Source organism: Hyperoodon ampullatus (assembly GCF_949752795.1).
Source record: "Hyperoodon ampullatus genome assembly, chromosome: 4".
Classification (NCBI taxonomy): Eukaryota; Metazoa; Chordata; class Mammalia; order Artiodactyla; family Ziphiidae; genus Hyperoodon; species Hyperoodon ampullatus.
This window is the reverse complement of record NC_136917.1, coordinates 79,108,063-79,252,241: the sequence shown is the minus strand read 5'-3', so window position 1 is coordinate 79,252,241 and position 144,179 is coordinate 79,108,063. Positions and strand designations below refer to the sequence as shown.

The following is a 144,179-nucleotide window of genomic DNA, read 5'->3' as shown; positions in this document are numbered from 1 at the left end:
CAACCATTACAGCAGCAAGATCATCCTTTACAGAAAGGATGAACACTATAATAGAACACTAAGAACGCTAATTAAAACTAACATAGAACATAGAACACTAATTAAAAGAGGCAAGGCCCCCTGAAACAGATCCAGTGATGCTATCCTACCCAGCTTGGAATCACATGTCATCGCTGAGTTGATTGAAAGTACCGCTTGTCCCTGTCCTCCCATTTGTCTAGAAAAACACTTCTTTGTGCAGACTACATCTCATTACTCCTCATTTCTTCCCCCTTGCTTGTATTTTGAAATCATCACAAGATAAGGAATTGATTAATACTTTATCATAGTCCTGGTGAAGATAACACACCTTTACTATCTGTTTGATTTTCCTCTATTTCCCCCCAAAGGAGTGTAACACGAAAACAGAGCAAAGAGGAGTTCAACTTTGAATCTTTAGCACAAGCTATGACTGAAGAAATTATGTAATTTCAACATACACTTATTAAACATCTAGCATATAGTAGGCATTGTGTTAAATTTTAGGACACATGGGGTTATCAACCTCATTGAGCTTTCAGGTTGGTAAGGGGCAAGTCCAGTTTACTAAATGGTAAATGGATTGATCAATGGATAGTTTTATGCAGTAAGTCAAGAATGCAACATTTTATTCAGATCACCTGAATTAAAGCCAGCTTAGAGCCTAAGGCATCACTAAGTTCCTCGGAGGAGTCAGTGACAGGAACAGTAGATTTTCTAATTATCATTGAAAGGTGGTTATAATCCACACTGCCCCTGTGTGACACTTCTTCATCCACAGTGAGGATTTGGTTTCACTCTGGGCTATTCATTTATCAGCAGACCATCAGATGGCTTCCCCAGTTCTGGGGATCCTGTCAGAGCTAAGGGCATCGAATGGTAATTTTTCTGTTCTCCAGCTCCAAGAAGGCACACACAAAGCCAAAATACAACCTCAAATGAATTTAAAGGCAGGAGTTTTTCCCTAGAAAAGGAAAGAGGAAGAACTCAGTGGGGGGCTGACTGTTGTAGTATTCAAAGCAACTTGATATTGACTCAACATTTGGATTAAATAGATAAATATCTTTGTTCATAGTAATGAGTTTATGACTGTTGTAGTCAAACCTTGTGTATAGAGGCAGGGATGTTTCTAGAAGTTCTTTACAGTAGGGATTTAGGGATGGCAATCTGGTTTTGAATGGAATAAAAGGGTATTATTTCAATAAAATTTGTTTAACACTTCCTATAAGTTTTTGAAAAAAATATTGTTCTTCATATTAAGCAATGGTAGGACAGGTCTCGAGCTTGGGAGGTTACTTTGTACCGTAATGGGGCCAGTGCCGCAGCCCACGATGATTTCTTCCACCAGCCACTCCTTGGTCCTCTCACTTAGTGACATTATTGGCTATTTTAGAATGTCTGACAAAGTCTGGGTTCATCCAAGTTTAACACAACTGATTTCTGGTCTGTAGCTTTACTTTTCAGTCAGTTTTCAATGATTTTATCTACCGGACATCAAACAAACATTCTAACTGAAATTTTCACAGAAATAACAGAACTGGACAATTGTGACATTAGGTAATCATAGCCCAAGGCTACATTGTTACATCGAGAATAAGCAACTATATTAAAACCAAATATGCAATTTAATCATTGTAAAAATCAAAGCAAGTCATGGCAACTATTTCAGAACTTATCTAGAAATCTATTAGTGGGAATTGTAAATATTGAAATATGGCATTTTATAGGTATAAATGAATTTTAGCAAATTAATTTGGCATCCCTACAATAAACTCTGTACACTTTGAAAATATTGCTCCTAAAATTATGAAGGAATAACTTGTCATTTAGGCAATGAAAAGAGCTAATTTTACTGAGTGTGTACTGCAGACAAATTTTTAATGATAGCTCATATTTACTGAGTTCTTACCATGTGCCCAGCACTATAGACTAGCATTTCATATATTTTCTCATTATCCAATATTTTGATAAGAAAATTGAAATACAGATAGCTTAAGCAACTTGACCAGGGTAATATATAAGAACTGAAGCCATAATTTAAACTTGGTCAGTCTGATTCCAGAATATTGGCTTATAACCTTTATCCTAAATGGAGAAAGAAACAATGTGTTTTTTTCAGAATGACGTGTTAATCAAATTGCGTTTAACAAAGAAACTCATAATCATATTATCATTTTGCCTGTATTTTTCAGCTTTAGCCATTGGGAGCTCTTTCAGTAGGGTCCTGTGTGATCACCCCAACTTTGACACACTCTCCTTTCTGTGATTTTGTTTTGAGTGCTTCCTTACTGTCTGGCATTATAAGGTGCCCCAGGTTCATGTCAGGTTCATCTCCTGCCCCAGTGTTAAAATCATCCCTTTCTTCTAGGAGCCCTGGTTCTTTTATTGTAGAGTGGTATTAAAACCAAGATCTGGGTAGTAGCTGTGACAGGTGTCATTGCCATAGCCCTTCTCAGCAGAAAAAGCAAGAAATATCTGTGTGTATACTAACCCATGTATACTGACATATCTATACATATTTCTATATGTATCTGTATTAAGCTAAACACAAGTTCATACTGTTTCCAACTCTGATTCAGAAGTTCTAGCCTTCTTCCCTTGTTTGTTTGTAACCTCCTGCTCCAACAGTGAGAAACCTCGCCCCCACCATCAGCTATCCACTTACTTAATTGCTTAATTCCAGTATATATGTATAGTGTTTTGATATCACAGTATTTATTCCATCCTAGTATCCTCTGGCCTCCTAAATGATTTTTTTTAATTGCACACATTAGGATTCTCTCTTTGTGAAAATACATAAAACTTTACAGCACAAATTCATAGTGTCAGGTATCCACCACTACAGTATTATGCAGAATATTTTCATAAATTAATGAGGAGAACAGACAAATCTTTAGCATAGATGAATTTCAAATAATTATGTAGATAGTACACCCTGAAGGAGATAGAGCATAACTTCCTATTCCTTGAGTGTGGGCTGTACCTAGTGATTTCCTCCTCAAGAGTACAGTATGGAAAGTGGGAGGAGGAGGAGAGTAACTTTACAGTGGAGTCACCTGACAAACACTACCTTAGCCAGGTGATCAATATCAGCATCAACAGTAAAAAATCACATTGATGGCCTGTACCTTTGTCATGATGTGATGGGAATGGCCCTTTATCTCTGTGGCCTTTCTCCCCAAAACCCATAACCCCAGTCTAATCATGAGAAAAACATCAGATAATACCCAGTTGAGGGATATTTCGAAAAATATGTAATTAGTACTTCTCAAAATTGACAAGGTCCTTGAAAACAAGGCAAATCTGAGAAATTGTTACAGTTTAGAGGAGGTTAAGGAGACAGGATGACCAAGTGCTATCTGGTATCCCGGATAAAGGACATTAGGTAAAAGGAAGAAAATACGAATGAAGTATGGAGTTTAGTTAATAATAATAATAATAATATATATTAGCTCATTAATTTTGATCAATGCACTGTACTTATGTAAGATGCTAACTATAGGGGAAAACAGGAGGGTAGTATTTGAGAACTCTACTTTCTTCAACTTTTCTGCAAATCTAAAACTATTCTAATATAAAAAGTGTATTTTAAAAAAGGAACATAAAAATGAAGAACAACATTTAAAGAAGCATAACTCTAGCACAGATTAACTTCTTACAAATGAAATAATTATGAATCAAAGTGGTGATGAGAAATTTCTTGGAAAGAGTAACTCTTTAAGATTCTAACTTAGAATTTGAGGAAAAATAGACATGAGCAAATTGGTGGCAAGAAGTTTTTCCACATTGGAGATGAGTTTTGAGAAATGAATTGGATGAAATTTTTAAAATTCGCTAATAGTCAACATATATGAAAAAGACATCAAATGTAATGACCATCTCTATTTTCAGGACTATACAAATATTTGAAGTGTGTAATTGGTAAATAAGATTTAGACAAATCTAAGCTTCACAGGTTTCTGGAAAAAGATGATAGTGCTTTTCAGAGAAGATGTTAATGGATCAGCTGAACTCTGTTGGTACACTATAGTAATTTCCTTGAAAAGGCCGAGCATTGTGAGATTAGTTAAGGTGATTTTACTTCTCATTTTCTGGAGACTTCACTGAGTTCTAAGTAGAAAACTTATTCAAAGGTGCTAGCTTTTACATACATTTAAAAACAAAGCCTCTTATAAAAACCCAAAGAATTTTTTCCCTTCTGGTAGTCACTATGATTCATATTCCTTTCTTCATCAATAGATGAACTCATGGGATATTTTATTTTCCTTCTTCATTAGGCAGAGATTGTCTGAAGTATTTCTGCTGGCAGACAATGAGAATTTCGTGGTGCCTCTTAAACTTGGATTTGCATCCTACAGATAAGCAATTGGTCTTACACATTTCAACTGAGCAACCTTCTCCCCATTAATTACAATTTTACTATGAATTTCCTCTGAGTGAAAAAGGAGGGGCATAAGAAGTACTAAGTTGACACATACGCCTTTTTGAAAGTTTCTCTTTTCACGACTGTTCAAAGTCCCAACTTTATGACACTTGTGATTCTAAAAGAATCAACGCAAAGTGACAGTCATCCTTTTCATAAGAAAACTAAAAATAGAACTATCATATGACCCAGCAATCCCACTACTGGGCATATACCCTGAGAAAACCATAATGCAAAAAGAGACGTGTACCACAATGTTCATTGCAGCTCTATTTACAATAGCCAGGACATGGAAGCAACCTAAATGTCCATCAACAGATGAATGGATAAAGAAGAGGTGGCACATGTATGCAATGGAATATTACTCAGCCATAAAAAGAAACGAAATTGAATTATTTGTAGTGAGGTGGATGAACCTAGAGTCTGTCATACAGAGTGAAGTTAAGTCAGAAAGAGAAAAATAAATACCATATGCTAATGCATATATATGGAATCTAAAAAAATGGTAGTGATGAACCTAGTGGCAGGGCAGGAATAAAGTCACAGACATAGAGAATGGACTTGAGGACACAGGGATGGGGAAGGGTTAGCTGGGACGAAGTGAGAGTAGCATTGACATATATACACTACCAAATGTAAGATAGCTAGCTAGTGAGAAGCAGCCACATAGCACAGGGAGATCAGCTTGGTGCTTTGTGACCACCTATAGGGGTGGGATAGGGAGGGTGGGAGGGAGACGCAAGAGGGAGGGGATATGGGGATATATGTATGCATATAGCTGATTCACTTTGTTGTACAACAGAAACTAACACAGCATTGTGAAGCAATTATACTCCAATAAAGATGTATTAAAAAATAATGAGGGTTTGCTAACTTTTGGGAAAAGTCCTACAATGTATGAAAATATTAAATTCCAACAAGGGGTCACATCCTACCTCCAGTTGATTATAAGACAGGCAGAGCTTATTCTGGATGGAGAGGATTTTGGCAGCTACTGCAGCCAAACCCTTAAAATGGCCACTAAACTTCCATCTCCTAGTTACTAATTTTTACACAGATTTTTGCTTAAATATAGCATCATGAATGCACAGCTGCAGAGGATGTACAAAACAGCCAAAATTGTACACATTGCAATCTGTGAGGGATTTTTTTTTCCTTTCTTTTTATGTCTGGGGTGTTGTTTCAAACAATCATGTGGATGCTGTCTTTGGCAACCAGCCATGTTTCTCACACATTCATAAAGCAATTGGAATGGCAGTACCTGGCCACTGTTCACAGAGAGGCAGATAATATGAAACAGCTGCTCTTCTGCTGAAATCGTTATCGAGTGTCAGGCTGAGATATGAGTGGGCAATGGTCTGAGGATCATCAACGAATAATGACAAAGTGGGTTTTCAAAGAAGTGATCGGAGCTTCCTCTTGCACGTTTGCACAGGAGCTGCCTCTGGGGAGCTCAGGAAGAACCTTACATGTCAACTGGGGTTGCTGTCACATTGACTTTGGCACAAAATAGAACAGCCGTATCCTTGTTAAGCAGGATATTCTACAGTGACTTTGGGGAGTTTATGGTTCCTAAGGAGTATAGTTTATAGGATATGTATGACTGGAAACAGAGAAATCAGAATTTCCAAAGATTCATGGACCTGTGTAGTAAATAAATACTCACTTTCCTGAAGATAAAAATTATTAACTAACTACTTGGTAGCAGTTTGTATGTGTGTATGTGCATGCATGTGTGTATGTGTGACACATACCAATCTATCTTCTATCTGTGGCACATTTAGCAAATAATTCAGTAAATATTCATTATACACCATCTCTATATATATTAGGCAGTGAACTAGAAAAGGAGCTACAAAAAGAATGAAGCATGGCCATGCCTGCCCATATGGAATGTATTTTAATGAGGGAGACAGAGTTTCACATAGCAATGTGAAAAAGTTAATAAGAGAAGTATGAACATAGTTTATTCTTCCTTTTAAACTCCCGGAGTACCCACATGGCTCAGGAGATAGAAGAATGAAATAGCTTCAGAGAAAATAGTACTTCAGTTGTTTCTTAAAGGATCAGTAGGTCCCCAAGTTGAGCAGTTTGAGTAGAAGGAGAAGTGTGGTAGAAGATTTGGGGAGAGTGCTTCGAGGTCAGTAACATTACCTGCAAAGGAGGGGACAAAACCACAAAGAATGTTATTTGAGAATAGTAGGTTTGGAGCAAAAAGTGAGTGTGAAGCAGAAAGAAGCTGAGATTTGAGAGGGGGATTGCCAACAGATTTTGAGTATTTGTACTGAGAGGTTTGGATTTAACTACTGTCAGCCAGCCTGGCCCTGTGTGTTCCTATGTAAATAATTCCCCAAATAAGCTCTGTTGAAAACAAAAAAGTTTTAGTGGAGAATGCATTAGTAGAACTGTGATGTATGTCCCCATCTTAGAGATTCACAATGCATATTAGGAAATAAAAACCTAGAAGGAGACTTACAATAAATAAAGCAGTTTATCTAGGCAAGAGGAGCCAATCAAAAGATTTAAAGGAAGGAAGCATGCTAATAAGGTTTATTTTTAGGAGCGAATTCTACCAGAATTGTGGAAAATGAACTAAAGTCAGGAAGCCTGGGAGAAGGGAGCAATATTAATGAGTCCATAGGACAGTGATGAGACTCTGGGAAGAAGAAGTGACAATAGGGATGGAAAGCGTTGGAAATATTTCTCAGGAAATATAGGATCTGCTCAATGAGAATGAAGGTGGATGTAGATACAATACCATGTTTTCCACTGGACCACAATAAGTTTGTAGAAGTAGTGTATTGCCTGATTGATTGTGGTAAAATGAGCTATCAAATTGAATATCTCTCTGTTTCACACTGGGCTTGACATTTTAAAAATCTTATCTCATTTTTTCTTCAACAACAACCCCAGAGATTCTATGATGATAGCATTGGGATCTAGAACACACATTGGAGAAGAACTTGCCATTAAAATGGGCGGTGCAGACGGTGGCCCCTACCCTGCTTTGGGTAAGAGAGTCTTTTAACCCTTATGTGGCCATGCTTTAAAGACTAGAAAGTTTACTAATAGCAATGGGGAAAGATAGATGTTAGAAAATACAGTTTGTAGTCAAATGTTTGCAGTGCTGCCCTATTTTCAAAAAGGCCATTCAGCTAGTAGACTCAGTTCTTCACAACTTTTCCAAAACTCAGGATGAAGAATGGAGTCTTTTTAACAGCCAAACCCGATGACATAAAGGTCTTGTGCAAGTGTTTGTGCATCTAACTTAATGGACAATATTTTGGATTTTCACCAGGCCCCTAATTTCATTCATTTCAGACCTCATCATTAAGTAAGTTGTAATCTAGTTCCTCAGACTTTGGTGATGGAATGCACAGTCAGAGATGAGCAGTAAAGTGCAGCTACCAGAGCTCGCACAGGGAGAGAATAAAGTAATAAACACAGAGGGAGGGTGAGGCCGCCTGGGGATACGTAGGAGAAAGGATAACCATTTCTGGAAGAAAAAAATATTTGAAGAAAAGAGCACATGCTAAGTAGCAAATTTAGGAAGGGCAGAAACAAATAGCATGGTAAGAGTGAAGTGTCAAGGGCACTCTTTTATGTGTCTGTTTATTTCATGAAATGTATTAGGTGCCTTCAAGGTGCCAGCCTCTGTGCTTATGTCTGGGTGAACTGAAATATACGAGACATAAAACATGTAGGTGAAAATGCTGATCTGATATTCCCTACTGAGCCTCTGCTGTAAGGACTTAAAAGGTAGCCTTTCCTTCTCACCAAGGAATTCTCTCCAACACCACACTTGAGGGGCTGCTGAAAAGAGAGTGAGGATCCCAGTGTATTGTATCTGAGTGTTGCCACAACTGCAGAGCATAACGGGGATCAGATTGCCCTATAGTTTAGGATATGCTGGAGCATAGAATCATTCTTGTTGGATGTTTGCCATAGTGTGCAGTGATTGTTGGTGATTTCTGATAGCACAGACATTTTTAAAAATTTGTATTTATTTTTAAAAAGTTTATTTTATATTGGAGTATAGTTGATTAACAATATTGTGTTAGTTTCAGGTGTACAGCAAAGTGATTCAGTTATACATATATCCATTCTTTAAAAAAAATTTTCCCATTTAGGTTATTACAGAGTATTGAACAGAGTTCCCTGTGCTATACAATAGTTCTTTGTTGGTTATCTATTTTAAATACAGCTGTGTGTACATGTCAATCCCAAACCCCCAGTCTATCCCTCCCCTACACCCTTCCCCCCTGGTAACCATAAGTTCGTTCTCTAAGTCCATGAGTCTGTTTCTGTTTTGTAAATAAGTTCATTCGTATCATTTTTTAAGATTGTGCATATAAGTGGAATCATATGGTACTGTCTGTCTTTCTCTGTCTGACTTACTACACTTAATATGATAATCTCCAGGTCCATTCATGTTGCTGCAAATGGCATTATATTATTCTTTTTTATGACTGAGTAATATTCCATTGTATATATGTACCACATCTGCTTTATCCATTCATCTGTTGATGGACATTTAGGTTGCTTCCATGTTTTGGCTATTGTAAACAGCACTGCATTGAACATTGGAGTGCGTGTATCTTTTTGAACTATGTTTTTCTCCAGATATATGCCCAGGAATGGGATTGCTATATCATATGGTAGCTCTATTTTTAGTTTTTTAAGGAACCGCCTTACTGTTCTCCATAGTGGCTGTACCAATTTACATTCCCATCAACAGCATAGGAGGGTTCCCTTTTCTCAACAGCCTCACCAGCATTTATTGTTTGTAGATTTTTTGATGATGGCCATTCTAACTGGCGTGAGGTGATACCTCATTGTAGTTTTGATTTGCATTTCTCTAATAATTAGCGATGCTGAACATCTTTTCATGTGCCTCTTGATCATCTGTATGTCTTCTTTGGAGAAATGTCTATTTAGGTCTTCTGCCCATTTTTTATTGGGTTGTTTCTTAGATATTGAGCCACATAAGTTATTTGTAAATTTTGGAGATTAATCCCTTGGTGCTCTCATCGTTTGCAAATATTTTCTCCCATTCTGTGAGTTGGATTTTTGTTTATGGCTTCCTTTGCTGTGCAAAAGCTTTTTAAGTTTAATTAGGTCCCATTTGTTTATTTTTGGTTTTATTTCCACTACTCTAGGAGACGGATTGGAAAAGATACTGCTGTGATTTGTGTCAAAGAGTGTTCTGCCTGTGTTTTCCTCTAAGAGCTTTATAGTATCTGGTCTTATATTTAGGTCTTTAATCCATTTTGAGTTTATTTAACACCTTAATGTACTGACTCCTGTTAGCCTGGAATCACTCGCATTCCCTCTGCGTTTTGGAGCAATATTTCCTGGAATCCACTTCTTTGTAAGACTAACTACCAAAAGATATGGAAAGTGGAAGTGAATGGTCATTAACCTTAGGACGTGCTTATAGCCAGGTGAATGTAGACAGAGAGGAGACTACTAGAGGTTTCCTAGAGAGATTCTCTTATTTCTTCCTGATACATTGCTAAACAAATAACACTCTAAAGTGTATTAGTTAAAGATAATTGTCTAAAGATGCAGTTAACTATAAAGAGTTGCTTATTATAAAACAGCTGCACAGGGCTTCCCTGGTGGCGCAGTGGTTGAGAGTCCGCCTGCTGATGCAGGGGACACGGGTTCGTGCCCCGGTCCGGGAGGATCCCACATGCCGTGGAGTGGCTGGGCCATGAGCCGTGGCCACTGGGCCTGCGCGTCCGGAGCCTGTGCTCCACAACGGGAGAGGCCACAGCAGTGAGAGGCCCGCATATCGCAAAAAAAAAAAAAAAACAGCTGCACAGACAGTAAAACTATATTCTGGTAATTGAATTCAGGACATCACTTCTGTGCTACGATTAACACAGAGATGAAACATTCAACGAATTTATAACAGCATTATAGACAATGTTTCTTTCTCAGGTTCCAACAGAGAGCTAGAGAAGAAGATGAGCTCCTCAATCAAGAATACCCTTAGTTTTTGCTTTCTTTGATATCAGGTCAATAATTCCAATTTTGACAGAAATTAAGACATTTCACCCAAGGACAAGGAGTCTTTCCATGCTCACAATATAATGAAAAAACTGATTGTCGTTTAAGCGACCATTCACACAGCCTCAGTTGATCATCCTAAAGACTAGGAAGGTATAAGCCAGGTGTTTTTGTAGATGGTAGAGGCAGGGGGAGAAGAATGAAAGTTAGCAGATGAGAAGCACCAAAGACAAACTGACTCCCTTCTTAATATTTCAGAGAGGGCTGGCCTAAACACAGTCATGATAGCATGGTCACCATGCAAAAAGACTGACCATTTTCTACCACATCTATGCAGACACCATTAACTGACCTAAATACACTCACCTCCAAGAGGAATGAAGTAATTCTATTCATGATGAGAAATATTGAAGGATTTATAATCACAAAATTTGAAAAACAGAAGCATTTTAATATGGGTGTCTGAAAGAAAATCATAGAATAGGTTTTTCACCCAATGTGACTGTTTTCCTTGGGGTCATAGCTTTATGGTCTTTGAACTGATTAGATTAATGCTGATCTTCACGGTAATCTTACTTTAAAATGTCAAACTAGGATCAAGAGGCTAACTGTCTCGTTTGAGAGACTCATTCATGGTAACATTTTATAGCATAAAGATGAAACAGCTAACAAGTCACTAATGGCAAGCTATGTGTATTTAAAAGACATGCCAAAACACGAAACTGGATTTTTTTTAATGGCAAAGAAATAAGAAAAACTTTCATACCTGGGTCATTTCCTCTGCATGAAAAGAACCCTTCTGTAGGACCTTGCCAGAGAAAACACATTTTTATTCACATGCAGAAAAGGGTTCTGTGGCCATGGAGCTGAATCAGAATTCTGAGTAATTCCAAAACACAATTTTTTTTTCTCTGCCTTTCCATTTTCTACTCCATCTATGAATCCATTTATGTTGAAGCTGAAGAAAGATTTGAAATCATTCCCCAAATCCTTAAATGCCTCCATCTGAATTGACATCAGTGAAAGACATAGTACTTGATAGTACCTGATGTGAATATTGTCCAGCCAGGAGTCCTGGGTTTCCTTTGGTCACACTAGACAAAGGAAAGTTGGTCCAGGCCCTTCTCTTCCCAACCACTAACACATAATGCATGTTTTAATACCCTGAGACATAAACCTCACCTCCCTCTCTCCACGATGTAAGTCCTTGGCTCCTTCTTTCAAGGATGAATCCTGAAGGATTTCAGGAGCTAATTGTCACAGCATTTACAAGTCTAATCACAATGATAAAGAGGGAGTGTTTGGCCTTTACAGTTTTCTAAAGTGCATATACTGAAAGCATGAAATATTGTTTCACGAATGCCAAAGAGCAGACGCTTGTTCTTTATACTTGATTCAAATGAGGTCTTTTGAGATCTAATGCTTATTTTGAAAGATTAATGCAGGCTATAATCAATACAGTCAAACTTCAGCACTTTAGTGTATTTAATACTGAAAGTCCAGGAGAGAAAAAGAATAACTGGACATTTAAAAATACAGAGTAGGTAATAATGCTTTTTGACAGTCATGGTGCTGATCACCAACTAAAATGGCTTGATAAAAATAGACCATTTCGGGCTTCCCTGGTGGCGCAGTGGTTGAGAGTCCGCCTGCCGATGCAGGGGACATGGGTTTGTGCCCCGGTCCAGGAAGGTCCCACATGCCGCGGAGCGGCTGGGCCCGTGAGTCATGGCCGCTGAGCCTGCGCTTCCGGAGCCTGTGCTCCGCAATGGGAGAGGCCACGACAGTGAGAGGCCCACGTACTGCAAAAAAAAAAAAAAAAAAAAAAAAAAATAGACCATTTCACTTGAAGTTTCAGATAATTCTCAGTTCCTATGAGAAATATTGGCACAAGGTATACCCCCTTCCTGTCTCCACTGATATGGGTAGCCGATGTATTTACAGTTACCTATAAAGTATAATTCCATGCACATATCTTATGTTTTTATTGGTGTGTTTTGCTGTCTCTATGATCACCATCAACCTTTCAGTCTGCAGTAAAAACAGGCTACAATACAGAGGTGGACAATGATCAGGAAACAGTAACAGACAAGTTGTAAATATATCAAACTTCAAACTTTTGAACAAAATGTTTATTAATTTAGAAATCCCATTTCCCCAACATGCTACACAGAGACTGGTTGCATTAGGCCTGAGAGATCTCCAAATACATGTCACACCTAAGAAAACTTTTAAGTACATCTTGAGTTTGTGGAAAGTCTTCAAGAAAGCAGGGACAGCAGTGCAGGTCAGAGGAAGTGTTGCCCTTTGGAGTCTGGCATCCCAGCTTTGAATCCTACCGTGATCCAAGTATGTATGTGATCTTGGGCAAGTTGTTTTTCTTCAGTGAGCATCTGTGTCCACATCTGTAAAATGAGAATACTTACTAACACCTAACTTTTGATGACAGTTTGTGAGCATTTAGATAGGTGAAGAATAAAAAGCACCTGGCTTAATAAATGGTAGTTGATTGAAGTATTATAATTTTTTCTATGAAAATAGCTTCTATGTTTTAAGGAGAAAAATCTATTCTCTCCCTACCCTCATCCATTCATTTCCCCCTGCCTCTGAGAAAAAAAGTTATCTTATTAGAGGCAAAACCAGTAGATCTCACAGGAATGGGTAGATTTATGCTTACTCCTGTGCTCTGTGTTAACGTCTGTCTCTTATTTAGGACCCTAGATGGTCATCCTCTACAGAAAGGGAAATTCTCAATGATAAATAAATAAGTCTAGTCCTCCACTGAGAGCAGCAAATTCCCTGCTTGAAAGATTACCTTGGCTTCTAACAAAAATATGCATGCTGCTAGTTTCTTTCCATAGCACTCCCCCTACCCGAGAGAATATTTATCATCTTTAAAACAAAACTGCTGTGAGTTGCTGGGTCCGTCCTACCACTGAGCCTTGGAGAACACTCCAGAACCACTTGCAGTTGCAGGGGTACACCACAGGCTTTTAATTAACATTTTTTAAGGCCATGAGCCACAAGCCAGATCTGATTGATATCAAGAAGTCTAAACAATTCCACACCAATATGCCCACACTTCTGTTTCAATAATCACACAAGGTTCTCCTCATCTTAGCAATAATGGGGTTTTGTGAGGCTCTCTGCCCCAGACCATTCTTGTGCCACATGTCATAGGTCACCTAATGATATTTCATCATTCAATTTTTAATAGAAAAATTGCAGAATGTAATTCAAATATATTTTCCTGGACAGTTCCAAAGCACTTCTCTCTTAGCTAGGCTGCCAGATAGAAGAATAACTTCAGAAAATTGCTCTCTTTCTCTCCACTTTTTTAAAAAGTTAAAACCTTTTGGGGTTTATTTCCACTTTTATGTATGTTCAGTATTTTAAATGTTGATTGGATATAAGCTTTAAAATATTCTGCAAATCATTTATCAGCTCAATAACTGTACGAAATCTGAAATGCTCTAACACTTTGTGATTCTATGTATCCCAAGCTTAACTACTGGATTACTTTTATTGAGAGAAGTTGTACATGTTTAGACTTGGTGTGGGTCTGCTACCCTGATCCAATGAGACCCTTCCAATTGGAAAGTCATTGGAGTTTTGACATGACTGACACAAGTTTTTAATAAGGCATCCTGTAAGGAGTATTAATATTTAAAATATCTCTGATTTCTAAGTGCAAGAACTTCCATCTATGGCAATTAGCTGGGAATGATTGCATATATATTGGAATTACCCTGAATTGCAGAATAACTACAAAGGCCAATTTCAATTGGTTTACAAATTTTCCTATTAATGTAAGTACAGAGGTTAAAAATGGTATGACATATTTGTTTTTTAATGTTTTCAGCTGACCATAAAACATTAATAATTTCTAGTGAAAAGTCTTTCAGTGTGCTATATAACCAAGCAAATAAATAGCCTTGGGATCTTGGGAGTTGACTTAAACCATCATTATGTTTTAAGTAAAACCTACTTTTGCTATTGTCTTTAAAATTAAACAATGACTCCTTCATATTTTACCAAAGGTAAATGTTTTTAAATTCTTAATTTTTCCCAATTAGCTTTAAAACACTTCAGTCACTATAAAAATCTTACTGACACCTTAACCATAAAATATATATTTTCTAAAATGATTTCTTCCTGATAAATTGATAGAACATTTAAAACTTAATGTTCCATCTAGTTTCAACAAATGAAATGAAATGTATGGAGAAGCAGAAAAAAGCTACATATTGAAATTTCCAGAAGGGAAAAACGTACATCATTTTCTTCTGACTCAATAGATGCAGAACTCAGCCAGTGACTTAAGAAAATAATACTTTATCAGAGTGGGTGTGGAAGAGCATTTGTAGCTTGTTGGGTTTAGAGTCAGGAGGTCATACACATCTGCTCCCAAAATGACTAACATACCTCATTTTAAAAAGCGTGCATGCCTAGTGCTAATAAATAAATCAATTCACAAGAAAACGCCAGAAGAGGGGACGAGAGTCTGGCAATTCACAACGTTTTCGGAACGTCTTTGCCAGGTAAACTGTTGCTATGGCCAGGCTTCTAAGAGTGGCCGCCATGAGAAGGGAACAGAGCTTTTCAGGCATTTCTCATCCTCAGTTCTTCTCAGTTTAAGGCAGCGAGTGAAATTCAGCAGAAAACTGCATTGACTGAATTTAGGATGCATACACACTTGGTCTTTTTGGTTAACTTAATTGTGCTAATCATCAAAGTAAGGAAGATTAAATAAGAATAATGCAAGATTTCTTTTAAAAAAATCCTCAAAAACAAAGCTTTAGTATAAACCTCATTAACATTCTTTACTCGTTCTTTATTCTTTATACTGAAAGTCAAGAAGGTACGATTTTCTCATAAAGTTAATTTAGAAAAAATCACATACAAACCCCCTCCCCCAAAATTACAATTGAAATTGAATTGCTAAATAGTTAAGGATTTCTCTATCACAGATTCTCTAAATCTATATCCAGAATTTGGCAGGATGCAGCATGTAAACTATAAGTTACCTGTGTCTGAATTCTTGGCCTGAAGTTATTTAATGGAAAGTTGCTTGACCTTTTTTCAGTCTGGTTGTTGAAATTTCAAATGTAAAGATTAGCTCACTTTGTTATCCTGAGAAATATCATTGGATATGTAAAGACTAATTAGTGGAGAGAAAACAAAGCAAGTAATGTTTAAAATGGCCTATAGAAAGAAAGTATCAAAAACAACCGAGGGCTTCCCTGGTGGCGCAGTGGTTGAGAGTCCGCCTGCCGATGCAGGGGACACGGTTCGTGCCCCGGTCCGGGAAGATTCCCACATGCCGTGGAGCTGCTGGGCCCGTGGGCCATGGCCGCTGAGCTTGCACGTCCGGAGCCTGTGCTCCGCAACGGGAGAGGCCACAACAGTGAGAGGCCCGCGTATTGCAAAAAACAAAACAAAAAAAAACAACCGAGTTCTTGCCAGAGAAGTATTTGGCAAATTAAAGAATTCCTGTATCTTAAGTGTACCTTAAGCTAAATTTTAGTAGTAATTTGTTGGGTAAATATTCACTTTATCATGTTTTATGTAAATTTACTCCACTATCTTTTTTCATATTATCTACTTTGCAATATCTACTATCGCCCATATTCTCAGCTCTACATATCAGAATACAGGATGTTAACTACAAATTAAAAGTCAGAAGATAGACATATTGAGAATTAAAATGAAGTTATGTGAAGTGTCAGAGTATTTTCTTCAAAATGATCATACATTTTGGATATTTATAAGAACACTGATTTGAAATGCTTATTTCTGTTGTTTTCAAAGGAAAATCAGCAGTTAGCTGATATTGGATCAGAAAATGGAAAATGGTTTCTGTGATTATCTTTTTTCGGTACGCGGGCCTCTCACTGTTGTGGCCTCTCCCGTTGCGGAGCACAGGCTCTGGACACTCAGGCTCAGCGGCCATGGCCCATGGGCCCAGCCGCTCCGCGGCATGTGGGATCTTCCCGGACCGGCGCACGAACCCGCGTCCCCTGCATCGGCAGGCGGACTCTCAACCACTGCGCCACCAGGGAAGCCCTGTGATTATCTTTTTAGATATATGTGTGTGTGTGTATGTGTATACATATAAGTATATATATATAGACATAAATAAAGCATGTTGGTCCTGATGGAGGATATTTATTCTCTAAGCTTCACATCTGTTATGTGATCAGAGTTACCATTAGTGAAGCGAGGATTGACCATGGAGCTGTGTTTGCCATCTTGGAATGCAGTAGTTCAGGCATGAAACTAATTCTCGGTGATGGCCATGTTAACAGAGAAGGGCACTGAAGAACCATAAGGTTCACAACAACAACAACAAAAATTCAAAATAATTATAGAGGCTCTCCCCACAAATATCTGACTTCAGATCTCTAGGACTAACTTATTAAGAAAGGCCTACTCTGATTCTCAGTTTCACAAAAACACTATGAAAATTTACTTTTCTTAACTAATTTTAACAGAAATAAATCCAGTATTTGATATATTTTTTTTTCTTTTTTCTTTTTTTTTTTTTAAGATGTTGGGGGTAGGAGTTTTTATTAATTAATTTATTTATTTTTGCTGTGTTGCATCTTCGTTTCTGTGCGAGGGCTTTCTCTAGTTGTGGCAAGCAGGGGCCACTCTTCATCACGGTGCGCGGGCCTCTCACTATCGCGGCCTCTTGTTGCGGAGCACAGGCTCCAGACGCGCAGGCTCAGTAGTCGTGGCTCACGGGCCTAGTTGCTCCGCGGCATGTGGGATCCTCCCAGACCAGGGCTCGAACCCGTGTCCCCTGCATTAGCAGGCAGATTCTCAACCACTGCGCCACCAGGGAAGCCCCCAGTATTTGATATATTTTTGTGTGACAAAGATCATTGCTGATTGAATAATGATCATATTGTAAGGTGGGTTTGAATTCCCTAGGATGACATTATGAATGTGTTCGTATCCAGACAGCTCTTTCCACTGAGAAGACTGGACGAAAATAGGGAGGACTAGGTGCTGATCTTCTCAGCTGGTTCATTAATCTAGTCATGCTCCAAACCAATGCATGGATATGAGGAGGACTAGAGGTCATCAAACACTGATGATTGATCAAAATTAGTAAAGTGAAAGATCTCAAACTAAAAGAAACTTGAGTGTGTATATGTATAGATGATAAATAGATGGATAGAGATATAGTTGGTCTATTTTTTTCTTTGTTTCATTTTCACTGAACTTGGGGGAATGATGTCCCCTAAAATTCCATTTCCCAGTTACCGGCATACCTAACAGAGCTCTGAAACATATTTATTGGATTTTTAAATTAAACTGAGAGGTATTCCTTATTACATAAAAACTCCTGCATTTAATGCCCTTTACAAATTTACTGAAAGATAAAATGCTTAATAATCATGGAAAATGTGTGTGTGGGGGGGTATGAGTGTTTATATATATGCATAATAGAATAATGATATAAAATTCACAATAGTGCTTACTTCTGGAGAGAGGCTGTTAAGTGACTGAACTAATTCCATACTAGTTGGTAAGTCGCTGCTACTCTAGCTCCTGGGAGTATCCTCTCTCCCCAGCCTCCCTACATCCCTCATCGGTATCTCCCCTGCCCAACTCTCTTCAACATCCAGGCACCAAAGTGTTGCCCACTTTCGCATAGCAAGGGGTCTCCAAAGCCAACTCCAGAAGTTTGGCAAGCATCAGTTCTCTTTGTCTGTCTCTCTGTTTTCCTGTTGTTAGGTAATCTGTTTATTATTTGCTATTGTTTTATTTCTTGGGTTGAGTTATGGACTTATGGGTGTTGATTATATAATGAATTAAACATACATCAACTAAAAGAAGGGGAAGAGGTCAAAAAGACAGGAGGACAAGTGACTTGAGTATCCTTCTGTGTTTGTGATAGTTTTTCCTGAGCTTTGTGACTTATTTCATAATACACTTCAGTTCCTTTTTCTCCTCTGCTTCTAACTAGGGCCCAGCCAGGAAATTTATCCTACATGTTTTCCTGGGAGACATAATCCTCACTGACATCATCAATACTGGAAGCACTGCCCAGGGAGTGAGATTCAATATTAATTACTATTACTTATCGAGCATTGACTACATACTTCTTATTGCCTAAAACACAGGAGACAAGGTCTCTGGCCTGAGGGTGTACAAAAACCTTCAATTAGTGAGACAGGAGAGTCTAACTAAGTTAAGTTGTGTTCTCTCTACTGGCTGCCTAGCTGTTTCTACTCACATAATGGTGAAACACGACCAGATCATTACATTAATCCTTGCTAGAGATCTTGCTCAAAGAGTTATGGTTTTTGTTGTTTTTGGTTTTGACTTTTATCATCTATTTGCCTGGCTTTAATGCATTTCTACACCCTTACATATAGGCAGCTTTTTTTTTTATCATAGGCAGCTTTTTAAATGATGCTAATTGAGGAATTCTAAATGATCTACGGTTCCACTCTATCTCCAATAAAAATGTTTCCCAACATTTGTTTCTAGCTATGTTTCTGAGAATATACTGAGTAGTTTACATGTATTATTTTATCTAATGTTCACTAATTTTAAAAAACCTGAGTATAAGAGTAAGAGTTTGTAAGAATAAGAACATATAAATGGTTTGAAATGGTAGGGATAAGAAAAAAGCAGAGTCGTTTTTAGGAAGAAATTTTTCACTTTGTTAATAGGCATATTTAGATATGAAAAGTGAATTTTCTCACTTGCCCAACAGTCTGAGAATTGTCTCTGAGACAGTTTGTAAGTATAGTGTTCTGCTGGTGGAAGTAAACAGTAATCTGGAAGTTTTTATCCAGAAACTGGAGAATCTAACTACTGAGGTACTTTAAATTTGGAAATAGAGATATGAGGAAAAGAAAAGGAGATGAGTCCCACAAAAACACTGGAGGCTGGGGCCCAACTGAAGGCAAGGACATCAAGAAATTCCCCAAGGCAGGGAATAGGGAAGAAGTTTTTCAGGACAATGATACCTGATATTCTATTTTAATCTATTCTACGTGTTGAGTTATAACTCAGTCCTCTCTGCTAACCCAAACTTTGAGTAAAACCTATTATATACTCCTGCTGCCAGTGGCACTTCTATAGAATGAATAGAAGTGTGATAGGTGGAATTTCTAAAATGACCCTTTAGTGATGTCCCAACTTAATCTACAGAACCTGCTTATGCATCAAGATATCACCCCTGTGCTTATATTATATCATCTAGTTGCTCTTGAGGTGGGGAGATTATCCAGGTCAATCTGATCTAATCACATGAGTCCGTAAAAGAAGAGAGCTTTCTCTGACTGGTAGCAGAAAAGAAAGAGAAACATGGAGCCTGAGAAGGACTCACACCATTGTTTCTTTAAAGATGAATGCAGTCAAGTGAGAAGGAATGTGATGGCCTTGAGAAATTGAGAGAGGCCCCTGGCTGACAGCCAACAAGGAAACTGAGACCTTAGTCCTACAACTGCAAAGAACTGAATTCTGCCAACATAAATGAGCTTGAAAGTGGATTCTTTCCCAGAGACTCCAGCTAGCACCATGATTTTATCCCTGAGCATAGAATCCAGTCTAGCTTACTCAAGTCTGCACATCTGTGAGATAATAAGTGGGTGTTGTTTTAAGCCATCAAGTTTGTGGTAATTTGTTATACAGAAATAGAAAACTAATATGAGTCATAATAATGATCGGCCAAAAAAAAAAAAAAAAAGAATGGACATAGAAAAGGAATCAAGAGATAAGACAGAGAGCATAAAAGAGGAATAGGATAGAGAAGAAAGATGGAGAGAGATGTGTAAGCTGCATTAGGAGGGCTCAAGGTTTCCCACAGTAGAATGAATGCTTATTCATTCTATTTAAATATTAAATGAGTGTGAACACCTGCCTAGTGTTCATATTTGGGGGAATAGCCTGTGGAAAAGATATAAGGTTATTGACTTCATTTTATGAAAGTATTGGAAAGTGGGGATTTTAGTGACCTGGGGCATGAGGGAAGGTAGAATATATAAAACTAACTGGGGTGAATATATAAAACTGTGTTTATTCCTACTTTGAAGCAATCTTTTTTTTTCACTTGGAAATTGTGGAAATTGAAAGAGTAAAAACTATAAACTGTAGCTTGCTGTCTCATATTTCAGAGATATGAAATATCTTCAAGATCAAGTAAAGTATCAAGTAAACCTACATGTAAAAGTAGGCTCTTGATTGTAATGATATTACAGTTGCAATTGGATGACATTAAGACCAGAATATCAAAGATCAGAATATCTATCTATCTATCTATCTATCTATCTACCTACCTATCTATCTATTTTCTGAAGACTGCCAGTTAAACATGGAACACTCATCACACATATTCACTGCTAATCCCATTAGAATCTCTACTAAAATGTCAGTTAAAGGATTTTTGAAAAGTAAAAACCTGAAAGTACAAAGAAAACAGGAGAGACAAATACACCAATGCAATGTTGCAAATCAGAAAACATTTGGATGGATGTTATTGACTTAAAGGTGGTAATGCAAGGGCTTCCCTGGTGGTGCAGTGGTTGAGAGTCCGCCTGCCGATGCAGGGGACACGGGTTCGTGCCCCGGTCCGGGAGGATCCCACATGCCGTGGAGCGGCTGGGCCCGTGAGCCATGGCCGCTGAGCCTGCGTGTCCGGAGCCTGTGCTCTGCAACGGGAGAGGCCACAACAGTGAGAGGCCCGCGTACCGCAAAAAAAAAAAAAAAAAAAAAAAAAAAAAAAAGGTGGTAATGCAGATCAGAAAAAACTGTAAACCAGCAATGGGGGAGGCCAGCTCCAAGTTCATTTGTGATATAGAGCCCTGGAAAGGCTCAGGATTGAAGGCACCAGGTACGGCTGATACTAGCGGAATAGGTCATGCTGAAAATAGGTGTACTGTTTGAATGCCTCTGAGACCATATCCCACACTCAGTAAAGTTGCTTGCTACCCCACTACCCTTCACAGCTGAAGACTGGAAATTTACTTTCTGGGGATTGGTAGAAACACTTTAATCCCGAGAACACAAGTTACAGGTGAGGATGGGATACCATAATGAAAACAGAGGGATTTATTAAAAGACCAGTTAAGTGGCCATGTCTCTGGCCCCCTTCTTTCACTAGACACAACCTTGGTACTCAAGTTTATAGCCCACAGCAGGAGATTCGAACAGGGGTTGGAAACAGTGGCCTTCTGTTTACATGATAGTAAAGTCTTATTTCAACACAGCCACATCCTTCATTTTGTATTGTCTATGTCTGCTTCTGTGCTACCATGACAGAATTGAATAGTCACAGCAAAGACTATCTAACTGATAAAGTGTAAAATATTTGCTCTCTGGACTTCTATAGAAAAAGTTTGCTTATCTCTGGACTAAAGACTTTTCTAGGAAACTGACTGGGACAAGAGGCAAAATCTATAGATGCCAGTAATTAGAGTTTCCAAATGAAATGGCTAAACAAGTTTATTCTACAGTAAAGCCACCAGTGGACAGAGCCCACCTATGCAAATAGAATTTGTAAACATCTTGGCAGTGCTTCATTTCCCATTAAATATAAAGGAACAGTCAAGGATTACAAGACATTAAAACAAAGCTTTTAACATGAAATACAAAGATTAGGAAAAAAGCAAAAGAAAAAGAAATCAGAAAAGAGAGAGTCATTGAAGATAGCAGAAGAAAACTACATGCCCCCCCAAAAAAGAAAAAATATGTAATAGCCTTAGAAACTAAATTGCATCCATTAAACAGGACCAGGAGCTATACCTGCAAAAAGAATACTTTGATAGGAAAAATTCCCTTGAAAATGAATACACAAAACAATACAACAACAACAATGAAGATCAGAAGAAATTCTGGAATACAAAGTTTAAAAAAATCTAGGAAGTAGAACAACAAAGAGAAGAAAGTATCAAATAACTAATTCCAGAAGGTAACTAAAACAGAAACACTAATGTTTTCAGATTGAGAGGAGAAACTGAGTGCTCACCACAATGTAAAAGAAAAAAAAAACCATATTTTGCCTAGACTCTGATACAATAACCAATTAATCAGAAAGTCTCAGCTTTCCCAACTGAGCAAAGTTTATATAATACGGAGTTTGGAAAAACACTAATATTAGGTCGATATGACCAATTTTTTTGTAGACATCTGATTGTAGATGGGTTATTTGTTGCAAGCTCAGTTTCTTTTTCAAAATAAAATAGTTGCTTCACAACTACTCCAGTTGCTCATCGATCCACCTGACATTTTAGGACATTCAGTGATAGCACTGTCTCTCTGAGGCATTACAGTTGCTTGGTCCCAAGTCTAAAGTGCCAAAAATAATCCAGAAGGGTCCATTTGACCAAAAAAGTACTTTCATGGGAAGTGATCTCAAAAGTGCTATGATAAAAATGAATACTCTTCTTTTTGTACCCCACAGAGATAAAATTCAAAACATAATGTTTAGTTAATTTTTTAAGGGTCATATTTTACTAGGCTTATCTATAGTAATGGAGACCTTCTCAAAACCAAATTGGAAGTGTGAGTTGTTTGCATAAGCGCTCATTTTCTGTCTCTTAGAAGGTAATCAATCAGAATTTTAAAATTCAATTTAATTGAAAAAAAAGAATTGTATTCATATCTTTAAATACAATGAGAAATAAAATAAAATACATTATGTGTTCACATTATTTCCACCTCAGTTATGGCTTAAAACTGATTTCAAAATGTCTCCAAAGTTAGACTTGAGGACTTTGTAAACACTACCACTTTAACATGCTTAAAATTAATCCATAAATATCTGCTTATACCAGTTCATAGCCTTTTATCTTAACATTAATGGCTCTACATCTTCACAGGCAAAAAGACAAGAAGTTTGAGAATAAATCTTGTAATCTCCTTTAAACCTCTCCTTACATCTATTCAGTTTTCAAGTCCTATTCCATGACAGTGTCTCTCCTGTCCACTCCTTCCCCTCCATGGCTCTAGTTACCATTTCAGGTCAGGCTGCAGTCACTTTATTGCTAAGCTAGTACAGTAGGAAGCTGAGAGGTCTCTGTGTTTGGAGCCTCTAATCTAGTAAATCCTACAAGGTAATTGTATGGAGTTACTCCTTTCCTGAAAACCTTTTGGCAGTTTCCAGGGCTTTCAAAAAAGTTCCAAACTCATTATTATGGTAGTCAATAACCATGTGTTCTGCTGTCAATATCTAATTCTGGCTCCACTGTATATGTAAACACAAATACACACACACACACACACACACACACACACACACACACGTCAATTGAGACCTCTTAATGTTAACTGACCTTCCCTCGCCCTTCCCCATATGACTTTTTCTCCTAGAGAGCTCTCTCTTCTCCATGTTTTTTTTACATTCAGCTATCTTACCAAAGCCATGATATAGCGTTGAGATTGGAAATTGTATGAGGGTCAAATATGGCTTTAGGTATATTTTTTAAAAACCTGATTGTTTTTGTGTTTTTATATACACACACTTTAACATATATGAGTTTATATAAATAATACAGTTTGTATATTATATATAATTTTATGAATTATATATAGATATATAACTTATGTTTACATATATATATAATTTTTCAAAATTTGAAAGGATGGAGATTGCACCTAAAAATCCAGAGTTGGGGCTTCTCTTGAGAAATCAGAAGCCTTTGCCACATAAGGATTATAATTAGCCAAAACTAAGGAAAGGTTTTTCCCTTTAAAAAGAACACACACTCTCCCTTCTTCCTTAGTCTCTGCCACTTCCCTTTCTCTTAGAAATGGCTTACCCACTTTGTTCATTTATGTCACTCTCCTGTACCCTGTAGACCTTTATGTTGGTAACCCCTGGTTCAGATGTACTCCTCCTTGAAAACATCTCTGATTATTCCATTCACTTGAGATCTCTACTTTCTCTGCACTTCTGTAGATTTAAAAATACTTCTCTATGTCCTTTATATTAACAATAAAACAGAGAAATAAATTCAATCTACAACGAAAAGCAACATTAGAAGTCTTTCTCCACTAATGCTTTTTAAACTCCTTGGAGAGTTGAAGTCTTACTTGATATTTTTCCTCCCAAAGAGTCTAGCACAAAGCACAAGTATTTAGCAACTGTTTTTTCAAGAGGGTGAATGAGTAAATAATTGGTTCCCTAAAATACATTTTCAGTAAATTTAATTTGTCATTTCCATTAAAACAACAAATACATAGATATATCTCAAAGGAGATTGACATATATATAAGAATCATTTGGAATTGTCACTTATGCATATAATTAAGCTTTTATATATTACCTTTTACAGCTAAATAAATTGCAAAATAAATTTGCTATTCTTCAAATTCTGTATTTGGTAGTTTCATTTGCACATGTGTTTTCCTCATATTTTCTGCAATTAATAGAATTCTTATTTGGACCCTCACAGATCTAGCCATATGGAAATAAGTTGTTATTTGATATGACCTTGTATCATTACTTCAGTGTCTCAATACACTTTTGTATTCAAAGTGCAAAAACCAGTCCTCATTAGTGGTAGAGTAATTTGCTCAAGGAAGAGAGTTATTGAATCTCACAGAATCAACCTATTAAAACCAAATTACTTAGAAGATCGTAAATTTGGGGGTATTGTTCTTCTTTTTAAGTTGGATAAATCAGAGTTTAGTCTCATGGGCTCTTGGTCTCAGATTTGTTTGGGTGGTTTAAGCACCTGGCTCCAGAGAATTAGAAAGAGTGGACTAATATTCAATAAATCAACTGACTAAAATGTAGCTGTTCAAACAGTAAAAACTGTTTAATGGATTACTTGAGAATTGATAGCATAATTCCATATAGATTAGAAGCCCTAACATTCTTCTTTATCATTTGATTTAGGAGGAGAGAAACATAAACAGTTTTTTAATCCTTAAAGTTATACCTTCATTTCACCTTCTAAATACTCTTGCTTTCATTTTGCATTCCTCAGCCCTGGAAAAATGAATGATAAGCTCATCAAGAGAATTAACATGCAGTTGTTGTATATTAGTCTAATGGAATTGTCAGGTTTCATTAATAATAGGAATGTATCATTTGCAATCAGTCATTTATTCATTGATGGAAATAGCAAGGCTGTCTTCATTTTCTAAATGACGGAGATTCTTTCTACATGTTTTATAATTGTTTTACAAACCATTTTAAAATTACTGTCATTTTTCCTTTTTTATAAGAGTTCATTTCTGTCATATCTATGTGACTGCAACAGAATCAGATTAAATTAAAAGATTTAGTTTGGCTGATTTATTCACCACTAAGTGGTTTCTTCTTTTCCTTGAACCTTGGTAAATCAGACAGCAATGTCACGGTTTGAAGGTAGAGGAATTTTATATTATTCATTACATGTATGTGTAAAGAATTTAAAATGAGCCGCTTTGATAACAGCATGAGTATGGGCTGGCAAACATGTTAAATTGGGGGAGTGGTAAAGGTTTACTTTCAAACTCCCTTTGACTTCTGAAATTTTCTGCTAAGCCACCAAGACTATGAGGTTAATCTACTTTCCGTTCCTAGTGACTTTCTAAGGATCCTGAGCCAAGAAAATATCATTTTACTTCAATTTTCTCCCTGCAGAATAGGAAAAACATAGAAGCTTCAAGAATGAAGTGAAAATCAATTTCTTTCAAAATGCTGAAAAATATAAAATATAATTCATTTTGATATCTTTGTGCCTGTTATTTTAAACATCATTTTTAAGATATTTAGTTACTGGTGTTATTCACTCGTTCTTCTGTGTTTAAAAGTGTATGGCCTCAGTACCATTATGTAAAACATTACTTTTTAAAATTTATCAAGTTACCTTCTACTTACAGTTAATGGACATGATTAGTTAACATCTAAATTCTTCTGTTTTCTTTTAGGTAATTTTTACTGAAGTATAATACACCAATGGAAAAGCACAGAAATTGTAATTATACAACTTGTTGTGTCTAATTATGTGCAAAATGAGCCCACCCATATTACCAGCGCCTGGATCAAGAGGTAGACCATTACAAGCAACACTGAAGTCCCCTCATATCTCCTCCCAGGTACTGTTCTCTGAAAGGTAACTAATATCCTGAATTCTAACACATAGATTCATTTTTTTCTCTTTCTCAAAGTATACTGTATATTTTTTGGCTTTGGTTTTTCATTTCTCTGTTATACTTTTTTTTTTTTTTTAGGAGTTTATTAATTAATTAATTTATTTTTTGGCTGTGTTGGGTCTTCGTTTTTGTGCGAGGGCTTTCTCTAGTTGAGGCAAGCGGGGGCCACTCTCTTGTTGCCGAGCACAGGCTCCAGATGCGCAGGCTCAATAGTTGTGGCTCACGGGCCTAGTGGCTCCCTGGCATGTGGGATCCTCCCAGACCAGGGCTCGAACCCGTGTCCCCTGCATTATCAGGCAGATTCTCAACCACTGCGCATTCAGGGAAGCCCCTGTTATACTTTTTAATTGATCCATATGACTGCCTGAACTCACTTCAACTCACTTCTCCCAAAAGAGTATAATTAAGCAATAGCTTCTGGACTACCGTATCGGTTTAAAGACCTAAAGATCAATGGACAACATTAAGGCAAAAGTCCAGATTTCATGAATAAATTTCCCCAACCATGAAATTCAAATTGGTTCATCTGGATGCCTCATAGAAAACTGGGATATGAAGCCTCCCAAATAGAATTGCAGGGAGTGGCTTCAGCAGGGAAATAATGACCTGGCAGCAATAGCTCTCCATGAAGGGTAAGTGACAGCATCATGAAGCCAGAATCAGGACTCATTCCAGGAAATTTTGAGCATTTGTCTCAGACACTACCACCCTGGGACCTCAGGCTTCCTGAGGGAAAGAGTCCAAATGAATACATCTGGGACTTAATAAGCCAAACCACAGAGATTTTGTGCTGAAAAATAGAAAGCAGCAACACTGGAAGTGAGCCAAGGTTACACTAAGGCATGAGCGTATCGTATAATACGGATGTCCAAGATGAAATATGGATGTGCGCGTATGATGAACCAAAACAGAAAACACACCTGCCCTTTGACATTAAGTTCCAGCCATCTACACCTGGGAGACATTTCCATAAAAGGAAAAGTGCCCCAGAATGGAAAACAAAGCAATTGAGAAGTTGATCTTGATGGAAAGATTAAATGAGTTAAATAAGCATAGGCTGCCTATTACAGACAAAAAGACAAGAGTTAAGCAAGACATTGAAGAATTTGTTCTTTATATCCCTAATGTCTAGCAGAGTTCCTGCACATAGTTAGTGTTCAATAAATACCTGTAAATGAATGAAAAGCTTTCAAATATAAACATAATTATTTAAAAGGAGTCACTGTTCTTTCTAGGAACTATGACCCCAAGATATTTTTAGTGCCCTTCTTCAGTGGGTGGATAAATAATTTAAAGAGAGCAGACTCAGTTATCTCTAAGCATGAGACAAAGCTTATGTATTCTCATATAATGTACAAAGGGAAAGTGAACTTTCTCCTGTTGCTGCTTACTGTGGGACATTCCAGGCCTGAGCACAAGCCCCAACAGTTGTGTCAACATTCACAGACAGAAGCAGGAGATTTTTATATACTATAAATGATAGATTTTACAGAAGGGATTGCAAACTACAAAATCTTGCACCCAGCATGCCATCCAGAACCCTAATGTACCTCATATTTGGATGTCTTAATGAAACATAATAAATTACACTTTACTATAAGTATGAGGAGTTTTAGCTTTCTCACGGATAACTTCAGCAATGGAATTATACTGTAAATCTTAGCTGATTTTTAAATAGCCAAAATGTATTCACTATATGGCTGCAAACATTTAATGTGGCATGCATTTGATCAAAACTTTAATACATTGCAAGAAAAGATATATGTTTCCCATATGGCAAGTTGGAAATGAAAGGGTAATGCTTGACTCAACACTGCTGTGTTTAAATCGTTGTCCCTGGTAAAATTATCCAGAATTCTAGCTCTGCAGAGAAGATCAAAGGGAAAATTGTGGAAACTGCTGCCATCCTTGATAGATTATCTACAACCAAAATGAAAACTAATACCTTTTATCAAAAGATCAGGATGTACGAGTACTGAGGATTACTAAAATGTCCATTCAATTTTTCTTTTAATAGAGTTTGATTGGTCTCAGAACATGCATATTGTTCACAGAGCTTTTGGATATATGGTGATGGTGTGTATTTTGTGACCACCCTGCTTTCTCTGGCTGGCATTAGGCAGATACAAAATAAGAAATAAGTGTAAGAAGTTGTAAAGTAGGTGACTGGAAAATAAACTTACCTACGTGTACATGGGCTGCCATGTCACTAGATCACCTTCTGCTTCTAAGTAGTTACTTAGAATCCTTCATGGTTAATCTTACTTTCCTATTGTGAGGCTGTCTTTCAATCCAAATCCAAGATAAGCCATCAAATGCAATCTTTCCCACGCTGAATTCCTACTATGCAAGGTAATTTTTTAAGTGTTAGGTCATCATTCAATACAATTATTAACTTATTGAGATAATATGGAGGGGATATGGTCAGGAAGAACAATAGCATCAGACCATTTGAACTTCTCACAATGAAAGGGATGTGCTGGGTCTACTACTGGTTCTTTAGCTCCAGCTTCCTGTTCTACACTAGGCAGGGCAGCTTCGAGCCACACTGCTCTCCTATTGCTCTTCTCTTTCAGAAGTTACCAGTGACTCCTTCGTCACAAACGCTTGCTCTCTCTACAGCGTGTATCTAGTTGTTCACTCTCCTTTTTGCTGGACTCTAGAACACTGAATTATTCCCCATCTCTCGGACTCTTCCTTTGCTACCTCCTATTCCTGTCCCTCATGTTTATCTTAAATCTCCCCTAAGATTTGCCTTCAGACCTCATTTCTCTCCTTTACTCTTTCCTTCAGCTAAAGAATCATATGTCAATAACCATCCACTTTCTCCTTATATATGCCCCTATTTCTCACCATAATCTCCATTTGCACAAGCTGCTGTTCCAGTCAGATAGGCTCCAAACCTAAGAGTCCTTCCTATGGTAGGTCTGCATTATGGTGCTGAATCTTGTAAAATAGTATGGAAGTAAATTATACTTCCTTGCTGTCTTTTACATGTATCCCTTTCCTTTCTATCACTGCTAATAATAATCTAGTTAAGAATTGTCTTCCCTGTCTTGGGAACAATATCAATAAGAGGATCTATCTTATTATACTTCTTTCTTTGAATCCACATTGTGTGCAAGAAAAATATTATTAAAGCACAACTCTGGTCAAGCTGTTCCCAATTGTGTAACTTAACAGTAGTTTTAAATACTTCCTGAATAAAGTAAAGTGCAGAAAACACAAGGAAGACTAATTGCAAAGCAAAAAGGCATTGGGTTAGATGACAGGAAGACTGGAGGAAGAATCAAAAGTACTAGCAAATATTTTCCGTGAATAAACTGAAGGATTCTGGATGTATGGTGATGTATCACCAGAGGTGTCAAGGTATCATGATAAGGTCTCATTATGGATTGTAAAACACCATGATGTCCTTATCTAGATCAATACTCTCCTAAACAGCTTCCTTCCCTCCTCTTTAGTATCATTCTGTAGATCTGCATTTATAAGATTAATACACCATTCAAATACGTATTATGGGATTGAATCAACAGATTTGGGAAAACAAGTGAGGAGCCTGTGGGATGATAAGCCTTAGGGTGCCCCTGAAAGACTGAGAATGTTCTGTACTGGGTCAGGTCATAAGGAATGCTGTTCTGTTGCATCTCTAAATATCACCAGGTCTTTTTTGTGTCAATTACTTGGAACTACCTAGAATGGGAGGTACTACCATTAATGGTTAACAGCCCTTCCCAATCTGTATCAACCAGACTTATTTCTGAAGAAAGCTTTTGATGTTCACAAAGCTCTAGACCAAGAAAATTACTCCTCTCTGCAAAGTCCCGTTATACCTAACACTAAAAATCACAAATAATCCTTCAAATTCAGATAAAATTCCATTTTCCATGATGCCTTTCTAAGTCACTAGAAAATTTTTGTTCCTCCCTATTTAATAGCAATTTTTCTGAACCTCAGTTGTAACTTATTATGTCAGGTGTCAGAGTAACCTATATATCCTAATGTATTCTATGTTCATCGATGGCTAGAATGGAACTTTGATGTTTTCTTGGGAAGAATGAGGAATACAGAATTAAAAGACTTGGGTTGGATAAACATAGCTGGCGCACAGAAGTTCTGTGATGGACTAGGGATGAGGTCTGTAACCTTTCTGAGACCCACTTTGATCATCTGCAAAATAGCAGTAATAATGATCTTTCCTAGAACTTTGCTAATCTATCTGATAGTGTGCTCTACAAATACTACTTATTATGCATATCCCACACTGCACCTGACAGTATCTTTCATATATGAAATACACAATAAATACTTGTAGATTCAAATTGAATTTCAACCCTTCAAGGTGAAATGAGAAATATTTAACAAACTTTAGAAAATATGCTTTATATCCTAAGATTGTTTTTATTTTTTTGAATTTTATTTTATTTTTTTATACACCAGGTTCTTATTAGGTATCTATTTTATACATATTAGTGTGTATATGTCAATCCCAATCTCCCAACTCACCCTACCCCCACCCCCACCTCCGCTTTCCTGACTTGGTGTCCATACGTTTGTTCTCTACATCTGTGTCTCTATTTCTGCCTTGCAAACCAGTTCATCTGTACCATTTTTCTAGATTCCACATATATGCATTAATATACGATATTTGTTTTTCTCTTTCTGACTTACTTCACTCTGTATGACAGTCTCTAGATCCATCCATGTCTCTACAAATGACCCAATTTCATTCCATTTTATGGCTGAGTAATATTTCATTGTATATATGTACCACATCTTCTTTATGCATTCATCTGTCGATGGGCATTTAGGTTGCTTCCATGACCTGGCTATTGTAAATACTGCTGCAGTGAACATTGGGATGCATGTGTCTTTTTGAATTATGGTTTTCTCTGGGTATATGCCCAGTAGTGGGATTGCTGGGTCATATGGTAATTCTATTTTTAGTTTTTTAAGGAACCTCCATAATGTTCTCCAAAGTGGCTGTATCAATTTACATTCCCACCAACAGTGCAAGAGGGTTCCCTTTTCCCCACACTCTCCCTAGCATTTGTTGTTTGTTGATTTTCTGATGATGCCCATTCTAAACAGTGTGAGGTGATACCTCATTGTACTTTTGATTTGCATTTCTCTAATAATTAGTGATGTTGAGCAGCTTTTCATGTGCTTCTTGGCCATCTGTATGTCTTCTTTGGAGAAATGTCTATTTAGGTCTTCTGCCCATTTTTGGATTGGGTTGTTTGTTTTTTTAATACTGAGCTGCATGAGCTGCTTGTATATTTTGGAGATGAATCCTTTGTCCATTGATTTGTTTGCAAATACTTTCTCCCATTCTGAGGATTGTCTTTTCGTCTTGTTTATGGTTTCCTTTGCTGTGCAAAAGCTTTGAAGTTTCATTAGGTCCCATTTGTTTATTTTTGTTTTTATTTCCATTACTGTAGGAGGTGGATCAAAAAAGATCTTGCTGTGATTTATGTCAAAGAGTGTTCTTCCTATGTTTTCCTCTAAGAGTTTTATAGTTCTGGTCTTATATTTAGGTCTTTAATCCATTTTGAGTTTATTTTTCCATATGGTGTTAAGGAGTGTTCTAATTTTCATTCTTTTACATGTAGCTGTCCAGTTTTCCCAGCACAACTTATTGAAGAGACTGTCTTTTCTCCATTGTTTATCCTGCCTCCTTTGTCATAGATTAGTTGACCATAAGTGCATGGGTTTATCTCTGGGCTTTCTGTTCTGTTCCATTGATCTATATTTCTGTTTTTGTTCCAATATCATATTGTCTTGATGACAGTCGCTTTGTAGTAGAGTCTGAGTCCTCCAGCTCCATTTTTTTCCCTCAAGATTGCTTTGGCTATTCAGGGTCTTTTGTGTCTCCATACAAATTTTAAGATTTTTTGTTCCTGTTCTGTAAAAAATGACATTGGTAATTTGATAGGGATTTCATTGAATCTGTAGATTGCTTTGGGTAGTATAGTCATTTTCAAAATATTGATTCTTTCAATCCAAGAACATGGTAAATCTCTCTATCTGTGTCATCTTTGATTTCTTTCATCAGTGTCTTATAGTTTTCTGACTACAGGTCTTTTACCTCCTTAGGTAGGTTTATTCCTAGGCATTTTATTCTTTTTGTTGCAATGATGAATGGGATTGCTTCCTTAATTTCTCTTTCTGATATTTTATTTTTTGTGTATAGGAATGCAAGAGATTTCTGTGCATTAATTTTGTATCCTGAAACTTTACCAAATTCATTGATTAATTCTACTAGTTTTCTGGTGGCATCTTTAGGATTTTCTATGTATAGTGTCATGTCATTTGCAAACAGTGACAGTTTTACTTCCTATTTTCCAATTTGTATTCCTTTTATTTCTTTTTCTTCTCTGATTGTCATGGCTAGGACTTCCAAAACTATGTTGAATAATAGTGGCAAGACTGGACATCCTTTTCTTTTTCCTGATCTTAGAGGAAATGCTTTCAGGTTTTCACCATTGAGAATAATGTCTGCTGTGATTTTTGTCGTATATGGCTTTTATTATGTTGAGTTAGGTTCCCTCTATGCCCAATTTCTGGAGAGTTTTTATAATACATCGGTGTTGAATTTTGTCAAAAGCTTCTTCTGCATCTATTGAGATGATCATATGGTTTTACTCTTCAATTTGTTAATATGGTGTATCACATTGATTGATTTGCATATACTGGAGAATCCTTGCATCCTTGGGATAAATCCCACTTGATCATGGTGTATGATCCTTTTAATGTGTTGTTGGACTCTGCTAGTATTTTGTTGAGGAGTTTTTCATCTATCTTCATCAGTGATATTGGTCTGTAATTTTCTTTTTATGTAGTATCTTTGTCTGGTTTTCATATCAGGGTGATGGTGGCCTTGTAGAATGAGTTTGGGAGTGTTCCTTCCTCTGCAATTTTTTGAAAGAATTTGAGAAGGTTGGGTGTTACCTCTTCTCTAAATGTTTGATAAAATTCACCTGTGAAGCCATCTGGTCCTGGACTTTTGTTTATTGAAAGATTTTTTTTTTTTCGGTACGCGGACCTCTCACTGCTGTGGCCTCTCCCGTCACGGAGCACAGGCTCTGGACACACAGCCCCAGTGGCCATGGCTCACGGGCCCAGCCGCTCCGCGGCATGTGGGATCCTCCTGGACCAGGGCACGAACCCGCGTCCCCTGCATCAGCAGGCGGACTCCCAACCACTGAGCCACCAGGGAAGCCCTATTGAAAGATTTTTAATCACAGTTTCAATTTCATTACTTGTGATTGGTCTGTTCATATTTTCTATTTCTTCCTGGTTCAGTCTTGGAAGGTTATACCTTTCTAAGAATTTCTCCATTTCTTCCAGGTTGTCCATTTTATTGCCATAGAGTTGCATATAGTAGTCTCTTATGATGTTTTGTAGTTCTGCGGTGTCCGTTGTAACTTTTCCTTTTTCATTTCTAATCTTATTGATTTGATTCCACTCTCCCTTTTTCTTGATGACTCTGGCTAAAGGTTTATCAATTTTGTTTATCTTTTGAAAGAACCAGCTTTTAGTTTTATTGATCATTGCTATTGTTTTATTTGTTTCTACTTCATTTATTTCTGTTCTGATCTTTATAATTTCTTTCCTTCTACTAACTTTGGGTTTTGTTTGTTCTTCTTTCTCTAGTTCCTTTAGGGTATAAGGTTAGATGGTTTATTTGAGATTTTTCTTGTTTCTTGAGGTAGCCTTGTATTGCTATAAACTTCCCTCTTAGAATTGCTTTTGCTGCATCCCATAGGTTTTGGATCATCATGTTTTCTTTGTCATTTGTCTCTAGTTATCTTTTGATTTCCTCTTTGATTTCTTCAGTGATCTTTTGGTTATCTAGTAATGTACTGTTTAGCCTCCATGTGTTTGTGGGTTTTATGTTTTTTTCCCTGTAATTTATCTCTAATCTCATAGCACTGTGGTCTGAAAAGATGCTTGATATGATTTTAATTTTCCTAAATTTACCAAGGCTTTATTTGTGGCCCAAGATGTGATCTATCCTGGAGAATGTTCCATGTGAACTTGAGAAGAAAGTGTAATCTGCTGTTTTAGGATGGAATGTTTTATAAATATCACTTAAATCTATCTGGTCTATTGTGTCATTTAAAGCTTGTGTTTCCTTATTAATTTTTTGTCAGGATGATCTGTCCACTGGTGTAAGTCAGGTGTTAAATTCCCCCCTATTATTGTGTTACTGTTGATTTTCTCTTTTATAGCTGTGACTTGCCTTATGTATCGAGGTGCTCCTATGTTGGGTGCATATATATTTATAGTTGTTATATCTTCTTCTTGGATTCATTGCTTGATCATTATGTAGTGCCCTTCCTTGTCTCTTGTAACATTCTTTATTTTAAAATCTATTTTATCTGATATGAATATTGCTACTCCAGCTTTCTTTTGATTTCCATTTGCATGGAATATCTTTTTTCCATCACCTCACTTTCAGTCTGAATGTGTCCCTAGGTCTGAAGTGGGTCTCTTGTAGACAGCATATATATGGGTCTTGTTTTGTATCCATTCAGCAAGCCTGTGTCTTTTGGTTGGAGCATTTAATCCATTCACATTTAAGTAATTATCAATATATATGTTCCTATTACCATTTTCTTAATTGTTTTGGGTTTGTTTTTGTAGGTCCTTTTCTTCTCTTGTGTTTCCCACTTAGAGAAGTTCCTTTAGCATTTGTTGTAGAGCTGGTTTGGTGGTGCTGAATTCTCTTAGCTTTTGCTTGTCTTTAAACTTTTGATTTCTCTGTTGAATCTGAATGAGGTCCTTGCCAGGTAGAGTAATCTTGTTTGTAGTCTCTTCCATTTCGTCACTTTAAATATATCATGCCACTCCCTTTTGGCTTGTAGAGTTTTGCTGAGAAATCAGCTGTTAACCTTATGGGAGTTCCCTTGTATGTTGTCATTTTTCCCTTGTTGCTTTTAATAATTTTTCTTTGTCTTTAATTTTTGTCAATTTGATTACTGTGTTTTTCTGCATGTTCCTCCTTGCGTTTGTCCTGTTTGGGACTCTCTGCACTTCCTGGACTTGGGTGGCTATTATCCTTCCCATGTTAGGGAAGTTTTTAACTATAATCTCTTCAATTATTTTCTTGGGTCCTTTCTGTGTTCTCCTTCAGGGACCCCTGTAATGTGAATGTTGGTGCATTTAATGTCATCCCAGAGGTCTCTTAGGCTGTTTTCATTTTTTTTTTCTTTATTCTGTTCCATGGCAGTGAATTCCAACATTCTGTCTTCCAGGTCACTTATCCATTCTTCTGCCTCAGTTATTCTGCTATTGATTTCTTCTAGTGTATTTTTCATTTCAATTATTGTATCGTTCATCTCTGTTTGTTTGTTCTTTCATTCTCCTAGGTCTTTGTTAAACATTTCTTGCATCTTCTCGATCTTTGCCTCCATTCTTTCTCCGAGGTCCTTGGTCATCTTTACTATCATTATTCTGAATCCTTTTTCTGGAAGGTTGTCTATCTCTACTTCATTTAATTGTTTTTCTGGGGTTTTATCTTGTTCCTTCATCTGGTACATAGCCGTCTGCATTTTCATTTTGTCTATCTATCTGTGAATGTGGTTTTTGTTCCACAGGCTGCAGGATTGTAGTTCTTACTTCTGCTGTCTGACCTCTGGTGGGTGAGGCTATCTAAGAGGCTTGTGTAAGCTTCCTGATGGGAGGGACTGGTAGTGGGTAGAGCTGGGTGTTGCTCTGGTGGGAGGAGCTCAGTAAAATTTTAATATGCTTGTCTGCTGATGGGTGGGGCTGAGTTCCCTCCCTGTTGGTTGTTTGTCCTGAAGTGATACAGCACTGGAGGCCAGAGGCTCTTTGTTGGGGCTAATGGCAGGCTCCAGGAGGGCTCACACCAAGGAGTACTTCCCAGATCTTCTGCTGCAAGTGTCCTGTCCCAAAGGTAAGCCACAGCCACCTTCCACCTCTGCAGGAGACCCTCCAACACTAGCAGGTAGATCTGGTTCAGTCTCCTATGGGGTCACTGCTCTTCCCCCTGGGTCCTGATATGCATACACTATTTTGTGTGTGCCCTCCAAGAGTGGAGTCTCTGTTTCCCCCAGTCCTGTTGAAGTCCTGCAATCAAATCCTGCTAGCCTTCAAAGTCTGATTCTCTGGTAATTCCTCCTCCTGTTGCTGGACCCCCAGGTTGGGAAGCCTGATGTAGGGCTCAGAACCTTCACTCCAGTGGGTGAACTTCTGTGGTATAATTGTTCTCCAGTTTGTGAGTCACCCACCCAGCGGTTATGGGATTTGATTTTATAGTGACTGCACCCCTCCTACCATCTCATTGCATATTCTCCTTTGTCTTTGGATGTGGGGTATCTTTTTTGGTGAGTTCCAGTGTCTTCCTGTCGATGACTGTTCAGCAGTTAGTTGTGATTCTGGTTCTCTTGCAAGAGGTAGTGAGTGCACTTCCTTTTACTCTGCCCTGTTGAACCAATCTAAGATTGTTTTTATACATAAATGATCTCTCAAATGAATACGAGCTAATAGGAAATTGTTTGAGCAGTTGCTCAGTATTTGGAATATTCTGGTTTAAACCAAAATATATCTTCATCATTTTTATTTGGAGTTATCAAGAAAATAGAACATAGTCAGGCTTGATAGTATTGCCTTTGGCTCCAGAAGACAGAAAGAGCATGTTTATAAAAGAGAGACAAATAGAAAGTAAATGAGAAATTAATCATTGGGGAGAGTGACAAAGAATATGTATCTTCAGCCTAATGAATACTATGATTGCACTTCCCTGCTTTCACATTAATGGGGCAATTGAACATCCAGAACAACAAGGAATTGTTGTTTTGCTTTAGAGAAATGTTGATTTTGATATAGAGCATAGATGCTTTCTGAACTCTGATCTAGCCTGCTCATACCTTACGTTTGAGAAGAAGAAATGAGGTTGGTTTAGATGTTAGATACTCTACATTTAAATTTTATGAAAACCATAGAATGCAGATGCTGTTATCCCACTTTATAATTAAGAAATATGAAACACAGAGAAAGGGTTCTCACTGATGCTTAAGGGAAATTATTTAAGAGGGCCCAAAATTACATTGCTTTTGTGCCTAGGAAACAGGTGTGAGAGGTGTGGAGGTAAGATCCATATTCTGTGCAGAAACCAGTGTGTCCCCAATTCATCAACAACATTCTCTTCTCGGAGCCTGGAACGCAAGACCTGGTCACAGTTATCAGTGTTCTCATGGAGGGGCCAATCCTGGTTTTCTGTAGGAAACATAGGAGTCCTAGGTGCTTTTCAGGAAGCAGTACTAAATGAGAGAGAGCCAGAGAAGGTGGGAAAGAATAGGGCAGGCATAATAGCAATAATAATAATGACTAGCATTTGCTGAATATTTACTATGTGCCAGGCAATATTTCAATTATTTACACCTATTTCCTCACTGAATCCTCACAACATCCTATGAGGCGGGCACTCTTAGTGTCCCAGTTTTACAAGTCCAGAAGCCTAGGCAGAGATTAAATACCTTGTCCACAATTGTGTAAATGATGTCACTTGGTTCCAAAGACTTTGCTGTTAACAATTGAAAACAATTCCTCCTTGCTGCCCCAACCTCAAGAGATAACTGAAGCTGGCAAACTGTTTTTGGACAGGGGTGCCAGATAATTAACCTGGAATTGCCTGTATATAATCCAATGCACTCGGGAAGGGAATTGAGGATCTAGGTGATGGATGGGGGGGATGAGTCAGGCTCTACAATGTTGTGTTAGTTTCTGCTGTACAATGAAGTGAATCAGCTATATGTGTACATATATCCCCTCCCTCTTGCACCTCCCTCACACCCCCCATCCCACCCATCTAGGTCATTACAGAGCACCGAGCTGAGCTCCCTGTGCTATACTGTAGGTTCCCACTAGCTGTCTATTTACATATGGTAGGTAGCGTATTTATGTCAAACCTAATCTCCCAATTCATCCCACCCTCCCCGATGGACATAGAGTCTGTCATACAGAGTGAAGTAAGTCAGAAAGAGAAAAACAAATATCGTATATTAACGCATATATGTGGAATCTAGAAAATTAGTACAGATGAACCTATTTCCAGGGCAGGAATAGAGACACAGATGTAGAGGAAGGGGGATAAGTCTTAATGGACTTTGACTGCTAAAGAAATTCAACTTTTCCTAGGTCTCACTAGCCTGAAAGTACAAATGGAGTTATGGTCCCCTGGATATATGGAACGTGCTTATGAGGCTAATGTTCCTCCTGGAAAAATATACTCAGTTTCCAGGATCCAGGGATAGATGGCAAAATATTTCTAGGTTGCTATTTTATTCTAATTTCCATGTTAGCATCTCATCAATGCTACTCTCATGATTGTAAATCTTCTAGCTTAATCTCTATCTGTTTTGTTTTCTTCTCCCTTCCTACGGTGGAAGCATCATGAACAATAGGATGATCAAAATAGGTATTAGAGAGGAGGAATGGCAGGATAAACAAGGAAGCTGGAAGAAAAGGTTGATCTTGTGTGTTTCTAAAAGTTGTCTCCCTATAATTTTTTTGGGGGGGCCTCTTCCCTATAGAAAATGTAAGCAATGAAGTATACCACTATGCCTTTTGATGGCCCCAACTTCTTAGAACCTTGTTTTTCATCCATGAATTCCCTCTGCCAACACATGTGTGAAGTAGCCTCTTAACTGTGAAAATTGCTTTCAGATCCTTTCTTTGTACTGTGGTGCAAATGAATAATAATGATTTAAAACAATGGTTCTTTAAACTGTTGTGCAATGGACCACTTCAGCAGCCTAGTGTATGCTTATGGAACCTCTTCTCAGAATGATGTTCTTAAATTATTTTAAAATAATCATATAAAAGAAATAATTTACATTGAAATACAGTTACCAAAATATTTTTAAAACTGTAATATATATGTACTTTAATTAGCACACTAATAAAGTTCTGGTAGCAAGTCTAATAATGATTATAATTTCTAGGGAATGATGAAGGAAAACCATGTTTTGCCATATTTGCAACAACCATAATATGATATGAAAATACATGTAACTTCTCTTGGTTACAAAGTTGCAATTTCTGCTAATATTACTCTACATGTTGCACATGTAAATAATGGAAGATAATACTAAATTTAGCTAGAGATTAGTGAAAATAAAGATGTAATATTTTTACACCTTTGATGCCCATTCATGAATGTCTTGTGGATTCTGTGGACTCAAGGTTCAGAACATTGAATTAAGTAGTATCCTTTACATTCTACTTCCAATTTTTAAGCTTATAGATGATAAGCTGTTGAATTTTAAACATCAGTTGTTAGATGGGACAGAATCAGAAGAAGCTATTGCCTTCTTCCCATTTCTAAAATTACTCCATGAACTAGGGTACCTACTATACATGCTGACATTCCTGAAATTCCGTTGTTTCTTATCATTTGCCATCAAAGGGGCGGTAAAATTTATAATTGCTATTTGGGTAGGGTAATGAAATTAACAATTATAATTCTTGTTTAAGATTCTTGTTTAAATTAACATCCAATTGGCTATCTAGTCATAGGCCAAGAAACTAAAGAAAGAAGACACAGGGCAAGTAATTTTGGAGTAGAGATATCTGTGCATGGAGTGACCTATAAGGAGGGCCTCCCAAAGTACATGCATCCTAAAGAGCCAGAGGGCAGCTTGATATCCTGGACACTTAAAAGAAAAGTGAATGTCACTCAACCTGGAGACAGACATATTGGAAAGTGTATAAGCAGATGCTATAAACAAATTGCTCCTATGCATGGAGCTAAATTTTGTTTTATTTGGGTTTTTTTTTTTGTGAAAACCACCCTAAACAAGGACATTCCTACTAGGAATCCTGGCCCTAGTATCCAATGAGGAAGGCAAAGAAGAGGTGCCAGTTGAGAGAGCTGCCACACTTGCCTGGGCAGCTACCACACTGGAATGTGGTGTCTACAATTAAATCCAGATACAGCCTAAAAGAGAGGCTGTTCCCATAAACCATGCAGTGAAATAGCCTTATTACTCAGACAACTTATTAATGAGTTCTTTTGGGACTTGGATGGGATTCAGTGGGGGCTTGCCTTCTTATGAATCCTATACTCTAAAAAGCCTTTGATGGAGAGGCCCTACTATCTTTAAAACGTTGAGAAAGGAAAAATGGCACCTAGATAAAGTACTACAGTGGCAAAAGTGGCAAATAAGAATATGTGAAAGGTGTTTCTTTCCTTCATTTCTTCCTCCTTTCCTTTCTTTTCCTTTCCTTTCTTTCTCTCTCTCCTTCTTTCTCTCTCTTTCTTTCTCTTTCTTTTCTTTCTTTTTTTCTTTCTTTCTCTCTCTCTTTCTTTCTTTCTCTCTTTCTTCCCATTTTTTATTTGGAGGGTTAATTCTTAGAAAATGCAAAATATAGTGTGCATGTGTATGTAATTGCTATGGTAATGCTGTACATGGAAGTGGACTGAAAAAAATCATAGACACAAAGAGATGATAAGACACCAGCAGGATGGATGTGTATGTGTTCATGTCTACTCATGTTTATACAAAGCCTTTGCCTACTGCCAAAGCCTCTGGGTACATTTGCATAATTAAAAACAGCAACATAATCAGCATGCTAGAAAAACAGCAATAACTAGATAGCACCCCAAACTTAAACTCCTCTGAACATTCTCTAGGAGATACGTGTTGCTAGTAAATTCCATCCGTCAACAGGCTGATCAACTTATTGAGACGTATCCAGTGCCCTGGAGGTCAGTGGAGTCTCTGCCTTTTGAATGAGGGTAGATATGGTATTTCATAGGGTGAGAGCTTTGGCTAGGAATATCCTTTCAAATATAGAACTTTCCTCTAGTGATCTCTAAATTCAGTAGCACTGTGAGGAAAACAAGTGGCATCGTTGCTTGGTAGAATAATACAACCCTTTCCAATTGTACCCAGAATTACTCGAGAAATGTGGCTTCTGTTCTGTTTGTGAGGCATCCACGGCTGGAGAAACTTCAGAGAACCAGCTGCTCCATAGACGGCTGGAGCCAGCCATCCCTCTGTTCTTCCCCTCTCTTCCCCTCACTCTCTCAGCAACTTCTCACGGAAGGCTTGGTGTCCCTGGAAGATTTTCTCTCCTAGCTCCACCATGAGTATCTATTGAAGTTTATTTCCACCTTAAACTCTATGTGCCTTAATAAAATTCAACCACAGCTCCCAGTCATGTTCAAAGTTTAATTATCTTGGTTCTTGGTTTGTTTCATGGCTCTATTCAAGGACAAGCACTGGTAGAATTAATGAAAGAATTGCTGATGGAGAAGAGGCAAAAAGGACAAAGTATCTTCCCATCGGCTCCCACTTATGTACACCTAAAAAAAAGGTACACTGCAGGGTAAACCAGGCTCATGCATTACTTTAGTTGTCTGAGGCAATAATGACCCATTTGTTCTTTGTATGGGAACAGAGCTGATCTTGTGTCCACATTTATTGCAGACACAAACCAGAAGGCATATGCTCTTGCAACAAAAATATATCATGTCACTTCCACTTTCTCTAATAGTTGTAAAGCAGAGTCTGGAACCTGGCTGAGTCAGAGAACAAGAATCTTTAGATGCAAAATAATTAGCCTGTTGAAGTTCCATCTTCATGAATTAACATGTAAAGGATCAAAATGTGTCAGACTTAGTGGATGTGGATTGCTTGTTTTTAATTAAAAACATTGATTGCCCCAGAAATATGATTTGGTGTTCAGAGGGAATTTTTCCCAAATGGAGCCCTGCAACTTAGAAACATTAGTTGGCTTTGGGCTTTCAGTTTTCTTTCGTTCTGCTTGCACCTCTCTGTAGAATATCATACCTGCTAAGAGCCCCTGACATGGTGCATTTATGGTGCATTTATGGTGCAATAAGCAAAGCTAGATAAAATTGTAGATTGAGATAAGGTTAAAACAAAGTTCAAATATTATATGTAAAAACTGAAAAGGACACTTCTCTTTCACAATGGCTCCCTAGGAAGGAATTGTGATTCCCATTCACTCCAGTTTCCATAGCTTTGTTTTCTGGGACACCGTACAGAGTGTATGACATTCATGGACAGAAATGGTGGTGCTCAAATGTACAACCTTGAGCCCATTTCATGTCAAGTTCAGCTTCAACTTAGCACTTGTCCCCATTCCTCTTTTCTCCTTTACACCATTTGTTTACATGCCTCTATCTTCTACTAAATTTTAGAAACCTAGACCATATTTTTTTACTTCTTTAGGTATCTTCCAATGTAGCCCCTAACACAGCATTCTGTAATCAGTAATAGTTCAATAAATATTTGTTGGAGGGCTTTCCTGGTGGCGCAGTGATTGAGAGTCCGCCTGCTGATGGAAGGGACACGGGTTCATGCCCCGGTCCGGGAAGATCCCACATGCCGCAGAGCGGCTGGGCCCGTGAGCCATTGCTGCTGAGCCTGCGCTCCGCAACAGGAGAGGCCACAACAGTGTTGGAGACAGAAGTAGATGACAGTGTTTCCCAAAGTGAGATACATGATATGATTACCGACTACAACCAAATGAATCTCTTTATCTTAATAATAATGTAATTATATATGTTCATTATTAAACACCACATACCTCAGATCTATAACTTTCACAATGCATTTATGACAAATTAAAATAATATAACAGATTATTTGAAGAACAAATATTAACAATACTGAATAAGTACTAAGATAGAATTTATGTGAATATGACAAAGATTGTGACACTGCTGTGTATGAGAAGCGATGATATGAGGAAACTAAAAGGTCTGTAACTATCCAGTATATATTATTATCAGTGAATTTTAATGGAAAAAATAAAAATGTTGAAGTCAATTTCAGAGCAGGGAGTAGAACCCAGGAATCTTAAATGTTGTTGGAAATTTGAGCCTGTAACTACTTTAAAACGAGACTTTCTAATCAAGAAAAGCAGCTGATTAGACTAACCTGAATGGCCTCTTCTGTGCCTCTAAGTCCAAACATAAGAGACAAACGAGTGTATTTAATGGTGTCCATGTGCATTTTCAAGAGCCATTTCTAGTTGCCTTGTTGTTTTGTCTTTTCTCTAAGTAACTTCTCTTTGTTCACTCTTAATTCATACAACATGGCTGTGCTCCAATTTGCTGCCAACCACAATATGATTTGTCTCTTTATTATATAGGCCAGAATGTGAGGATAAACTTCATTTTGGCTCTGGCAAGTCAGATCTTCATATGCTGTGCCTCCCCTAGTAGTAATTCAAACACTTTTTAATGTCCTTCCAGAGTATGTGAATGTAGGTGCTTTATACATTATTTTCACCTGTGGAAACTACAGTTTTAGATAATACTTTTATCTTGGTAAATAACACATTTTATATGACCAGTTTATGCTCCCATATGTTACTCATGATGATATCTTTCTATTAAGGACTTCTTGAGCACTTACAGCCCTGCTTCATCAATAAACACAGATTTATATTGTTTCCATGAGCTCTGAAGTAGTAAATTTTCTCTAAACAAGGCTTATGGTAAATAGAATTGAATTATAGACTGAAAATACATATTTATAAAGGTACCATGTTACTGGAAGCCCATGCAAAATGCAATTGATGATCACTAATAGAGTATTTCCCATTAGGTACAGCCTTGCCAGCCTGTATTTCTGCCTGATCCTAATGCTGATATTCTCTGCTTTCCTATATATAACTTGCAGAAAGTGAGACTTTTAAAATTCAATTGCTTATATTTTTCCTTTATGTTTCATCTTCTTCTCTGACTTTTACTTCTTTAACATGTCACTCTGTGGGATCTGTTAGTATGATGATTAGAAAAAGATTCCCTCATGCTACATTTCAAGTCTGTTTAAACTATAAAATGAATAGACAGTTTTATTTCATTCCTTGCGTGAAACAGTCTAATATGAAATGTAATTGCTCCAGTAATGCTTGAAGCTGGCCTCTGGGGAATGGTGTTTGAAGATCTCAGTGGGACATTAATTCAGTTGAAATTGTTGTATCTTTCAGGTTAGCCCCTAACTTCCCAGTTTTTCTTTAGTGATACAGTATGACACCATGGAAGTATGTTCACAATCAAATTTATTCTTCTAAGCAGATGATACAGCAAATCTTGTATTCACCTCGGTCAGCTGGCATGAGCTAAGCAAAGTGCCTTATTAGATGAAATGTTCCCAATTACTCAGTGGATTAATATAAATCTGTTTATCTGAACCCACAGCTGGCAGTGTAAACTCTTTTCTGAGTTCATTGCTAACATTCTAAAAGGAAGGTCACATTGCTGAAGGGGAAAAAAATAAGAAAAAGAATAAGCAATTCAGTTCTTTCAGACCAGTGGGGCATGCTTTTGTACAACCTGGCAAAACAATCAGCTAGAGACCTGATATCCTTAAAGAGGGTGAAAGGGTCTTCCTAAGTACCCAATGACAACTGAAAAAGCATTAGGGAATCACAAGGAAATACCTCCTTGAGTATTCAAATATCACTTCCTGCCTTAAAACCTTGAGACCAGCAACTCAGAACCCCTAAATAGTCATTTTTCAAAATGATTTAAATGTCTTACTGTTTTTTTTCATTTTGGCAGCCAAATCCCAGTCACAAGGAAAACACACACTAATGTAGTTTCTACCATGAACCAGGCATTGCATTAGGCATAATCACATATACTTTCTCATTGAACCTATTTAATTACGTTGTGAATAAACAATTACTATCCATATTTTTCAAGTGAGGCAACTGAAATTCAAGAGATTAAGTAATTTTTCCCAAGGTCACATAACAGACAGGTAGAGAAACTGGGGTATTTTTAACATAGACAAGCGTGGCTCTAAGGCCCATGTCTTTTGTACTGTATCCTGCTTCTCAAAGTACATGGTTGATCCCTATAAAATTGCTGTTTTTTTAGTCAAAACTGATAGAACATTTTCAACTACATATGATTCACCCTGGGGAATTTGAGTTGTTTGACTTTAGAGGATGCACTTATGACTTCACAGTTTTCATGGCAACAAAGAGGGGCTCTGAGTTTGAGGGACCATAAAATTTCAGTTAGTAGTTTTGGAGAAATTTTGAGTACATTTAGTAGAATGACCTGTATGCTTTGACCAGAGAACAGACCAATGCTTCCCAAACTTTAATGTATATACAGTCCCCCAGGGATTATGTTAACATGCAGAGTCTGACTCAGTGGGTCTGGGGTAGGGTCTGTAAATCTGAATTTCTAACAAGCTCCCAGGTGATGCCAATGCTGCTGTTCTGAGAACCATACAGTACTTTGAGTAGCAAGGGATTAGACAACTCTTCTTAAAAATGAACATCCATTCTTCAAGAATTATCTGGCACCTCTAGCAACTGTTTCTAGCCCACAAAGTCACTAAGAGTAGTTTGTGCTATGCCTTGCTTTCCAAAGCCAAGAAATGGGAGCTCTACAGGGCTAGGAACAAGCATCATTGGGCTCTCAAAGAATCATCATAGCACATGTGCAGGCTTTGCTCTCTTCCTCATTCTGTTCAGAGTCTCTTCCAAACCTATTTAGAGAAATGTGTCCTTCATCCTAGAGAGATACCACTGGCTCTGTGACCAATTGTTAGTTGTAAGCAGTGAGAAAAAGATAAGTTCAAGAAATTCCAGTTATAGTTAAATTAGGCAAATTAATTAATAAATTACTAATCTTGGGAAGCTATGTTATTAACTCAGTAATAAGGGCCCTGTGAAAATTAAGACAAATTATGATTATGATTACTTTATAAAGACTATAAATTACCACTATCTTTGGCTGAATAACAAGCCACCCTAAATTTTAATGGCTTAAAACAGTCCATCTTTATTATTGCTCAGAATTCAGTAGGATATGTGGGCTGGGTCAGCTGGGGCTAAGTGGTTTCGGATGGCCTCACTCATAGGACGAAGACCTCAGCTAAAACTTCTCTGTCAGTGGCTGGGACCTCTCTCTTTGTGGTCCCTCGTCTCCAAGAAGCTAAATTGGGATTCTTTGCATGATAGTCCCAGGGTTCCCAACAGCAAAAGAGGGGAAGCCCCAGTATGCAATCCCACTGTATGCGTTTTCTTGCATCCTTTTTACATACATGCCATTGTCAAAGCAAGTCACAGCCAAACTGAAATTCAAGGGATGGAGGAGCAGACTTTACCACTTCCTGTGAAATACTGTCAGCATTTTCTCAGTTTAGCTCACTTGGTTCTCTGGCTTTAATTAGTCCCATTCCACCCACAGGTAAAGTAAACCTCTACCCATCCCCGTGCCCCGAAAAGTCTCATCTAATGAGTAGATAGTTCTAGATTCAGAGGAGCCTCCTTGGATGGAGTTCTTGATCCAGAAACCTGTGAACTTAAAAGACAAGTTATATGCATTACACACATCCAACATACAGTGTTGACACAGAGGTTAGCTACAACAGATACTGCCACTCAAAAAGAAGAGCATGACAGTCACTGATTTGTAGCAGTTCTGAAATCCAGCCTATTCTAGGGGCAGAAAATGTTTCCTGATTAGAGACCACTTCTTGTCCTTAGGAGAGTCTCCTCAATACCACAGTTCTGTACTGCTTTTGGCTTCATCCTCTGGCTTTTGACTCTGCTCTCTGAGATATCCTTCCTTTTGCACAAAAAAAATGGTCTATATTTGCAGCTGAGAAATGTTCTCACTCTGCTTCTTATGAGTAAAATATTTAAGGGCCAAATGGCCATTTTTGTTTTCATTTTGAGTTATGTTTATGTTTTTAGTCTAAGATTGGTTTCTTGTGGATCTGATTCAGGTCCATTCCACGCCCTGAAAGCCACATTTTCATTTCTTTTAAAGACAAGCCTCTTTCTACTCTGGGCCAGGTGTCAAATTGGCATGGTGTAGCAACCTTAGATTCATAGACCTTTAATCTAGCTAAGTCTTTCAGAGGACTTTAACAAGGGAATTTATAGCGGATCCTTGATTTTGCCTTTGGCTCTCCATCTTGTCTCATGTTGAGAATTCTTTTTTCCAAGCTAGGGAGACTGATTTGTTTTCCAACCATGCAAACACTGGCTCCTCTCCTCTAAGTTCTTCTTGCAAACTGAATAGTTCTTTCTTCAGCTCATACGCAACCATATGCATCCACTGATACTTTCAACATTCTGTTTGGAGATTCCATTATCCAAAATCCAAAAGTTGATTAGGTACACTTTCTGTCTTCCAAGTTATTACAGGCAATAGTTTTGCCAATTGTTTTGTTGCTTTATAACACGGGTTGCTCTTTTTCCAGTCTGTTGTAGACATTTCCATGCCATTTTTCCAGACTTCACTAAGCGTTTCCCTCCCATTGTTCTATCTAGCTTACTAACTGTTTATTTACAGCTTTTCCAGCTTCTTCCTGCTTCCTGGTTCCAAATCTAATGCCACATGTCTTATATTTTGTTTGGCAACACTGAGTTTCTAGGTATGTCTCTATCTTATCTTTTGCTGTATAGAGAGTTACCCTAAGACCTAGCAACTTCATACAATATATGTTTATATTTATTCTTTTGCAATGTTCTGTGGACTTTCTGGGTAGTTCTCATGGTCTGGGTTCTCAGCTGGATGGTTGAGAGGACGTGAATATCTAGGTCTTTCCACATGATTTCTCATTCGCAGAGGGCTAGCCTGGGCTTCTGCCTGTCATGGTCTCAGGGTTTGCAGTATCAAGAGTGGGAAAGCCCCGAGGTGATAGTATTTTTCAAAATATTGCTTGCATAACATTTGCTAAGGTCCACTAACCAATTAAAAACACATGGCCAAGCAACAATTCTATAAGGTAGAGATATAGACTCTACATCCTGATGATTGGAGCTGTGAAATACTGTGGCTTCTTTTTTTTTTCAAACTGATACTCTAGTACCCAAAGAAACATAATTTTAATTTATTATAAAACCATTTAGACAAATAAAAATCCATTTATTTACATGGAATATGTTAGACTTGGCATTTCCTGAAACACATGCAAATATATGCATATTCATATGCCTATTTAAATAAGTGGATACTGATATACACATGTATCCATACATATACTATATATATATATTTATATATATATATATATATATATATATATATATATATACACACACCTATATAAAGTGTGTAAGTGTATTCCTAAATCAGATGACTTCTTCTGAATAAAAAAGCATGGAACTCATCTTTCTTTTAAAAATCCTGTTACTTTTTTTTCCTTCATTTTATTTTACAGTTAGAATAGTACTCTTTATCTGAATTCACTTCGTTTGGCTGAGGACCATTTAAGATGATAATTTAGTTAGTCAAAATCATACTGTTTATTTTAATATTTTATTTAATATCCATATTTCCATGCATCCTATAAATCAAACTTTCTTTTTGTATACATGGCTATATGATACATTCCATTTTTCTATTCCATTTTTAAAAATAGTCTTTTAAGAAAAAGTTCCTGTAATTGGTACAGTATATACTTTTGGAATTTAAATTTAAGTTAGGTTGAGTGTTAACAAATGTAGAATTAAGTTGTTACCTTTAGTTAGGAATTGGTATGCAAATACCAACACCCTGTGTTCATACAGTAGTCCTACACACAACTGTGTCTAACTTCTCCTATTCCAGAGGCTCTTCTGTTTACCTTCCCAAGGGAACAAGCCTCCAGAGTTCTGCTGAAGTAGAGGAGGGGTGCTTGCTGGGCTAATGGAACAGAGAGTGGGGATTGGATTAGAGACAGGCAAAGCCCACTAAGGACCTTCTTGGTTTCAGCTAAATATTCAGATTCACAGGACTACCACAGGCCACACTAGGACTGGACTGCTCAGAGAGAGAGAGGTGAGAATGACAGCTTTATAGCTGGACAACAACAGGCATTCCTTTAAAAAGCCCTTGCAGCAGCCCATGTGGCAGTTCACAGAACCTCCCAGTAGCTGTCCTCATCTTAGATCACAGCTTGACGGCTGGGATGTGAGTTCACATCAAGAGGTGCAGGAGTCACTCTAACTTAAAAGATTCATGTCCCACAGAAGTTAATATCTCTTATAAGAATTCTATACACATCAATTCCAGAGACTGCACAGAAGACACACCAGTTACAAGAGCCACCACACAGGAAGGATGAAAGTTACATTCAGTCCAGATGTAGTATATCAGGTGACATTTTCATCATAAGCAATACTGCCTGATAATATGGTTAACATAGCATTTTTTATCAGTTACCAGAGGAACAAAGTTAGAGAGCTAAATGAAGTTCAGATTCTCAGGCCCAAAGAACGGATTTTGTTAAGTCTTTTTTTCACACAATCTAATTGCTTGTTTTAATTTATTATTTTGTTTAATAAACTTATTTATTTATTTTTGGCTGCATTGGGTCTTTGTTGCTGCCTGCCAGCTTTCTCTAGTTGCAGTGAGCAGGGGCTACTCTTTGTTGTGGTACTTCTCACCACTTCTCATTGCGGTGGCTTCTCTTGTTGTGGAGCACGGGCTCTAGGTGCATGAGCTTCAGTAGCTGTGGCTCAGGTCTAGAGCGCAGACTCAGTAATTGTGGTGCACGGGCTTTGTCACTCCATGGCATGTGGGATCTTCCCAGACCAGGGTTCGAACCCATGTCCCCTGCATTGGCAGGCGGATTCTTAACCACTGTGCCACCAGGGAAGTCCTAATTTTTTTTATTATTAATGAAACAGGAAAGAAAGAAACACATGAATAGATATGTGGGGAAGGAGGCAGTTTAACGTGGTGTGCAGATAAGGGAATTTCAGTCTGTTTCTATGCTCTCAAGGAAACATGAGGTAAACATACTATCACAGAGTCAGAATGGGGATGAGGTGTGGGACATTAGTGGTAGGAGGAGAAAGTGTGAAGTAGGCCATTTTGTAAGAGTATTTGATGATGACCCCAACAAAAAATGTTATGTTCAGGATTTTTTTAATTAAAAAGTATTGATGTATTACTTAGGATAGGCTAAATGCAATAACAAATAGACTCCAAAGTGTATAATGGTCCAAACACAATAGAAGTCTATTTCATGTTTATGTAACAGTATTAGGCTGGAACATAGGGTGGTGGGATGACCTTCCTCCATGGAGTCAATTTGGGACAAAGCCTCCTCCACCTTCAACACTTGGCTTCCAAAGTTGGCAGGTCCTCTTTCTTCTAGTCAGAATGAAAGAGTGTAAGGGGAGTTTTGTTTGAGGTAGGTCTAGAAGTGGCATCTGTCACTTCTGTCCAAGTGCCACTGGCTGGAACTAAGGCAAATAACCACACTTAATTTCAAGTAAGGCTAAGAAATGTAGTCCAGTTATGTGCCTACTATAACAAGGAGAATAGATATTTCATTGAGCAGTAGTGTGGGCATTTAGATTTTGGAAAGATTTCTATTATATACATTCTATTAAATATAATATAAATGTTATTTTAGAATCCAAGGATGTGGTCCATTACTTTAAAGAGCTTATTTGAAACATCTAATTCCTTACTAATTTCAGGTCAGTAAAATATTATTTTAAAAATAAGTAGCAATCATATCAATAGCATTGCATTAAGGATAATCTTTATGTCATTAGAGTCGTGATTTACACGTATATACAAGTGTATACTGTTTTACATAAAACATACCCCTAGACTTTGCAAAACTGGCCATAACTCAATTACTTTCATAGTAAATGAAGTGTTCATCTTTACTTTTAAAGAGAAACTTATTCTTTTATCTCTCTGGCTTATTTTCAGAGATATTTACTTCTTTTAAGTCAGGTACCAGAGTATTTTACTCAATTCTGCATGACACCAAATTACCACGTTACAGAGCACATGCCATTTTAAGGGACCACAAGAAGCCAAATATGGAAGTAGGAACATCCAACTTATTAAAATGCTTCTGCTCCTCTGCTTGATGCTGACCGAGGCTCTACTTTTTGGTGATCTTGTTTTTCTTAACAGAACATAGAAGCTGCAGGGGAACTTAACAAATACCATTTTCACTTTAAAACACACTTCATGACACTAAACTAAAATAATAATTGGAGGATACATCTTTATAACTCATATATTAAAATTAAACGTTAAAAATGTACCCCCTCTTAGGTTTATAAATGTGAATTCTTTTAATTTCATCATTACTTTAATTTTACCAGTTTTACACATATATGAGATGTCTTTGGCTTCACTTATGGTGGTTTAAAGTGCAGCATATTTTTTTCTTTTTAATAAAGGGACTTCTCAAAAATTAGAAGAAAAAAAGAGCAAACTTACTATTTGACAGCCTTTTCCATCCATTCACATCTTTCTATAACATTATCCTTTTGATCTAATGGGCTCCAGTAAAAGATGAAAGTTTGCGTGGTGTGTGAGCCAAACTGGCATTGCTGTTTTTAAGTTACACAAGGATGAAAGGCAAATGCTGTTCCTACTCTTTGATTATTTTTGCATATGTGTAACTTAGAAAGTGACTGTAAAAATTGAAACTTTCCATGGGTCTAGTTTGCAAAAAGGAAGCCACTCATAGCCAATTTAGAAAAATAAACATCCAAATTCTGAATGTTTGAAAAATTACTCCAAGGCCAGATTTGTGACATTTCAAACATTTAAAGTTGCCCTCATTGCTGATAGTCTTATCTGTTGCTGAGGAAATTCACACCCGTGGCATAACTATTTCATACCTATACAGTGGTGGCGTCTTTTTTTTTTTTTTTTTTTTTTTGCTCGGGTTGGGGGAATAACAGTGAACCAAAGTGACTCTCAATTTCAACACTACTGTTTTGCACAATGTGTCAGTGTGTCTGTAATCTCTCAACTTCAGGAATGAAGATACAATTACAAAGGAGAGTAAATCTGGATATGTTGTTCAGACATACTTACTTCCTACACTTAAAAAATATAGCAGTGTACATCTGCTTAGACCCTAAAAATTACCAGGAAACCTATTCCTCACCAGAGGTTACAACAGACAAAATGTTCACATATCTAATTTTATTTGAGGAAAGAGAGAAGATTTGTTTTAATGTTACCTTAGCATCCTAAGCTAAGATGGTAAAATGCTTCTTTGCCAAGTGATGCTTTTCAGAATTTAATGCTAAAATAATATTATGGAATTAAAAGTGACCCTAAAGCCTATCTTATAAAAATGCCCTACCCCTTTTGTTGATGACTAAAGTAAGACTAAGTGATAATATTAATTGAGGTGATGAAAATCATATGTTTTAATTCAGTATAACAGTAAAGATTGCCTGATGCAACGTGTTATCTTGTGTGCTATGGCTTACTGTGCTAGGTTTTAAATATTATATCATGAAAAGCACAAAATCTGAACATCACTTTCCTGAAATCATAAGCAGAGTGTCAAAAGAATTAGATTTCTGTTCACTTTTTTTTGGGGTGGGTGAGTGTCCCACTAGCTACACTTGAATTTGTAAAACTTTGTGTAAGGTATGTTTGTTAGCAAGTGAGAGCACTGTCAGAGCAGTTTTCCAGGGTTTCCTGTGGTCTCAGGAGTCCACAAGAGAAAGATGTCATCAAGGTAAATTTACTGACCAGAAAACTGACAGAAGGATGTACAGATTTGGGTATTATATATGATTCAAACCCAATTCTTTGATAGCTTATTTTAAATAATGATATCCTAGGGGAAATAGTAAACATTATCATGCATTATTTGATGATTTCATTGTTCTCGCCCAACTAAGATAGACTTATTTGATTGTTCTTTATTTTTTTATTATTTCTACCAACTTTGAGTTTTCACCATTCAAATATTCATAACAAACATTCCTCTTTTGCTCCTTATTATTTATTACTTAGCCAATTAAATACACATGCTCCTTTAATCTTATATATAAATTTCCCCAATCTATGTGTCATTATTTTTCTTTGAACCATTTCCATATGTTTAGCATTTCTTCTCTTAATATCTGACTCACCTTTGGGAATGTTAGGTGCTGAGAAACTGCTAGAAGACCACCAGTTAGGGCTGATGACCTAACCAGAGTGATGAAAATAAGAGATTTAAATGACTGAGTTTTTGTTTGTTTAAATAATACATTTTATAGGTGGTAAAGAAAACTGCCCTGTACCTTACTGAATGGTTGACTTTTTTCATTTTAAACAATTTCTAAGTTTCTTGGGAATGTCATGAACTAGGGAAAAGAACACTAAAGTGGGACTCTGAGTCTTAGGGACTCTGCAAAATATGATCTTAGTCATCAAGAAATTTTTCACTACTTACTTTTATAAATAAGGAAATAGTATTAACATTGTAATACTTGCCTTGCCTTCTGTGTAGAGCTGTTGTGAGTTCCAAAAAGATACTAGTGATAAACATGCCTTGTAAACTATATACTACATTAAAATTATAAAGTAGGATTAGTATCCAAAGTATCCATGCTTTGCACATTGGCTTAGACAACAGGTAACATTACTACTATTTCATGCCATCATTTATATTGAGTTTAACTCAGTGACCATGAATTCACATAAAACCATAAGAATCTGATGAGAAAGTATTTCATAGGTGACATCTCAAGCTATTACTAGGAAGAGGTTTGAGAAGGTTACAAATAGCCACATTAAAGTCAGGGAATGACTAAGCATTTGAAAAGAGAAGAAAGAATGTGATTATTTTATTAGAAGGAAGATGAGAGGTCATAGATTAAAAAGAAACAGGAAGCTCAGAAATGGGAAAAGAAGAGTCATGGAGTCAATTAGGTGCAGAAAGGCTGTTCCAGATGGCCAGAGGAAGCGTGGGAGAGCAGTCTTCTGGGACCAGGGCTCAGACAGTTGCAACAGACTGTGACTGAGGCTGAAGACTGTAAATCAAAGGCACTGAGGGGGAAAAACAACACCCATAGAAACATTACTCTTTACCTCATGTCCCAGCCCCATTTTAACGTTTCCTTTTAGAATATGCTTACAAACATTGCCCTAAATTTTAAAAAATCTTATAGTTAAGTTTTAAACTTTTTCTGCATATTTACTACATACCCAGAATTTCCCAATAAAATAGGGGAAAAATAGAAATTGTTTGAATTAATACCAGCTTAAAATTCTTGCTCACACACAGCAAGAGAGTCTACCAAATGAGTTGGTGTTGTCATATTCCTTCAAGAGAAGCCTCAGCAAGTTCAGCAGCTGGATCAAAATAAAATCCTGTCAGGCTTAATATGTTAAAAATCTTGTGAGAAGAAAGTTTAAGAAAACCCCCAAAAACAAAGGTTCTCTGCGTTCATAGCATTCTCATCATTCACCTAATAACCCAGCTTTAAAAATTCAGACATTCACAATATATTTCTACCAAATCAGCAACCTCAAATCTTGTCTTTCCTCTTTATCCCTAAAGCAACAGTGGAATTAATGAGTTTGTTCTCTTTCTGTGGGGAGGGGTAGCTACCCCATCAGCCTTCTCTCTACTTTCTTGAAAAACAGGCTATGCTTATCCAATTGTTCTCCTGAATATCTTTCTGTAAATGGCAGTTTTCAAATGTTGGTAACAGGACTACTTTATACACTTAAAAAAATTACTGAGGACCCCAAGGAATTTGTGTTTGTGTGGGTTATCAATATTTACTCTACAGATGGTCCTTACTTCATATGTTACCACATTAACTCAAACTCAAGTATATGAGAGATTTTACCTGAGTTATCACAAGGTTGTGCAAAAAGCAAAGACAGAGTTCCAGGGTGCCTAGGTTTTGTTTAGCATAGTACAGTGTAAATGGAAGATGGAAGATTGCTTGTACTAGAAATTACAGTTGAAACGTTTATAAAATATTTAGTCACCAATTTATTTAAAAATAACAATAACTCATTAATCCCATGTTAACATAACTAAAAACTATGTTTTCCAAAAGAAAAAAATTAGCAAAAAGCACATCTACCTTTTTGCAAATTTCTTTAATATATGGCTTAACAGAAGACAACTGGAATTCTCAAATCTAGATCTGCATTCAGTCTGTTGAGTTCCATTTAGTTAAAATATATGAAGAGAATATGGACTAATCAGCTGTGTAGTTGGAAAAAATAATATTTTTTAGTTTTTTCAGATAATTATTTGATATTACATCAAAACTCAACAAGAGGTAGAGTCTTAAAGGTTAGATGTAACTAAAGAATGTGAAAATATATCAAGTAACTTTTTATAATCTTTTCCATTAAAATCCATTGATTTATCTTGCATTTTAAAGTATTTTTAAAGGATTTTACCCATGCAACATTTTTTTTAGCAAAATGAAATAGTCATTTGGAAAACATTAATTCATTGAATTATGCCAATCTTTGAAATGTTGACACTTTTCATTATAAAATATCAATAAAACAACATTCATCAATCCCACTGATCTCATCAGAAATGACTTTAAGGATTAGGAAGCGATTAGGCTATCAGAGGCAAATACAAATTTTCCAAAATTCCAATTTTTCTTTGAAAAAACACAAATGTTATTATTTGCAACAAATACTCTTAGTTGTTTTCCTTGAAGTGACAGCCTCACGTCACTCATTTTTGCAATATATATGTCAGTACCCACGTATGAGTAACAATATTTATTATCTGTTATTCTTTCAAGTAAAAATTATTTTCCATGAACCTATTCAGCTAGACACTCCAACAAAAAAGTTCTTTCTTGAGACAGTTATGGTTTGCATAAAAACTGCTTTATATATACTTCCCATTTTACCACACAGAATATGAAAAAAACATTTACTCAAGGGTCATGATTTAATAAAATCAATAATTTGTATTATTTCACCAAGGACTTTCTTAAGTGACACTGGATCTTTGTTTTTAACTGCAAGAATATAAAGACTACTAGTACTATTTGGTACTCCTAACTTCATGTGGGCTAAGACACCAGGAGTTTTACCCTTCACTGCTTTTCAAACATCAGTGCAAATAGCAAGCCAGTGAAAAAAAAGCAAATAATGTCAGTATTACGGGGAAAAAAAAAAGTTTTAACTTTGCAGACCCCCAGAATGTGTCTTAGGAACTCCCATGGAGCCACAGACCACACTTTGAGAATCACTGCCTTTAAACAAATCTGACCATATCAGCCCCCTGCTTTAAAGACTTTCATCTTTTGTCCTAATGTCAAACAAATACACTTTAAACCTGATGTACAGAACTTTGACAATCTGGACGCCAGCTGCCTTTAGACTCTTGGCTGCCATTCCTATTTCACATGCACTCTTTGCTCCCAGCACCCTGAGCTACTCACTAAGCATCTCACTCTGTGCCTTTCATCACTCTGGGCTTATGTGCAAGTGTTACTTTCTCCCTGATACCTTTCTGTCTCTGTCTGAAAAAAACTCCTGATTCTTTAAAATCTAATTCAAATGTTAGCACCCATGCGAAGTCTTTCTCTCACTCCTAGGCAGCTGACCGGAGTTGGATACTGCTTCCCCTGGGCCTTTAGAGTACTTCATTTATTCATTCAACAAAATATTGGGAGCATCCATTCATCTTAGTCACTATTCTCAGAGCTGGGAGAACAAAGCCGAACAAGACAGAAAAGAATTGTAATCTAACCTATTAGAACTGATCTAATAGAACTTAAATATTAAGGCAGTGATAGGCAAAATAATAATAATAATAAAACAAAAAATAAAGTCATATGGTTTCAGATGGTGATAATTGCTATGAAAAAATAGGATAAAGGGATGGAGAATCACCGGGTAAGTCACAGATATTAGTTAAAATGTTCAGAGAAGAATTCTCTGTGGCAGTAATATTTGATCTAAGACCTGGGAGATTTAAAGGAGTGAGTCAGGTCAAGAAAAGGGGAACGACTTTCTGGAAATGAACTTAGGGTGCTGTAAGAATAGAGAACCCTAAACCACAGAACTGATCATGACAAAGAGGCAGATGCTGAGGGGCTCCATCCAAGTGAGGGAAGTGTAGGAGACAGAGGAAGCCTGAAAAAGCTCCAAGAGGACCCACAGTGCCTGTATGGATGGCAGTGTAAGCACAGGTGTGGCTGCAGTGGTCTATCCACTGGAGAAGTCTGTGGTTTAGGGCCCAGGGGACGCCTCCAAGCCCAGTTCTCAGGTCTCAAAGATGATTCCTTAAGCAACTATATATCCTGTAATATTTTTTTCCTTGAACTAGCTAACTTGGTTCTATTATTCATTGCTAAGAACCCTGACTGATGTAAGAGTCTTAAATACACACACATGTACATATATATGCACATATACACTTGTACATATATATATTTATATTATGTTTAATGCCTTGGAACTCATGACAAAATCTAAGGAGTAAATGTGGGGTGAGAGAGCAAAAGTGAACTCTTTTTTCTGCCTTTCAATAATTCATTATCTCCCCACATGGATCAGGTCAGCTAATAAACTCCTTACTGATAGCCCCTTCAGTTCCACCAGTTGAAGACAATTATTCTACTTGCTTGTACCCATTTTCCCCAAATGGCATTTTATCTTTATATTCTCTGCCCACCACTTACTCCGCATACCTAAGTCTCCCCTCTCTCTAAGTCAGGTTCTGATCATCTCAGGTGGTGTGAGATGTTGTAAAGAAACAAACATGGGAGGTTGAGGCACCAAGAAACTCAGGAAAGCAGAAGGCCTTTACTAATATCCGAGGGGAAGGGTCAAAGAAAAGATAGAGTCCAGTGAGAGCTGCAGCCTTGGCACCAACGAGAAATTCAGAGATGAAGCAGGGAAGAGATGAAGCCACCTGTTGGTCAGAGCAGGGTAGAGAGGAATGCCTCCGGAGAGGCAAAGTGAAGAAGAAATCACATATCCTGGTCTCAGTCCGCTCCAATTGCCATAACCAAGTCCCACAAACTAGGTGGCTTAAATGACACAAATTTATTATATTTTCTCACAGTTCTGGAGGCCAGAAGTCCAAGATCAAGGTTCCAGCAGTGTTGTGTTCTTCTGAGGTCTCTTTCCTTAGCTTGCAAATGGCCATGATCTCACTGTGTCCTCACATGGTGTTTCCTCTGTGTGTGTAACCCTGGAGTCCTTTTGTATGTCCAAATTTCCTCTTCCTATAAGGACAGTCAGATTGGACTAGGGCCCACCCTAATGGCTTTGTTTTAACTTAATCACCACTTTAAAGACCTATCTCCAAATACAGACACACTCTGATATACTAGGAATTAGGACTCCAATATATGAATTTTGAGTGGACACAATTCAGCCCATAACAACCCTCAATGTTAGTCATTACAATTCTTATTTATCACTTTTTTTTTTTTAAAGAATATCTATCATCCTCACTTTTCTTACCTGCTTATCACCTGCCCTCTGTAATTCCCTGTTCATTTTTTACCTGGCTTATCTGGGTGAGACATAGTTTCCTTTTTTTTCTAAATAATCACTAATTTATTGGTATTTTACAATTTGAAAGACTTTGTAAATGTTTTCATGTTTTATCTCATTTAATAATTAATTATCCTTGTGATATGGATGTTATTATTTTAGGCCCATTTTTTAAATGAGGAAACTGAAAGATATAACAATTAAGCAATTTTCCCAAAGTGGAAGAGTTACTAATTGGTGAAGCCAGGGTTCAGACTGCAGAGATTTGACTCAAGAACGTGGGCTCTAATCACCAAACAATATAGGCTGTTCCCTTAATCATGTCTGAACTACGATCTAGAACATAATTGCTGATCTTATCTTCCTTTCCTGATAATTTATGCATGAAATTAGTGCTCTCAAAAGCAAATGCTAGAAAAAGTCCTTACATAATGTATTAGTTTTCTATTGCTGTATAACAAATTACTAAAGCTTAGCAGGTTACAAGAATACCCATTTGTTATCGCAGCTTCCATGGTCAGTGTTACAGGCTCAGTACAACTGGATTTTCTGCTCAGGGTCTCACAAGGGTGAAATCAATGTGTCAGCTAAGCTGTGTTCTCATCTGAGTCCAGGATCCTCTTCAGGATTCATTCAGGTTGTTGGTAAAAGTAATTCTTTGCAGTTGTAGTGCTGAAGCCCTCATCTTCTTGCTGGCTATTGACTGGGGGCCACTCTCAACACTTATCAGCTTCTCTCTATATGGCCCTCTAATGACATGGTAGCTTACTTCTTTTTTTTTTTTTTTGCCGTACGCGGGCCTCTCACTGTTGTGGCCTCTCCGGTTGCAGAGCACAGGCTCCGGACGTGCAAGCTCAGCGGCCATGGCTCATGGGCCCAGCCGCTCCGCGGCATGTGGGATCTTCCCGGACCAGGGCATGAACCCGTGTCCCCTGCATCGGCAGGCAGACTCTGAACCACTGCACCACCAGGGAAGCCTGGTAGCTTACTTCTTCAAAGCCAACGAAAGAATCTGTCTCCCCAGTCTCAAAGATGGAGACTTATATAACATAATCACAATCACAAGGATTACAAGACACTACTATGAACATTATGTGAAAAATTGGACATCCTAGAAGGAATTGATCAATTCATAGAAACATACAAACTAAGAAACCTTAATCATGAAGAAATAGAAAATCTGAACAGCCCAGTACTAAGTAAGGAGATGAGTCAGTAATCAAAAACCTCCCAAAAAGTCCAGGACAAGGTAATATCATGGATGAATTCTACCAAGCATTTAAAGAAGAATTAATGCCACTCCTTCTCAAACACTACCAGAAAAATTGATGAGAAAGGGACACTCCCAAACTCATTTTACAAGGCCAGCGTTACCCTGATACCGAAGCTAAATAAGGACACTACCAAGAAAAACAAAACAAAACAAAAACAAACAAAAAAAACACTACAGGCTAATATCCCTCAAGAATTTGGATGCAAAAATTCTCATTAAAATGTTAGCAAACTGAATTCATCAACACATTAAAAGGATCATACACCATGATCAAGTGGGATTAACTCCTGGAATGTAAGGATGGTTCAGTATAAGCAAATCAATAAATGTGATACATGATATTAATAGAATGAAAGATAAAAATCATATGATCATCTTAAGAGATGCTGAAAAAGCATTCAATAAAGTTCAATATCCCTCATGATAGAAACTCTCAACAAAGTGGATTAAACATATCTCAGGATAATAAAGGCCATATATGACAAGTCCACAGGTAACATCATACACAAGAGTGAAAAAGGTTGAAGCTTTCCCTCTGAGATCAGAAATAAAACAAAGGACGCCCAATCTCACCACTCCTATTCAAAATAGTACTGTTAAGTCCTAGCCAGAGGAATCAAGCAAGGAAAAGGAAACCCTGATGTGCTGTTAGTGGGAATGTAAATTGGTAGAGCCATGATGGGAAACAGAATGGAGATTCCTCAAAATATTAAAAATAGACCTACCATGTGATCTAGCAATCCCACTTCTGTGTATATATTCAAAGGAGATTAAATAAAATCCTTATCTGAAGAGATATCTGTATTCCCATGTTCACTGCAGCATTATTCAATAGCCAAGATATGGAAACAGCCTAATTGTCCACTGATAGATGAATGGATAAAAAATGTGTGATATATGTATTCAATCATGAGAAAGAAGGAAATCCTGCCATTTGCAACAACATGGATAGACTTTGAGGGCATTATGCTAATTTATATGTCACACAGACAAAAAATACCATATGATCTCATTTATAAGTGAAATTTAAAGACACTGAACTCATAGAGAGATTGGAAAATTGGTTGCCTGGGGCTGAGGGGTGGGGAAAATGGAGAGATACTGGTCAAAGGGTACAAACTTTAAGTTATAAGATGTATAAGTTCTGGAGATCTAATTACAGCATAGTAACTATGGTTAACAATATTGTATCATATACTTTAAAGTTGCTATGAGTAGAGCTTTAATGTTCTCATCATAACAACAGCAACAAAATGGTAATTATGGGAAGTGAAGGATTCGTTAACTAACCTTATTGTGGTAATCATTTTGCAATATAAATATGTATCAAATCGTTTACTCAAAGTCTACCGATCTAAATGTTAATCTCATCCCAAAATACCCTTACAGAAACATCCAGAACAATGTTGGACCAAATATCTTGGCACCATGACCCAGACAAGTTGACATATATAAAATTAACCATCACACCCACCCACCCACTCTGATTTTGGATAGAATCACCCAGTCATTGTACTTTTGTAAAACAAAGTGGCAAACTTTTTAGTTTTTCAGTTTTTTACTCTTAAGATCAATGATTTATGGAACACTAATGTAGAATGCCTCAGAGTGAACCCTGTAATCATTGAGGATGTCTTCAGGCAGTTACAAGGCAAGGTCAAGGCAAAGCTACTGTTGAATACTAAAATCATGCTGAATTTAAAATGAGAGTTGCTTCTACCCTGGTGAGATTCATCCTGACTCACTGAAGTAGGATTCATTAAGATGGATAACCCAAGTTCTACTTGTTTTATAAATCTATCATTTAAAAATATTTAGAAATTACCAGCAGCGTCCCAGCCTGAGCAGTAGAGAAAAATGCAATATGGACACTGCCCTTAAAGGACTTACAATCTAGTAAGGGGGAAAAAAAGTAGACATCAATACACGGTCACAGGCACACACCACACACATTTCTGGTAAATGTTGGTTTTTAATCATTCAGAGAATGAGGTTCTCAGTAAAAAATGGAGAGATGCCTAGCCATGTAATTCATCTTTCCTGGAGTCAAGGAAAAATAAAAATGAAGGCTGGGAGGTAAAGATGGATAAGATTTGAAAAACTGAAGGAAACTGGAAGATCCAAACAAGGTGACAAAAATAAAAAGATTAACATAGCTTATCTGGGAGTAAATAGAAGATGGCTTGAGGGAGAATAAACTTGATATTGATGGGACCTTCAAGTTTCACAAAATTTGCAAATGCCACTTACAGTTCATTTTACCTTCCATAAATTCAACGATATAAATGCTGAAAAATTTATGAAAGTTCTTCAGACAGTTAATTGTCTTTAAAATACAAATGCGAAGTTCTAGCTAGAAATCATCACCTGTCTGACCTCTTTACTTTCCAATAATTTGCATTACCATCAATTTCAGTTATTTTTCTTCCCTGAGCCACTCTACACAAAGTGAAAAATAATTTATTGGGTCACAGGAACTCGTGTATACTTAAAAAAACAACAGACCAAAAATGTCTCTTTGATCTCCAGATTCACTCCCAAGCTAAGTGACTTTCACTCCTGAACAACAGTTCTACAATATGTACAATCAGAATACGTATCACAAAAATGGAAGAAACCACACATCCCAAAGAAGCAATGTCATTTATAGTGCTGTATTTAAGATTGGGAGCTCTGGACCAAAATTGCCTGTGGAGTGCTTAGAATTTTGTAGCGAACATGATAAATTTAATTAACTTATAGATATTAATCCTATTTACTATAAAAAAACAAATTATACACCACCTGGCATAGCATCAACTAATTGACAGTGCTGACAATTTAATTGAGAAATGTAAGATGCAAAAGGGAGCTTCTGAAAGTTTTTTTTAAAAGAAAGATGAGGATAAAAGATGGAGAAACCAAAATGTTTATAATAGCATTTTTTTCCATCTTAACATGCTGAAATTTTGCAAGCGTTATCAGATTAGAACAGATATAATGATCCCTTTTTGGGAGGAAGTTCTAGAAATTTGTTTTCCCTAAGTCTTCTTTCTCAATCAGCCTATTAAAAAAAAATAGATGATTTCTTTCTGGGAAGCATTTCCATGAAATGAATTTCTAGACTCACATGTTGGTAACAGTTATAACCAGCACTCCTATAAAAGAATAAAGATTGTTTTCAGGATTTCTATGATAGTCACCATGTAGTAGTAGTTATAGTTAATCCAAGCTGTTAAATTTTCAAGGGCACTGCTGCTTTGCAAGGCATAATGCTGATTTTCTTATCTCAGCAATGCGGCCTTTAGTTATTTTTGTGATCTTGATCCTCCTGTATCCGTTTTTTGGTAGATTCAAAACAATATTTCTTTTGTCCTGATTTTCCTCATTAGTTTAAAATAGCATTTTGACTTCGAGTGTTTCATGTGTACATAGAAATGAATCCTGAAAACTTTCTCCATGGTGTTGTGATTAATTTGTTTTCTTTCACAGGAGCTTTTAAAACAAAACAAAACAAAAACCTTTTCCTATTACTGAAATCATATACCTTTTTTTGTGACTAAAATAGAAAGCATCTGTCAATCCAATTCTTTAGTAACGTTGATACACCATATGCATTCAATTCAGTAATTTAATGGCATAAAGTTTTTTCAAAAAGATATTTATATTTATGTATTTTTATATATTAGTGACTTACTGAACCAAGGTGAAAATATCTTGCTATTCCTTAATCTTACTAAATATTTTCAACTCAACATATTCTAGGATTTACAGCACACAAAATGTGTAAGCCTGACAGATATGTTCTAGTTACTTTTAGTTTGGTAGGCATTTTTCTACTCTATCTCCCAATAAAGTTTTCTAAAAAGTCAAAAAATGTCGAGACCTTGTTCTGTGTTTCAATAAAGAGTCCTATACATCGTACTAGATGGAGAATAACATTACAAGCCTCCCTTGGGCTCCAAGATACTGCCAGTTGGACACTCTGACCTCTTTTACAAAAAAAGGAAATGAAAACATTCAGCACTTTATAACAGGATGCCTCTGATGGATTTGGTTATACAAGGTTATAGCTGTCAATTGGAAATGCCTAGTCTACCTCAGTTTGAATCACCTTTCTTGTTTTTCTTCTGCAAGAAAAAGAAATCTGAATTACTCAAGACAATAGAGAAGCTTTACCCTAAACTAAGAAAAGAGGAAAATGGCAACATGTACAAATTTTCATCTTTAGTCATTTTTTTAGCCATATACACTTGTGCAAATTATTCTGAACCTATAAAACTGCATAAGATTATGCTATGAGATGCTGAGCAGTAGAAAATATGATCATCAATTTGTCTCAGGGAAGTGAACAAGGGTTCCTTCAGTACTTAAGATTAAATGTATCTTAAAATCATAGACGGAAATTCTAAATTCCAGAATAGGTTAATTTGAAAAGTTATAATTATTCTACAATTAAAATTTATTCTCAATGTCTAAGAAAACTCCCTGGCAGAAATGCAATGCGATTTCATTACTTGGTATATCTCTCATAATTTTAAAAATGCCCTTTCCAAACTGTTAAGTGGTGAACTGCTGAAATTATAAACCAATGTATTTGATGCTAACCACAACTAATCATTAAGTAGTCTGTGTGAGCCCAATATGAGTTCATAAGGAATCTGTTTTTAAAATTATTTTATATATATATATTATATAATCATGTATCAATTGAGCAAATAACAATACAAATGTGTCTTCAGATACAATGAAGTGTAACTCTCATGCAGTACCAATTAGTGTTTTAAGAAAAAAATCTATAATGTAAATATAAAAGATAGAGATAAGATTAAGTGAAGTGCAGAGCATATGAACTTGGGCAAAGAACTTGAGCTACGTTTATGGGAGAACCCAGTGTACATCAGGAGTACAAAGAGTGCAAGAGTGACATGGGGTCTATGATCTGGTGGGGTGGGAGTGAAGCCTGGAGCAGGCAGGGGTTCACATGTGGAAAGGAAAGAGCAGGATGTGTCCCAGGAACTAGGAGAAATTGTGAGCATCGTTGGGGGAAACTGGTAAGGAGGGAAGATAAATAGATAATTAGAAGTAAATAGATGGTAGATTACATAGGACCTTGTAAACCACAGAAAGCTTTTGGACTCTATTCTAAGCACAGTAGGGACCCTGTGATAGGCTTTTAAGCAGCAAAGCTTCATAATCAGATTTTATCTTTAGGAACATTTCCTTGGCTCTAGTGGGGTAAATGATAGGAGATCAGGGTCTATCATAGAGGAATACAATACTATAGTTAGTAGACATTAATGTGGTATTTGAAGGAGATGATAATGGCCTTAAGTAGTAAAGTATCACTGAGAGTAGACTGAGGTGAGTGGATTCCAGAGATATATTAGTGTTAATAGTAGGAAAGGGAGAAGACAGAGTTAGGAAAGGTGCCTCGGCGTCTGTCTTGGGCAACTGACTGGCGAGTCTGTGTGTCATTCCCTAGCAGAATAGACTTTGAAAAGGAAGAGGAATGGGGAGCTGGGGGATAGCAGAGATGATGAGTTGCCACTTTGACATGTTGTGTAGGATGTTCCTTGGATCATCCAAGGGATCCTGGGCTGTAGGGAGTTGGATGAACAGACAGATTTAGGAGAAGAATCTGGATTTGAATTAGAGATTTGAAATTCACTCTTAAATAAATATAATTGAAAATGGGGATGGGTGAAAACTCTCAGAGAATTATGGGAAAAAAAGCAAAAGTAATTTCAAAGGCAGAACCCTAAGAAACATTGAAATTTAAGGAGTAGGCTAAGAAAGAAAAGCCTGAAAGAGGACACTGTCAGAAAAGTGGGAGGAAACTTACTTTAATTATAAAAATGACCTCGGTAAAGAAATGTTTTTGTATTGCACGAGGCTAATCTATTTTACGAGTGTTACTCTCATATGTTGGAAAATGAATAAAAACAGAGCAATGCCTGGAGGTAGAAATATCAGGAAAAATGAAGCTAAGGAATCACCTTCATTTATCCATTTATTCACTGATACATTCAGGGGCTTCCTATTAAGGATTCATTGTGAAATACTGTAAAAGATGTTGCAGCATATATAAATTAAGCACAGAGTCTGGGTTTCAGGAGCTCATGCACTACAGTAAGAAATGAAACGTGCTTTAATAAATAATTTGAGGGGGAACAGGGCATGTTTCCTAAAGAAAGCATAGAAAACATACTAAGGAAGGCCAGAAAAAGAATACAGAGCCCTGCCACACGGTCAGGCACGATGTAGATTCTCAACGTACATATTGAATCAATTTGTGCCGTCCAGCTGGAGGGGTTGAAAAAAGCTTTCTGTAGCAGTTGGCATTTGCCATTAAAATAGGAGAATTCCTCATATTTAAATATAAGAGAGAGATAAATCAGTAGCAGGTACAAGGGCAGCAGCTGGAGCAACTTAATCTGGAGTAAAGACCTGAGAAATGTATTCATTTTAAAAATATTTTGAGCATCTGTCTATATTTCCTCAAGTTACAAACAGTTCATTTTCGTGGCAGTGGCAGTTTCTGATCAAGAGCTAAAAATAACAATCGATGATGTCTAAAACACTCATAAATACATTCATATTTAATCCTCAGAGACAACTTTGATATTCAAGACACTTATTTCTACACATGTAAACCAAGACCTGAATGGGTAAATGCAATAGAATCTAAGTCTTTGCAGTGTCCTACACCTTAAATTTTAGAATATTCTGGCCATTTTCATCATGACATTCTCAATAAACAATTCTAGACTAATTAAAAATGTATAATGCCATTAAAATTCCCGGTCATAACAGCTGAGAATAGAAGTGCCTGAGAGAGCAAGTACAGTTTGTGTGTGTTGGGTTCTGTGTCTTGTGCATGGTGAGGGCTTCAGAAGGAAATACTGAGACGGTTTAAAGTGAAGGGCTTCAGCAGAGGCTGTGCAGATTAAATAGACAAAACACAGTGTGGAAATTTAAGTGATCTGAGATTTCAGTAACCATTTGGAAGCCTAGTTTCTGGTCCTGGACTCATGATTTCATCTTAAGTCAGCTGCTAATTCTCTGAATAATAACAGTTTTACAGCATTTGCTGTATGAAGAATGCCTATTAACTTATATGTCTGACTTTCAAAAAGACTAATGCACAATTTTTAATTAAGATACCTTTTGTGCTATCTTCTTAACATAGTACAGCAGAAAGCAGTAAATTTACTTAAATTTCTAATGATCATTTTCAAATATACTGAAACATTTATTTGAGTGGACCTGTTATATGCTACTAACATATGTCAGTACTTATACTTTATATCTCGCTCAGTGTTAATATCCTAAGGTTATGTATAATACAAGTTTCAAATACCTGCCCTCGATATGTATTGCAATCCAATGTGATAACGCTAATGAAAAGTGGTATGTTTCCTCTTTGGTTATTTGAACAAGGAACACAACAAGAAGTGTGTGAGGTGCCTCTTAGGCCATCTGCTAGCTCCCTTGATTACTAAATGTGCTCCATGAGTGCTTGAAGACAGAGCCTTGCAGAGGCATTGGGTCTGCCAAGCTTCTAATTAACCGTTCTTGAACTTATGCCAGTTTTAGCTTTCTGTCTTAAGTTTAATGCCTCTGTCGGGCACACAAAAAGTAAAATCACTTCCAGTATTTCAACTGAAGAGCATCCCTACCCAGGAAGTAAGAAGGACATTTTATATTCATGTTATGAGTGTGCAGTGGGAATAGAGAAGAGTTAACTCTGGTTCTGACATACAGATCTGAGTTACTCTTAGCTAGAAAGCACTTTTCTCCTATTTTATATTTCACACGCCTATACTAAATCATAATTGATGTTTCTCAAAATCTTAAATCTTCCTAGGAATTCTATGAGCTTTTAGAAGAAACTAAAGCAGGATTTTTTTTTTCCTTTCAGGAACAAACACCCATAGATTTACAAATATTCACCTACACATGTCTTCTGAATGGCCAGCCATGCTGAAGACTTTGTTCTTTTTTTTTTTTTTTTATTGGAGTATAGTTGATTTACAGTGTTGTGTTAGTTTCAGGTATACAGCAAACTGCTTCAGTTATACATGTACATATACCTATTCTTTTTCAAGTTCTTTTCCCATTAGGTTATTACTGATTATTGAGTAGAGTCCCCTAAGCTATACAGTATATCCTTGTTGGTTATCTATTTTAAATATAGTAGTGTGTATATGTGAATCCCAAACTCCTAATTTATCCCTCCCCCGCCCCACCTTTCCCCTTTGGTAACCATAAATTTATTTTCTATGTCTGTGAGATAAAGGCCATATATGACAAGCCCACAGCTAACATCACGTTCAACAGTGAAAAGCTGAAAGCATTTCCTCTAAGATCAGGAACAAGACAAGGATGTCCACTCTCGTCACTTTTCTTCAACATAGTTTTGGAAGTTCTAGCCATGGCAATCAGAGAAGAAAAAGAAATAAAAGGGATCCAAATTGGAAAAGACAAAGTAAAACTCATTGTTTGCAGATGACAAGATACTATACATAGAAAATCCTAAAGATGCTACTAGAAAACTAGTAGAGCCCATCAGTGAATTCGATAAGGTTGCAGGATACAAAGTTAATACACAGAAATCTCTCGCATTCCTATACACTAAAAACAAAAGATCAGAAAGAGAAATTAAGGAAACAATCCCATTTACCATCACATCAAAAAGAATAAAGTATCTGGGAATAAATCTACCTAAGGAGGCAAAAGACCTGTACTCCATAAACTATAAGATGCTGATGAAGGGCTTCCCTGGTGGCGCAGTGGTTGAGAGTCTGCCTGCCGATGCAGGGGACACGGGTTTGTGCCCCGGTCCGGGAGGATCCCACATGCCGCGGAGTGGCTGGGCCCGTGAGCCATGGCCACTGAGCCTGCACGTCCGGAGCCTGTGCTCCGCAACGGGAGAGGCCACAACAGTGAGAGGCCTGCGTACCGCAAAAAAAAAAAATGCTGATGAAAGAAATCAAAGGTGACATAAATAGATGGAAAGATATGCCACGTTCTTGAAATGGAAGAATCAATATCATCAAAATGACTACACTACTCAAGACAATCTACAGATTCAATGCAATCCCTATCAAATTACAAATGGTATTTTTTGCAGAACTAGAACAAATTTTTTTTTAATTTGTATGGAGACACAAAAGACCCTGAATAGCCAAAGCCATTTTGAGAAAGAAAAACAGAGCTGGAGGAATCAGGCTCCCCAACTTCAGACTATACTACAAAGCTACAGTTGTCAAAACAGTATGGTACTGGCACAAAACAGAAATATAAATCAACGGAACAAAATAGAAAGCCCAGAAATAAATCCACGCACCCATGGTCAATTAATCTATGACAAAGGAGGCAAGAATAAACAATGGAGAAAAGAAAGTCTCTTCAATAAGTGGTGCTGGGAAAACTGGACAGCTACATGTAAAAGAATGAAATTAGAACACTTCCTAACACCATACACACACAAAAAAACCTGAAAATGGATTAAAGACCTAAATGTAAGGTCGGATACTATAAACTCTTAGAGGAAAAACACAGGCAAAACACTCTTTGACATAAATTGCAACAATATCTTTTTGGATCCACCTCCTAAAGTAATGAAAATAAAAACAAAAATAAACAAATGGGACCTAATTAAACTCAAAAGCTTTTACACAGCAAGGAAACCATAAACAAAACAAAAAGACTGTGTTTTTAATGTGTCTGTGTTTGCGTGTATCATCTAGGGATGCATATCAAATATTTATTTTTGGCTGCATTGGGTCTTCGTTGCTGCAGGTGGGCTTTCTCTACTTGCGGCGAGCAGGGTCTATTCTTCCTTGCAGTGCGCGGGCTCACTGCGGTGGCTTCTCTTGCTGTGGAGCACAGGCTTTAGGTGCATGGGCTTCAGTAGTTGTGGATAGCAGGCAGTAGAGTGCAGGCTCAGTAGTTGTGGCGCATGGGCTTAGCTGCTCCATGGCATGTGGGATCTTCCCAGACCAGGGCTCGAACCCATGTCCCCTGCATAGACAGGCGCATTCCTAACTGCTGCACCACCAGGGAAGCCCCCACTTGAGGCTTTCTTTCTATGAAAAACATTCTGAAACGGGTGTGACATACCTGCTATTTTCAGACAAACAATTTTCAAGTAATGTAGCTAGCCGCCCATATCCATGGCAAGAAAAATGTCAGGTAGGATGGCAGTAGGGTCAGGTGGGATGGCAGTAGGGTTTTTTTTAACATCTTTATTGCAGTATAATGGCTTTACAGTGTTGTGTTACTTTCTGCTGTATAACAAAGGGAATCAGCTATATGCAAACGTATATCCCCATATCCCCTCCCTCTTGCATCTCCCTCCCACCCTCCTTATCCATCCCCTAGGTGGTCGCAAAGCACCGAGATGATCTCCCTGTGCTATGCGGCTGCTTCCCACTAGCTATCTATTTTATATTTGGTAGTGTATATATGTCAATGCTACACTTTACTTCATCCCAGCTTACCCTTCCCCCTCCCCATGTCCTCAAGCCCATTCTCTATGCCTGTGTCGTTATTCCTGCCCTGCCCTTAGGTTCATCAGAAGCATTTTTTTTTCTTTTTTTAGATTCCATGTACATGTGTTAGCATATGGTATTTGTTTTTCTTTTTCTAACTTCACTCTGTATGACAGATTCTAGGTCCATCCACCTCACTACAAATAACACAATTTCGTTTCTTTTTATGGCGAGTAATATTCCATTGTATATATGTACCACATCTTCTTTATCCATTCATCTGTTGATGGACACTTAGGTTGCTTCCATGTCCTGGCTATTGTAAATAGAGCTGCAATGAACATTGTGGTAACTGACTCTTTCTGAATTATGGTTTTCTCAGGGTATATGCCCAGTAGTGGGATTGCTGGGTCGTATGGTAGTTCTATTTTTAGTTTTTTAAGGAAACTCCATACTGTTCTCCATAGTGGCTGTATCAAGTTACATTCCCATGTACAGTGCAAGATGGTACCCTTTTCTCCACACCCTCTGCGGCATTTATTGTCTGTAGATTTTTTGATGATGGCCATTCTGACTGGTGTGAGGTCATATGTCATTGTAGTTTTGATTTGTATTTCTCTAATGATTGGTGATGTTGAGTATCTTTTCAAGTGTTTGTTGGCAATCTGTATATCTTCTTTGGAGAAATGTCTATTTAGGTCTTCTGCCCAATTTTGGATTGGGTTGTTTGTTTTTTGGATATTGAGCTGCATGAGCTGCTTGTATATTTTGGAGATTAATGCTTTGTCAGTTGCTTTGTTGGCAAATATTTTCTCCCATTCTGAGGGTTGTATTTTCATCTTGTTAATGGCTTCCTTTGCTGTACAAAAGCTTTTAAGTTTCATTAGGCCCCATTTGTTTATTTTTGTTTTTATTTCCGTTTCTCTAAGAGGTGGGTCAAAAAGGACCTTGCTGTGATTTATGTCATAGAGTGTTCTGCCCAGGTTTTCCTCTAAGAGTTTTATACTGTCTGGCCTTGCATTTATGTCTTTAATCCATTTTGAGTTTATTTTTGTGTATGGTGTTAGGGAGTGTTCTAATATCATTCTTTTACATGTAGCTGTCCAGTTTTCCCAGCACCCAGCACCATTTAAGATATCCACTTTAAATATAAACACACATAGATTATAAGTGAATAGATGGAGAGAGATATATTATGCCAACACCAATCAAAAGAAAGTAGAAGTAAACTATATTAATTTCAGGAAGAGTAGATTTCAGACCCAGGAAAGTTATCAGGGATACATAAGGACATTACATAATGATAAAGGGGTCAATTCTTCAAAGAGACATAATCCTTAATGTGTATGCACCTAACAATAGAGCACTCAAATACAGTACATGATGCAAAACTGATAGAATTACAAGGAGAAATACATGAACCCACTATCATAATTGGAGACCTCAACACCCTTCTATCAGAAATGGACAGATCCATGGGGCAGAAAATCAATAATGAAGTCAGCAACATCATCAATCAACAGGATATGATGGACAACTATAGCCTACAATTGGAACAACTGGACATAAGTATGCAGAAAATGAATCTAGACAAAGACCTTAAACCTTTCACAAAAAAACTCAAAACGAATCACAGACTTAAATGTAAAATGTAAATTATACATCTCCTAGTAGATAACATAGAAAATCTATATGTCCTTAGGTTTGACAATGACTTTTTAGGTACAATACCAAAGGCATGAACCATGAAAGAAAGAATTAATAAGCTGGACTTCATTAAAATTTTAAATTTCTGCTTTTTGAAAGACAATGTCAAGAGAACAAGAAAACAATCCACAGACTGGGAGGAAACATTTGCAAAGGGTATACCTGATAAAAAGTGTTATCCAAAATATACAAAGAACTTTTAAAACTCAACCATAAGAAAAAACCTGATTAAAATACAGGTCAAATAACTTAACAGACACCTCATCCAAAAAGATACACAGATGGCAAATAAGCAGATGAACATCGTACGTCATCAGGGCAATGTAAATTAAAGCAGCAATGAGATACCACTGTACACCTGTTAGAGTGGCCAAAATCCAGAACACTGGCAATGCCAAATTCTGGTAAGAATGCAGAGCAACATCAACTCTCATTTATTGCTGGTGAGAATGCTAAGTGGTATAGCCACTTTGGAAAACAGTTTGGTGATTTCTTAGAAAATTAAAAATAATACTCTTTCCATTTGATCCAGTAATTGTCCTCCTTGGTATTTATCCAAAGGTGTTGAAAACTTATGTTGACACACAAACCTGCACATGAATGTCTATAGCAGTTTTATTTATAATTTCTAAAACTTAGAAGCAATCAAGGTATCCTTCAGTAGGTGAATAGAAAAACAACTATTGTACATCAAGACAATGGAATATTATTTAACTGCTAAAAAAAATCAGCTATCAAGCCATGAAAAGACATGCAGGGAACTTAAATGCATATTATCAAGTGAAAGAAACCAATCTGAAAAGGCTGCTTTCTATATGATTCCAGCTCCATGACATTTTAGGAAAGGCAATATTATGGAGACATTAAAAAGATCAGGGTTGCCAGAGTCAGGAAGGAAGGAAGGAAACAGGTGGAGCACAAAGGGTTTTTAGGGCAGTGAAATTACTGTGTATGATGCTGTAACAGTGAATACATGTCATTAAAATTTGGTCCAAACTCAGAATGTATAACACCAAGAATGAACCCTAATGTAAATTACAGACTAGGTGATAACGATGTCATTGTAGGTTCATCAGTTGTAACTGATGCACCTTTCTGCTGGGGGATATTGATAATGGAGGAGGCTATTCAGTTGTAGGGGCAGGGCTTACATGGGAAATATCTCTACCTTCTGCTCAATTTTGCTATGATCCTAAAACTGCTCTAAAAAATAAAGAATCAAGAATATAATGGTTGCTTTATGTAACCATTAGGTTTGGGGGAAGATTTCAAAGGCATCACTGAAAATGATGTATCAGTGATACATCTATCAAAATGAGATGTATCTATCATTTTGTTTCTGCTGACCTCCTCCTCGTTTCTTCATCGTATCTGCTTCCTGGATAAACACTATCTGCCCAAGAAAAGAAGAAAAAGAGAGAGAGAGATGGAAGGAAGGAAGTAGGGGAGAAGGAGGGAGGAAGGGAGAAAGAGAGGGAAAGAGAGAAATGTACTGCCAGTTTTTAAAAATTACCTTGTGATTATATTCTTATTCTTGTTTGTAATGTCATACCATAACACACAAACAAGATGCACTGTATAAATGAAAAAACATCAGTGCTTAACCAATTTAAGTTTTGGCAGACTTACTAATAAAAGTAGATAAACAACCCCAGCCCAGGCTATTAGAAAGAAAAATAAGTTTGGAGACTAGAGAAGCTGGTTCAATAATAAAGAACAGGAAGTGTCTACCATTTAAATTGGATGTTTTTCTTATTGTTGACAGTTTAGTCCCACAAGACTTTTCATTATCTGGTCCCAGTATAGGAGGAAAGAGCAAAGTGGGCTCTAAAATGCCAGTCGGACATGCAAGGGCTACAGAGGTCAAATACAAGAGATGCCAGCCTTTATTTACCTGCAGTACTTAGGAATTTTTCCTTTTTGAGGCGAGAGCATTCGGGCCTCATTCTCTCCTTCTCAGTGCTCAATCTCATGCGCTTAGATATATTCCCAGGGGCTCTTTTATTCTTTGAAACAGAAATCTTTGCAGACGTGTTTCCTAATTTATTTTCAGTTTATTTTCTTTAACCTTGAACTTATTTAAGGAGTCTTAGCTTCTTAAAAATATATTGCAAAAGGAGAAGCAAAATCTGCGGAAAACAAACCTATGAGGACCTCCAAAAATCTCACTACTTTCCTTTATGATGCTTCTATTTAAAACACGTTTGTATGTCTAGGTCTTGGTAAATTTATAAGTATAAATATAAAAATAAATATAAATGTAAATGGCTTTCAATATAGAGAATGATTATATTGACCTCTATAATTAAACAGCAGACTAAATCTCCTGAAAATCTCCAATTACCAAACACCAAGAAATATTGGGATACAACTATAAACACCCCTTTAAATGCACGGAGGAGCTCTTGAGAGTTAGGGAACTTGCTGGTGGCCTTAAAACTGAGAATGTAAGTGAAAATAAGATACCCCCTAATCTACACTCAGTGAAGATGATCTGGGAAAAAAATCTGATCTCACTGCCAGTTTGAAAAAAGAAAACAAAAAGACGCCTGACTGCCTGGCCTGGAATTCGGATGGAATATATGTCTCCCTCCAGAAATCATAATAAAATTCCTCTCTTCACAAAATTAAAGATTTAAATGTACAGTAGTAGAATGGCCCCAAGAGTCCCAAGAAAAGAGCTGAAGAGGGGTCCAAGTTTGGTAACAGTCTAGAGTTCCTGGCCAAAAAGAAAAAAAAAAAAAAAAAAATTAACATAACAACTTGAGCCTCATAGCATTTCTTTAAATCTAAAAATACAACTCAATTTTTAAAAACATAATGAAATTAGCCACATGAATGAGACTGTACAGATAAAAATGTCAGAAAGAATTTCAGATGGTCGACTTACTAAATATCAAACCTTAAATAAATGTTTAAAATGCTTTGAGAAAAGGTAAAACCAAAAAACAGAAGAATGTTTTAAACAGCATGAAAATAATAATAATGATAAATAATAATAATAGAAAAGAGCCTAGAAAGACAAAGAGATGGAGATGAAATGAGGCTGAGAAACAGGTGAAGAATCATGTCTAAATTAGAAGTAGTTTCCAGAGACAAGAACAGAGAATGGGGGAGAAAAAACATACAAAAAGAACATCTGAGAAATTCCCAGTATTCATGAAAGACACAAATTTACAAATTCAGAGAGCCTAACAAATTGGAGTCAAGATAAATAATAAATCCACACTTTGATACATAATAGTGAAACAAAGGAGCACAGAGTCAAAAAGTTATCTCAAAAGCAACTGGAAACCACTGAATAAAGTTTACAATTTTTATAACACTTTTATCTTTAGATGCATGATATTAAAGATTTACACTTAGTACTATAAAAAGTCACTTGAAATAAATCCTTTCTCTGTTATGTTACAAAAAATAAATAAATATATAGAAACAACTGGAAGGAAAAGAGAGATTATCTAGAAAGGGATATCATTTAGTCAGACAGCAGACTAATCAATGACAACAACAACAAAAAAAGGGAAAATATGGTCAATTTCCTGAGAAGAAATATTTATCAATTTATGATTTGTAAAATATCAAACTGTAATTGAACAATAAAGATGAGATAAAGGTATATCCAAAAATATTTTTAAAAAAATAAGAGCTTACCACCAAGATTTTCTCATGATGCAACTAGTAAAAATATCAAGAGGAAGAGAAATTATACTCTAAGGAAGGTCTACAGCTCAAGAAAATGATCAAGAATGAGTTTAAATTGATACTGATGTATAAAATAATACTAATGAAATTTACTGATTTTGGAATGAACATTTGTGAAATTAAAACCTTGATTAATAATATCTAAGATTGGACTTCCCTGGTGGCACAGTGGTTAAGAATCCTCCTGCTAATGCAGGGGACACAGGTTTGAGCCCTGTTCCAGGAAGATCCCACATGCCACAGAGCAACTAAGCCCGTGCGCCACAACTACTGAGCCTGTGCTCTACAGCCCGTGCGCCACAACTACTGAGGCCTGCGTGCCTAGAGCCTGTGCTCCACAACAAGAGAAGCCATGGCAATGAGAAGTCCATGCACTGCAATGAAGAGTAGCCCCTGCTTGCCACAACTAAAGGAAGCCCGTGCACAGCAACAGAGACCCAATGCAGCCAAAAAATAAATTAATTTAAAAAATACATATCTAAGGTAAAAGATTTGTCCAGAATGAATACAATCTTACATCACTGAATTATTAGGAAGAAAAGAAATATTATTTGTTTGGATCTTGTTACATTTGCCTACTAATATAAAAGCAGTAAAGAAATCACAAAAAAGAGCAGTGAAGAACGGTATTTAGAAAACACAAAAATTAATGGCGGAAATAAATCCAAACATATTTTTAGAACAATAACTCTAAATGTAATATATGAGTCTGTTAAAAAGATTATCAGGTAAGATTAAAAGATTAAGCTATTAACAAGACAAACATCAAAAATACAATGCCTAAGAAAAGATGGATATTTAAAATAAATAAATAAATAAAAGAACATACTAGGAAAATACAAAGCAAAGTAAAGCTGAGGTGGCTATGTTAATAACAGATTAAACAAACTAAGAAAAAACATGTTACTAATTATAACTGGGCTCATTACATTTTGATTAAAATAAAAACTTACTAAGAAGTCATAGTATTTCTAAGCTTCTGGCACCTAATATGTAGCCTCAAAACATGAAGCGAAAAAAAATTCAACAAAATAACCATCATGATGGAAGATTTATCATATTTCTTTCAGTAACTAATAGAATGACAGATCAAAATTGATAGGATATAAAACATTGAAGCAACACCACTAAGAAACCTGGGCTAAGAGCATATAAAGAGGCTATAGAAAGGAATTTTGTTACCTTTCTTTTGGTTAGTACTTATCTAGTAGACCTTTTTCTGTCTGTTTATTTTGACCTTACTGTGTCCTTATATTTTAAGTATGTCTCTTGTAACCAGCACAAAGCTAATTTTTTTTTAAGAATATATTCTTACAATCTCTACCTTTTAATTGGCAAGTTTATATTTATTTTGCATAATGGCATTTTTAGGCTTTTTAAAAACATATTCCTTTCTTTTATTTTTCCTGTTTTCTTTTGCTTCCTTTATTTCTACATTTCTTTTCTGTCTTGGGATGGAGGGCTAAGTGTTCTTTCTCTCTTGAATTCTTCATTCTTTTATTTTCTCACATCTTTTATAAAGTTACCATTCCATTTTTATTCTTTTAATTCAAACCTTTGAAATTTTACCATACTTAATAACAAATTATGGAGTCCCTCTGTATTCTACACTCTTTCAGAACAAATCAAATTATAGCACTCTAATTTCATTACACCTCTGGCTTAGATACTCTTTAACACCACATTCTCTCTGTCTCTTTCTTTCTCTACACACTTAAGTTAAATGCTCTCTTGGGCTTTTCTTCTCTTTATTTCCCAGTGGAAGCTTTTCTCAAATGTCTACTGAGTCTTGGCTGCTGGTACCTACTTAAGAGAGATGCATGAAGAGCTCTGTGTATGTGAGCAGGCCTTGCCATTAATGAACTTCCCTACAGTATGAAAATAAAACACTTATGACCTCACACATTTCAGTATCTGCAGGTCTTTACTCTGAGATCTTTGAGCTGTCCAAAAACAAACAAAGAAACAAAACTACAATTGATAGAATGAAACAGGCAAGGAAGACTCTATTCAAGACTGTTACAATAAGGGGAAGAGATTGAACTCAACTCCTGTGAAACAAAAGATGAGAGAGTTTTAAGCATGGAGTAAGCTACTGGCAAACTACTGGAGTATGTTGGGAAGAGGCTAATCAATGTGATTAGGCCACCTGTGTTTCCTAATGGGCTCCCATGGAAGTCAGATTCTGACCCTCCCACAGAGACTGGGAGAGAGGGCCACTATCTTTTTTGATGATTACATTTCAAAGGGAGGCATCCCAGGTCCTTGAAAAAGACATTCCTGAGTTGTTGAAGATTTACATCTCAAAAGGGCAGAGAAATAATTTATAATTATAAAATTTTCTAAAGTAAATGCTCTGGTGGGGGTGGAGTCAAGATGGTATACTAGAAGGATGCAGAATTTACCTCTCCTCACAACTGGGGCACCTACCAGGCATCTGTGGGGGACCACAGACACCTAAGGGGACAGGAGGAACCCCCAGTGACTGGGTAGGAAGGGGCATGGGGAGGGTGAAGGGGGAGGAGAAGTGGAGGTGGGATGGGATCAGTGCCCCTGCGGGGTGTCTGGGGGAGGGGAAGGGATTCCCACACCCAAAGGGGGAAATTGGAGAACCACTGGGAGGGCAGAGGATCAAAAGGGAGAGTGGCCAGGTTTCCCCTGCCCACTTGGACCCCTAGGAACCTGCTGAGATCCCAGGCCTGATCCTCTGCCCACCTAGGCCCTCTCCAGCCATGTGGGTCTAGAGGGAGTGGGAGGGATGGAAGGGGGAGCAAAAGTAAAGGCCGGACCTATGAGAACAGCACCCCTGAGGGGTGGCGGTGGGAGGGAAGGAGTTCCTACACCCAGCGGGACCCACCCATGGTTAGGGGTCCAGCAGCTATGAGAGAGAACCTGGGAGAGACACTGGGGGAGGGGCATGAAGGAACAGAAGGGAACGGGGCCAATGCTTTCCCTGTCCACTTAGGCACCGGGAAGACTGTTGGGCTCCTGGGCCTAATCCTGTGCCCTCGGAGCCCCCCTCCTGCTGTGCAGAGCCCAAGCCCTGCCGCTACAACCCCCCCAGGAGCCTAACTCCAAACTCCGGAACCCCACACTCCAGAGGCCCTCCTTTCTACGTGCGACCTCTCCCCTTCTGCACACAGGTCCTAAGTAGAGGCCCTGCCCCATGATGAACGTCGCCCTGCCTAGGCCCCACCCCATGCTCAAATGTCACCCCCCCACCCGCCTAGGTCCCACCCCACCCTAAACCCCACCCGGCCTAAGTTCCACCCCTCCGGCCTAAACTCTGCCCCTAAAAAGAAGCCAAGGCTTTTTTTTTTCTTTTTCTTTTCATTTTTCCTCTTTTAGATTGGGGTTCTGTTTTACCTTGTTGATTCACTATTCTTACTTTATACTTTTATTTTTCCTAATAAATCTTTTATTTTTCTAATTTTATTTTATTCTTTATACTTTGTTAGGGATCACTCCTTTTGGCTTGTTGCCCCCCCCGCTTTTTTTGCCTTTCTCCTGCTGTGGTTTTATTTTTACCCTATTGAAGTTGTTTCAATTATAGTTTTATTTTTCCTAATATACATTTTATCTTTCTAATTTAATTTTGTTTTTTATTCTTTGATATTGTACTGCTACTTTTTTCTTCTAATTTTTTTTTTTTAACTGCACCACAAAGCTTGTGGGATCTTGGTTCCCAGGCCAGAGATCGGGCCCAAGCTCCTGTGGTGGGACCTCCAAGTCCAAACCGCTGGTCTAACAGAGAACCTCAGACCCCAGGGAATATAAATCACACTGAGGCCTCTTGGAGGACCTCATCTCAGCACGAAGACCCATATCTATCTAACACCTGCAAACTCCAGTGCTGGATGTCTCAGCCCAAACAACCAGTAAGACAGGAATACAGCGTCACCCATTAAAAAAAAAAAAAAAAAGAAACGACAAAAAAGTATGTTACAGATGAAAGAGCAAAGTAAAAACCTACAAGACCAAATAAATGAGGATAAAATATGAAAACTACCTGAAAAATAACTCAGAATGATAGTAAAGATGATACAAAATCTCAGAAACAGAATGGAGAAAATATAAGAAACATTTAACAAGGATCTAGAAGAACTAAAGAGCAAACAAACAGTGATGAACACCACAATTACTGAAATTAAAAATATTTTAAAAGGAATCAATAACAGAATAACTGAGGCAGAAGAATGGATAAGTGAGCTGGAAGATAAAATGGTGGAAATAACTGCCAAGGAGAAGAATAAAGAAAAAGGAATGAAAAGAATTGAGGACAGCCTCAGAGACCTCTGGGAGAACATTAAATGCACCAACATTCGAATTATAGGGGTCCTAGAAGAAGAAGAGAAAAACAGAAGGGTCTGAGAAAATATTTGAAGAAATTATAGTTGAAAACTTCCCTAACTTGGGAAAGGAAATAGTCTGTCAAGTCCAGGAAGCACAGACAGTACCACACAGGATAAACCCAAAGAGAAACACTGCAAGACACATATTAATCAAACTATCAAAAATTAAATACAAAGAACAAATATTAAAAGCAGAAAGAGAAAAGCAACAAATAACATACAAAGGAATCCCCATAAGATTAGGTTAACAGCTCATCTTCAGCAGAAATTCTGCAAGCCAGAAGGGAGTGGTAGGACATATTTAAAGTGATGAAAGGGAAAAACCTACAACCAAGATTACTCTACCCAGCAAGGATATCATTCAGATTTGATGGAGAAATTAAAACCTTTACAGATAAGCAAAAGTTAAGAGAATTCAGAACCACCAAACCAGCTTTACAACAAATGCTAAAGGAACTTCTCTAGGCAAGAAACACAAGAGAAGGAAAAGACTTACAATAACAAACCCAAAACAATTAAGAAAATGGGAATAGGAACATACATATTGATAATTACCTTAAATGTAAATGGATTAAATGCTCCCATCAAAAGACACAGACTGCCTGAATGGATACAAAAACAAGATCCATATATATGTTGTTTACAAGAGACCCACTGCAGACCTAGGGACACATACAGACTGAAATAAGGGGATGTAAAAAGGTATTCCATGCAAATGGAAATGAGAAGAAAGCTGGAGTAGCAATTCTCATATCAGACAAAATAGACTTTAAAATAAAGACTATTACAAGGACAAAGAAGGACACTACATAATGATCAAGGGATCGATCCAAGAAGATATAACAATTGTAAATATTTGTGTACCCAACATAGGAGCACCTCAATACATAAGGAAGATGCTAACAGCCATAAAAGGGGAAGTCGACAGTAACACAATCATAGTAGGGGACTTTAACACCCCACTTTCACCAATGGACAGATCATCCAAAATGAAATAAATAAGAAAACACAAGCTTTAAATGACACATTTAACAAGATAGACTTAATTGATATTTATAGGACATTCCATCCAAAAACAATACAATACACTTTCTTCTCAAGTGCTCATGGAACATCCTCCAGATTAGATCATACCTTGGGTCACAAATCAAGCCTTAGTAAATTTAAGAAAACTGAAATCATATCAAGTATCTTTTCTGACCATAACACTATGAGAATAGATATCAATTACAGGAAAAAAATCTGTAAAAAATACAAACACATGGAGGCTAAACAATACACTACTAAATAACCAAGAGAGAACTGAAGAAATCAAAGAGGAAATTAAACAGTACCTAGAAAAAAATGACAATGAAAACACGATGCCCCCAAACCTATAGGATGTAGCAAAAGCAGTTCTAAGAGGGAAGTTTATAGCAATACAATCCTACCTCCAGAAATAAGAAACATCTCAAACAACCTAACCTTACACCTAAAGCAATTAGAGAAAGAAGAACAAAAAACCCCCAAAGTTAGTAGATGGAAAGAAATCATAAAGATCAGATCAGAAATAAATGAAAATGAAATGAAGGAAACAATAGCAAAGATCAACAAAACTAAAAGCTGGTTCTTTGAGAAGATGAACAAAATTGATAAACCATTAGCCAGACTCACCAAGAAAAAAAGGGAGAAGACTCAAATCAACAGAATTAGAAATGAAAAAGAAGTAAGTAACAATTGACATTGAAGAAATAGAAAGGATCGTGAGAGATTACTACAAACAACTGTATGCCAATAAAATGGACAACCTGGAAGAAATGGACAAATTCTTAGAAAAGCACAACCTCCCGAGACTGAACCAGGCAGAAATAGAAAATATAAAAAGACCAATCACAAGTATTGACATTGAAACTCTGATGAAAAATGTTCCAGCAAACAAAAGCTCAGGACCAGATGGCTTCAAGGGCACATTCTATCAAACATTTAGAGAAGAGCTAACACCTATCCTTCTCAAACTCTTCCAACATATAGCAGAGGGAGGAGCACTCCCAAACTCATTCTACAAGGCCACCATCACCCTGATACCAAAACCAGACAAAGATGCTGCAAAAAAAGAAAACTACAGGCCAATATCACTGATGAACATAGATGCAGAAATCCTCAGCAAAATACTAGCAAACAGAATCCAGCAGCACATTAAAAGGATCGTACACCATAATCAAGTGGGGTTTATCCCAGGAATGCAAGGTTTCTTCAGTATACACAAATCAATCAATGTGATACACCATATTAACAAACTGAAGGATAAAAACCATATGATCATCTCAATAGATGCAGGAAAAGCTTTTGACAAAATTCAACACCCATTTATGATAAAAACCCTTCAGAAAGTAGGCACAGAGGGAGTTTACCTCAACATAATAAAGGCCATATATGACAAATCCACAGCCAACATCATTCTCAGTGGTGAAATACTGAAACCATTTCCTCTAAGATCAGGAACAACACAAGGTTGCCCAATTCCATGACTATTATTCACCTTAGTTTTGGAAGTTTTACCCACAGCAATCAGAGAAGAAAAAGTAATAAAAGGAATCCAAATCAGAAAAGAAGTAAAATTGTCAGTTTGCAAGTGACATGATACTATGCATAGAGAATCCTAAAGATGCTACCAGAAAACTACTAGAGCTAATCAATGAATTTGGTAAAGTAGCAGGGTACAAAATTAATGCACAGAAATCTCTTGCATTCCCATACAATAATGATGAAAAATCTGAAAGAGAAATTAAGGAAACACTCCCATTTACCATTGCAACAAAAAGAATAAAATACTTAGGAATAAACCTACCTAAGGAGACAAAAGACCTATATGAAGAAAACTATAAGACACTGATGAAAGAAATTAAAGATGATACAAATAGATGGAGAGATATACCATGTTCTTGGATTGGAAGAATAAACATTGTGAAAATGACTATACTACCCAAAGCAATCAACAGATTCAAGGAAATCGCTATCAAACTACCAATGACATTTTCCACAAAACTAGAACAAGAAATTTCACAATTTGTACGGAAACACAAAAGACCCTGAATAACCAAAACAATCTTCAGAAAGAAAAATGGAGCTGGAGGAATCAGGCTCCCAGAGTATACTACAAAGCTACAGTAATCAAGATGGTATGGTAATGGCACCAAAACAGATATATAGAGCAATGGAACAGGAGAGAAAACCCAGAGATAAGCCCATACACATATGGTCACCTTACCTTTGATAAAGGAGGAAAGAGAATACAATGGAGAAAAGACAGCCTCTTCAATAAGAGGTGCTGGGAAAACTGGACAGCTACCTGTAAAAGAATGATATTAGAACACTCCCTAACACCATACACAAAAATAAACTCAAAATGGATTAAAGACCTAAATGGAAGGCCAGACAGTATAAAACTCTTAGAGAAAAACCTGGGCTGAACACTCTATGACGTAAATCACACCAAGATCCTTTTTGATCCTTTTTGACCCACCTCCTAGAAAAATGGAAATAAAACCAAAAATAAACAAATGGGACCTAATGAAACTTAAAAGCTTTTGCACAGCAAAGGAAACCATAAATAAGACAAGATGGCAACCCTCAGAATGGGAGAAAATATATGCAAATGAAGCAACTGACAAAGCATTAATCTCCAAAATATACAAGCAGCTCATTCAGCTCAATATCCAAAAAAACAAACAACACAATCCAAAAATGGGCAGAAGACCTAAATAGACATTTCTCCAAAGAAGATATACAGCTTGCCAACAAACATATGAAAAGATGATCAACATCACTAATTATTAGAGAAATGCAAATGAAAAGTACAATAAGGTATCACCTCACAGCAGTCAGAATGGCCATCATCAAAAAATCTACAAACAATAAATGCTGGAGAGAGTGTGGAGAAAAGGTAACCCTCTTGCACTGTTGGTAGAAATGTAAACTGATAGAGCCACTATGGAGAACAGTATGGAGGTTCCTTAAAAAACTAAAAGTAGGGCTTCCCTGGTGGTACAGTGGTTGAGAGTCTGCCTGCAGATGCAGGGGACGCGGGTTCATGCCCCGGTCTGGGAGGATCCCACATGCTGCGGAGCGGCTGGGCCCGTGGGACATAGCCACTGAGCCTGCGCATCCGGAGCCTGTGCTCCACAACGGGAGAGGCCACAGCAGTGAGAGGCCCGCGTACCACAAAAAAAAAAAACTAAAAGTAGAACTACCATATGACCTAGCAATGCCACTACTGGGCATATACCCTGAGAAAACCATAATTCAAAAAGTGTCATGTACCACAATTTTCATTGCAGGACTATTTACAAAAGCCAGGACATGGAAGCAACCTACGTGTCCATTGACATATGAATGGATAAAGATGTGGCACATATATACAATGGAATATTACTCAGGCATAAAAAAAAATGAAACTGAGTTATTTGTAGTGAGGTGGATGGACTTACTGTCTGTCATACAGAGTGAAGTAAGTCAGAAAGAGAAAAACAAATACCGTATGCTAAGAAATATATATGGAATCTTAAAAAAAGAAATGGTTTTGATGAACCTAGGGGCAGGACAGGAATAAAGACACAGACATAGAGAATGGACTTGAGGACACGGGGAGGGGGAAGGGTAAACTGGGACAAAGTGAGAGAACAGCACTGACATATATACACTACCAAATGTAAAATAGCTAGTGGGAAGCAGCTGCATGGCACAGGGAGATCAGCACAGTGCTTTGGGACCACCTAGAGGAGTGGGATAGGGAGGGTGGGAGGGAGACGCAAGAGGGAGGAGATATGGGGATATATGTATGCATATAGCTGATTCACTTTGTTATACAGCAGAAACACAACATTGTAAAGCAATTATACTCCAACAAAGATGTTAAAGAAAAAAAACAGTAAATGCTCTAAAAAACGGGCAGTCAGGGTCCTATACAGGTATACCTTAGAGATATGGCAGGTTTGGTTTCTGACCACCGCAATAAAGTCAATATTGCAATAAAATGAGTCACACAAATTTTGTGGCTTCCCAGTACATATAAAAGTTATGTTTACACTATACTGTTGTCTATTGTATACTGTAACGATAGCATTATGTCTAACAATTCAAAGTATATACCTTAATTTATAATACTTTATTGCTAAAATATGCTAACCATCATCTGAGCCTTCAGCTAGTTGTAATTCTTTTTGCTGGTGGAGGGTCTTGCCTCCATGTTGATGTCTACTGATTGATCAGGGCAGTGGTTGCTGAAGGTTGGGGTGGCTCTGGCAATTTCTTAAAATAAGACAAAAATGAAGTGTGCTCCATCAAACAGTTTCTCTGTAGCACGCAATGCTGTTTGAAACAATTTTACCCACAGAGCTTCTTTCAAAATTGGAGTCAGTCATCTCAAATCCTGCCATGGCTTTATTAACCAAGTTTACGTAATATTCTAAATACTTTGTTGTGATTTCAACAATCTGCACAGTATCTTCACCAGCAGTATATCCATCTCAAGAAATCACTTTCTTTGCTCATGAATAAGAAGCAATTCCTCATATGTTCAAATTTTATCATGAGACTGCAACAATTCAGTCACATCTTCAGGCTCCACTTCTAATTCTAGTTCTCTTGCTATTTCCACCACATCTGCAGTTACTTCTTCCAATGAAGTCCTGAACCCCTCAAAGTCATCCTGGTTGAGGGTTGGAATCAACTTCTTTCAAACTCCTGTGAATGTTGATATTTTGACTTCTTCCCATAAAATCACAAGATCTAGGTGAATCCTTTCCAGGTTTTCAATTGCCTTTGCCCAGGTCCATAAAAGGAATCACTATCTATGGCAGCTATAGCTTATGAAATGTATTTCATAAAGAGTAAGACTTAAAAGTTTAAATTGTTCCTTGATCCAAGGGCTGCAGAATGGATGTTGTATTAGCAGGCATGAAAACAACATGAATCTTGCTGTACATCTCCATCAGAGCTCTTGGTTAACCAGGTGCATTATCAGTGAGTGGTAATATTTTTAAAGGAATCTTTTTCTTTTCTAAGCAGTAGGTCTCAACACGAGGCTTAAAACATTCAGTAAACATGTAAATAGATGTGCTGTCATCCAGGCTTTTTTTGTTCCATTTATAAGGCATAAGCAAAGTAGATTTAGCATAATTCTTAACAGCCCTAAGACTTTAGGAATGGTCAATGAGCACTGGCTTCAATTTGAAGTCATCAGCTGCATTAACCCCAAGAGAGTTAGGCTGTCCTTTGAAGTTATCAATCCAGGCGTTGACTTCTCTCTAGTTATGAAGGTCCTAGATGGCATCTTCCTCCAAGAAAAGGCTTTTGTCTACATTAAAATTATGTTGTCTGTTATCTTAGCCAGGTCGTCATTCGTTATCTTAGCTAGATCTTCTGGACAAGTTGCTGTAGCTTCTACATCAGCATTTGTTGCTTCGCCTTACACTTTGATATTATGGAGACCGTTTCTTTCCTTTTCTTTCCTCATAAACCAACCTCTGTTAGCTTCACGATTTTCTTCTGCAGCTTCCTCACTTCTCTCAGCCTTCATAGAATTGAATAGAGTTAGGGCCTTGCTCTGGATTAGGTTTGACTTAAGGGGATGTTGTGGCTGGTTTGATCTCCTGTCCAGACCACTCACACTTTCTCCATAACAGCAATAAGGCTGTTTCACTTTCTTCTCATTTGTGTGTTCACTGGAGTAGCACTTTTAATTTCCTTCAATGACTTTTCCTTTGCATTCACAATTTGGCTAACTGTTTGGTGCAAGAGGCCTAGCTTTTGGTCTGTCTTGGCTTTCAACATGTCTTTCTCACTAAACTTAATCATTTCTAGCTTTTGAAAGAGACATGCAATTCTTCCTTTCACTTAAACACTTAGAGACTATTGTAGGGTTATTAATTGGCTTAATTTCAGTATCGTTGTGTCTCAGAGACTAGGGAGGTCCAAGGAGAGGGAGAGAGATGGGGGAAGGCTAGTCAGTGAAGCAGTCAAAATGTACACATTTATCGATTAATTGTGTCCCATCTCATATGCGTATGGTTTGTGGTGCCCAAAACAATTACAGCAATGAGATTGAAGATCACTGACCACAGATCATCATAACACATATAATAATAATAATAGGAAAGTTTAAAATATTGCAAGAATTACTAAAATGTGACATGGACACAAGGTGAGAAAATGCTATTGGAAAAAATGGTGCCAATAGACTTCTTGGATACAGGGTTGCCACAAACCTTCAATTTGTAAAAACCACAAACTCTGCAAAGCACAATAAAACAAGGTATGCCTGTGATAAGGAAGAAATCTGTCTAAAGTTTAGTCAAGGTAAGGGAAACATTACTGTTTCCTTGGTCAGAGCTTCAAAACAAAATCTTACACACACCCAATTATCGGCCTTCTGAGAATCACCAAGCAAGGAAGTGTAGGGACCTCGTGGTTTATAAGCATACTTCCCCACAATATCCCCCAGAGTCAGCCCTGCCCATTTATCACATCCTCCTCTCTGACTTATGCTGCACAGTCCAAGAAATCCTTCAGTTTAATTACTCCAGTGAAAAGTCTCTGATCTGCAGTGATTGGGGGGGGGTAGTATTCTGGTTACATGCTATTGGGAGAGAGACATTTCACCATATTTTTCTACCTCAGGCCTCACCCTGGCCTTCAGTATTCCCTGAGACTCTCTGGGGGCTCTAATGGGTAGACTTTCTCATCATTATGGCTTTATAGGAGTATTTTGACGTTAGCCATTTCTGCTATTCTTATGACTACTCCACTGTCTATCTTATATCTTTCCCAAACTGGTTGGAATCTCTTTTCCACTGCTGTCTCATTTGTCATTTTCCTAGTCCTACTTATATATGACTTTTTGTGTTTATAACTTTTTCCTTGCTTCATTTTCTTTTAATTATTCATGTGAGCATGATGATAAATACCTGTAATCAACTTACTCGGATAAACTGTAAATTTAAGCTCTTAATTTCCAACTTTAATGCAGGTGAAATCGCCTTCCAGCCTGTAACATGACTATAGATGGCCAGAAGTGGGAAGAGTTGCATTGCACCCGCGATTCTTACTTGCCTGTGGAAATGTGGACTAAGTGGGTAAGCAGGCACGTTGAATGCTGGCAGAATGTACCGAAAGGTTGTTCTTGCTGGTAGTGGGGAATATATAAGAGGTCTGAGGACACTCTTTTCACCTTGCCGTTTAGAAAAAATTCTTCCAAGTGGTATTTCTTCATTTTGCTTTACAGAGTATTAAAAAAAAAAAGATAAAATCAGGCCTATAAAAAGATATTATAAGAGAGGGAATCAAGAGTTTGAATTATTAATGTTTTCAATAAAAAACTTGAATATGCCTCAGATGGCAAATAAAAATCCTGAAATATATTTTTTTAAAAGCTTGGACAGGAAAAACAACAGAGATATGACTGAAGAATTAAGATTTCCAAAAGAGCCCACAAGTGAGACAGAAGCAGAACATTTAAAGGAAATGTTCATGAGATGACAAAGAAAACTATTGCCACAAATCAAATGCATTTCAGGCAAATTAGTATAAGGTACATGCTGGAACAACATTTGAATATCAAGTATAAATTTGTAAAATCCTAAAGGCTTCTAGGCAGAGAAAAAAAAAGTGGTATTACCTAAAAATAAACACAAATTGGACTGGCTTCAAAATTCACAACTATACTCTAGACTCAGTAATGTTAAAATGAGAAAACAGGATACAGAAATTATTTTGTAATGTGATCCCAAATATGTAAGACAAAAATTTGGAAAAATAAGAGCATTTGGAGAAATTATGACAAAATACTAGTATTAGTTGCCTCTGATTGGTGACAATTTTATTAACATACATTCTGATATTTTACAATTTTTGCTACTTTCCATATGTTCTAGAATGCTCATGCACTACATTAATAATTAGGAAAAATGCAAAAAGCAAAGAATAGGGCTTCCCTGGTGGCGCAGTGGTTGAGAGTCTGCCTGCCGATGCAGGGGATGCGGGTTCGTGCCCCGGTCCAAGAGGATCCCACGTGCCGCAGAGCGGCTGGGCCCGTGAGCCATGGCTGCCGAGCCTGCACTTCCAGAGCCTGTGCTCCGCAACAGGAGAGGCCACAACAGTGAGAGGCCCGCGTACCGCAAAAAAAAAAAAAAAAAAAAAGCAAAGAATAGGAAAGGAAAACATTTTTCCCACTACCATTCTTACAGGCTAAATATGTCAAATTGTGATCATAAAATTCTGAAGCCCTTCCTTGAATTCACTCATTCTTAAGCTCTGGGCTATTCCTTAAAGGCTTGAGTAAGCCTGTGACATTTCAACCTACCATTAGATGAATTTCAAAATCTTACCATAAGCTCCCACAGTCCTAAATCTTTAAAAAATCTTTGGAACACTTGGAGTCATAAAAGCAAACTTTCCATTAAAAAAAAAACACACTGTTTTTCTTGAGAACTAAAACTTAGAATTTCTGCAGATGCAATGATTTCTCAAAACAAAACACCCTCTTAGGTGTAAATCCAAGTCCTAGGTCCAGCTTGTGTTGTTTCTGCTTATGTTAGAGTGGGGATAAATAACCATTTCCCTGGCACTGCTGGGTTTGTGGGGTTTGTGTGTGTGTGTGTTTTTATTGGGGTATAGTTCATTTACAATGTTGTGTTAGTTTCAGGTGTACAACAAAGTGAATCAGTTATACATATACATATATCCACTCTTTTTTAGATTCTTTTCCCATGTAGGCCATTACAGAGTATTGAGTAGAGTTCCCTGTGCTACACAGTAGGTCCTTATTAGTTATTTATTTTATATATAGTAGTGTGTATATTGTCAATCCCAATCTTCCAATTTATCCCCCCCTTACCCCGTGGTAACCATAAGTTTATTTTCTACATCTGTAACTCTATTTCTGTTTCCAAAGAAGACATACAGATGGCCAAGGGGCATATGAAAAGATGTTCAACATCACTAATTGTGTGAAAAATGCAAATCAAAATTACAATGAGGTATCACCTCATACCAGTTGAATGGCCATCATCAAAAAATCTACAAACAATAAATGCTGGAGAGAGTGTGGAGAAAAGGGAGGCCTCCTACACTGTTGGTAGAAATGTAAACTGGTGCAGCCATTATGGCAAACAGTATGGACGTTCCTTAAAAAGCTAAAAATAGAGCTACCATATGATCCAGCAATCCCATTCCTGGGCATGTATCTGGAGAAAACCATAATTCAAAAAGATACATGGCTTTGTGTTTTTGAAGGCTAGTGTAAAACTCACACAAATTATTTAACATATTACACAAATTATAGATATAAAAAGAATGGTAGTCTTTTAAGGTGGAGGTTGCAAAATCACAAGTAAACAACTCAACTTTGTTCGGCTTGCGTGTTTTTTAAATAAATTAGTGGTCAAAATTTAAAAATCAAGAGACTGTCCTCCCCTTCCTCCCCCCAGATCCTGCTTTTGAAGCCTTCTTTTAAAAAACCGGTAGGTCTGGAAATACTGGTCAGCAATTTGCTGGAGGTTAGTTTTGCTGCTCCTCTGTTGTCCAGGCTTCCAAAAGCCTAACCTACCCACTTAAGTTAACTGACTGGCTCCATTAGGCATTTGAATTGGTGAACTCTGTTTCTAAATGATGATGTTAATTCTACTTGACAGCTATAATTATTCAGTGAAAAATGGATTCACATGGAGGCTACCTGTTGTGGTGTTTCTGTGAAAAACTGTTGCTGGCTTTTGAGTCAGACATCCTGGCTCGTGTATCAGTTAAGATGACTTTGGATATAGATCAAATGGCTTCAACAAAATTAAATGAATTTCTCCTCAAAATAAGGAGGTTGAAATGAGTTGAAATGTCTCCAAGGTTGGTGGATTCAGGAGCATAACATACCCTCGGAGATCTAGAAACTTTCTCTCTGCCCTGTCATTCTCAGAGAACTGGTCTTATTCTCATGCTGGTTCCCCTCAACAATACAAAGTCATTGCCATAGCAGTTATCACATGCAGAGACAATACACAGCAGAAGAAGCAGCAACCACTCTTTTTAAGAATAAAAAATCTTTCTAAAATACCCCCTAGCAGATCTTCCTTAATATCACATTAACCAGAACTACACCCTATGTGTAAACACTAAACCCAACACAGGCAAGGAGAGTTGGGGTACTAATGATAGGCTTAGAAGACTCACATTAGCCTTGAGCTAGAAATTGAACTACCTTTCCTTAGCTAGTGGTAGGTAGCACTGGGGAAAGGTGGCATCAGAGTAAATCCTAGGTCAACCACAAGAAAGGAACAGTGGAGAGGGGCAATTGCTTTGATATGTAACTAACAGTGCCTGCTACAAATTAAAAGCAGTTCTCTAGCTTTGTAATGACCTTGGGTATATTACTTAAACTTCTCTAACTTAAAGTTCTTTTTTTTTTTTTTTAAAGTTCTTCTTTTTATTTGGCCTCCCCGCGCTGCGTGAGGGATCTTAGTTCCCTAACCAGGGACTGAACTCGAGCCCCCTGCGGTGGAAGCTCGGACTCCTAACCACTGGACCACCAGGGAAGTCCCTAACTTAAAGCTCTTCATCTGTAAATTAGGAATAACAATACCCTTTTCATAGGCTTATCACAATAATAAATATTCTAACATGTATGAAAGTGTATTTCATATGTGTTGACTTTTTTCAAAATGCCAGATATATTTCAGAAAATGGAAAATAGTAAAATATAGTTACAAGGATTTTAGAAATTTAAAATAAAATCAAGCTGACTGAAGTTTTTTGAAAAGCGTTTGCAAAATCCTATTTTATCTTAATCTCTGCTTAATTGTCTCAATGGATGAGAAATGCCATTCAAAATTGGAAAGGAGATGATTGTTGGTTTATGAGGTTTAGTTTTTTTCTCTACAGTTATCTTTTATTAAAGAGAAAAGCGGACATAGTCAATACCTTATCACACAGCTGAAGTTTGGTTCAAATCAGTATATACCCCCTTTTCTCCCCTGGCATTTGGAAAAATGAGAATACTTGGTTGTTTGATGTTCTACCAGAAAGGATACTTTGTGGCAAGGTTCAATATAAAGCAGGTGCTACAACATGCTCTACTGAGCAGAATGGCAAGTGATGGCTTCCCCAGAGTCATAGCAAAAGACAGATTTAGTGAATCTTGCTCTGTGATGGAGAATCCACACACCAGGGCTGCAGATTAAACTCTTCCTGCTGAAGTGAGAGTATTTGCATTTGTGCTCTCAAGAGAGCTTTCATCAAGTGGCAAGAGAGAATAAAACTTTGAAGTCTGCATATAATACAGTCACCACCTGATGGTCCCTATCAAGAGGATGACAAAATCAAATTAAGACCTTGGAAAACAACAGTTGTAAGAATTCAAATCCCTCTGGTTTCTAGGACATTACTATTCCTCCCTAGAGAAAGAAAAAGTACAGAAACACTGCAAGGTGATCCAAATATTAACTGGGCATTTTGACAGGTTCCAAATGTTCTTTGCATTTAAGTGTTTGCAGAATTATTCTCCTTGGAGATCATCTATCAAAGCGTATCACTTGCTGACTCTGTTGGTCACTTGTGGCCTTAGTGATGACAGAGTACTCATATCAGGCCTTGAAAGAAAAGATAAAATCACCAACAATGGCTTCAGCTTCTACTTAATCAACTGTGTTTCAACAGATAAAAAAAAAAAAAAAGGAAAGGAAGATGGTGCCTTAGTGAGAAGACTGAAGTTCTAATCCTAGTTCCTTCCCCATGTAAATGCCATATGACCATAAGCAAAGTCTTCTAATTTCTAGGGCTTGGTTTCTTTAACTGTAAAATGAGAATAATAATATCTACACTTTCTATATAACTCCTATTCCAAATAACTTTTGTAAACTTTAAAGCTCTGCACGACAATAACTTTTTAAAAAATACTAGGGCTATATAATTTTATAAGTGACTTCCACTAAATCTACAAAGAACAAAGATCCAGAGTACAGAAAAAATAAAAATGTGTGGACTAACATACTATTGTAATAAACAGGACAGTTTAAGACAGGAAAAGGATAGGCCGATTTTGTATACGAATGTAAGTTCAAAAGTCTTAAATGAAATATTGTCAATGTGATTTCAGAATGTAAAAACACATTCATCAAGACCAATAAGAATTCATTTCGGACATGCAAAGATGTTTTAACATTAGAAAAAATGTAGTAAGGTAATCACCACATTAACAGATGAAAGGAGAAAAATACAATACTATCATTCCAATATTTACAGAATAAAAGATGTTTGATAAATCCAAAAGGCATTCATAATAATAAAATAAGTTCTAAGTAAACTAGGAAGAAAAGAGAGCTTCATGAGCTTAATAAAAGTTATTGACCCAAACCTATAGCAAACATGAGACTAAATAGTGAGCTACTGAAAGTGTTCCATTTAAGGTCAGGAACAAGATAAAGATATCTGTTATGTCTATTTCTAACCAGTATTCTAACAGCTCAATAGCTGTTGAACTGAACTAGTGCAATAAGATAAAAAATATATATTTTAAAAGTATGGGAAGATTAAAAAGCAAAGGAAGAAAAAAAATCTGACATTATTTAGAGAATGATACGCTTATGTATGTGGAATATTCTGAGAACCCACAGGTTCTAGTAGAATCAATTGGAGAGTTTAGCAAGATGAATATATGAAAACCAACTTCACTCCTAGTTTGGTTTTTAAGAAGTAAAATGTAATTTAAGAAAATTATACAATTTTATTGGAGAATATAATAGATCTAATAAAAAATAGGAGATATATCATGATCCTGGATAGAATGGTTCAATATCATAAAGATGTCAGTCTTCCCCAAATTAAACTATAAATTCAATAAAATTAAACTAAATTCCAAATAGATTTTTAATGGGAATATTCTAAAATTATTATGAAACTATACTACCAGTAATGGTCAAGACATGTACACCCGTAATAATAAAATAATAAACACATTATTCTTGTTCTTTTGGGGGGGCTGAAACATTTGACAGTAAGTGTAGAGATCATGACCCTTCACCCCTAAATACTTCTCTTACCAAACCACTGAGCAAGTTTTAAAAATTTAACATTAACATGTTATTATGTAATATAGTTCATGTTTAAATGTCACTGATGGTCCTCAGTGTCTTTTGTCTCCATTAACATGAAAGAGTTCCTCCCTTTTCTTTATCTTTCATAACCTTGCTGTTTTAAAGAGTACACACCCAATGTTTTGTAGGAGATCCCTCAATTTGGGTTTTTCTCATTGTTTCTTCATTATTCAATTCAGCTTATAAATTTTTATCAGAAACATTACATAGGTGATATTGTCTTTCTCAAATATATCAGAAGGAACTTGATGTCAGCTTATTCTATTCTTTTTTTTTAAAGTATTTATTGAATTTGTTACAATATTGCTTCTGGTTTATGTTTTGGTTTTTTGGCCACGAGGTGTGTGGGAACTTAGCTCCCCGACCAAGGATCAAACCCATATCCCCTGCATTGGAAGGCGAAGTCTTAACCACTGGACTGCCAGGGAAGTCCCAGCTTATTCTATTCTTGGTTATTTTAACCTGATCATCTATTTATGGTAGTTTCTGCCAGATTTATTTGTTTCAAAGGTATTTTATAATCCCTTTATAATTAGTGAGTAATCTGTGGGAAGATACTTTGAAATTATGTAAATATCTTATTTGTCAATGAACTTTAACTCTTGGTTTTAGTATCCAGCAATGATATTTGTCTGTGTCAATTTTTACTATGATTTTTGTAAAATGATGGTTTTCTAAATCTGTCATCCTTTCTACCTTTATTATATTTTTGTTACCCATACTTTGGTATCAGTATAGTTTATTTTCCCAAAATGTGATAATCCATCATGGCTATTATTTATTTTTAATGCTTAAATTGTTCTGGATTTCCCAATGGAAATCCCATCAAACTGGTTCCTATGTTATTTTGCTTCCTCTTTTTTTTTTAGTACTTTCTGGAAGATGTTCCAGGCTCATCTCATACTTTCCCTGAATCAGTCATGTAGGCCTGATTCCTTTTAGTAAGGAAACCAAAATCCAGAAGCTAGGAATTCTCATTGTTTTGGGGTGTTATTGCTTCTAGGTTCAAAAATATGTTTCATACCAAAGGGGAAAAATCTAACAATAATTTTTTTAAAGTTTTTAAAGCAAATTAACTTTAAAGTCTGGCTCCACACGGAGATGTCAAGGAAGATGATGAAATGTTACACTGCTGGTGGAACTGTAAGTTACTGTAGAAAACAATCTGTCAATATGTAGTTAGGTTTAAGATATTCATACCTGTAAACCAGCAATTCCTGTTTTCAGGCATTCTCCGTATAGATGCTCTTGCATGAGTACAAAAAGAAGCATGTCCAGGAATGGTCACCTGACATTACTGATCATAGCCAAAAAGCAGGGTGTAATAAATAAACTCTGGTATATTCATAAAATGAGACCCTTTTTAGCAGTTGAAATTCATGGATTAGAAATACATGTTTCAACACACGACTGAAACATAAAATGCTGAAAAGAAAAAATTAGTTATGCAAAATATATCTACAATATAATATTGTAATTTGTCTAAAACACCAACACTATTTATGGCTTATGTGTATGTTTGTATGTATTTCAATTGGAAAAAACATGAATTAGAATGACAAGAGCCAACTTCAGGTTAATGGTTGCTCTTGCAGAAAGAAAAGTGGAAGGGATTGGATGAAGCTTTATCTCTTAAGTTTTATTTCTTTAAAATTAAAAACAGAATACATAATTTACAGATTTTCAAAATATTTTATAATAAAAATGTAAGTAATTATATATTTTTAATATGGGTTTTTTGTTCTGGCAATTTGGACAGTTAGAGGGACTACTGAGAAAAAAATCAGTGGGACAACAATTAGAGAAACAGAAATCCAGAAACTGAAGCGTGTTAAATCTGACTGTTTCAAGCTATTTTCTTTTTGAAGAATGTGGGCTTTTCCTCCCCTGTTTTGCAGTAAGATATAAAAATTTGGAAGCCAGTGTCTTCCTGTGATGAGAAATGATATCTGTAACATGTTGTTTAATCATTTTAAGTTTCTATGAAAGTAATTTTACATTACCATGAAATGCGTACATACATTTCACATCCTAGACTAGGAAATATTTAGAAAATAGAATGTTCTAGAAAAGGATGGTCATTTCAACTGTTAGAAGAGTTTGAGGAGGCAAAATTAAGAACCAATTGTCCAGGAGAAATTAGCAATGTGGACAAAGAATCAAATGTGGCAGGTCTAAAGTTGAGGCTATGGTGGAGGCTATGGAACTACTTATTGATAGGAACGGCGTGTGCAAGAGAGGGGGGTACTCAGTGAGCAACAGTGCAGTTACCTTCATAGGACCCAATTATGAGATAATAAGATAATTTTCTCTTTTAGAAGAAAAAGAAAGACGAGAGAGGAAAGGGTGACCTGTCCTAAAATAGTGTGTGGGTAGAAGGGCATAGTAATAAAAAGCAGCAAAATTCAAAATGATACAGGGCTTTGAGGGGCAGACGTACAAAATAATATAAACAACATTAATTAAATCATGCTTCAGCTCTAGATCTAACCCCAGTTCTAATTATTTAGTGACCTTTGATAAAACACTTGCCTTCTCTTGAACCTCAGCTTTCTCATCCGTAAATAAGGAGGATGTAACTCAATTATCTCAAGTATTTTCTACCTTAGCACTTATGATACTATTAAATTCGAATCATTTAATCAATAGATACCATATTTATCGAGTGCCTGCAATGAGGTACTCTTCCAGTTGCTTTATGTATGTCATCTTGTATCACTTTCATGAAGTAGTTATTACCAGCTTCTTGCAGAGGGCCCAAAAGGTTATCATGATTTGATAACTTGGTCAAGGTCACTGAGCTCATTGTTGAGGGAGCTGGTATTTGAGGCTAGATCTGAGTTCTGATGTCCATGCTCTTTCTAATATTCCACCTAGGCTAGAGACACTGATTAAGTAGGATGGCAGAGAATGCCTGAGCCAGGAGGTGGCTAGAAAAGAGTAAAAATGTAAAAGTTCTTCACTAAAATATTTTTCCACATAGAGAGTCATTTGGGAAAACAATGTGTTTTTTTTCAAAATGCAAAAGAAATCATATGGGAATTGTTCCATATTTATTATATTGATACTTGAGTGTGGATCATGTTCATAAAAACAGCATTTAGCTGAGAGATTAGAAATTTCTCTGAAATGTGATTGGACAGAGAAGGAAGGAGAAAAAACATGAGAGGTTGGAGGGGTGGGAGGAATGGGGGATTGGGATTGACGTGTATACACTATTGATAGATGTACAAAATAGATAACTAATCAGAACCTACTGTATAGCACAGGGAACTCTGATGCTCTGTGGTGACCTAAATGGGAAGGAAATCCAAAAAAGAGGGGATATATGTATACTTATAGCTGACTCACTTTGCTGTACAGTAGAAACTAACACAACATTGTAAAGCAACTATACTCCAATAAAAATTAATTAAGAAAAAAGAAAAACATGAGGGTTGGGGTAGGGAGATGCATAAACTTATATAAACTAGGAGGTTTCCAATAACCCTAAAGCAGCAGAAAGGCACTTGACAGCCTATAGGACAGGGAAGAAGAAACTAAGGGTGGGAGATGAGCTCAAAAAGAGGAATAAGGTTAATAACAAAAAATGGCACTACTTAGAATGTATTTCTAAAATTCTGGCAGAATCTAGTGCTCTTAAATATGGAATTAGTACATCAAGATCATTTGAAAACTACATTTCCCCAATTCAGCTTATTCTCCTCTTACTTGCACTCATCCATTCTCCTGTTTATTAAGTAGATATTTCTGATATTTCCAGACTAATATTGCCTCTCCACCTACATTTCACTTTTGTAATCAATGAGGTTGGGGTAGGAGTAGGGTCTGGAAAGAAAAGAGAGAAAGAGAAAGAGGATGAAAAAGCAGACCTTAGATAAGATAAAAATGCTCAGGTACTAACTCATCTCCTCCTTTTCCTTCTACAGTATCAGTCCATTATGATGTTTGCTGAATTTATCAACATGTGAGATTTCAGAATCAACCCTCCTAATCAACCACCCAATGCCTGGAGTCTGTTCTAACTACCTTGATGATGTTTAGTAAATACTGTCAAAGAGAGAAATGGCCTTCTTCATTTTCCTATTCTCTTGCTTATTTTACTTCCTAGTTTGTTAAAAAAAAAAAAAAAAGTATTGTGGTTACATTATAGAAAGGATGGATATGGTCAATAATATTGTTCCCTTAATTTAGCGTCCCAAGATTACCCTTACACACACACACAGACACACACACACAATGTTAGCCTTTACTTAAAAAAAAAAAGGCAAGGGAGTTTTTGTTTGTTTGTTTGTTTTTTAATTTAGGCCAAAAGCACTGTAGTCTCAACTATCTTCAAGTCAAAGGTGATTTGGATCAGAACTAAGGGAAATATTTTTTTCAAAAAGCCTGATTTAGACACGCCCTTTAAAAGATTCTAATAGCCATGTTTAAATTATTAGAGGCCTTGCTGAGTCAGTCGTTTTCTATTTCTGGATCATTTACATTTATCTGTTTATTTGTTTGATGGTTTTCATATTCTTGCTACTGGGTTCAAGTACCAACATCACACTTCTAAATTATATTTCAATCTATGCTTCATATAAATGACCTAGTGGAAGGATGCAATAAAAGTGTGCTTTGTAATACTGAGGCTACTCATGCCATTAGAGAAAGCACTGTGTCAGCACTTTCATTTCCATTATACACCCTGGTTGTTCAGAAATTATACATAGAGTCATAAAAATTTGCTTGGCTGCGAGGTATTAGCTCAGCCCACGAATAAACAATTAGATAAAAACCATAAAATGCCTAAGACAATTGATTAACAGTAAAGTTTGGGCCAACTGCATATGTGACCTGGTTCAATGTCACTTAGGGAGCTCTTTCTGCCATAACCAGAAAAAAGCTACTACACGAGGATTCCCAAGCTAGAGGAAAAATATCTAGGCACAGATACTGATGCCTGAGGCTGGCTATTTATTGAGTGGGGTTTGTATATTTCTTTGCCTTAATTGAGAAATGTAAAGAATTAAGGTGAAAATAAAATCTCCACTTTTTTTGATATATTTTGGTATATCAGGAGAAATTTTGACCAAAGATCAGGGAAATTGCCTGGAAAATTCTTCCATATATAAAAAGGTCCATCTTATAGATAAAGGCGTGAAAGGTTCAGAATTCCAAAGGACAGGCATCAAGCAGTAAGCTTTTCCTTTAAATCAATGTTTTTTTATTTTATATTTAGGGTAATATTAAGTAATAATCTAGGTACTACTGTTTTAGTCAGTTTGACTACAACAAAACATCATAGAATGGGTGGCTTAAACAACAGATACTCATTTCTCACAGTTCTGGAGATGGGAAGTCTGAGATTGGGTGCTGACATGGTTGGGTTCTGGTGTGGGCCCTCTCCTTGGCTTGCAGATGACCTACTTTTGTTTGTCCTCATAGGGCAGAGAGAGGGAGGGCTCTGATCTCTTATCCTCTTCTTAGAAGGACACTAATCCCATCATGAGCATCCCACCCTCATCACCTTATCTAAACCTAATTACCTCCTAAGGGTTTCACTTCTAAATACCATCACATTGGGTGTTGCGATTTCAACATATACATTTTGAGGGGACACAAATATTCGGTCCATAGCAGATGGTTAGATTTTCTCTTTAAGTTGATCTTTTTAAAAGGAACAAATGAAGATTCCAGAAGTCCATTATTTTAGTGATCAATTACCTTGCACAGACCTGGTTGCTGGTCCTTCTCAAAAGATCATCTTATACCCAGGATGACTGACAGTGATAATGCCAGTACAGTTGAAGTATTATATTTTATTTCTCATTTGGATCACTGAATGGTGACCCTCTATGATTCACCCCCCCCACCAAAAAAAAAGGAAAGTCTTTATAAAGTACAAATAGTAAAAAAGGAAAGAAATCTCTTATTATATAAACACTATGGAACGTTACATGCCCTGTTATATTCTTGAAGCCAGACTGTCAAGATTTTAATTTCTATTCTGCAACTTACTAGTCATAGGATGTTGGTGGAAATTTAATTAACCATCAAGAAGAAAAAAAGAGGAAATTTTATTTGAGCCAAACTGAGGATCATAACCTGGGAAGCAGATTCTCATCCCTATCACTGGTTAACCCCAATAATTGCTCCACTTCCAACAGGCTGCAAACAGCGATGAACCTAATTAACTCATTGACAGAGGATGAAGAGTGCCAGTAACGAAGCAAGTCCTTGGCAAAGTGAAGATGACCCAGACAGAAATACACTGTAGCACATGTCTTGGGAATAAAAAGAGAGAAGTGGAATCAAGGCCCATGACACCCTGAACACCTAAAGCTAGGGATCCGCTGTAGAAGCTGAGCTGATTAACCACCTCTCTCTATCACGGCACTGTGAAGCTTTCATTGCTAATGCCTGCACAATGAGACCACCAGTTTCACAAAAGGCCTGGATCCCTCCCATCACCTCTACTACCTCGCCTTCCCATTTAGTGTCCTGGAAAATAGGCAGAAGACTGTAGCTTGTGCATATCAATAACTGCCTATAAGCACATAAGGAAGTCATATTTTAAATGGATGTGAGAGAGGGAAAAGGACAAGGTGAGCACGAGCTACTTTGGGAGCAATTTTTGCTCTCTAAAACTTCCATGAAGTGATCTAAATTAGGGAGACACATGCATAATAATAGAAAAGTGGGATCCATGTCAGAAACAATGACAAATTTCAGCTACATCTACAGAACATGAGATGAAGTTAAAGAAAGAAAAAAACAACTATCTCTTGTTTACCTAAGAATGATCTGCATAACAAATGACTAAAGCAAACAGTGGTGGAATCCTGTCCACATCTTTGACAGACAGGGTAGGTTGAGAGGTGAGGCCACCTGTGGGACAATCAGGAGACCCATTTGAAACCAACTGATCCCTGCAGAAAAGTTCTGTTTGTCACACTGAACAGAAAGCCTCCTGCACTGTAAAAGGGACCCTGCAGGGACTGGCTTCTGATAAGAGCAGTCATTGCAGGCCCCAAACAGGGCTCCTGATGGTTTTGGGAAACATGAAACAGAAACTCTTCGTTGCAGAGGCACAATTTCCAATTCCTGCTCTCATTTTCTCCTCACTCTTCTCAGGCTGCCGTATCTCTGAATTTGCATAGTAAGTATTTCCAATCCAGATGAAAGCAGGGGGCAAAATAATACATTTACTGCAATTTAAGATAGGTATCCTCACCAATTCCCCCCAAGATACCTTATTTCTATTTCAATTTATTTATCCTTATCAATGAGATTAACACTAGCACAGTAAGTAGAATTTTAAAAAATCCTCAAAAAGATAATGTGTTTCAAAGAAATCAGAGCAAACACATCCTCTGAAATACAGTACAAAGAAGAAAATGGAATTTTCAAATGTTTACTTTGTATTTTTAACAAGATTTTGAGATAGTGGATCTATGAAACTAGAATAGTCCTATGCAAAAAAGGAAAGAGGTGAGGAAAACAATTTCTTCAACAAGTATTTATTGTATACTGCCATGTTGCAGGGACTGAGCTAGGCTCTGAGGACCCTGTTGAGAATGAAGAAGACACACTTCCTGTCCTTAACAAAGTTTGCATTTAAGTGGCCAACTACTCGTCTCATCCCACTTAATTAAAATTAATCACAAGTGTGCATAGCACTATGGTGGGGAACCATACCACAAGCAACACACACAACAGGAGGCTGCTGACCTGATTTGTGGAACCGCAGAAGGCTTCCCTGAACAAATGACATTTAAACTGAGAAGGAAAACATGAGTTGGAATTAGCCAGGCAAGACTTGGGGAAAACACGAAGCAGGCAGAATAAAAATCATATAAGAATCATTAGAAATGAGAAAAAATAACATGTTCAAAGAACCAAGAGGCCAAACTGAAAGACTGAGGGAGGAAAGATACAGGTTAGGCTGGAAGTCCTAGAAGAAAGGGCTAGCTCATCCAGAGTTTAGGGAGCTATGTTGAGGATTTTGAATTTTATCCTAAGAATAATGGAAAACTGAAGAATTATGAGCAAGAAAATGACATGATCAAATTTGGTTTTTGAATATCACTCTGGCAACTCTGTGGGAATTAGGTTGGCAGAGGCTAGAAGGAGATGTAGAGAGACAAGATAGGAAGGCATTCAAGCAATAAAGATGAGAGCTCGTTCTAGGAGAGAGGCATCTAGATAGATTGAAGTCATTGGAAATCTGAAATAATTCATGGAAATGAAAAGCACTATTGCTGATTAAAATCTGAAAAAAGTTGCTTCAATTTTAAGTTGTCATGACATTCTCTTAGAATTCAGAGGAAAAGACAAAAAGGATAAATATGATGAAATAAATACCAGGAGGACAGGCCTAAGAGGTCACACATTAAAGAATCTAAGAGATGAGAATGGCCAAATGGAACAGATGGAAAAAAACAAAGTGATCAATGAAATAAAATTAAATGGTACGTGAATAAAGAAATGAGCTATCAAGTTATGGAAGCACACAGAGGAACCCTAAATACATATTGCTAAGTGAAAGAAGCCAGTCTGCAAAAGGTACCTACTATATGATTCTAACAATACGACATTCTGGAAAAGTCAAAACTAAAGAGACAGTAAAATAGCATTTTTCAGGGGTTCAGAGAGAGGGGTAGAGATGAATAGGTGGAGCAGAGGGCAATCTTAGGGCTTCAAAACTGTTCTCTCTAAGATACTATAATGGTGGATACATGTCATTCTACACTTGTCAAAACCCCTAGAACTGCACAATATAAAGAATGAACCCTAATGTAAAATATGGACTTTACATAATAATAACGTATCATGAAAAGTTAAATAATTGTAACAAATGTAGGGCACTAATGAAAGATGTTAATAGGTGAAGCTGTGTGTGGAGAAAGGAGGGGTGTGTGTGGGGTATGTGATATGGGAACGCTATACTTTCTGTGCAATTTTTCTACAAACCTAAAACTACCCTTTAAAAATCGAATAAAAAAAGAAATAAGACAACTTTCCAAAGCTAAAGAAAGGCCTGAATTTAAAGATAAAAATGTTTACCAAGTATCTGACAAAAGTGCTTGGCTCTGAGTTTGTGACACCAAAAGAAAGTAAAGCCAGACTGAAAAATGAGGTGTTTGGTAGTAATAAAGTCAGTGAAAGGAGAAGCAGAAGAAGGGCACAGAAGGAGAGCAGAAAAAATGGATCATATAGATTACCCTTTAAAACAGGCAAAACACCAGGGGGAAAATATCCAAAGTATCTTAGGGATGAAAGTGGAGCCCATGCCAGCCACCAGTCAGAGCAAAGTGATACAGAAAGGCAGCATTTCCTTGGGTCTGGTCTATATGGGGCAGGCGACATAAATATAGCTGAAAACTAAATAGGAAACTAAATCTGTTGGACAAAAGCAAATGGTTAGGTTAGACAAAAATAAAGTGAAGAGAGATGATACTTGGAAGACAGGAATATGTTACAGAAGCGAGGATCCCCACAAATGGCTTATCACCATGGGTAGACAGATCTGTTGTATGGTACACTCAGACTGGTTAGAATTGTCAGCCACCTTTTGGGGCTCAAGAGTAAAACTAACAAACCCTTACCCCTTCCTGAATTCGTAAAAGATCATTTCCAAAAATCCCTTTTGCTGGAGCAGAAAAATATTTTTGACTGTCCATCCTCTGTTTTAGACAGAGGTTGAGCTATGCCACTCAGTCCTAGGAATAAGCCTTTTATCTATTACTTCATCCAAGACCAATTATTTCTCAGGCCATTGAGTACTTTGTACAGTATGTTCTCACGCTGTCCTAGTGTTTTTCCACAGTTCAAAGGACTGGAATATTCAGGTCCTAGAATCTTTTTGCAATATATTGGCTGGATCAATAAAACCAGGCTTTTTTGAATATAGAACTTAACATAATTGTACAATGTGAGACAGTATTGGTGATAGAAACTAAGTAAGTCCGACCTTCCCATCACAAGGTTCTAAAAATCATTTATGTATGAGAAAAGCTGGGAGGCTAAAATACAACCAGAAAATCTGAGATGAGTGGATTCTTCTCTCGGACTCTCTATGTAAAAAATCAGCCTCAATACATAAATGCTAACAGTTATGATAGACAACAAGTTCTATATTACAGAGGAAGAGAGGTAGGCATAACAAGCAAATTCATTTACCAAGGTTACAACTTTACTTCAGATGTTGACTAAGAAGTTAAACTTGTGCAGACCTAGTTTTTCTTGGCTGGGTAGTCATTTCTCATTTTGAGGAAGGAAGAAAACACTTCTAAGTATCACAGTCATCTTATATTCCTAACAGGGATTCTGCATCAGTCAGTATTTCCATAAAGACAATTTTAAGGCAGAAACAGGATCTGACTAAACTGAATGAATGAATATATTTTACAACAAACCTGAAATAGGATAGAGGTCAATTAATTCCCTAACAACTTTTCCTGCTTATGTATATTAGGCCAAGTTCAGTAGACATAACATTGATTTCTACATAAATTCCAATGATTATTTCTGTGAGACACAGAAAAAAATGAGAAGGATACAAGGGCATCTGTTCTACTACACATAACTTCTCTTTGATGAAGCAACCCCACAAAGAAGAATCATGAAGGGTGGGGGTGGACTGATGCTCGAGTCTATCTTAGCTGTAGAGTAAGCAAGAGAGGAAGATGGTGACAGATCAAAGAAACTTTAGCTTAGGTGTTGAACCAAACAGGCTTTGAATCTCTGACACTTTACTAAACTTGGACAGTCTGCCGAATCTTAGCTTAGAAGTACTAATGGGTATAATACTGGCCTTGTAAAATTGTTTCAGAAGTTACACCAAGTGATTAAAATATAGGTGACAGTTGTCAATTCATTTCAGTGACACTGAAAAACTGCTAGTCCAATTTAAAAAAATAGATGGTTCAGAAAGCGACCCCTGTACATATAACAATTTAACATATAATAAAGAAGGCATACAACTCCAAGTCAACTGCCTTGACTTTGGCCCAATTAGCTATGAGCAAAGGAGTAAGTCATGTGACACAAAGCATGATGATCTGTGATTCTAAAAGTGTCCAGTCTAGCCACCTCCTTCACTGAGGTGTCTTGGAGAAGAGCCGCCTATACTGCTTGTGACTGATTCATCCAACCAATTCTCTTTTGTGATTCAATTTGAGATCTTCTTCTCAGTGCTTCTACTGCTCCCATTCCTCCTTCTACTATTGGTCAATTGGGTTTCCATAATGGTTTCAGAGGAAAGGAATAGTAATGCCTCTGCCGACTGGAGGATCAGATCACCATAGCATCAATTTTACTCTGATCATCATTTGGATGCCTATAAACCATGAGTAACAAAATATTCCTCTGTGATGAAATGCAAATCAAAACTACAGTGAGGTACTACCTCACTCCAGTCAGAATGGCCATGATGAGAAAGTCTACAAATAACAAATGCTGGAGAGGGTGTGGAGAAAAGGGAACGCTCTTATACTGTTGGTGGGAATGTAAGTTGGTGCAGCCACTAAGGAGAACAGTATGGAGGTTCCTCAAAAAACTAAAAATAGAGTTGCCATATGATACAGCAATCCCACTCCTGGTATATAACCAGACAAAACTATAATTCAAAAAGATACATGCACCACAATGTTCATAGCAGCACTGTTCACAATAGCCAAGACATGGAAACAACCAAAATGTCCATTGACAAATGAATGGGTAAACAAAATGTGGTACATATATACAATGGAATACTACTCAGCCATAAAAAAGAATGAAATGCCATTTGCAGCAACATGAATGGACCTAGAGATTATCATGCTAAGTGAAGTAAGTCAGAAAGAGAAAGACAAATACCATATGCTATCACTTATGTGTGGAATCTAAAATATGACACAAATAAACTTATCTTTGAAACAGACTCACAAACATAGAAAACAGACTTGTGTTTGTGAGGGATGGGGGTGTGCAGGAGGGATGGATTGGGAGTTTGGGATTAGCAGATGCAAACTCTTATATATAGGATGGATAAACAACAAGGACTGTCTGTATAGCAAAGGGAAATATATTCAATATTCTATGATAAACCATAATGGAAAAGGATATAGAAAAAAGAATAATATATGTATAACTGAATCACTTTGCTGTACAGCAGAAATTCACACAACATTGTAAATCAACTATAGATGAATAAAATAAATAAAAAATAAATTAAAAAGAAAAATTCCTCTATGAGACCTGACTATGAGGCTATTGAAAAGATTTTTTGCTTTCCTGCATATATTTATAATAAGGTCCAGTATAGATGAGAGCTTACAAGTTTATGTTACTTGAAACCACCTAATGTATTAGCGTAGAATTCCCCAAACTTGTTCACTCATAATTAAATAAAATTAAACATTAAATACATTTAAATAAAATTAAACATTTTTACTGCAAGACTTATGGTCTTTAAGAAGATGCATTGTGAGAGATATGACTTTGTTACATTAACATTTAAGTAGAGTCTGGTGTGTTGGATGGTTCAACAAAAGACCATAAGGGAAACTGACAGAGAAAGTTTATTATTCACAGGTCCTGGAGGAAGTAAATGGCATGTCTCAAGGGGCCACACAGGGAGGTCAAGGAAGAGTGCAGACAGAGAGAATGACAGAACCTGGGGCTCATGCTTTTATTAGCATCCATAGGGGAAACTTTGGGGTTTCTGGGTTAAGGCCAGATTGGTCAAATCAAACCAAGAAGAGCAGGGTTTTGATAAGCTCACAGAGGACTTATCTAAGGGGCACACAAGGAGAAGGTCCTGGAAGGCAGGGGAGACTGTCGCTCACAGGGGCTCCTAGGGAAGTCATACCAAGAGCTTACATCTGCTTGTGACTCTATAGCCTGTCATATAGAGCCTGCAATCTCAGGAGGAGATAGCGTCAGCCCGAGGCCCTTTCAGGGCCCCTGGCCACAAAAAATAGATGGTAAGGCAGCAATATCATGGAGTAATTAACTAACTCTCAACATTGGATTTCCATTATGTGAACAGAGTGTGCAGTGTCTCATCACTTAAGTGACTACAGAATCCTTCCATGTAACATACTGCCATATTAATTTCTGGTATTTTCCATTTCAGGAAGCACTACATTTGAACACCCCCCACTACTACATTAATTATAAGAACGTGAAACCAGACAAAGCAGAGGAAAGTCTTCTCATTTATAATCAAAGAAGATAATTAAAATAGAGTCAGAAAAAATCTTCATCTGTGATTAAACAAGAAACTTCCTTTGGGTTTTCCTGCTTTGGGTAAGTTTATCATGTTTGAAAACAGTATCCTCATATGGAGTGGCTAAGGGGTGACAGGAATCGTCACATAACTTTCCCCTTGTGGTGATTAACCAATGAATGCAGTGATATAAAACAGATGCAGAGTCTGAACTCAGTGATATCTGTGTGCTATAGAATGTCCTTGAAGATATACGGTTTTATTTCAGGTGCCATGAAAGTGGCATTCACCACTGGGTGGTTGACTGGCTAAAGGTTTCTTTGTTTTGTCTTGCTTTAATGAATAGTTAAGAATGGCCCTGATAAATATATCAAAACATTGGTACATATATGTATATATTTATATGTATATTGGTATACGTATGTACATATATGTATGTATATATGTGTGTGTGTAATATATAGATATTGTTTACATTGCAATTGTGTAAAAAATTGCCACTAAAGAGTTTCAAAATACTTCATTTTCTTAAATAGATAAATACATCTCATAATTTTGTTCACTTGAGTCATGTGCTGAGGTATTCTCTCCCTGCTTTTTGGACAAAAAGAAAAGTCGTTTGAATTATTCTAAGTTAATAGGAATCCTATAAATCCAGGACAGGCTCAGGCTCTGAAAGAAGCAGCAATAACTGCTTTTAAAAGGGGCAACTTTAAATTACCTAATATGGACGTGTACTTTCCAGTTATACCTGAATACTTTAAAATAGAATTGTCATTCGTCTTTTAGTGTGAAGGTTTTTGATCCTCCAAAGAACTGATGCTTTGACTCAGGATAAATGATCTATATCTGTAAGTGACAATTTTCAGAATATTCCAGTAGTAAAACTAGGTAGCTTGGTGCTTTGTGACCACCTAGAGGGGTGGGATAGGGAGGGTGGGAGGGAGGGAGACGCAAGAGGGAAGAGATATGGGAACATATGTATATGTATAACTGATTCACTTTGTTATAAAGCAGAAACTAACACACCATTGTAAAGCAATTATACTCCAATAAAGATGTTAAAAAAATAATAAATAAAAATAAAAATGAGTGAAAAATAACTCTTCCATTAAATGAAAACAAATGCTGCTATTTCTTTAGAGGATTACAACTCTCTGGTTCTCTAATTTTACCCATGTAAGAGTCTAACAAAACATTTATTCACAGATACAGGCTTAGTTAAAGAAGATTAACTGCCCTGTGTGTTAAAAGAACTCCCCAGGTTAAAAGTTTCATCATAAAAAAGCTGAACATATTTTTAAGAAACTTAAAGAACTTTCATATTGGTTGGTTTAACATACAGTAAATAAAATTTTACCTCCAAAACATATTTCTTATACAAGAAGTTGTGAAAAAAATTGCAAAAAGCAAATCTATTCTCATTTTGTGCATTTTCTGTAAAACTAAAAGATATGTCTATTGTTCTAACTTAGCCAGTGAATTTTTTTTTAAAAAAGAAAAATAGCATGCATTCTAAGTCTTTATGAATATTTCTAAAGGGTTGATTCATTAAAAAACTGTTTAATTCAAAAGTTTGTGTTGACTTTGTAAAAATAAAAAAGATAGTGACTGCAAAGATATAATGCACAAGATAATTAAGGAGATGATTTCATGTAGTTTATTGCAATAGGGAGAATGTCTACTAATGAGGAACATATCAAAGAAAACGGAGAACAACTGGGGTTTTAAAAATGTCATAAGGAAGGATGGGGGTGGCTATTATTCTGGAATACCAAGGGCAAAGTGGTCCTTTGTGGTTAGCAGTTTCTCAGAACACAAAATGGTAAGGTTTTCAGAGAAAAAAGATGGAGGGATTTCTCAACTGTTACTGTTTTCTGGGAATATAGGACTCAAGTAAATTTCAACATTGTCACTGTTATTTTTTTAAACCTTTAAAACCAGTGCTAGAATATTCACACACACACACACACACACAGACACACACACGTACACACAGATCTCCAAATTCCTTAAGATAATATTTATTATTTCCATATTACAGTCACATAGATAGATGTAGTTGGGAGTAACTGGGATGAGCATACCAGCCTATTATGCTGAAAAATTCAACTTGGGTGTGACAGAGTGAAAGGTTATTTTCTCATCTTCCTCAGTATCCACAAAACTTCTACCTAAAGTGGACTAGCCATTTTCTAAAATTTTTTTATCAGATTATGAATAAAAGAAAATTACTAATTTTCATTTTTAATTAAGTGGAAAAAATTGTCATGAGATTTTTAAGGAGCTTTGGAATGACACATTGGCCTGACTGGGCTGCTAGACAAGGGAGAACAGATGAGGGCCCGAGGAACAGGACTCTGTCCTGTGATTGTGCATGGATCTCGTGTGGGAAGTATAGGCTACTGGAAAAAGAACGCAAAGCAGGTAGGAAGCCAGAAAAATGGCGGGCGGCAGTTCAGTTTTTCACGTGATCTTTCCCTATAAATGTGATTCAAGATTTCTGAGAATTTTTTAACTTCATGGCAACATGGAAGATGCCATGACGATGCCACTGCCACAAGGCCAGTCTGTCCCAGACTTCATCTCTCCTAGAAAGTGGATACTAAGTAAGCTCAGGAGTTTAGAGAAATCATATGTAGGGAAGCTAGACTCACAGCCTGTGAAATTGGGGATAGAATAAGAACCACCTTTACCATGTCCTCCAATATCAGTATCATCTGGGTTCCTGGCTGTCTTTTCTAGAGAGCTCTCCATGTAATCCTCTTCTGAGACCCTGTCTGACACCACTTCCTCTCTCTCTCTCTTTCTAAGCTATTTCTGCTGTTATATTGAGAAGAAACAAACTATGTATTCTGGATGGTTATGGTGGTAACTTTAGGCAGGGGTAGCAACCTATTTACCTTCATGCAGGGGTACAACCACTTATACAATTCTTTGTTCTCTGCCTCCTTCCGTTACAAGGTAAGCACAAAGAAGACAGAAATTCTTTTTTTTTTTTTTTTTTTTGCAGTACGCGGGCCTCTCACTGCTGTGGCCTCTCCCGTTGCGGAGCACAGGCTCCGGACGCGCAGGCTCAGCGGCCATGGCTCACGGGCCCAGCCGCTCCGCGGCATGTGGGATCTTCCCGGACCAGGGCACGCACCTGTGTCCCCTGCATCGGCAGGCGGACTCTCAACCACTGCGCCACCAGGGAAGCCCCAGACAGAAATTCTTGTTTCCACCTACTGTCAATTCTGAGGCAGAGAATTGTGCATATATAGGAGGCACTTAACTATTAGTTGAGTGAAATCAATGATACAAATCGAAGAGTAATTCTACTGGATCAACATGATAATTATAATGCAAACTCTCATCTCACCTCAAACTCAGACTCTGTTATTTATTCCCTTCCAAAAAAATTGAGTGAAGAAAATGGTACTTGTGGAAGAATAAAAACTATATATTCCACCAAACAGCACACACTCTAGTAAAATTATCTTAGTTCTTTGATGATTTAAATTTCCTCAGAGAATGTCCTAAGGAAAAAAGCATTCAAAATATCCAATACTGCTTTTTTAAAGAACATTTTCACTGTATAATTCAGAATGATCTCTACAAAGTTTCACATGGCATCTCTGGGAAATTGTAAGTCTAAAAGTTTGGCTTCCTCTAAAGAACTTTTCCTTGTCTGAATGTGATGATTACATATTCCATTATATAATGGAATGTGTACATATTCCATTGATATGATGATTACATATCCCATTATATAATCCTTTTTCCATGGCTTCTTGAGAGCTCAAAGGCAAATTTGAACACTCATAGTAAAAATGTTACTATATTTGTTTTCTTAAAGTTAATATATGAGAAAGTACTATCATTTACTACATATCTTTTGTCAGTCATGGTGCTAAGTTTAGAAAAATTGCCTCTTTAAATTTTGTATCCTGAATGAAAGGTTTCATGCTGACTAAAAAGTAAGATTATTCTTATTACAGATGAAAAAGGGAAGTTAAATGGCTTTCCCATGTTCACATAGCAGTAAATAGGGAAGCTATTATCCAAACTCAGATCTGTGTAATTGTCCCTACACTGTATTCAGCCAATGTATTCTCTTTCCCTAACCTTTATTCTATCTTACTTCTTTTCTTGCTCATCTTAGTTTTACTTACATTTTGCATTGTCTTGTTCTATTTATATTTGTCTTTAATCACAATTTTATTTTATATATTTTTGTTTAAGCTGCCTCCAATCCTCTGTAAAATGAAGTAGGGAGTAAACAAATATATAAAAAATATTAAAACAGCAATACAAAATAGTCCTTAATTAACTAATGAGCAGCTAAGAACTTTGTACACTTTGCCTTGCCCTCTGTTATGCGCTGAATTGTGTCCCCAAAAATGACATGTTGAAGTCCTAAGCCCAGTACCTCAGGATGTGACCTTATTTAGAAATAAGGTCATTGCAGATGTGATTAGTTAAGATAGGTCATACTGGAGTATGGTGTGTTCCTATCCAATACCACTATTGTCCTTATAAGAAGAGAAGAGACACAGAGACAGACATGCATAGAAAGAAGACAGGTCAAGGGACACAGAGCAAGACTATGTGTGACAGAAAGGACATGTGTTGATTGAGTCTTGACTCTATATTATTTCTATAGAGCTGTGGGTCAGAGATCTATTCTCATATAAGGTCTGGCTATGGTCCATTTGTATATTCAGTCTCACTATTAATGATTTAATAGTATTATTTCTTAGAATTCAAAACAAAGTACTTAATGCTATGATTAGCTGTATAAATCCAATAATAAACACAACAGGATGTATTTTTTGCTATATTTTTCCCATTTACATTTCCAGGCTTATGGCAAACTTTCTAAACTCTCCTCCTCCCTTTTCAAATTTCCAACTCCTAGTCCTTTGTCATCATAATTCAATTGCTGAGTTTCCTATTTTTCTTTGTTTCCTATTTTTCTGAGGTGCAATTAGAAAAGAACATCCACAGGTTCCCTTTGCTTCCTCTCCCCACCCTCCTGCATATGCAACCAATGCATTCAACATTCCCTCCTGTTACTCTCAATCAATTGTCCATGCTCACATCTGAGGCCAGTCCTGCTACTCATGCCCTGAATTTCATTCCCTCTCGCCTACTCAAGTATATCTCTCCAGCAATCCTCCCCCTTTGTCTCACCATGCATTTTCTATCTCTACTGTATCATTTCCAGCAGCATACTGACATGCTCTAATTTCTTCCATCTTAAAATGGTCTTCTTTAGACCTTGTATTACCCTTCAGTAGCCCCACTTTTAAGATCCTCATTATAGCAAAATTTCATAAAGAATATTTTTCTCTGTTTCCTATATCTCACCATCCACACTTTCATGAAACCACATCTATCTGATTTTTACTAACGAGTGCTCATTTTCTGAGGTTACGTGGTTAAAAGGCCACTTGTGTTTTTGACATACAGATCAATGGAATGGTATAGACATTCTTTCAGAATGTAAGCAGGAAAAAATATAAAACCAAATGCATTAAAAATTTAGGTTGATTATCAACTTTTTTCTCTCCATTTATTGATCTTTTTTTATTCTAATGTAAACTTAGGGGCTAAAATTATATATCAAGTAGAAAATGTTGAACAGGGTGGATCTTTCTGATATTCTAGAAGAGAATGGAGTTCAATTTTTTAAATGTACTTTCTCTAAAATATGAGAAACACTTCCAACAAGTTTTCTAAGTGGAAAGCAGCAGAGCATGAAAAAACACCGCAAAGCATAGAGAAGGTAACAATTTATCATACTCCCTGGGGCTTGACATCTTATTATGATTCATTTTCCATGTAAATGGACTATAAAAAGATTAAGCTCTGAATGATAATTGTTATTCATGCAAACATCATAAGAAGTTTGTTCTTTAAATTCCCTAATCATACAGTCCCAAAGAGATTTACAGCTTGTTTGTCTTTAATTTGAAATAACTCAAATTTTATTTAAAACTGGATTCGGGGGATAGGTGACAAAGAGAATTCTGCACACAAAGATTGAAGTACAGGTTCAGTAGTAAAGTACAAGTAAAGTAGAAGGTTACTTCCACTTCTTCCTGGCTCAGGACTTAGCACTTTGATATGCCATCTGAATGGAAAGGATGAGAAATTGAAGAAAATGTGTTGAGGCCTTCATCAGGAACACATTTTTTAAATGAACAGACTTTATTATTTACAGCAATTTTAGGTTTACAGAAAAAATTGATTGGAAAATACACATAGTTTTCACACACACCCTTCTTGACCCCCATAGAGTTTCCCCTATTATTTACATCATGAATTCGTGTGGTATATTAGTTATAACTGATGAAGTGTTTTAGACACATTATATTTAATGAACGTCCATAGGTTACATTAAGGTTTACTCTCTGTGTTGTGAATTTCTTTCCATGGCTTTTAACAAATATATAATGTGTCCATCTTTACTATATCATACAGAACAGTTTTGCTGTCCTAAAAATTCCCAATTCTCCACCTATTCATCGTCCATCCCTCCCTTCCACTGAAACCCTAGCAACAACTGATCTTTATACTGATTTTTCCCACAACGTCATATCATTGTATGTATAGTATCATGTTATCTGTAAACAGTGAAAGTTTTACTTCTTCTTTTCCAATCTGTATTCCTTTTATTTTTCTCCTCTGATTGCCGTGGCTAAGACTTCCAAAACTATGTTGAATAATAGCGGTGAGAGTGGACATCCTTGTCTTGTTCCTGATCTTAGCGGAAATGCTTTCAGGTTTTCACCATTGAGAATGATGTTTGCTGTGGGTTTGTTGTATATGGCCTTTATTATGATGAGGTAGGTTGCCTCTATACATACTTGCTAGAGAGTTTCTATCATAAATGGGTGTTGAATTTTGTCAAAAGCTTTTTCTGCATCTACTGAGATAATCATATGGTTTTTATTCTTCAGTATGTTAATATGGTGTATCACATTGATTGATTTGCGTATATTGAAGAATCCCTGCATCGCTGGGATAAATCCCACTTGATCATGGTGCATGATCCCTTTAATGTGTTATTGGATTCTGTTTGCTAGTGTTTTGTTGAGGATTTTTGCATCTATATTCATGAGTGATATTGGTCTGTAATTTTCTTTTTTTTGTAGTATCTTTGTCTGGTTTTGGTATCAGGGTGATGGTGGGCTCATAGAATAAGTTTGAGAGTGTTCCTTCCTCTGCAAATTTTTGAAGAGTTTGAGAAGTATAGGTGTTAGCTCCTCTCTAAATGTTTGATAGAATTCACGTCTGAAGCCATCTGTTCCTGGACTTTTGTTTGTTGGAAGATTTTTCATCACAGTTTCAATTTCATTACTTGTGATTGGTCTGTCTATATTTTCTATTTCTTCCTGGTTCAGTCTTGGAAGGTTGTACCTTTCTAAGAATTTGTCCATTTTTTCTATGTTGTCCATTTTATTGACATAGAGTTGCTTGTGGTAGTCTCTTAGGATGCTTTGCATTTCTGCAGTGTCTGCTGTAAGTTCTCTTTTTTCATTTCTAATTTTATTTATTTGAGTCCTCTCCCTCTTTTTCTTGATGAGTCTGGCTAATGGTTGATCAATTTTGTTTATCTTCTCAAAGAACCAGCTTTTAGTTTTATTGACCTTTGCTATTGTTTTCTTTGTTTCTATTTCATTTATTTCTGCTCTGATCTTTATGATTTCTTTCCTTCTACTAACTTTTGGTTTTGTTTGTTCTCCTATCTCTAGCTCCTTTAGGTGAAAGGTTAGATTGTTTATTTGAGATTTATCTTGTTTCTTGAGTTAGCCTTGTATTGCTATAAACTTCCCTCTTAGAACTGCTTTTGCTGCATCCCATAGGTTTTGCATCGTCGGGTTTTCGTTAATTTGTCTCTAGGTATTTTTTGATTTCCTCTTTGAGTTCTTCAGTGACCTCTTGGTTATTCAGTAACGTATTGTTTAGCCTCTATGTGTTTGTGTTTTTACCTTTTTTTTCCCTGTAATTGATGTCTAATCTCATAGCATCATGGTGAGAAAAGATGTTTGATATGATTTCAATTTTCTTAAATTTACTGAGGCTTGAGTTGTGAACCAAGATGTGATCTATCCTGGAGAATGTTCCGTGCGCCCTTAAGAAGAAAGTGTAATCTGCTGTTTTTGGATGGAATGTCCTATAAATATCAATTAAATCTATCTGGTGTATTGTGTCATTTAAAGCTTGTGTTTCCTTATTAATTTTTTGTTTGGATGATCTGTCCATTCCTGTAAGTGAGGTGTTAAAGTCCCCCACTATTACTGTGTTACTGTCAATTTCCTCTTCTATAGCTGTTAGCAGTTGCTTTATGTATTGAGGTGCTCCTATTTTGGGTGCATATATATTTATAATTGTTATATCTTCTTCTTGGATTGATCCTTTGATCATTATGTAGTGTCCTTTCTTGTCTCTTGTAACATTTTTTATTTTAAAGTCTATTTTATCTGATATTAGTATTGCTACTCCAGCTTTCTTTTGATTTCCATTTGCATGAAATATCTTTTCCATCCCCTCACTTTCAGTCTGTATGTGTCCCTAGGTCTGAAGTGGGTCTCTTGTAGACTGCATATGTATGGGTCTTGTTTTTGTATCCATTCAGTGAGCCTGTGTCTTTTCGTTGGAGCTTTTAATCCATTCACGTGTAAGGTTATTATCAATATGTATGTTACTATTACCATTTTCGTAATTGTTATTGGTTTGTTTTTGTAGGTCCTTTTCTTCTCTTGTGTTTCCCACTTACAGAAGTTCCTTTAGCATTTGTTGTAGAGCTGGTTTGGTGCTGCTGAATTCTCTTAGCTTTTGCTTGTCTGTAAAGCTTTTGATTTCTCCTTCAAATCTGAATGAGATCCTTGCCGGGTAGAGTAATCTTGTTTGCAGGTTCTTACCTTTCATCTCTTTAAATATATCATGCCATTCCCTTCTGGCTTGTAGAGTTTCTGCTGAGAAATCTGCTGTTAACCTTATGGGAGTTCCCTTGTATGTTGTCATTTTTCCCTTGTTGCTTTGAATAATTTTTCTTTAATTTTTGTCAATTTGATTGCTATGTGTCTCAGTGTGTTTCTCCTTGGGTTTATCCTGTATGGGACTTTCTGTGCTTCCTGGACTTGGGTGGCTATTTCTTTTCCCACATTAGGGACGTTTTCAACTATAATCTCTTCAAATATTTTCTTGGGTCCTTTCTCTCTCTCTTCTCCTTCTGGGACCCCTATAATGCAAATGTTGTTGTGTTTAATGTTGGCCTAGAGGTCTCTTAGCCTGTCTTCATTTCTTTTCATTCTTTTTTCTTTATTCTGTTCCACAGTAATGAATTCCACCATTCTGTCTTCCAGGTCACTTATCCGTTCTTCTGCCTCAGTTATTCTGCTATTGATTCCTCCTGGTGTATTTTTCATTTCAGTTATTGTATTGTTCATCTGTTTGTTTGTTCTTTAATTCTTCTAGGTGTTTATTCTTTAATTCTTCTAGCTCTTCGTTAAACATTTCTTGCACATTCTCAATCTTTGCCTCCATTTTTCTCCCGAGGTCCTGGATCATCTTCACTATCATTATTCTGAATTCTTTTTCTGGAAGGTTGCCTATCTCCACTTCATTTAGTTGTTTTTCTGGGTTTTATCTTGTTCCTTCATCTGGTACATAGCCCTCTGCCTTTTCATCTTGTCTGTCTTCCTGTGAACGTGGTTTTTGTTCCACAGGCTGAAGGACTGTAGTTCTTCTTGCTTCTGCTGTCTGCCCTCTGGTGGATGAGGCTATCTCAGAGGCTTGTGCAAGTTTACTGATGGGAGGGAGTGGTGGTGGGTAGAGCTGGGTCTCGCTCTGGTGGGCAGAGCTCAGTAAAGAGCTCACTTGTTTGCTGATGGTCGGGACTGGGTTCCCTCCCTGTTGGTTGTTTGGCCTGAGGAGACCCAACATTGGAGCCTACCCCGCTCTTTGGTGGGGCTAATGGCGGACTCTGGGAGGGCTCACACCAAGGAGTACTTTCCAGAACTTCTGCTGACAGCGTCCTTGTCCTCACAGTGAGCCACAGCCACCCCCTCCCTCTGCAGGACACCCTCCAACATTAGCAGGAAGTATGGTACAGTCTCCTGTGGGGCCACTGCTCCTTCCCCTGGGTCCTGATGCACACTCTACTTTGTGTGTGCCCTCCAAGAGCGGAGTCTCTGTTTCCCCCAGTCCTGTCAAAATCCTGCAATCAAATCCCACTAGCCTTCAAAGTCTGATTCTCTGGGAATTCTTCCTCCCGTTTCTGGACCCCCAGGTTGGGAAGACTGACGTGGGGCTCAGAACCTTCATTCCGGTGGGTGAACTTCTGTGGTATAAGTGTTCTCCAGTTTGTAAGTCACCCACCCAGCAGTTATGGGATTTGATTTTATTGTGATTTTGCCCCTCCTACCATCTCATTGCAGCTTCTCCTTTGTCTTTGGATGTGGGGTATCTTTTTTGGTGAGTTCCAGTGTCTTCCTGTTGATGACTGTTCAGCAGTTAGTTGTGATTCTGGTGCTCTTGCAAGAGGGAGTGAGTGCACGTCCTTCTACACCACCATCTTGAACCCAAACTCTGCACATCTTTTCATATGCTTATTTGACATCTGTATATCTTCTTTGCTGAAAAACACCTTTTTAAATAATACTCACTGTTTACTAGACATTGCATTATATGCCAGGAACATTTGTTAATATTTCACAGAGGAAAATAGATACTGAATTTACTACATAGTTGTTGCTTTAAAAAAAAAAAAAAAAAGAGTCAATTTACTTTCTGAGAAAGATGGCAGTATACCCAATGACAAAAGCTATTTTATTCATGGAAAATTCACCACAGAACAACTGTTAAATGATAAGAAAAGGATATACATAAAATCCTGTCCTTTGCCTTCTTTTTTTTTTAAAATAAATTTATTTATTTTATTTATTTATTTATTTTTAGCTGCACATGGGTTTTCTCTAGTTGTGGCGAGTGGGGGCTACTCTTTGTTGCGGTGTGTGGGCTTCTCATTGTGGTGGCTTCTCTTGTTGCAGAGCACAGGCTCTAGGCACACAAGCTTCAGTGGTTGCAGCACGTGGGCTCAGTAGTTGTGGCTCGCAGGCTCTAGAGCTCAGTAGTTGTGGCACACGGGCTTAGTTGCTCTGAAGCATGTGGTATCTTCCTGGACCAGGGCTTGAACCCATGTCCCCTTCATTGGCAGTTGAATGCTTAACCACTGCACCACCAGGGAAGCCCCCTTTGCCTTCTAAAATGGCTTGTCACACTCAAAAAAAAGGGGCATGTGCTACATATTTGTTAGAAGTATGGTATTTTCAACATGTATATATAATATGATACAGAAATTTCACTCTTGGAATATACCCAACAAAAATACATACATATCTGGGCTTCCCCGGTGGCGCAGTGGTTGAGAGTCTGCCTGCCGATGCAGGGGACATGGGTTCGTGCCCCGGTCGAGGAAGAGCCCATATGCCACGGAGTGGCTGGGCCCGTGAGCCATGGCCGCCGAGCCTGCGCGTCTGGAGCCTGTGCTCCGCAATGGGAGAGGCCACAACAGTGAGAGGCCCGTGTACCGCAAAAAAAAACAAAAAAACAAAAAAACATATGTTCAGCAAAGGCATGTAAAATAATGTTTATAACAGCATTATTAATAGCATTATTAATCACCCAAAACTTGGAACACCCTAAGTTTCTTACTAGAAGATTGAATAAATAATTTCTGATATATGTGTTTGTATAGTGAAATACAAAAAAATGAAAGTGAGTGAACAAATTATTGCTAAAGCAACAGCCTGAATGGTTCTCACAAACATAATGTTAAAAGATAAAAGGCAGGCATAAAAGAACACGAACTACATACTTGGATTTGTTCAAGAACAGAAACGGTCCCTAATGATGGAAGTCAGGATAGTGTTATCCTTGGTATTGGAAGACCCATGAGGGACTGGGCATGTGACTAGGGTGAGGCATGGGAGGGACTTGGGAGGTGATAGTAATGTTCTGTTTCTTCACAGGGAGCTCTTCACAAGGTTATGTTCACTTTGTTAAAATATTTGAGTTGTACACTTGTGATTTGTGCATTTTTCTAAATATTTATATTTCAATAAAATGTTTACTTCAAAAAACAGAGGTGCTATAGTAAAATTTCCATCTTTAGTCCTTATACCCTGTATAATGAAAAATCCACACATTAAATAAAAATAAACCTACATCTGTAGCTTTTAATTGTTAATAAAATGCTGAAAAAGGAGTAAAGTCTTGAATCTAGCTTTTCTGTATACCCTTCTACTTGAAAAAAAGTTTGATACTAAATATGGAAAATATACAAGCATAAACATGTATATTTGCATACTACGTAGTTTATATATATATGTATGTTATATCTTAACTATCTTTATTTTTATCTCTATTTAATCATCCTTTTGAATCCTAATATACCTATGCACACTCTCCCTTTTTCCTGTCTCTCTCTCTCTCACACACACACACACATACACACACACACACACATAAACGCGAATTTGGTTATCAGTTTGCAACCAAATCACAATGGATATTAAGGTTATATAAATACGTAATTTGCATCCTGGGGAGGATATTATAGAGAGGGATTCCTTAGGGATATAACTGTATATTTTCTTTGTCCTAGCCACGTTCTGAAAAGTGAATGACTCATCATATTGAAACTAACTGAATGATACTGGTTTAGATGGTGTGTAAGCAAAATACATAAAATGTGGTTATATAATTCTACAGCACTGATTTCTTACACAGCATCTTCAGTTTGGGGACCACTAGACATAAGTCATTTCACATTTTGGTACCACTGAAATCTGAGGCTATTCTCCTTTTGTAAATGTTTTAAGGAGTAATTATTTAAAACATTTTAATATTCATTTTATCTTAGCAACACATTGAAACCTTCATTTATAAATACCACGCTCCTCCATTCAGCTATTTTTACATCCTTTTCTCGTTCCTATATCACTAAGCTAAAAGAGAATGTATTCATGTGCTTCTGAAGCCAGGATAGCAGTTCTGGAGGTAAACATTTCATTTCCTAGAAAGGAAAAAGCAAAAGGCTGGAAGAAACCTGGGTAAAAAGGTGAGATCTAAGACCAGTGGGTGATAGTTTAACTGAATGTCATTATGTTTTGCTATGAATTAAGTTGAATGAAACTGGAATGGATGGGCCAATAGTAGTAGTAGGAAAAAAAGAAAGAATTTTTGTTGTGGTGGTTAATCTGACAGTAATTGATCACCAAGTTTCCCCAAGTCAAGTAATTGTTCAAAAATCTTTCTTGTTATAAAGCAGAAACTAACACACCATTGTAAAGCAATCATACTCCAATAAAGATGTTAAAAAAAAAAGAATCTTCTAAAAGTGAGGGCTTTATGTTACTTTTCCAAGTAAGGATACTGACCAACTGGGTCATTCTGTTTCCAGATCTGATCAGATTAGAATTTCTATGGCAAATATCATTGATGCACCAAAAAAGATTGATAATTATTAATGGGATGAAACAAAGGCTATAATAAAAATACTAGGAGCAAACATCTCATAATTATCATTTCACAGCAAAAATCTTTCAAATGTTTTAATATCATTGAATGTTTAAAATATTATTAATAAGATTTAAATCATGGTCATGATATTTCAAATATATTGAATATAAAAACTAAAGCTCAAAGACATATGTAATCAAATCACACATATACTTGTCCACTTCTAAGAGCCACTTCTTAAAACCAGAAAGTAGAAAATATTTTCAAAAATTTCTCCTGTGTATCACTTAAATTGCAGGATTGACTTTCTAAATTCACTAAACATGTTAATCTGATGTGCAGGTTTTCTTTGTGCACCGAATCTACTGTCTTCAAGGCTTTTAGAAATGCATAGTTACCCACTAAACCAGCTTCAATAAACCAGTCCCCAGAGCTTTGCTTATCAGTGTGATATTCCAGATCTTCCTAAAATAGGCAAGCAAGAATTCACGCATGTAGGGCCTCCCTGGTGGCGCAGTGGGTGAGAGTCCGCCTGCCGATGCAGGGGACGTGGGTTCGTGCCCCGGTCTGGGAGGATCCCACATGCCACGGAGCGGCTGGGCCCGTGAGCCATGGCCGCTGAGCCTGCGCGTCCGGAGCCTGTGCTCCGCAACGGGAGAGGCCACAACAGTGAGAGGCCCGTGTAACGCAAAAAAAAAAAAAAAAAAGAATTCACGCATGTGTGCACACAAACTGCACATACCTCTCACTCTGTATCTGTGTATTTTTAAAAGACGCAGCAGTTTGGATGTGAAGGACACTTAGAACAGACTGTTAATCACATCTTAAGTAGGAACATCATCATTCTTATTAAACAATGATATTTTTGATGTTTAAATGAGGGATGATACCCCAGTCTTACTATGCGTTGAACTTGTTGTAAGCATTTTCACATGCAGTGTGTCATTTCATCCTCTCAACAATTCTAGGAGGTTGCTATTATTTTACAGAAGAGGAAATTGTAGTATAGCAATGTTAAGTACCATCTAAATTTACACAGCTCATAAGTAAAGCCCTTTGGTACATGCAGATTATTCAATAAATATTTGTGAAATAAATGAATAATGACACAAAAAAAGAAGAGGTGGGGAGGAAGGGAGGGAGGGTGGAAGGGAGAAGGAAAGGAGGGAAAGAAATAGAGAGAGAGACTGGCAAGGGGGAGAGAGAGAGAGAGAGAAAGGGACGGAGGGAAGAAGGAAGGAAGGGACATGTACACTTGAACTGCAAATCTGCTACACAGTGTTAGAAGAATAGCTTCCTAAGCACTTAGTATCTACCTAAAGTTTTTCACAGCAATTCAATGCTCTGTCAAATTCCATTAAAATGGCATTTTGTTTTGTTCTGCTTTAGTTTGGTTTTCTTTCATCTCAGTGGTGCAAATACTCTGACACATTTTATATTCTACTCAGCTCCTCTAATTGCATGTTTTGCTTAAGCTAGATACTTAAAAAATACTGAAGAATACGTCAAGAAGACCAACCTGAGAAACTCATTTTGAGAAGAGCCCTGGGGTAGGGCTGAATAAAGTTGTAACATGGGGAATGAAAGAATCAAATATCCCTATAAGCACATCAGATCAAGTGCTTAATGAATGTTTCAGATTGGAATACTCCCAACCCAAATGTATTGAAAATAGAAAAATGCTAGGTTGCGTCTATATATAGATGAGAGACTTTATATAAAAATCTGATTTAGGGGCTTCCCTGGTGGGAAGATCCCACATGCCGCGGAGCGGCTGGGCCCGTGAGCCATGGCCGCTGAGCCTGCGCGTCCGGAGCCTGTGCTCCGCAACGGGTGAGGCCCGCATACCGCAAAAAAAAAAAAAAAAAATCTGATTTATACAAGACCAAATATGTTATCTAGTTGAAAAAATTAGGCTCAAAAGACCAGAAAATACATTGCAAGAAATAATTTTATTCAGGCAAGTGAATAGACTGGATGATACATGAGGTCTGATCTCCTTCATCTCTAATTTCTGTTATTCTATGAGTCACTGTCACTTTTTCTCCAACAGCTCAAAAAAATGAATACAATAATCATTCTGTCACTTACTTCAGCAATGTAATTCACAGCAGAAAACTTACAGCTATCTAAGGACTTAGAGGGAAATATACTTTCAATATTATTGAGGAAATACTATGTTATGTTTATTCTCCTTCAGTTTTCTCTTTTAGCACTTTTACATTTTTTACAAAGGAAAGGACAAAGAAATTCGTTCAGATCTGTATTTTGAATGACTGAATTAATTGGAGGCAATTTAGCTAGGCTGATCAGTGAAATTACACTAAAGGGAGATAGATTGCTTGTAACCTAACATACTATTTGTATATTACCATAATAGTATCTCTTAGGCTAGAACAGTGTTTTTCAAACTTTAGCATACGGCAGAATCACCTGGAAGGCTTGTATAAACACAGATTCTTGGGGCCCACCCTTAAAGTTTCTGATTGAGTAGGGCTAAGGTGGGTTCCCAGAATTTGCATTTCCAAAAGTTTTTCAAGTGATGCTAATGCTGATGGCCCCATTGAAATTTTGTTAACCACTGAGCCAGAAGTTCCTTCAGAGAAGAAAATAGGTCTATATTCTTTGGGAAAAAGAAAGATTTCCTACTGAAAGAGATTTCTTAATGTTGACTCACTAACCAGATCCATTTCCAAGAATCCTGAGCAGAATAAAGACATTATCTTTATTTCAACACTGAACATTATAGTATTGATAAACTTGTATCAAAATTAATACCAAAGTCAACTTTGGATGGATAAATAAATTATATATTAATATTAGTACGTAAAAAGTAAGAAGAACATTTCTACCACGTTGGCAGGGAGATGATGCTTGGTAAGAGGAAGTAGGTGGTGGTTTGGAGTTAGCAACCATACGATAAATCCATAGAATGAGATTCTATTTTTCACTGAATATTTATGAAGACATATTAAAGAGAAACATACAGAGTTAGGGCAAAGGGTTTAAAGATAAATTTGATAGTTAAAAGAAAAATAAATGGGACAGTTCCAAGAAGGAAAATTGTGATGGTGAGAAAATATTAAATTAGATGAAAATGGCTTGTTGGAATGCAGAACATGCTGGATTATTTAACAGGAGTTGGTCAATAGAATAGCAAATGCCTTGCCTGGTTATCTGACCATCAGCATGCCTAAGGGTCTCACTATGAATATAATTAAATAATTAGGCAATGAACTGTTAAACCTGACCATGCCCACATGTTTTAGGATCAATTTCAGGCCCCATGTGCTTGTTTATTCAATAAGAAGAAAAGTAGAAGATAACATCCTTATAAATGTATTTAAGAAACAGAAGCAAAGGTACATCAATTATGAAACTTGTGACACAAAAGGTACAAAACATCCTTGTATTAAAAATACAAAACTGGGACTTCCCTGGTGGCGCCATGGTTAAGAATCCACCTGCCAATGCAGGGGACACAGGTTCGCGCCCTGGTCCGGGAAGATCCCACATGCCGTGGAGCAACTAAGCCCATGCACCACAACTACTGAGCCTGTGTTCTAGAGCCCACGAGCCACAACTGCTAAAGCCTGCAAGCCTAGAACCTGTGCTCTGCAACAAAGAGAAGCCACCGCAATGAGAAGCCCACGCACCACAACTACGAGTAGCCCCCCGGTCGCCGCAACTAGAGAAAGCCCGCGTGCAGCAACAAAAGACCCCATGCAGCCAAAAACAAACAAATAAATAAATTTATTTAAAAAAAATATTCACAAGGACTGCTGGGCTCTAAATGATACTGGCCCTCAAAATGTCCAGGACTAAGTATTCAAAAATAATTGAAAACAGCACAGACTTTAAAAATAAAAATATAAAACAAAGGAACAAACAAAATAAAACAGAAATGGAGTCATAGATACAGAGAACAAACTGGTGGGTGGTTACCAGACAGGAGGGTGGTGGGGAAAGAAAGAAATAGCTGAAGTGGATTAAGAGGTATAAACTTCCAGCTATAAGACAAATAAGATACAAAGGTGTAATGTACACACAGGTAATATAGTCAATAATATTTTAACAACTTTGTATGGTGACAGATGGTAGTGATCATTTCGTAATGTATAAAAATACCAAATCATTATGTCGTACACCTAAAATTAATATTATGTTGTATGTTAATTATAAATCCATAAAAATAACAATATCTATAAAACACATAGAAAATAAATAATTCATACACTTACTAACTAAAAAAGAATTACAAAAAGGGAAGCAGGACAACTACCTAGACTAAAGAGAAATGTCTCTTTTCAGCCAGAAAGTGTCCTATGTCTGAGAAAGGTTGGAAACTAGAAGAGCTTGAGGTCTGTGTGAGCAAAGATTTAATAGGTCTTCTTTCCCAATATATTTCCAGTTCTGGGTTCAGTGTTCACTACAGAATAGACTCCCTGTAAATATAGTATTTCATATGGGAATCTGATGAAATAAAATATTATAATGCTACGTCCTCTATGAAACTTCCTTCTTGAAAATATTTAACCTGAATATAATCAATTATTTACATCTAATTTTTGATTTACACAAAATGCAGGGTAAGGAACAAACTCAATGGCATCCGGAGGAAACAAACTGAGAAATCCAGAAGGCAGAACATTCTATAAGACAACTAGCTGAGTTTTGTCAAAAGTCAAAAGTCATTAAAAGAAAGTATTGTTTTAAATGAAAAGGAACTTCAGTGAAACAAAAATTAAACATAGTGTGATATTCTTAGTTGGATCTGATCTGATCCTTAATTTGATCTTATCAAGAGGTTTTTGCATGAAACTGAATATGGGGTAAATGTTAGATGGTATTAGGAAATTATTGGTAGGTGTGATAAAGATATTGGGTGGCATCTACCAAGGTCCCACGAAAGTGTGGGTCTATCCTTGGCCTCTCTATTCTCTTCCATCAATCTGTGTATTCCTGTACCAGTGCTACTTTTTTTTAAAACACTGTTTAAAGTATTATAGTTATCAGAGTGACAAAAATCTAAAAATCCCCAAAGTGGCAAGTGCACTGGAAGCTCTCATATAGTGCTGGTAGGGATATAGATTGATACAATTGCTTTAGAGAACAATTTGATGTTAGCATGTATGAGATTGTTCCTTTTTATAGCTGAGGAGTGTTCTGTAGTGTAAATACAGCATGGTTTGTTAATGGATTTACTTTTGGATGTTTATCTGGTTTGTTTCCAGTTTTTATATATTATGAATAAAGCTACTCTGAGAAAATAAATAAAGGTATTTTGTGGTATTTAACATAAAGTCCTTATTTATTAGTAACACCTTATTGAAGTACATAGAAATGAATGCCATGATTTTTATAATTTACTATAAAATTACTTCAGCAAAAAAATTGATGAAGCAAACTTGCCAAATGTTAACAATTGTTAAATCCAGTGATGGGTGTATTGGTATTCATTATATAATTGACTTTTTTGAATGTTTGAAATTTTTATAAAAAAAATAAATTTACAGAAGAAAAAAGTATTGGTGAAGTGAGAAAAGTATTTTTTCTAAACACAATCAATTTATAATTAACATGTATATCCAACTAGAAGTCTCAAAATTCCTGATGTATGGAACAATGAACACTTTCTAAAGATATCACCTTGATACATTAATTTCACTTTTTCATGTAATATGATTCATTCTATGATGGTCTTTTTATTTATTTTGTGCAGTCATTACCCTCCCTGTCAATAAAGTCTTATAAGAAATAATAAAGGGAATTAGGAAGTAAGGGAGAAAGAGATGGAGGGGAGGAAGGGAAGCAGGCAGGAAGAAAGGAGGGAGAAATAATACTTGATTGGATGGAGCTAAAATTTCCCATCGGTTAAAATCTCTCCATGGAGAAAGTGTTTTCGAATTGTCTACCTGAGAGACATAAGTAGGAAGTATTCATTCACTGGATTCTGTAGTCCCCTATTTATTAAGGATTGGCTAAAAGTTGTTAACTCTCTCATACTTGTAAGTTCATGCCTAAGTTAGAATAGCTGCCTAGGTCCCTGTGGGTGTTGCACACCATGCAGCTTTGGCAACATGGTGGCCCAGAAGATGTGGGGCAGAAGTCAAGACAGATCCCAGTTCAGTGAGCAGACTCACACTGACCTGAGCCTGGAGACTGAGATCACTGATGGAACAACAGAGAAGAATCCATAAAGAGAAGACAGGTACTGAGCCATCATTCCAGTTATGGCAAAGAACTGAAGAAAGTGGGACATACACTAAAAGAAACACATCAAGTAAACCATTAATAAGTAGGACAAATAGTCTTTGGGGAAAGGTGAATAAATAGGACCAGGTGAACTGAACCCATGCAATCCTCCTAGAAAGAAGATAAAGAAAGCCCTCTCTCATGGCATTCTGACTACTGCTTGTCCTTGTAGGGATATCTGTGTGGTTCATCAGCCTCCTAATAAAGGACTTGCATTCTAATTCTCCTATATCTATAGCACCGAGGCAGTGAGGTCTTCATGAAGAAAAGCAATCACATCTGACAATTCCATGACCTGGTGCTCAGAGTCTATAGCAGCAGGGCTACTAGATTCACTGACACAGTATATTTCCTTTGTGCATTGTCATCAGGAGAGCACGTCATCTCAGTCCTTCTAACGGATCTCTTTTATCATTTTGTATTCTCTTTATTGGCACCCAAGACTTTAGATCCATTATCCCTCATCTCGTTTCATACTGTCATCCGACAGGCTCCTGCTAATCCTGTCATCTTGCTCACCCTTCATGGTTTGTGCTATTACAAAGCCTTTTGCTCTTTGGCACCACATGTCCAGGGCCAGAAATAAGACTCCTTTAAATATGTTTACACTATTTTTATTCCTGATGGTGACACCCTCTAGCTGTGACTTGGACAGGTTAACAACCTGAGGAGCATGAACTATTCTGACATTCTTGGTGTAAAGTAAGCCTCAAAAAAAAAAAGAAGTGTCAAAGTGTTTCATTCCCCCATTTACATTCCTAGATAAAGATTTCTGACTAATAGGAGGCAAACTGACCCACCTTGGTTGCTTTTTTCCATCCCTCACTTTCAAATCTTTACTTCAAGGTTACAAAGTATTTCTATAATTTGGAAAAAATAGAATAGAATGTATAAATATAAACTCCCAATTAGTTGCTGATGAAATCATGTCCCCTCCCATCTCATATGCATTTTATTCAGCAAATAAAGAGTCTGAATTTGTAAATTGAGTTCACTGAAGCTTAAACCAAATTTGAGCTTGAAAAGCTCATAGCATTTGGTTTTGCTTATAAATAGTGCCTGACACTTCCCAAATTCAATTAGCTTCAATTATTGCAAAGTCATATTATAAGCAAAACTTGAGTCTATAAACCTATTTTAAAGTGGCCTCAGTATATTTTAGTGTGTGAGATTTTATTTTTGCTTTATGTTTTAAATTATTATTGCATTTCAGGGAATAGATTAGTTCGTTTTTTCAAATCATGAATATAGCATTATTGGAAATTTGGGCAACTGGAGATTTTTGTTTGATCCTTTTCTGATTTTGCACTCTTTAATTTCATTTCAGTGCTGAAATCAGGGAAACTATGATTCAGTTTTTCTTGCCTTATATAAGCTAGAAATGCCTTGATAGGTAGGCTTTACTTATTATCTGACAATTATTTCTGTGGACAGATTTTCTCATTTACTTTTTTCTCTTAAAGACTCACAACAGGTGTTTAGAATAAATATAGTAAGCAAACGTCATATAAACTAAAAGCCAGAATAAGAGCTATTCATTGTTTGTGAAATGCTACTTTTTAAATATCTTTTTCTGAAATCAATCTTGGTCTCTTGAGAGATCCTGATTACAAGAAAAATAAAAAGGAGAGCAAAAAGAGGAAGAAAAATCTTCTATCTTTTTTATTATAATAAGATAGGTGTACAGTAGAGCATTTAGAAAAGAGAGATAGGCAGGAAAATAAAATAAATAGATAAAAATTTTATAATCTCAACACCCAAAGATAACTTCTATTAACGATTTTATGGATACCCTTACTGACTCTTTTCTCTCTATGCATATGAGGTTTAAAAATATGAAAATTACTTAAAATGTACCCAGCAGTGATAGTAGCTGTCATTGTTGTTATGGCTATATTTAATCAACTCCATATTGGATTAGTCATTCAAACATTCATTCAACACAGATCTTTTCAGTATCTACTATGCTTCAGCTACTATTCTTGGAGATGAGGAAAAAGCAGTAGGAAAGGCAGGAGATGCTATCCTTCTGGAGTTTACATTCCAGTGGAAGGACACATACCAGGGTGTGTGTATGTGTGTGTGTGTGTGTGCACGCATGTAGATGACAGATAGACAGTCAGATAAGTGCTACATGCTATGAAGTGGTAAGTGCTATGAAGAATATAAAGCAGTGCAGGAGAACAGAGAGGCCATAATAGTTGGTGGGGAGGGGCTGCAATTTAAAATAAGTCAGTCAGGGAAGCCTTGCTATCAAAGGGATGTTTGAAAGGACTTAAAGAAGTTAATGGTGACAATCACATAGAAATTTTGGGGAAGAGCCTTTCAGGAAGCAAGTGATGCCCCACATGTTTAGGAAGAAAGCCAGTGTGGCAGGAACAGCATAGGTAAGGAAGAAAAGACTAGGAGATGGGGTGGGGTATGATAAAGTAGGGTTTTACAGACCACTAGAGCACTTGGAATTTGACAACTGAATGAAATGGTTTGCCATGCCAGAGTTTTGAGCAGAGGGGTGGCACACTCTGGTTTATAATGGTCCAATGATCATCTTGGATATTGTGTTGAGAATAGCTTGTGTATGTGGGGCATGGGGAGAAAGCTTGAGGGAGAAACAAGGAAATTAGTAAGGAAGCTGTTAAAATAATCCAGGTGAGAGAAAATGATGGCTTGAACCAGGGTGATAGCAGTACAGATAGTAGAAATGCATTCGGACATATATAAGCTAAAGCATAATCCAGAATGACTCCATGGCTTTGGGAGGAAGAAGTTACCACTGATGTTAAGTTTAAGGGGTCTATTATACAAACAAATGTAGATACTGAGTAGGAAGTTGGATGGGTGAGTTTGGAGTTCAGTGGAGCCTTCTGAGTAGAGATGTACAATTGACAAGAATTAAATGATAATCAACTGGGTGAATATAGTAGAGAAAAAAAAGAAGAGAAAAAAGGATTAAGGGCTGAGCACTAGCAAACTCCACAATCTGGAGTTTGCACATATAAGGAAAAATCTGCAAAGGAGACTAAAAACATCAGTAAGCAAGTTAAGAGCAAAACCATGGTTGTTCAGTGACCTAGATGCCAAGAGAATACAGCACTTCATACAGAAAGTACTAATGAATTGGTCCCAGTGCTACAAGAAGGTCAAGTAAAATGAGACCTGAGGTTAGACAACTGGATTTAGCAACCTTGCAGTCATTGGTAGGGCAACCATATGTTGTCTGAGGCAGTCCCGCTTTACGCCCAGTGCCTCAGTGTAATAATCATTCCTGCTCCCATTCACTCTCAAAGATGCCCAGGCTTGGATATATGTTATATGGTCAACCAAGCTATTGATGACCTTATAAAAGTTGTTTTATGAATGATGGGGCAAAAATCTGTTTAAAATGGTATCAAATGATATCAGAAGGTGGGAATTAGAGAAATGAAGCAGACTTCCTTTAGAAGGGTTTTGCTGTCAAGCAGAACAAAGAAATAGGCTGGTAGCTTGAGGGGATTGTGATATCAATAGAGGGGTATTCCACAGGCTAGTAGAGGATTATTTTTATTTTTTATATAAATAGTTCAATATAATAATAGTTTTATAGTTCAATAGTTCAATATAATAGTTTTATATAAATAGTTTTATATAAATAGTTCATGTCTTTTAAACATTCATTAATAAAGTCAATGTAGTAATATAACCAATAACTGATTTATATTAAAATATTCTCAAACCAACATTGGTTTAACAGATAAAAACTTACATTCTGGATTCCCAGATATTGAAAGACAATAGTGGCCTCCAAGATACTCATCTTTCAATAATCCCTTCAAAAACAATACAAATCGGGGGCTTCCCTGGTGGCACAGTGGTTGGGAGTCTGCCTGCCAATGCAGGGGATATGGGTTCGAGCCCTGGTCCGGGAGAATCCCACATGCCACGGAGCAACTAAGCCCATGCACCACAACTACTGAGGCTGTGCTCTACAGCCCATGAGCCACAACTGCTGAAGCCCTTGTGCTTGGAGCCAGTGCTCCGCAGAGAGAAGCCGCCACGAGGAGGAGCCTGCACACCGCAACAAAGAGTAGCCCCCGCTCACTGCAACTAGAGAAAGACTGTGTGCAGCAGTCAAGACCCAACGCAGGCAAAAATAAATAAATTTATAAAAATATAATAATAATAAATTAAAAAACAAAAAAATACAAATCAAGAAAAAAATTCTATACAAAAAGCATGGCTTCAGCATAAATGAATATAGAAAATGTCTGAACATCAAAATAAAATAACTAAAAAGAGAAAAGTCTGTACATCCTAGACGTGTATGATCTTACATCTTTCTGCTCCACCTTGTCCCTGCCACAAGCCATTGTAGAAGGCAAAAGCTGATTCTAACATATATACACTACTATATATAAAGTAGATAATCAGCAAGGACCTACTGTATACACAGGGACCTATACTCAATACTCTGTCATAACCTATATGGGAAAAGAGTCTGAAAAAGAATGGATGTATGTATAACTGAATCACTTAGCTGTACACCTGAAACTAATACAACATTGTAAATCAACTATACTCTAATACAAAATAAAAATAAAATTAAAAAAATAAATTGATAAATCTCTATCCAGATTAACCATGAAAGAAGAGAAAAGATGTATATTAATAGTATCAGGATTGAGAGAGTTGACATCACTACAGGTTCTGGTCATGGTCCTAATGTGGAATAGGGTAGAAAAATATGAATTGTGGAAAAGTAAGGAGAAGCCTTTGGGGTTGGACTAAAATTGGAGATATTCGTATGAAGTCATAGTTAAATTTCTCAGCTTTGTCCCTGGAAAGGCCCTAGAAGCAATGACATGCGAGTATCAATGAGCTCACATAGCACCCAGATCTTGGTTTCAAAATAAGTATTTAAAAGGCTATTGCAGAGTTTTACAATGACTGACAAACAGATTGCATAGGAAAAAGCATAACATAACCGACACAAGACTGATTAATAGAACACATTATTTGGACATGTTCATTAAGCATAGAAACCAACCCGAATAGTTTCTAGAGACCCCGTCCACCCCGCAGTTCTTAGCACTAGATTCCCAACCATGACCACTGGGTCACTGACTTAGAGTAAAAAAATTTTAAATACTACAAAAATGTCCACAGCCACCTCTCATAATTAAATCCCCAAAATAAATTTGCAAGACTGAATAAAGGCCACAGTGTTCTGTAACTTCTGAATGAGATTCACATTTTCTTTTATTTTTTAAACAAATGGTCATCTTATCCATTTAATCTGTTCATGGTGATAAACGTATGTATATGTCAGTTTGCCTTTGCATTTATCACGTCTGTCTGTTCCCAGGAGACAAGAGCCATGTTGTTAAATTGATCCATCTACTACTCAGCACAACAGATTTTTTTTTTTCCTTGCGGTACGCGGGCCTCTTACTGCTGTGGCCTCTTCTGTTGTGGAGCACAGGCTCCGGATGCGCAGGCCCAGCGGCCACGGCTCACGGGTCCAGCCGCTCCGCGGCACGTGGGATCTTCCCGGACCAGGGCACGAACTTGCATCCCCTGCATCGGCAGGCGGACTCTCAACCACTGCGCCACCAGGGAAGCCCACAACAGATAATTTAATGAATTTTGCATTAATGATAATGAGAGTTTAAAAACACTGCTAAATTGTAAGTGTACAGATTTGCCTCCTCTTGCTTCTGATGGTCATTGCATTGATGGTGATGAACAGATGGTGTGTGGAGAACTGTAAGCTATTTCCCAGAGATGATACTCCTTCTCAGTTTACCTCAGCCTCAAACATCATGTAACCTTATAGTTTTTTTCTAATGATACGTCGCACCAAGTATTCCATTAAATTCTACTAGCTTTTAAAAATCTTATCAACAAAATATAATAGTGATCAAGAACAAAATGTTAAAAACAATTATCATATATGCATAGTGAACATGTGTCAAAGTTTTGTTTGACTCATTAATGATGGGCCAACAGAATGACAAAAATGGTTCAAGAGAGAATACAAAAAGATAGACATATAATAAGTGAAAAATTTGGAAAAAAGAGTTTAGATTTTTTTAAATGATTAATAAAATCATAACCTTGGAAATGATCTTCTCTATAAGACAAATCAATAGCATCACCACTGTACAAAAATAGCCTGTAGATTATCTATTTTCTCCAAGTTAGTCTCTAACTTTAAAGAATCTGGGTCCTGATTAATAGTAAACAGTAAGTCAAATAAGTCACATTCCCTTAGAAATTCAGATGACCTAGTTTGATAGTTAGCACTCTAGTATGACATTGAAAGAAGATAAAGTTCTTTATGCCTTATTTCCAGGTTTTAGTTAAGTTTCTTTAACAAAATGTTGTTTATTTTTAGTATTAAATACAACATATATTAATGAACTGTATAATATACAACAAAATACTTATCTAAATTCTCATAAAATGAAATTACTTTCTTTTCTTCTTTTTGACCATGCCGCTCCCTAACCACTGGACTGCCAGGGAACTCCCTCAAATTACCTTCTAATAGTTTAATTATGCAAACTATATTTCTAATCTTTATACGCATAGGTCCCAGATCGGGAAGTATACAGTAAAAAGGCACAATTTTCTAGTTCCAAATACATGCATACAATACACACACATACTCACATATATGCAAACACATACTGGTATGAATATAAGTTTCCACTTTGTGGGGGGATACTTTATAACCTTAATCTAGTCAAGGAAGTGAAACAGTAAAAGTGAAGCTGAGAATAATATCTGATGTTATTGATGTCCATTTGGCAGTGTAATATATGATACCTCTTTGATGAGTATGCAGGTACCACTAGATGGTTCCCAATTTCTTATATTCAGGAGACTTATTGAAAAATTAGAATTTACACTTGGTCCACAGTTTTAGAAAATACTTCTAGAAACTGCTTTTGCATTTTAAATGCTCTGTAGCTGAATTACTTGATATTTACAGCTATTTTTAATATAAAGAAAATTGATTTTTCCAATTGCTCTTGATGTTTCTGAAATGCTATCCCCACACTACTTTTCTAATATTATTTGTAGCTATGTTCTGTTTTCCTGAACACACTTGAATGTACATGTTTTTCCTCAATGATGTAAATTCATTTGTTATGATAGTAGCTGCATGTATGGGTCACTGGCATGATTTGGTTCATTTATTTCCTTGATAGCTTAGATTTATCTTTGCATTTATTCAGAAAGGAAACACATGATTCCAAAACTGTTACAAGGAAGAATATGTTCAATGTTTAGTTTAGGATACTAATCTTGAGCGAATTCCATTAAATTACTGTCATAATAAATCACTTGCTGCTTTTTGAACCTGATCAGAACTAAACAGTGCAGCTATTGAGCAATTTCAAGTTTCAGACGTTTCAGGACATCGGAAATGGTGTCCTGCTTTTCTGTTTAGTCAGGTGATACGAAAGTGCATTACCATCCATAATATATATTTAATACATGAATAAAGAATATGTTCAAAGCCTTAAGTTAGTTTTCATTAGCTCTCAGAAAACCAAGAAGCTTTAAGTCATCTTATTGCTGATCAGACTTTTAGAAAAAAGACCTCTCTCTTAGTTATTACATGTTTTGTTAGCTAAGCCCCATTTGATCCTTTTTTTGTAACCTACCAAAACTACATTTATAATAAAACACTCTTAAATGTAAAGTGTCTGTATAGACTCTGTAACACAACAGTACTAATCTGCAGAGTCTTCGAAATCACATCTAATCTGTTTTCAGCAATTGAGCTATTACTGACTGACATTACAAGACTCTATATACAAGAGTGTATATATAGTGAACTATATGCATCCAAAGAACATTTACAAAACTGGAATTTACTTTAGGCTGCAATTAAAGCATTCATTATTTAAAAAGTCAGAAATAATACACATCACTTCTGAATCCACCTATCTGCAAAACCTGACATTAATGCTAGATGGAGAAGTTTTTTTAATTCAATCTCTTGGAAACATAAACATATAAAATGCTAGAGGTAGGTTACTTAATATATAAGCCTACCCTTCATGTGACTATTTAAATTTAAGTCAATTAAAATTAAATAGCATTAAAAATTGAGTTCTTCAGTCACACTAGCCACATTTGAAGTATGCACTAGCCACATATGTCTAGTAGTTGTAATATTGTACAGGAAGGTGATATGAAATATGCAAATGCAGAGCATTTCATCATTGCTGAATGTTTTATTACACAGTGCTGGGCTAGAGCAGCCAGTATTCACTTCTCTATTAGACTGACTCTAATAATGTGTAGACTAATTTTTATTCCGATTTTATCTATAGCAGGTGAATGTTTGAACAGAGCCATAAGCTATGTTTACAAGATAAATATATTCATTTTTATCAATTTAGTAGAAAAAAGCCTTACTACTTTTTTGCATGTTTTTTCCTGGCAAGAACTGAAAATGATATATTAAAATTTCCTACTAATTGGCTTCATGTTAATTTCCACTTGCATGTTTAACAGTCTTTCCTTAAATGTTATATCACCAATTTATTTACTGCATAGAGGCTGAAAGCTATAATATCTTCTGATTGACTTATAACTTTCATTAATCGAAAAAATCATCCTTGCCCTATCTCTCTTTAAAAAAAAATTCCAAAATGAGTATGATGCTATCCTTGGTTGAGAAAAATGACATATAGCAAAAAAAAAAAAAAAAAATTGGAAAACAATGTTTTATTTTCTTTTATCTCCTGTTGTGCCTTGGTTAGAATCCAGTTTTTAATTCTACTAGTGTATAGGGGGAAAAATGTGTGCTTAATACTCCATGTAACTGTGCCAGCTTAATTTCTCCCTGCTTCCACACCTGTGAACAGGGTTTAAATTAAATTGTATGATTCACTATTTCCCAAACATATACTGAGTTTCCTGTCTATCTGCTTTTTATCCTTTCCTGAATTTCCACCTCATTCCACTCCATCTTTAAAATTACTCCAGATCTTAACATTCCTAATATACATTGAATCACTTTTATTCCTGTAATTCACTTATTTATTCTCCTACCCCATTAACTTCTTGAGAGTGGGAATTTATAGATTACTGGTCTATATATAAGTATATATTAGATGCTTAGTATATATTAGGCAGATTGAATTAACTTACAAAATATCAATCAACAATGAAATATGGCTGTTATCTTTCAAAACAGGAAACTTAAGGAAGATACTAGGAACTTTTTTACTTGACAAAAACTTAGAAAAATATACAAAGAATACTAGTAATAATATAACAGTTTTTATACCTGCTAATCAACCCAAAATTAAAGAATGTTATTCTTTTGCCATATTTACTCCAGATCTTTCGTTTTTAAACAAATCATATATATTCAATTGGATTACCTTTTTTTTTTTTTTTTTTTTTTTTTTTTGCGGTACGCGGGCCTCTCACTGTTGTGGCCTCTCCCATTGCGGAGCACAGGCTCCGGACGCGCAGGCTCAGCAGCCATGGCTCACGGGCCCAGCCGCTCCGCGGCATGTGGGATCCTCCCAGACCGGGGCACGAACCCGTGTCCCCTGCATTGGCAGGCGGACTCTCAACCACTGCGCCACCAGGGAAGCCCTGGATTACCTTTTACACCTTCTCCAGACTCATTTTCCTTCAGCTTTCCCTTTTTAAGGTTAACTATTATACCAAAAACTCTCTTTTAGAAGTGATTTGTCCATGTGTACATACAATCATTTATGTTAATACTTTTTAAGATTTTAGTTCTAAATGAATGGCTTTGCTTACCATTTAGAACACTGAAACATCAAAGAATACTTCTTAAACAAGTAGCTTATTATTTTTGCTATATTTTGTTTCTGAACTCTTAAAATAAGTTAAAGAAGAAAATCACATGCCTTTGTGAGAGCTTTTTTTTTTAAAAAAAAAATCCTTTTCACTGACTTCACAGATAAATAAACACTGGCTGCCAATTTCACTTGCAGGATAATTGATCCAAATTATCTAATCCAAAGCTCTTTGAAAAATGAAAACTTCAGTCGATCCTTAGAAATGTCATTGATTAAAGGTCCAGGTCTAACTGGACCTGGACTGTGCCCTTGAAAGCTGCATGAAGTGTTCCTTTAAAAAACTCATGACTGAATCAGTATATTAGGAGCGCAATTATAGAGGATATTTTAATGGGAGAACACTGTGCTAGGTGTTGGGAATAGAATAAGACAACGGAGACACTGGTGAATAATACATGACCTTGTGTAATTAAATCTAGAAGAGTGTTCTGCAAACTATAAATCCTATTGGATTTGTGAGTAAAAAAAGATCAATGAGACCTGAAGTAACAGAAAAATATGTAATGAGAGAGAGATTTGCAGAGTGAATAGGACTTGCATATGTTACAGCAAGAAGAGCATTCCTGGCAATGGAATGCCCTAGCTGTAGTGGTGGGTGGGCATTGGAGAATAGTGGAAATAAGTATGGATTGAAACACAAGGGAGAATATAATAGAATTCAACATAAACTCTATTTGGTCTTTAAAAGTCCTTGACTTTTATGATTCCCTTCTTTCTGGTCATGACCTTGATTAACCAATAATGATAAGCTCTTAACACATCTGTATCCTTCTCTTTCACTTTTTAAGAAAAAGGCTTACAAAATTATAAGGATATTTTAATGTCAGGTGATAGAACTAAGCTGAATCCAAACTGTAGATGAAAATAATCTTTAGGGGTGGGTTTCCTTACAACCATTCCACCAGATGTGTTAGAGGAACACTCACACATTTATTAGGAAGAGAAATGAGGCGTAGAGAAATAAAGTGGTTCAGCCATCAGCAAATAATGCTTCTGGGACAGAGTGGAAGAGAATCCTAAGGTTGGAAGAAACATTCAGAGGTCATCAACTGCCATTCTCATCTGACGGCTAACTGTGTTATTCAGTGCCCCCCAGAGGAGAATTTCCTATGTCCTTTTTCACTAGCCTCTCAAAAGTTTATAAGTCTATGTTAGTTATCTCTTCCAGAACTGCTCCTGTCTGACTTCAGCCCACTTAGAGTGAACTTCTCTCCAACAGACATGTTTCCAAGTATTTTTAATTGCTTGTACATAAAGCACAGTGCTGCTAATTTTATTCATTTCCAATGCAAATTTTAAAACCATGTCTGCTGCAAAGTGAGGAGGCTTTAATAATAGCTCTTTTTTAGACTTTAAGAAAGGAAATAAGGTATCATAAAGTTACCACACACAGAATCTGAATTTAAGTGGCTTATCTTAAATACTTTGTTTCTCTTCGGGGTAGTGTGTTCATACGTCTCCCGTGCTCCATGCTGAAAAGCAGTTGAGTTGACAAGAAAAATACATGTCACCCCAGTAGAAGTCACAGACCATCACTCTATTGGTCTACTCCATATTTCTGTACCATCTCACCTCCAACACTAAAGAGTGTGTTTCAGGTCCTCTTGGGGTTAGTGGGTGGTGGGGAAGTATGATACCATTATGACAAGTTTCAGAAGCTTTCAGAATCACATTTCTCAAAATTGCAAAACAAGCATTTTCCAACATGATGTACTTCTGTTCACATTTTAAGTATGATGGCAGAATGACATGGTCATAGGTTGCTGAAGTCAATAATTCAATGAGAGATCTATGAAAGAGAACTCTTCTAGATCACCTTCTAAAGAGGACTTTCTTAATTGAGTAGGAAAAAAAATCGTAAGATTTCCTTTCCTGGGTTTTCCTCTAATAAGCATACATTTAATGTCACTGGAGATATTTAATGGGAAAAAGAAATAAGTCACCTTATAATTATATGCATACACTTTGATAACCACTGGTTAACACTACTTTGTACAACTATCAACTAGATGCCATTTTCTTTCACCTTCAAAGGGACATCACTCCAGCAATTTCCCCCTCTTGTGTTCGTATTTTCCCTTGCTGCTGGATCACTGCACAGAAAGACACCAGCTCCCAGCTACTTCAGGGTTTGCCTCAGTTGAAGAAAGCTGCCTTACCCAATCAAGCACATGCTTCTCCCAGTGGGCACACATCCAAAGACCAATTGTGCTAGGTTATTAATACCTGGATGTTTAAGCCCAATGTAGGACACCCCGACACTCCTAGTATGTTCATAGTGCTCTATAGGACTGCCCAAGACTTTTTTGAGCCTGCATCACAATTCAAATGCATCACAGTTCAAATCCACCCTCTGCTCCACCTTGCTTTCTTCTTTTCCCTCCACAGATGTGAATCCCTGATAAATATCCAGAATGCCAAAGTCCATCTCAGTGTCTGCTTATGTAAAATGCCATGCTGTGGTGTTCTTGTCAAAGTCACAATATGGTCTTCACGCTGCTAAATCCAATGGCCAATTTTCAGTTCTCATCTACTTGGACTAGTAATTGGCCTTTGGCCTCTCTCATGCCCTCAATTCTTCAGTCTATTCTCACATAACAACCAGAGCAATCCTTTTAAAATATAAGAAAATTCATCTCCCTCCTCTACTCAGGACTCTCCCATATTTGCCAGCTCGATCTAAGTAGGAGTCAGAGTCTTTACAATTTCCTCCAAGGTTCAGTATGATAACTTCTTCACCCCCTAACCCTTTGACTGTATCCCCTACTACTCTTCCTCTTGTTCATTTTGCTTCAGCTACATTAGTCTTATCGCTGTTCCTTGATCTATTATGATGCCAATCACGCCCCTATATACTGGCATATCCTAAATATGACTAGCCCCTTCATTTCCTTCAATACTGCAACATTGCCTTTGCAGAGAGATCTCATCTAACTACATTAATTATACCATCCCCTCCTGCCCTCCCTGCTTTCCTATTTCTTGTACCTTTTTTTTTCCCATAGCATTTTTTACCATCTGACTCATAACGTGTTGATTTGGTTGTTTGTCTCCTCCGACTAAACAGTAAGTTCCATAAAGTAAGAGACCTTGTTTGTTCACTATTATAATTACAGGATCCAAAATAATTCAATAAGTTCAACAAATTTAACAAATAATCATTGAATGAGCAATTTAAGTAATGAATCAACTTCTGAGAGTGCAATGCATCTTCTTGGGAATAATAACAGTGCTACTTTGGGTGTAAAACATAGAGTAGTCTAATATTTTATAATATGCTATAGATCCACAGCAATGTCATATACCTCTGAGGTGAATATATCTAGAACACTCACCTATTGTTTATTTGATATCCCTCCTGGGTAAATGCCTTTTCAAAGCTGTGGCAATTGGAAGAGGTACCAAACATCCTTTGGTTTTGGAACATTTCTAAGTTCCAGGGCTGTTCTGAATGCAGTCATTATATACGGAAATGACAGTAAAGTTTTAAAACTAGATTTCTGTTTTAAGAATAGGTTAGGAGGTTCAGTCACTATGATAATCATTCTGACACATATTAGTTTGCAAGGAACATAGACTAGAATGGGATGTTCTTCTCAAAATACAATATAGTTTTAAAGAAATTCTTGTTGAACTAAATAAGCAAAGACCTTATGCCAACATTAGTGTAAATGCCACTAAATCAAGAATGATAAGTAGTTTTTAATCAGCCAGACTCTGTGACTAATGGATTGACCTGGTCAAGGCCTCTAAGGATCCAGACGGGCTTGCCAATCTGCATTACCTTATTTAAATTTAGGGTGCGGGTGTCATAACAACAAAAAGACATTGTGACTACACTGACCTCGTGTAGCAAGGTGGTTCAGTTATAGTTGTCTCCGAGGATAAAAAATAAAGAAAAGAAAAAACAAGAAACCAATTTAGGATTCCCAGTTAAATGATGATCATGCTGGCAGAAAAATGAACATCTGGCTACTTCTACTAATTCTTCATCAGAAAAGCACTTATGCTTCGGGTATGCACCTGCATTATGAACACATGATTTCTTATCTATGCAAATGTAAAGGGGAAATATAAAACTTTTTCATTAGTAATGAATAAAGCAGTAAGAACAATTTATTTGAGGAAAAATTACATAAAAGTCATTATGGTTGGGACAACCTCTTTTCAAACCTAAAAGAGAACCAATTTTCTTTTTTAATTTTCAGTAAATAAGTACTTACTACTGACAAATGTAAAGTTTTACATTTTAAATTAAAAACTACATGGAGAAATATACAGTTTAAGATGCCCCGATTTTACAGTTAAGTACTAACATTTGTAATTATATATTTAATTTTGCCTTTAACTTTAATATTTTAAATTTTAAAAATTAAAGCCTTCAACTTTGATCAGAACTGTAGTCTCCTAAAAGGGCTCAATGTTCTAACTATGAAAGTAAAGATCAGTGGAGTTTTAAAATGATTGTTTAGAAAAAGGATTTTTCACTGAAGTTAAGGGTAATTTTATAGAATTAAGAGCTATTAATAATATTTATAATAGTAAAATATTAATAGCTAACATTTATTAAGTGCTATGTGCCAGCCAGTATTTTAAATTTTTTCCATGTATTTTCCTCTTTTATTTTCACTAACTCCTCCTCAAGAGTGAATTACTATTTTGATAACCATTTACAGATGAGGAAACTGAGTCTGAAAATTCAAATACTCTGGGCAAGGACACAGAACTAGTAGGTGATGGGGCCAGAATCCTAACCCAGGTACTCTGACCTCAAAGCCCATGTTTTCAATCCCATAGTGTTAACACAAACTACTAGCTTAGGGAATAAAAGGCTGAAGTACAGAGCTCCAGCAGTAAGTCTGTCTTGATGGTGCCAGGAGAGGCAGTTGTAAATTGCAAAATCCAGGCAATCTTCTGGTCATTTTCTCTCCCCAATGGCAAATAAACGGCTTGACTAGTAGTTTTGACAGAGCATATCAGTTGATTTGGCATCAGCGGACAAAGTCATTGTCTAGCTACCATATACTACAGGGAGGTTCTTGGCCAGAGTCCCCGTCAGCATTGTTTCACAACACTGTGAATCACATACTCCCTGCAGAGGTTCAAGCCACAATAGAGTACATTAGACCCAGTCTTCACAGCTCAGCGAATTTAAGGAAAATTTAGAGGATAGTACCATGCCCTCTACATCATCTTATTGCCATTTCAACAGATTTCCTCTCAGGCAATGACCTTAGGTGTTTGGCTACCCAAAGAAATTCTTCAATGTCCTAGGGAAGTAAGTTAGTGGTAATAAAGCTTTTCTAAATCAAGTTCACGTGCATGTTTGTTACAAATTAGGTGATGTTAGCAAATGTTATAGAACGGTTAGGTGACAAAAAGACTAGATTTACAAAAACTATTATACCTCCCTAACACACACACACACACACACACACACACACACACACACACACACTATATCAAACATTTTTTAGCATCTACATTCTCACATCTTTTCTTTTGGGTTTAACTATCAGCTCTATGTGAATAACCCTCAAATAATTTCTAATCCTATAAACTTAGTTGGCCTGAGCAACTCAACCTCTTGAAAGGAGACTGCTAAGTTGACATCTTTCTAAGGTCCCTTGGGATATAGTTAAATGGAGACATTTGCTGTTGAATTTTAATAATGGTGTTCATAAATGAGGTAAATAGCAGCAACATGTCCCAGTCTACCTGGATCTCAAAGTTGAGAGACCAGGTTTACTGTCCAGGCTGACCTAATCTAGGAATTGGACTGGTTGAATGTATAAATTTGAGTCAAAGATCATTAGATGGCAAGGAAACTAGGTCATGGGGATCCTGAAGAGGCCATGAGAGGAGAAGCTAGGGAAATAACAGTCTAAAGAGAGGAATATAAAGACAGCTGAGATCGTAAGAATGCTAATGAACAATCCTATGTGTTTTATGCCTTAAAGGAGCATTATATGTTGTGTAGCAAATTACCCCGGAATTTAGCAGCTTACAGAATGTATTTACTATCTCATAGTTTCTATGGGTCAGGAGTCAGGGCACAGTGCAGCTGGTTTAATTAAGGTCCTCATGATGATGTGGCAGTCAAGCTGTCAGCAGGGGCTACCCTCATCTCAAGGCTCGCCTGGGGCTGAAGGATCTGATTCCAAACCCACTCTCTTGGGCCTCTCCTGAGGTCAGCCTCACAACATGGCAGCTGGCTTCCCAGTGGTGAGATGTCTATAAGGGAAAGGGAGAGAGAGCACACCCAAGGCCTGAGCTGCATATTGTCTCTTTGTAACCTAATCTTAGAAGTGAAGTCCCATCACTTTGTCACATTCTATTCAGTAGAAGCAAGGTCCAGCTGACACTGAGGAAAGAGACTACACAAGGGAGTAACAACCGGGAGAGAAGATCAGCTGGGTGCTCCTTTAGATGTTGCCAACGAAAAAGGGTAACAGAAAACCTAGAATAAGTGATACCCAGCCAGAAAAAGTCTGGCTTCATCTAGATTTTATCTAAATACTTATCTTTACATTCCAGTGTGCTTTAAAGGCACCTGGGGAGCACGTTAAACCCTTAGCCTTTTAGGTCTCACCACGAGAAATCTCAATTCAAGAGGCCTCAGGTAGGGCTGGGTGCACCCCATATTTTTACCACTCCCCCTTAGAGATTAGAACATAAATGATGTGCAGACCACAACTCGGGGCACACTGATCGAGGTAAACATTTTTTTCATGTCCTAAGCACTGAAGTGATTATAGTCCCCACTCCCCAAACACACACTTACTGAAATGTTTTTAAAAAGAAAAATACTAGACTTTAAAATATGTATAAACGATTCTAACAAAATTCTATTTTTTTTTCTTACAAAAGCAACTTCAAAAATCTTTTGGAAATGTCACTTGAAAACATTTACTGCCTCAGTTTGAAGTCCTCTATTTGTCGCT

General features: G+C 36.9%; 1 long non-coding RNA gene across 1 annotated transcript; it reads left to right on the top strand.

The window, feature by feature from the left end:
- Positions 1-36,350: 36,350 nt before the first annotated feature.
- On the top strand, positions 36,351-98,477 carry LOC307052656. Its single transcript, XR_013810870.1, has 3 exons — positions 36,351-36,485; positions 88,320-88,425; positions 98,358-98,477. It is a non-coding gene; the product is annotated as an uncharacterized lncRNA (long non-coding RNA).
- Positions 98,478-144,179: the final 45,702 nt, after the last annotated feature.